The 120,374-nt window shown below is 43.2% G+C and overlaps 1 protein-coding gene across 3 annotated transcripts; it reads right to left on the bottom strand.

Annotated features, from left to right (window-relative positions):
• Positions 1-3,302: 3,302 nt before the first annotated feature.
• SCN8A (sodium voltage-gated channel alpha subunit 8) lies at positions 3,303-115,414 on the bottom strand (the record flags this gene model as incomplete). Of its 3 annotated transcripts, none has more annotated exons than XM_082666544.1 (26): positions 3,303-4,450; positions 7,709-7,979; positions 11,019-11,123; positions 12,102-12,239; positions 12,750-12,803; positions 14,594-14,878; positions 20,871-20,993; positions 26,440-26,613; positions 29,509-29,663; positions 30,191-30,308; positions 30,843-31,313; positions 34,144-34,500; positions 36,593-36,766; positions 42,939-43,177; positions 48,249-48,381; positions 57,642-58,037; positions 68,676-68,969; positions 69,829-70,035; positions 71,303-71,444; positions 73,205-73,268; positions 74,223-74,444; positions 85,035-85,126; positions 87,006-87,134; positions 87,786-87,873; positions 89,781-89,922; positions 115,139-115,414. In XM_082666544.1, 26 exons carry the CDS (start codon positions 115,412-115,414, stop codon positions 3,303-3,305), a joined length of 5,997 nt encoding a protein of 1,998 aa, XP_082522670.1. The 3 variants fall into 3 exon arrangements, with proteins under 3 accessions (XP_082522670.1, XP_082522671.1, XP_082522672.1); XM_082666545.1 differs by having other exon boundaries at positions 57,675-58,037; XM_082666546.1 differs by lacking the exon at positions 20,871-20,993 and having other exon boundaries at positions 57,675-58,037.
• Between the last annotated feature and the right edge of the window lie 4,960 nt (positions 115,415-120,374).

Below are 120,374 nucleotides of genomic sequence, written 5' to 3'. Positions count from 1 at the left end.
CACACAAACCAGCAACCATGTCAGCTGCTGCTCAGTGGCTTTGGCTCTGCGTTTTAAATTAACAGCATCACACGTCTTTTTGCTTTTTGTCCTTTTTTAAAGGTGGATTGTGGAGTATAAATACTGCACCAAGGACCTGGCTACAAAAAATAAATATTTATATTGTATTTATATATCTATATATATATATGTGCAGTGATACTGTGGCTGCCGCTGCTTTTTGATTGGCTTCGTTAATATTTGGCAAAGCGTTGCCACTGACCCACTCGGTGAAGACGTACAAGAACGTCATCACTGACTCTTTGAGTTCAATGCCTGTTAACTGCGGGTGTAAACTGCTGGTGATGGTGTCACTTACTACCAAAGAAGTGTGGAGCAGGGCGGGAGAGGGTGAGAGTGCGTGAGCGAGTGGGTGGGTAGAGGGGCGATGGGTGAGGGGAAAGAAGGTGGGAAAAGTTAAAAAAAAAAAAAAGTGAAACTTCAAATAGAGTGGAGGTGGCTTCTTCCCTATGAAGCTGGCCGATGGGTGTCAGATACCAAGGCCCGTGTGTGTCACTGAGGAGATAACCCGCTGGGTGGGGACCAGGGTCTGGGGGAGGAAATGGGTCAGAGCTCAGAAAAATCTCATTAATATGCTCTAGTAGCTTAATGACATCACTAGCATGAGCACTTAGAGGACGGAGCGGGATCTTATAGTTCTGTTGCCCATCTCAAGACCTAAGAACAAGAACGATTATGAAGTTTAGCCAAATCTTGCATAGAAGTGGTTAGAATTTATTGCACATTGGAACAAAAATATATATATTTTTTGTTGTTTTGGAAAAGACCATTAGCAATAAAAAATTTTTTGTCTGTCTGTCTGGTTTGGGGATGTACATTGGCTGACAGCATCTTAAGTTCTAAGAAGAAAGAAAAGTATAAAAAATAAAAATAAACATGACAATGGCATAAGCCAGAAGCCATTTCCTATTTAATAAGTTAATAATTTGTATTTACAAAAAGGCATGCCAATAAAATAAAATGATATATTACAGTATTTATAATTCTCTTAAAAAGAATAACCACACGTCAGCTTGTTTTGTGCTGTTTACGATGTAGCCTGTACACGTTACTATACATCCATCCTAGCAGTTAGCAGGGCCACCGAGAAAAACGCCTTCCCAACCTGGTATCAGGCGTAGTACAAAAAGTACTACGGATGGTGCCGCAGAAGCAGGCTTATGAAAGCTGGACAGAGTTTCTAATGGTCCGACAAGATAGAAAGCTCTGCTTACTGACTTGCTGTGGTTTGTTCTACGCAAAACTAGTCAGGTGGACTGTGAAATGACATCCAAAGTGCTTCTACTGCAAGGCAGATTGGTGTGTCTGATTGTGGGTTTTCTCCCTCCATTCTATGGTTCAGGAAGAATTTATTTTGATTTGGTTTGCATGCTGAAGTCTCTCCTCACTCTTTGTATCGACTTCCTGACACATTCAACTGCAGCATCTTAGCTCTGAAATCTAGTCATCAGATGAGAAACCCCTGGACTAAAAACTGTCTTCCCTGAAGCGGGAGACAGACGGAAGCTATGACACTCCCCCGCAAAGCCACCCTCCAATGACAATGGGCAGGTCCCTAAGCAGATGGCAAAACTGGCCGAAAGAATGTGCTGGGGGAAGCTGGAACTTCTTAAGAATTCATATTAAGTCGCTTTCTCGTGAGAACCAATGCAATAAAGAAACCAAGTGGGCTGGGTTCAGAGGCGGCCCCATCTCTACTGAGGTCCCACCAGTGACTATTCTAATAATAAATGAAAGAAGCCACAGCTGTAGCTCCAGTGCTGTGGCCCTCACCCACCTCTGTGGGTAAAGGAAGCCCTGCTTGGTGGAAAAATGTGACGGAGGCAAGAGGAACCGTGCAGTGTGTCAGCTTGTGACAACCCCTCTGTAGAAGAGAGGCCTGTTCAGAATATCTGAACCCCTCTCCACATGAACCCAAGCCCAGAGAAAGCCACAATGCAGAAGGACGTGATACTGATGAAGTGAGCACCCCTTTACCCCCAACGAAAGGTTGTTTTAAGTTCCCCCAAATGACCCTCTAGAGATACCATGCTACTTTGAATAGCACTTTTATCTCTACCCTCAAAAAAGTCAGTTCTCCAGTATGAAGGCTAAACAATCATCATAAATATTGCAAGATAGAAATGAAAAAAATTTTTTTGATTTTTGTTTTTAGCCCTAGGATTTGGTTTTACAGTGACGTTAATACAAGCCATTTGAGATCAAAATCTCCCCATGTATGGGACACGGAGAGCAGCATTAAATAGTTCATCTTTCAAAGTGTGCAACAATGGCTGTATGTTAGAGATGTCTGTTAAACATATACACACAACGGATCCATCTGCTTGTTGGACTGGGTTTGTTTTTTGTTGGTGGTGGTAGTCAATTGGTTGGTTATGTTTCCCTACCCGGAAGGTGTACGAAAGACTTCTAAGAATTCAGAAAGAATTGCAGCGGGTATGGAACGCTTACCATTTTTTTCCTCCAAATACAGTGAACGGTGCAGGGCTGGGTCCTGTCCAAAGGCTGACCCAGTGCAGGGGACAGGATTAGTAGTGTCCTGTGGTGTATGGTTCTCATGCATGACTTCTGATCACGGCATGCCATCATGCAAATCATTTCTACGCATTGAACGAGCACAATGTTTGGAATTGGCCTGAGCAAGTCCTCCTCAGCCTGAAGAAACCTGATTGTTTTCCCCCACCCATCTCCAAACCACGCGAAGCCCATGTGGAGAAGATGCGGCTTATGTCAAAGAAACTGACAATTAAATGACATGGGCTAAATGTGAGTGTGTGTGTTTTTTTCTTTTTGCTGCTTAGCCTAACTAACGTAAGAATGCAAATAGAGTTTGCATGAACAAACAAACTTTTAAATTGATGCTTTCTGCTTCTGAGAATCAACAGAATGAAAAAATAAAATCCATTTGGCTGCAACGGAAATACACTGGTCCCGGCAGCCTCGCCTCTGTTTTTGTATCCTGTTAGTTTTGTCCTAAGTTGCATTGACTGATGTGGAACATGCAGTAACCACCTGCCCAAGCATTAGAAAAATCTGTGAGTCCAGGGAGCAGGGTCCTTGGCCCTTGGCAGGTCACTGCTCAAGATGCAACCGTGTTACATGGTAAGCAGACTACGTTTGGTATAGATCTTCGGGTTAAAGTGTCTCCACAGCTGTTCTGCATTGATAATATTCAGGAAGTTTGTAAACAATCTTTCACTTGCGAGTTTTAAATCTGTACAGTGTTTAGTTTTTGCTTCCCTCTAACACTTGGATTCTCTGACCTCTTTTTGTCTTCTGGCTCTTTCCCTTCTTCCTTCCTCTGCCCGTTGCTGTTTCTCCTTCTCGGGTTTAGTTACACTGTCATAGGATGGGAGGGAGGCTGTAGACGGGGTGCTCTCTTTCTTCTCCCGGTGGGCGCCTCCATTCTCCAGCTTATTGGAAGTTGTCTTTTTGCAAACGAAGCCCCGCCTTGCTAAATGTCCCCGGTAGGCGCGCTGCAGGACCACCGCTGACACCTCTTCCTGCTTGCGCCGCAGCGTGGTCGTGATTGGCTCGTAAGACATTTTGGAAGGATTGGATGCCACGAACCTCTCCTCCATCTGCTGCCGGAGGATGTCCAACTCTCCGCTATCTCCCAGGACCCGCTTGGTGAAGGCAAAAAGGATGTCCAAGCAGTGGATGCGATCCCCGCTGACCATTGGCAGATCCATGGCGATGAGCTCGATGGTGTTGGGCTTGGGCACCCGCAGAGGATGCTCCAAGGCGTCTGCAAAGTCTGCCAGCTTACTGTACTCGATGAACTGGGTGGCATCGGGGTCGAACTTCTCCCAGATCTCGTAGAAGGTCTCAAAGTCATCCTCACTCAGAGGGTCTGCACTTTCCTCCGTGGCTACGCTGAAGTTCTCCAAGATGATGGCAATGTACATGTTCACCACGATCAGGAAGGAGATGATGATGTAGCTCACAAAGAAGAAGATGCCCACCGAGGGGTTCCCGCAGTCTCCTTTAAAGCCACTCCCTGGGTGTTCCTTATCCAGACTGCAGTCGGGGGGGCGGTTTAGGATGGGCAGCAGCAGGCCATCCCAGCCGGCCGAGGTTGTGATCTGAAATAGGCAGATCATGCTGTTGCCAAACGTCTCAAAGTTGAACATGTCATCAATGCCAGCCTCGTGCTTTACATACGCAAAATTGGACATCCCAAAGATGGAGAAGATGAACATGACCAGGAAGAGCAGAAGGCCGATGTTGAACAGAGCAGGCAAGGACATCATTAAGGCAAAGAGCAGGGTACGAATCCCCTTGGCGCCTTTGATCAGACGCAAGATGCGCCCAATACGGGCCAATCGGATGACTCGGAATAGGGTTGGGGAAACAAAGTATTTCTCAATTATGTCAGCCAGGAACATTCCTAAGAAGAGGAACAGAAGATGTGTTACTGAGCCCGGAGATGCCCTTTCTCTTTACGTATGTCGCCTGGCACTATGGAACCCTTAACTTCAAAGGACTTTATAGAATGAGTGCCTTGCTATTCAATCTGAACCCTCACAATAAAAAACTTTCTCAAAAGAAAATCGCATGTCTCAAACATATAGAGAAGCCGAGAAAACAAGAAAATGGACACCTAGGTACCTGACACCCAGATACAGAACTTCCTTCCACTCATCACCCCCAGAAGCGACCACTATCCTGCAGATGACATGTCTCACCCCAGTGTCTTCATAATTTTGCTATGTACGAACCCATAAACAATATATAGGTAGCAGCCTACTCTGTTTAAGGAATTATACCGTATCTCTCTTTCTAGATCTCTAACTTGCTTTTGAGACGTAGCATTATGTTTGTGAGATTGATCTCTGGTGTTAAATTCGTTTTTTTTTTTTCAGATTTGTCCGTGCATAACTTTCTGAGGTGTTATGGCTTCTTCTCCAAAATGCTATCAAATTACCACATCCACAAACAGTGAATGAGAAGTCCTGGCTCCGCCCCGTAACTTCACTACCCAATGGCTGTGAAGCCTTAGTCCGCTAATGCCGCTAATTCTCAGGGCATCTTCTTCCTGGCTCTGAAAAGATATTTTTGGTTCTCATTGCCCCATGTTCCTACCTTACCAAACTAGCCTACAAACTAAAGGGACCTCTCGAGAGTAGTTTTCAACTCAAGAGCTTCTAGATTTTTGTGTTTAAAGCCATCCATCAAAACCCAGTATCACCAGGTAAAAATGTCCAGACGTTAATAGGATATAAAAGTAGAGGGTGGGGCTTCCCTGGTGGCACAGTGGTTGAGGAGAGTCCACCTGCCGATGCAGGGGACGCGGGTTCGTGTCCCGGTCCGGGAGGATCCCGCATGCCGCGGAGCGGCTGGGCCCGTGAGCCATGGCCGCTGGGCCTGCGCGTCCGGAGCCTGTGCTCCGCAACGGGAGAGGCCACAGCAGTGAGAGGCCCGGGTACCGCAAAAAAAACAAAAACAAAAGTAGAGGGTGAAACACGCACATCAGAGGGCCTTTTTCTGTTTACATTCATCCAGGGGTCCACTTCCATCAGACCACTTGCCTTTAAAACTAAAGAGCGATAACGGGAGCCCAGTGAGGGGCCGCAGAAGGAAGAGGAGATGAAAAGGTTGGGAGATGACAGCTGAAGGCATGGCAGTGACACCACGTGCTCTTCCTTCAGGGTCTTCTCTTGCTGTCGAGGCCCCCACAAGACAGTGTGAGCACATCTTCATTTAAATAAAGAAATATCTTCCAACCGTAAGGATTCATAAATATTGGGGTAGTGAACTGCAGGTTTTAACGTTTTAAGCTATGAATCTTAACTTTCAGCTTTCAAGAAAATCTCTGCCTCAGCCAGGACTCAAGATGATTTCTCAGCTCTCCTCTTTTTACTTCTCAATTAAGTCGTAACCAGTGACCACAAGAAGTCAGGTAATGTACGTAATACTTGCATTCCGTACATGGTGGGCAACTAAGGCTTCAGAGAGGAGATGATGCCTCAGTAAGGTTCTGTAGGATGAATGTGTATTTGTGCCCAGAGAAAAGGGGAGAGAGATGGGCAGACAGCAATCCAGGCAGTGGGATCAACATTTAAGGGGTCCTCCAGGAGGTTCCAGGGAGAGTTTTACCCAAACTCCTCTTAAATTAAAAAGATTTTTTCCTAGCTTTTGTTTCTGAACAGATTAATGACATTTAAAAAAATCCCAATTATCAGAAGAAACTCTTCTTCCTCCTTATTTTCAAGTACCATCTGAGAATAGGGGGCATGGTTTCGTCTGTGGGTTTTCCATCCCACTTAGTGATGGGTGGGCAGAAAAAGTTTAAGAAACGTGGACAAGGGTAGCATGGTCCAAAGTGTGTTTTGTGGGAGGTTAGGAGTGCGGAGCTGAGGCCGGGGGCTGGGCTTGCTCGCTTACCAGTTGCATGTCTCAGTAACTGCTCTGTGCCTTTGTTCTTCATGGTACTTACAGGGCTGTTGTGAGGGTTACATGCATTAAAACATGTCAAGCACTTAGAATGGTGACCAGCACATAGTATGTTCCATTAAACTCTTAGAAACATTATTATTACTTGAAAACAGGGTGTTGTGATTGAGTAAAGGTGGGACGATGTATTAAACGGAATTCTTTACTCCAAGACTTTCAAGAGCCTCCTGTAGGCTAATGTGCCTTGTGACCCTCCAAAGGGAAATTCAATGTATTGTACAGTGTTGCCCAAAGTAGTTTCATCATGGGATTCTTTTCTTGGGGAGAAATGTATGAGATCAGTCAACACATTTTTGGACACGCTGCTCTGGAGGACAGAACTAGAAAGTGGGAGCGCAGCTGCCTTCTCGTGGCCGTGGTCACCACCTTGCTAAACCAGCTCTGGAGCTGGTTCCCTGGGTCTCGGGCACTCCACCCCTGCTAGCGTAAGTCAGTCAAACCCACCTGGAACCAAGGTAGTGTTTCACCATTCGAGATGCCTTTTAGGAAGGCAAGGAAATTTGGGGGAGGGCGATCAATAGGACAGCATTTCCACTGCCTGCCAGGACATGAGCCCTTCCAGGCCCTTAGGCTGAAGCAAATGCCACACAGTCGCTGTTAAAAACCAGCTTGAGTTCTGCCTCTGCCACCTCCTAACTGAGTGACCCTGAACATCTTCACAGCAAAGATAGTAACATACCTTGCTTCCTGGGCTGTCATAAGGATCAAATGAGACAACACAAGTGAAGAAACTCTCCAACTACTTGGCACCATAAAATCTTAGTAAATGAGCATTGCCATCAGCAGAAGTGCTGCCACCACCAGAACGTTCCTCATTGATGTCCAACTTAACAATCTCTTACCAGGCCTTTTTCCACTTTATACTGCTACTGTAGCCAGATTTTAAAATATATTTCTTTTACCTTACCTCTTAGAATGTAAACTCTTTGAAAGCAAGAACCAAATCTAATCTTTTCCCCCTCTTCAGCCACAAAATTTACAACCCGAGACTACTATGAAGACTCATAGAAACTTGCTGACCCATATCAGGGATTTGGGGCGGGCCCACAAGTTGACTTGGGGGCCGCCCGCCCTGGGCGTAACCTGAGAGTAACCCGCCCACCCTTCAGCCCTGTGTCATTCGTTGCACTCCCCGGAATCCCATCCTCAGGGCCAGTCAGGTCCCTTTCCCGTCCTCGCCTGCCCCACTCACCCACAATGGAGAGGATGACCACCACGAAGTCGAAGATGTTCCAGCCAATGGTGAAGTAGTAGTGCCTCAAGGCAAACATTTTGAGCACACACTCACAGGTGAAGAAGATGACAAAGACCAGGTTAATCCAGTAGAGAATGTTCTCCATCTGCTTGCTCTGAGTATCTGTCTCCACCATCATTGTCACCATGTTAAGGCAGATGAGCATCATGATAACAATGTCAAAGGCTTGTTGAGTGACAAAATCAAAGACGATACCTTGGATTTTGTTCTGGGTGGGGAGGGAGGGAGGAAGACAGAAGAGGCTTCATGAAAACCTTCCCCAGCAGACTGTGGGAGCTGCCACCCTGTTTTCTTTGCTGGAATACTGGCCAGCTCTCTGCTGCTGCTCTATCAGGGTATCAGGAGCATGGCTAAAGACCAAGGTCAACATTCCCTCACCAAGAGTTTTCTAAAACTGCCACTCTTCTCTTTGTGGCTGTGCCATCACACGTTTCTGGGTGTCTTCCCACCTCTCCAGCTGCTCCTTCTTAGTCTCATTTGCTGGCCATTTCTTCTCTTAATCTCTTCTTCCTGCCTTGGAGAGCTCATCTACCATCTATTCCTACTGCTCACATATTATCTAGGTACTTCAGTTTCCCAAGTGTTTTCTTCTCCAGCCTGTATCTTTCCTCTGAACTCCTGGGTTGCTTGTTTGATATCGCTCCTGGATGACGCATAAGCATCTAAAAGCTCAGCAAGTCCAAAGCAAGTCCTCTGCCCCTCTCCCAACTCGCTCTTCTCTCACCGCAATTATTTATCCAGTCTCTAAGCCAGAAATCTGAGGGTCATTCCCGCTCACCCCTCTCCCTCATCCCCCATCGAATCCACTGCAGGTCCTGTGGAGTCTTCCTTGAATTCAGCCACTTCATTCCATTTCTGTGACCCTCCTCTAACTAAGCCACCAGCATCTTCCCTTTTGGACTTCTAGAAGGGTCTCCCGACTGGTCTTCCTGCTTCCTCTCTTGCCCTCATCCAATGCAGTCTCCACAAAGCAGCAAGTGTGATTATTTAAAAACATAAATGGTTCACATCACTCTCCTACTTAAAATCTCTCACTAGCTTCTCACTGGACTTGCAACAAAACGCCTATGGTTGACTGACTTAAAAATGCCTTTCAGGGCTTCCCTGGTGGCGCAGTGGTTGAGAGTCCGCCTGCCGATGCAGGGGATGCGGGTTCGTGCCCCGGTCCGGGAAGATCCCACATGCCGCGGAGCAGCTGGGCCCGCGAGCCATGGCCGCTGAGCCTGCGCGTCCGGAGCTGTGCTCCGCAGCGGGAGAGGCCACGGCAGTGACCTGGCCGCACAAATGTTTCCTGCTTTTAGGGCCTCATTTGCTTTCCCAGGATTCCTTTCCCCAGCCTTCTGCCTCCTTCTCAAACACTCAAATAGACCCGCCGTAACGAGGCTTCTCCCACGACTCTGTTAAAGGAGACCCCCCAGCCCAGGCCTCCATTATATTCTGTCATGGCCCTTCAGTTGATTTTTTTCTCACAACACTCTGCATTTTATTTATTTATTTATTTATTTGATGTGGACCATTTTAAAAGTCTTTATTGAATTTGTTACAACACTGCTCCTGTTTTTTTTTTTTTACGTTTCTGGTTTTTTGGCAGCGAGGCACGTGGGATCTTAGCTCCCCGACCAGGGATTGAACCCGCACCCCCTGCATTGAAAGGCAAAGTCTTAACCACTGGACCGCCAGGGAAGTCCTTGCATTTTTATCATAACTGTTCTCTTACTTATTTATTATCTATATCCCCACTACACTGTAAGCTCCATGATTGCGTTGTCTAAATTTGTTCATCACTTTTTGCCTAGTGCCTGGTACACAGTAGGAGATCTGTAACTATTTGCGGAATAAGTCTTTATTAATGCTTCCTACCACACTGAGCGTTTATATTTTAGTGTGGAAGAAAATACGCTCAGGTTCCCACGTGCAAAGTACTGAACAGAACTTTAGAAATGGCAATCCCCTTGCATTCCCTCTGATCGCATTTCTGTCACAAAGTGGAAACTACCATCAAGGAAATATAAAAAATGTTCTCTTTCTTAAGATCTCCCTGATTTTTTAGATACCTAGGCACTTGAGCTCATGCTTATTTTCAGGATTACTTAACCTGGTGGGTTTCAAACTGTTCCGCAAAGCCCTAGGGTTTCCTCTCCCTCAGAAGTTGGTGAGGGGGGTATGCCAGGAACAGGGTGTGTGGGGTTAAGTCAGGAAGATGCTCTGGGACTCCCACTCTTGATTCAAAGAAAGTAGCTTCACTTTCATTTTTATAAATTAGGTTGCCAGGTAAGCTTTTAAGAGTTCCGCTGTGTTGTTGTTTTAAATAAAAAGTTACTCTGTTTATTTATGGCCACGCCGCACGGCTTGTGGGATCTTAGTTCCCCAACCATGGATCGAACCCGGGCCCCCGGCAGTGGTAGCACGGAGTCCTAACCAATGGACCGCCAGGGAATTCCCTAAAAAGTTACTTTAAATAAAAGTTACAGAAGAAGGAACTTTGAGTGTGGCTTTTGGGGGTCATGTCCCACTCGGCGGGCTGTATGGCTTCCGGAGCACAGCGTCTCCTCTGAAGCAAGAGAACCATCACCAACACAGGGTCAAGCAGAATCCCAGTCCCCAAGTCTGTTTTACAAAAGGCTCAGTTCAAGGGAGGAAATCAGGCCACAGACTCTCCTAGCTTCACCCTCTCCTGCTCCCACAGATAACCGGGAAGAGGCATTAGCTTAGCTTTCAGGCACACCCTTGCAAAGACTGACTTGTTAAGCAGAGGGCTGAGAAAATAATGACCAAATCCAATCTTGTACTGGTAGGAAAGAGATCAGCTTTCATTTCACTTTCCTTTGTTCATTTTTAGTGGGTCTCTTAAAACATCTCTCTACCAGGGTCACAGCCAATGTGGTCAACATGCCGATTCTCTGCTGCTGCCCAAGGACGCCTCAGAGGAAAGGTCAGGTGCAAATGCAAAAGCCACCCCATACCTTAACTCCTGTTCTTCTGCCGTCTTCCTCAGATCCCTGCTTGCGGGATCTCAGTTCCCCGACCGGGGATTGAACCTGGGCCCTCGGCAGTGAAAGCACAGAGTCCTAACCACTGGATGGCCAGCGAATTCCCTTCCTCTGATCTTTTGGATGGGACAGCGAGGAGAGGATTGGAGGGCCCAGGCCGCCCATCATTTGCCCCTTTCCTCCCTCTGCAGTAACTCTAGCCGTGTCTTTTTCCACACGGGGCCTCACTCTGCCCTGGGCCCACACAATGCACTCACCAGGGGGCGGGGGATGGGTTTCTGTGGTTTCTTTGAGCCCAGCTTTTTCATGGCATTGTAGTACTTCTTCTGTTCTTCGGTCATGAAGATGTCTTGACCTCCAAAGTAAAGGAGGGAAAGAGAGAACGTGCAATTACAACTGGCTTTCACATGCTACAAGTTTGGACCTAAGGTGCAACCCTGAGAACCGAGGGGGCTTTACCCCCTTTACTTTCCAGAGGTCAGTTTAGCTAATGGTCGTCCCAGAGGGAGGTAGACCTGGGACAACTAATCTACCTCAAAGAGATACCTTTGTTCTCAGCTTGGGATTTCTGAGACCTGCTAGGGGCTAGGAAGGAAAGAAGGAAGGACCTGGAGTAACAGACCTCCAGGGAAGGATAAACTTGAGAGCCATGACTCTAAACACATCTTCGTAAATTTTGGGGGGCCAGCTTTCCTGACACAATTCTCAAAAAAGCATTTTAAAATGAAAGAATTTTCAAGTCCTGGCTAATGGCCCATTTATTTCCGACAATATTAAAAATTTAGAAATCTTGGTGGGAGCAAACAACTTGGGAAGTTCCTTGGAGTTTGTTGGGACAGGCTCGATTTATAAAATGAATGACGAGGGTAATCTTATTTGCTTTGGACAAGTAAAGGAGGTGAGCTTTCCAAGGTTGATCTCTCAAATCCCAATGTGCTGGTGGTACCAGGGATTAACACGGATAATGACAGGTCGAGACAATGTCTACTTCTCACTAAAGCTATTCATCTGCTGCTTTCCTTTTCAGCTGTCACTAGACCCTCTCTGACCCTACCTCCCTCTGGTGGGAGGCCAAACCTAGTAAAAAGCCTCCGGAATTGCTAGTAAATTTGGTACCAGTAAATTGCTAGTTTGGTCTAGTAAATGTGGTAAACCACACACTGCAAAATCCGGCAGAACACAACGGGCTGGTTGGGACTAATGTACAGTGGGGCCAGTGCCACAGCGAGGTGATGACGTGGTTTTAGAGAAAGAGAGGCATTTCTCTCTAGAGAGACGGACAGAAGTGCCTCTCATCTGGGATGACCTCCGGCTGCTGGCAACGTGGGGAGGAGACCTATCTTTTTCTTTTGTTGATTGAAGTTATCAATGATGACACCGATGAACAGGTTCAGGGTGAAGAAGGAGCCGAAGATGATGAAGATGACGAAGTAGATGTACATGTAGATGTTGTCCTCATACTTAGGCTGCTCATCAGGCTGTCAAGGGACAGGAGAAAGAAGAAGAGAGTCAGCTCCTAGCTTGGGGGTCAGGTGGGGGATTCCGACATGCCAAGGCCGTCAGCCCCGCTGACCGCTTGAGCTGCTGAGCCAGCTGGGGTAGGGGAGCCCGAGGTTCTCTCTGCCTGTCTCCTTCTCCACGCTGGCAGGTCCTGCCCTGAGAAGGCATGTTATGCCTTCCATGACGTGTGTGGAGAATATGCAAATCGTGAGGCGAGGGGGAGGGGAGGGCTGTCTGCTAGGAGCCACGCTTATTTCAGATCAGCACTGAAGAGCAGACAGCTCCATTAGGGCCAGGTGAAAACCAGGAGCCTAGCCACCTGGAGCCGCTGTAGGAGAGTGGTGACTCACTGCGGGGGAAAGTGACCTACAATCAGTGAGACAGGCAAAAAACGTTCTAACCTGCCCTCTCTTTCTTGACGAGCTCCACCATGCTGCTTGCTTTCTAACCAGTTAATAAGGTCGTGGTTTCACCAGGTATAACCTTACCTTTCGGGAATCTACAGCTGCATACATGATGTCCATCCAGCCTTTGAAGGTTGCCTGGCAAACAGAGTCAGTCATTAGACTGTGCCTGTTAGGGGGTGGGTGGGAGTCTGGGCAGAGGGTCCCAAAGGCAGGCTTAGGTTCAGCGAGGACACAAGTCAGGGAGTTTGGGTGCAGCCTCACGTGGACACAGAATTTTCTGTTTGTTAATACAGGTCCCAAGGGAGCTTTGTCTAAGCCCTGAATATAACATCAAAGATTGGCAGAGAAACACGTTGACAGTGGTAACTGGATCAATACTTTTACAAAAGGTCTTTAAAATGGGTCTGAGAAGGTCGCCTGAAGCTAGGGCAAACTCATATTTATGAGTGGCAGGAATCTACCGAGTTTACTTAGAACTTACCCCCTCCATGAAGGAGTCATATTTTAAAAAGATGTTAAACAAGCAATGGGGGGGGGGTCTGAAAATTAATAGTTGCATTAAAAAAAAACAAGGTCAGAACTTTCCCCCTACTAAGATACACATGTTTAGCCTATGGTAGTGGCAACAGTGGCTTCGTCCTAGGCAGCCCCTTCCCAATTCTCCCACTATACCTAACCTGATTTTGGAAACTAATACGGGTAACCAGTTTAACAGTCTCCATGTCTTCCTTTCATTCTATGTTTTATTTACTCAACCAGATTCTCAGTTTTTTCAGGGACTGGGCAGTTCTTTATTCATCTGATGGCTCTGGTACTGCCCAAGCACAGTGCCTTGCATGTGGTGGGGACTCAATACAGTGTTTGGCTGGCTGACGTGCACTGGTTTCCTGGAGCTGCTCCAATTTAGGTTCAATCTGGGGGTCCAATTTCTGGAACTGGGAGAGAAGAGCTAAAGAGCTCTGGAGTGGGATAAACCACTGCTCATCCCATTCATTCCTACAAGCTAACGGTAAGTGCTTACTATACGCAAGGCCGAGTTGAGAGCTCCACCTGCATTTTCACATTTACTACTCCCAACAACTCTACAACATAGGGACAGTTGTAATAGTAACAAAGAAACATAATAGCAAATACCATTAATTAAGCACTGCTATGTGCCAGGCATTGTGCTAAGAAATGTTAATAAATTATCATGAATCCTCTTAACTACCGTGCAAGGTATTATTACTCAAATTTAACAGATGAAGAAATAGACTCGGAGAGGTTTAGTAATTCGTCCAAGGTTACATATCCAATAAATACCAGTGTGGCTCAAACCTACATGTTTGAGTCCAAAGACTAGGAGCTTTCATTGTACTCTACCGTCTTGTCAGACTCTCCAAAAAATCAAGCAAAGAGGAAGAGAAAACTAGACACGATGGAATGCTTCATTGTTTACTGTGATACGTTAACTTGAGACCTTTCTCTGGGGTTGAGCTGACATGAGTAGCGGCATCACAGCACCGTCACATTGTCATATGTAGTTAACTCTAGTGTAGCTGTTATGTAGGATTGTTCTGCTCCATCAATTTTTTTTTTTTTTTTTTTGGTCTATGCACTTACCTACTCTATTTTTTCTTTCTCTTTAACTACATACTCCGTCATGGAGAGAGATGGTGATCTCTCTGCAACTTTATTATGCTGCAGGAATCCTTATTTGTAGATAAGCAGAACTCTGCTTCTGAGCACAGTGACAGATTCCCTTCGCTGAGGTTTTGGAGATGTCAGAGTACTCAGGCAAGGTGTCTCCCTGGAACTGGTGTGGGAAATGACATTGTCCCCTGACCTATTAACAGCGATCCCGATTCTGGACGCAGGGTTGAGAAGGAACCAAATGAGATTTCTGCTAGCCTTCTGGATTTCATAGGACGGAGAACAATCCTTACCACTTGAAGAAGCGCCAGATATCCTGCCCCGACGTTGTCAAAGTTGATCTTCACGTTCTTCCATCTGATTTCTGTATTGTTCCCCTCCATGAGCTTTTCACACTCAGTTTTATTGTTGACATCTTCAATTTCAAATCGGATTTCAGAAGACTCATTAAAGCAGTAGTGGTACTTTCCGGCAAACAGGTTAACGCCCATGATGCTGAAAATCAGCCAGAAGATGAGACACACCAGCAGCACATTCATGATGGAGGGGATGGCGCCCACCAAGGCATTCACCACCACCTGCGTTGGAAGGGGGAGGTTGCTGAGTGTCGGGAAGAAGTAGAGGCACGCACACTCTTTTGATTTCCAGGAGGGGAATGACACTTTGTGGCTTGTTCTGACTATGGAAACATTATGTTCCCTTTGGAATTGGGGTAACCAAACAGATCCATACGCAGGACCGAAATTTTGTATATCTATGAAATATATTTTGAGGAATTCTAAAAATTACATATTTCATTGAACACAAATTCCCCTGCCCAAGTTGACCTAGGTCTCTCTCCTAGGCATCAACCTGGGACCGAAAAACTTATTTCATTGTCTAGTGTCCCTTCTCATCAACTCATAAAATATGCCCCCCATGGGAAAATCTGAGTGATTTCAAGCTCACTAGTTGCCTTTCGACAGACATTCCCCCTCTGCAAAGCAAGGTGAGGTTGTTCAAAATCACAGAGAACTCCCCTGTGGGGTTAGCAGTGAATCGCTCAACGGTACATAAAGTCTCTTTTATGACTGTGCAAGGCCAGTTAGCTTATTTCAGGCAAGAGCTGAGCATGCATTTTTTGCAGGCTCAAGAAAAAAAAAAAAAAGCTATATTCCCTCTACCAAACAGTATAAAATAAAATCTGAATGGTGGTGTTTTTCATGCAAGATTCATTATTCTTCTTCAGGCTTTTTTTTTTTTCCCTGACTTTGCATGCTTCTAGATCTGAGTTGCCCTCTGCTTGGCTAATATGCTGGTGTCTCTCTGCTCAATCTGGGGTTCGACTCAACTCTTCACAATGTATTATTAGAAAAAGGAATAATTTGGGTTTTTGGGGAGAATTTTGGGTTAGATCACTGGTCTTGAAACCCCCAAACTGGCATATTGTTAAAAATCACTGACTACAGTAAGCTTGGGAGTGGAAAAAAGCCAAGGGAAAGGAGCTCCCTCAGGAATTAAAGTTTCTGTGTTTTTAACTTTGATTTTGCTTCACACTATAGATGAGAATAGCTAGACAACACTTCCACTGCGGCAGCAGTTTTCACTAGAAGAGTTCAAAGTGCTTTACAAAAATAGCATTTCAGGTGGTGGGGCAGAAAACAAAGCTGGTGTTCATTTCTTCCCTGATTCTCACTGGCTGTTGTCTTAAGCAGGACTGCTAAGGCCCAGAAAGGTGACCCTAAAATGGGAAGCATGTTTCTTCCTTTTTCTAGTATCCTAGGAGGATAAGTGGAGTTAAAATAAAGACCCTGGATATAAACAAAGTCTTCTAATGTTTTGTTAGAAGGAGGTGACAAGCATCACCACCTTCCTCCATCGCTTTTCAGTGCAGGGAAGAGAGAGGACACGCTGCCAACCGGCACAGCATGGAAACGGCCAAAAGGGCCGTGCTGTAGAAGGAACACCAGGGGGCAGCTCTGGGCTCTAATTTGAGCCCGACTTGGGACCAGGTTTTCCTTATCTTCTGTTTTGGCCTTAGATTGTAATGTCACTCATTGGAACACGTGGCTGGGAAGAGCTGTCTGTTCTGTCCTATATAGAAAAGGCAACGATATTCTGCTAAGGAGTCACTCTCCTTAGATTAAAAGAGCAGTTTTGTGTTTCTCCAATTCATGTATGAAGGCCTTTAGATTGAGAGGTAGTTATTTCCTAATGCTTAGACCAAGAAATCTCTTCTAGATGTAATAGCTCTGTCATTGGTATAAAATAATTATACTTCCATTGTTCATTACTTTGAGCAAGGAAAGCCAGAACACCTGAAATCTGGGAACTCCCCAACGTTACTGTGGAGAATGATATTCATATTATTAATTTATGTTACCAAATTGGTCAGGTGATCAGATATGAATTTTATTTCCTCTTTCTACAGTTGCCTACCCTTTGATGGGAGTACTTCAAGGCAATGACATGTGCAAAAGAATAGGCAAAAGGAAGATGACCCGCAAATGGAATGATCTGTTTCTCACAAGTTAAGGGAGTAGGTTATGTAAAGTTTCAAAAGCTCAAGTCTATGTGACAGCATTTTGCAGCAGCGCTCAGGTGCGAGGGCGTGACCTTCTATTAGACCATCACAAGTGTGCGATACAGAAGTTGGCTCCCAAAGATTTGAAGCCTAGAAATCTTGCTTTTTATATCAATTCAGAGTATACCTCCTCTAGGAATTCTTCTGACTACCTTCACCTAGTCTAACCTGTCCTACATAGCGTCTGTGTGTTACAGTTAAATATGGGGTAATATTTCCAGCAGGGAAGAATACTTAGCTAATTGACTAAGAAATCTCTTTGCACTTTTAAACTCATAGATATGCTCAAAGGAATCAGTACACAAAAGCATTTACTGGGCCTCGTTCTCTGATATATATGACATAAAAATCCTATAAAATCCAATGTACTTGTGAGATGCAAATGTACTTTCACTTATAATGAAATGTACTTTCATTATAACCAAAAGAAAAACTTCTTAGCTTCATTTCATGAATAAAACAGTAAACAGCTGATGAACTTTACTAATAATTCTTCCTTGTTGTGAACATTAGCTAATATTCTCAGCAACCAAAGAGCAAGAAACCATGCTTTCTTATTTTGAACTCTTACACTATAGACATATATATAAATGATAATTTAAGTTTCCATGGACAGTTACATAATAAAGTGGATCTCCCCTTCTGCTCCCTAATAACTCGTTATTCTGTGTCACCTTTAATTATGAAATTCATTATTGTTAAAAGTTAGGTATAGAAATATCACTCAAAGCTAGCAACCTATGAAGTTACTTTTTGCAATGGAAGTTTGTATTTAGCAGTTGATAGAAATCTCATTTGATGAAAAAATTCCAATGGGTACTAATTCTTTCAGCATTTTTGTCTTCTCTCTAATGCCTAGAACGTTATTGCTCATTAAATACTATAAAATCTGTCAAATAGCTTTCAATATCTGGCAGAGGGAACATGGCTTTAATGGACAACTATATACTGACAATCAACAAAAATGCATGCATGTTTCACAGCGTTACTATTCTGTACCCTCAAAAGTTTAACGGCACAGCAAAATCCTTAAATGAAGATTACTATGGAGGAGAGAAAAGCAAAGAACTACATTCAGCATTCCTTTGCCGACAGCATGAGTGTTTCAGTGTTCTGGTCTTTGGTTTGAGGAAGAGACTGAAGCCAGTGTCCCAGGACAGGCTAGGGCCTTATGTTCCCTCTCGAGCGAAGGTCTGAACCTCTCACCAGAGCAGCACAGTGACAGTTGAGCCCATCTGCATTGATGGTATTCAGTTCATAAAGATGTCTTGTTTAAAATTTTCTAAGGGGATAATCTCTTAGATTATGCAAGTGTTGGCACACACAAGGACCCAAACCAAGAAATGAAAAACACGACCCTGCAGAAGAGTAACGTTCAAGTAAAACCTAGGTCCCTAATTCTGTTTATTATTGGGGCAAATTCACTCCTCCCTTCTTGCAGTTATTCTTGCACAGAAGGGCTGGGGAACTGCAGGAAAGGAATGGGTCCTGAGTTTTCACCTCCGGCCCAACCAGAAGTGGCCGTGCTGTCGCTGACTGGAGCCAACCAAAGGAGGTGACATCCTTTACCATAGTTTTCCTCACTGAATGTTTACTGTTTGAAAGCCCGGCTTTGGGTTCAAACTTGTTCCTGCCCTTATTATCTCATTTGAGAAAACCTTTACTAATGCTTTTCAAATAAAAGTGTCTGCTCTTCTGGTCACCCATTCCAGACCTCTGGGCTCAACTACTTGAAAGTTGACAAGTAAAAGTGTTGAGGGAATGGAAATTGCGAGTCCCGGAAAGGTGAGGAAAGGAGGAGGAGCTAAAGGGAAGAGGTGTGGCCACCAGAAGCACTCCTGTGTTCAGACAATACACGTAATTTCCTCGTGAGCCAACTGGCGGCAGCTGGTCAGGGAGGACTGCCTCTGCCACAGGTTGGGACTGGCAGTAATGGGCACCCAGATGGAGAAGGTCGGTAGGGCATCTTCTTTTGGGCTTTCTTTGGGTATTACCAGTCTCCTTTTAGGAGCTCCAGGACCCCTCCTGGGGCATGTGGAGGATCACAGGCTACTGAGTTTAGGTACAATCTTGCAATTATTATCTTTAGCTTTCAGTCACCAAAACGGATTATCAACTTTATAACAAAACTAGTAGGACTTATTCAAAAATTTTAACTAATGCTTTCTGAAAAAAGTGGGAAGGTGGGCTTCCCTGGTGGCGCAGTGGTTGAGAGTCCGCCTGCCGATGCAGGGGACACGGGTTCGTGCCCCGGTCCGGGAAGATCCCACATGCCGCGGAGCAGCTGGGCCCGTGAGCCATGGCCGCTGAGCCTGCGCGTCCGGAGCCTGTGCTCCGCAACGGGAGAGGCCGCGGCAGTGAGAGGCCCACGTACGGACCAAAAAAAAAAAAGTGGGAAGGTGGGAGAGGAGGGAAGAGCATTTAAATCCCGTTTTCAGTGACACCACGGCCCCCTAAAACACTGAGCCCTCTGCAACATACTTTCCCCTTACATTTAGCCCGAGCATAACAATGACCTGATTGCACACATTCTGAAACCTCTCTTACCTGTGGGAGAAAGACTTAGAATCCCAAGTTTTGTTTCTTAAATTAAAATAAATTTATGCTGCTGTGGAACTGACCTTCCTGCAGATGGTTTCAGGTGGGTTGCATAAAGCTTATATTTAGTAAACCAAACTGTGACTGTGCTACAGGAGAAATGCACATTTCTTGCAGAAAGCATTTGTCTGGATAAACTAGAATAATAAAATTCCCAAGTCCCAGTGAAATTTTCGTCTTCCTGTACAGATGTGGGTGGCTTCACGAAACAGTGGCCAGGAACCCACAGATGAGGACTGAATGAAGCAGCACTGTCCTGGTACCTCGTTTCTCTGAGCAGTCTTGCTTCACGTGAACTACCACAACAGTTTAATTTTTATTCCTACATTCTGATATCTGCACGTTTAAAAACGTATCCTCTGGTTTGCTCTCCTGCATGTATCCAACATCTGAATTAAAATGAGTTTTCTTGGTCTCGTTAAGTATAACAGACCTCTCTGATTACCATAGGACAACCATTACCACCAAAAGCCAGTGGTCCATTTGATTTTACGGACTTGTCTGTGTGTGTGTGCGCACGCTCACGCACGCACGTGTGCACACAATTTTTTTAAACCAAGAGAGACAGCAAAAAGGCACCAAAAGAGGGAGCCTTATTTCTATAGTTGGCAGGGTGACAGCACCTTGCACTGTTTGGATTTGGGTGGAGCTGTCGCCAAAGAAGGAATAGCAGGTGTTGAGAAATTTCAGGAGAACTAGCTGATAGTCACCTAGCATCGTACCCGGTTGTTATTTTGACAGTGTTAGGACAGGGGACCATATAGCGTGGGCAGAGGGGTGGGGGGTGAGGAGGAAAGCTTTGCTATCAGACAGAGGCTGCCAGTCCTTACGGGACTGGGCTGAGAACAACAAGGTGCAATAAGAGGAATCAGAACAGAAAGAAAAGCATTTCTTTTCCCAGGGCCATGCCAAATTCTGCTCCGTCCCCAGTTCCAGGCCTGCCATCCCGTCTTCAAGCCCCTTCTCGGCCGCTTTCTCAGTGACTCCAAGGCCGCAGTCCTCACCTGGCTGACGCCCCTACCCTGCACTCTCCCTGCCTGCGGCCTCTGCTTTTCAGTGGGTCTGTGGGTGACAATTCCCCTTCTTTGCACCTGGTGATTCTCCCTATTAAATCAACAGCCCAGAAAGCCGCCCCGAAGTGCTACAGATAAGCCAGGCCAGATGAGAAGAGCCAATGTTAACATGTTCTGCGATGGCATGTTGTCGGGGGTGGGGCCGGTATTAATGTGATGAGGCAGCTAAACGCGACTGCCCTTGGGGCAGGTGCGGGGGACAAAGAGTGGAGGGTCAAGTCAGCAGCTGCATCCAGAGTGCGTGTGTGAATGACCTTTCCACCACGTGATCAGTTCTAGCATGCTTAGACGGTTTCCACTGGCATGCAGAAGGATCAGCTGCTCTTAGTATCTTACCCTCATCCCTTCAAATCGTGATAAGGCTCTTAAGGGTCTCAAAGCTCTTAGGGTCCTAAGGGACTTTATGGCACCTAGTTCCGAGTAGCCCAGGGCATTAGCTATAAGGCTGACTAAAGAGACCTACACGGAAACAGAAGAGAAAAACAAAAACAAAAAAAGGAAACAAAAGAAAAAAAAAAAAAAGAAAACAGAGGTTCCAGAGTGTTAGAATAAAGCCCCTAGCACTGATTATACAGACTGGGCCCCACCCCCCCCAGGAAGAGGAAGTGGGTAACACCAGCTGCCTACTTCAACTTGGACTCAAACGACCTGGAAGGAAAGGTGGTTGAGAGGCAGAAGAAAAAACACAAAGGGAAGAGAACGCGGAGAGAGGGCAGTAGAACAGACATACAAGTTGGCAAAGGGAAGAGGCTGGAGGGAGAGGGAGAATGAGGAAGTTCCATTGGAAGGAGAGGAGCCTGAACAGATGACAAAAACCTTACCCTCGCCCTTTATAGTCTCTGCAGGTCCCCGAAGTTCCCATTAAATTAAGCCAGACAAATTTAATGGTACCTATGGAAAAGAATACAGATAAATACACACACTCCACACAGGCTGCCCCCTCCTCAGCTCATTCACCATGGACTTCCAACAGGGACAAGCTCTCTTACTCCTGGTTGACAAGAAACCATTTGAGAATTGGATGCGTTACTACATCAACAAGGAAACGTATTCAGTAAGTACCACAGCTGACTTTGCAGTTCCCAACAAGAAAAGGACCAAAAGAAGAAACTTCTTGATGGAGGTTTGGCTCCATGGGAACTCACTTAAGTGATTCTCTCACTTTTAACCGCAACAATCCTTCCATCTTTTAACTATAACCATGACTCCTTCACGGCCACGAGAGCTTGGGTGGGTCTGGACAACTGAATCCATATTTTTCCCTTATAATCCCCATTCTTTCTCTCCAGAACAGCCCCAAAAGAACTGGCCTCAGGTCTGTCCTTTCCAGGACAATCTTCTATTACTCTCATCATCAGAATAACAGCTGGAAGGGTTCTTGGAATAATTCTTTATTTATAGATGAGGAAAATTGAGACCCATATACAAGAATTTGCCCGGTGTCACACTGGCAGTTCTGGAGCCAGGATTAAAGGCTCAGATGCCTGATTCCCAGGCCAGAGCTCTTTCTCCCATGGATAAGTCACCTCCCTCACTGGAAGGCTGGATGACAAAATCTCAATAGAGGATTACGGTATCTGAACAATTTGGGGTTGAATATGTTGCCATGCTGGGGAGAAGCAGTCTGGTCTCTGGGCCCAGAGTTACGGTCAAATTCTTTCCTGCTCTTCCACTGGCAAACTCACCTTATTCTGCCAGAGGTCTCAGAACAGTTACCACGCCGACCCTTAACTATACCTAAGGCTGCCTGGGCCTAACCGGAGAGAGATATGTAGCTCTTCAGGGGGCACCAGACCTGAAATACCTTTAGTTAGAATGTTTGGGCTCCTGGCTTTCTTAGAGCAGTCTTTCCTTTATATTGCACCACAAATTCTGGGATCGGTTAAGATGTTTCCATCAACAATTCTTAAATTCCCTCTACTGGGAAGTGGTGATTACAGATCGGCTTGGCCTGAACTGGCATTTTAAAGCAACAATCCATAACTTAGTTTCATTTGTTGCTTTTTATCTCTAGCTGAGGGATTTACTTCTTTGATTCTGTATCTCTGAACTGTAAAAAAAAAAAAAAAAAAAAAAGTTGCTTTAAAGGAAGATATTTATAATTAAGCAGCAGGGGTAGAAGTAGCAGGTCAATGACCCTGGTGAGGGTCACGGATGAGCAGGCTCAAAGGTTTCAGTTTTTCAAAGGGTTGTGAACCTTCAACTATGCCTGTCCTCGTAACCCATTAGTGCAGGTCTCTCCTCTACAGTCCTGGGCTGTATCTGAAGCAAATCTGGAATGAAATGCTGCCCTATTAGGCCACTCATGCTCTTTGAAGGGTAGATGGCTCAGAGGTCAATTTCTGTTCAAAACAAGCGCCTCCAAATCCTTATCTAGAACACAGTAGTACCAACCAACCATCTTCCCTCCATCCATCATTAACAGGAAGACTCTCCATGGAGGTGTCTTTTGCCTACTATTGCCAAGTGCAGCCAACTCTTAACCCCAAAGAATCTATAGGTACATCTGAAGGTAGGTTACCTCAACCAAATACATGAGTTCAAAATACCTGAGTCAACTTCATCCTGTGAAACTATGCCAGGTAAAGACTGCAAAAAACTAAGTTTCACACAAGACAAGACAACCCAAGCTCTTCTCGGGGCGGGGGGCGGTGCGTAATTTGTCTGATAATAAATAGGCCTGCCTAAAGTGGGGGGAAGGGTGGAGGAGGTACAGAGGCCAATTCAGAGTCTGGCTCTAAATGGTGCTGAGAGAGAGTCTGCCGCTCAACTCATCAACCTGGCCAAGATCACCCAAGACAGGACCAGCAAGCATCCTATCTGGGTTATTCCTAAACAGTTAGGGGCAATTTTATAATCTGCCGAGTCTCCATGTTAAACTCTCACTGGACATAATCAGAACATTGTTTAGAATTAAGGAAAGAATCAAACCTGAAAGAAAAAAAAAAAGGAGTTGAGGGCAAGTCAAAATCCAGGTATCTGTGGCTTCAGGCACTGAAAAAAAGGGAGAGACACTGGGTGGCTTTTTCAAAATGATGTGAACATTTTTAAATGGAGAATGGTTTCAGTAGTCTGAATTCAGGATGAGGTGAATGGTCTCCGCAAGTTCCCATCCCTGGAACCGATATGCTGGCTAATCTCCGGATCTGATGTGGTAAATTTCCCTGGGAAAAGATGACAAAATTCTTTTCCAGGACAAGATCTCCAGTGCAGCCAGGGACCTGGGCAAAAGAAAATGGTGTCTCTGTTTGGGAATTCGCCTGGCTTACAAACACAGCGAGTTAACCTTGGAAGCTGTCTAGATCATCCCCATGATCCTAAAGAGTGCTCTGAGCAGCTGTAAAGGGCAACAAGGAAGAATGAAAATCCATTAGGGAAACAAACATGGTGATGAATAACAGATTCAGATATCAAGCCACCGGTGGATGAAACGGGAGGAAGAGAGTCTCAGAGACGCTCCAAAATGAGGACCTAAAATTTACACCTGCTGGATGTTCTAAAATGCCAAAGGCACTAGACACTTTGTCCAAAAGGACAGCAAAAACTGACAGTTCCCCATGTCCAGGTGTCAGTCTAAGCCTTATTCTCCGCCCACAACTCAAAAGTGGCCAACAGTGCAGCCACGGCATGGACTGGGGCTCCCCCCGCCCCCAGCACACTCTGCTTCACACTGGTTATTTGTGTACGTGTCCCATCTTTTCAGTCCTTTGAGAGAAGTGACCTCGTCTTCTGCTCTCTGTATCCCCCCACGATACCTGGCAGGAGGCTTTGTGTTGCGGATGCTCCGTAGACATGAGACATGAAGGATAGATGCACTGCTCTGTCCCAGAGAAAACAGAAGGAAGGTCCTGGGAAAGCCCTGTTCCTGGGATGCGGGATTTCCACAGCCTGGAATCAGGTCAGAGTGGCCCTGCAAGCCAGTGTGAGCTTCCCAGGGGCTGGGACTCTGCCTGCCTGTCCCGTGACTCCCTATGGCTTCTGGGACAATTCCACACGGAGAATGGTGTTTCATTTATGTCTGTCTACTAGTCACTGGTCCAGAGGTATTCTCAGGAGCCAGTGTCAGGTCTCATGGCAATGTAAGAATCCAGCAACTCCCCAAAGCTAGGGGGATTTAAGGGTTATTGTCAGTTGGCTACATGCCTTTCTCATGTTTTTTGTTTCCCTGCCACCTAGTATAAAAAGTACTAAAGATATTTGCTAAATAAATAAATGGTGACATGCAGAATCGTTAATGCTTCTAGCAGCTTATTTGGGTACCAGAGGAATGTGGGATACCTGATTGATACTCACAAATTCTGGGGTTGCGCACCCCAGAGAGAAGAGGAATAGAGTAGTAGAGGTCAGGGTGAACAGGAGGCAGGTCATGGTAGGGAAGATCTGTTTCTGAATCACAGCTTTCCTAGGGCTGTTGGAAGTGTGGTAGTGGATGTATCTATCCGAGTTCTTGGAAGGTCCAGAAGATGAGGGGCTTCTAGGATGCCCACGGGTGTCCCACCTGATTCTAAGTGGTCCTGAGGAGTTACAGTGAAATGAAGACTCCAGAGCACTTCCCCTGTTCTGTAGAAAGCAAGTTGGCCCAGTGTCACTTTAGTACTCTGGGCCTTATCCCAAGCCCATTCCTTAGCTCCTAGAACTCAAGCTTTCCATCTGTGGGAGGTAGAGTCCCTTCCATCCAAGGTTGCTGAAACCTCTGGCTAGGAGGCTCTCTTGCTGGCAACTCTGGGGCGATAGCTCTCCGGTTCACTCGGACGGCAGACAGTGACCCCCTCACTTCATTTAGGGATCTTCCCGAAGGCTTGCTTTTTGAAATGGGGAATGTAGATAGGAGCACAGTGACAGCTCTTGGAAGGAGTCATTAAACCATGGAAGTTGCAGATGCTGTGTTGGGAAAGGAGTGCATTAACAGAGCAGAACGCCAGGTGCCTGTTACTTCCCTGCTGCTCTATGCTAGATCCCGGAGGCACTCTACACGTAGTTCACCATATAGCCAATGAAACCCATATTCTACATGTATCAACCCAGCCGCCAAGCACTCCACTTTCTTGGCGCTTCTCAGCCCTCAGAAGGAAGTGAAGTTTCCCTGGGCCCTGCTCCTGAAATCCCCATTCACTCCCATTCAAATGCCGATTTGGCTGAAAGAAAAAAAGCTTTAGTGATTAGACAGAATAAGAATCACTCATCATGGTTAGAAAACCCAATAAGGAACAAGTCGTGGTGGGGTGAGAAATAGTGTCAGGTGACGCAGCTTCCACCCTGAAAAAGAACATGGCAGGCGAAGGCCGCTGAGCTGTGGAGATGCTCTCAAAACCTGGAGGAAAAAGGATTTCTTAAGAGTTTGATCACCTCTGTGGAAATGCGACATGTGGGAAGAGGGGGGGGCTTTGTTTCGGGGTGACTCCTCCTCGCCCTGACAGTCTGACTTGTTCAGATGAGTCTAGTATGAAGACTTGAGGGGGATGGGAGTGTCCCCGGGGACGGTCGGCAGGAGAGTGTACTTAGATCCCACCACCACCTCCGTCCCAGCAGCACCCACCTCGTCCTCTAAGCCCTCTCCTGGTGGCAGGAGGAGGACATCACACTGGCTTGGGGACACAATCCTCCTGTTCCCAGCCTAATAATAACAAGGCTCTGACACCAATGATTCTGCCCAATCCTAACCTCTGAAACTTCTAAGCCAAACCACCAGAGTAAAGAGCTGCTGAGTTAGTCCCTGGAGCAAATGCAGGACTTCAGAGTCCCCTTCCAAAGTTACGATCTGAGTGCTCCAAAAGGAGCTGTCGTGCTCTATCTACATCTTGTCCTACACCCTGGGCCCCAGGCAACTCCAGCCATTAGAGGAAGGACAGTCCCTGTTTTTGCTTTCCTGTTGGCATGGGTGGGAAGTAGAAAGCAGGACACGTACAGCCACGATGAGGAAGTCCAGCCAGCACCAGGCATTGGTGAAGAACTTGACGAAGCCATAGGCTATCCACTTGAGCAACATCTCCAGGATGAAGATATAGGTGAAGACTTTGTCAGCGTACTCCAGGATGGTACGAATGGTCTTTCTCTGCTCAATGTAGATGTCCTCGAAGGCCTGGAAGAGAGGCAGCAGCTGCCTATAGTGCCTAAAGGGAAACAAGCAACACGGAGGTACTGCCCCCCTCCGCAGCCCTCCCACCTGCGGTGGCCCGTCATCAGCTCCCTGTCTCTTTCTCTCTATCCCCTGCTACACACGGCTTTTCTCTTTAAAAAAGCGTTCTTGAGATGGAATTCACAAACCTCACAATTCAGCTATTTAAAGTGTACAATACAATAGCTATTAATACAATTCAGAGTCATACATCCGTCACCACAATTTGAGAATATTTTCATTACCCCCCAAAGAACCCCCACACCTCTAGCTGTCACCCTCTAGTCTCCCAATCTCCCCCTAGTCCTGGCAACCACTCATCTATCTTCTATCTCCACAGGTCTAATCCTTCTGGACATTTCGTATAAATGGAATCGTATAATATGCGGTCCTTGGCGACTGGCTTCTTTAACTTAAAATAATGTTTTCAAAGTTCATCCATGTGGCAGCACCCCTCAGCACTGCATTTTTCTTTTTATCGATGAATAATGTTCTAGTTACAGCTATACCAACATTCTGTTTATCCTTCATCAGTTGATGGACATATGTGTTGTTTTTACTTTTTGGCTATTGTGAATAATGCTGCTATGAACATCTGTGTACAAGTTTTCATGTGGACATGTTTTTATTCCCCTTGGGTATATACCTAGGAGTGGAATGGCTGGGTCATTGGTAACTCAAGTTTAATTTTTTTGAGGAATTGCCGAACTGCTTTCCAAAGAGGCCGGACCAGTCTACATTCCCACCAGCAGTAGATGAGGGGTCCAATTCCCCAACATCCTTGTTAACACTTTACATAATTTATAGGACAAAAATTTTTCTCCCTTCAGCCCCTGATACCACAGACACAGGTGGAGAGTTACAGGACTGGAAGACACCGGGTGAAGAGAATCTCAACACTCCTTTCTTTCTCTGGAACTCCCAAACGAGGGGATGAGCCTCTGTCATGTGAAGGTCTGAGCACTCGTGCGTGCAGGGGGGTGGACTGCCGAAGCTCTGTGCTGGGGGGAGGGAATCCCTGAAGCGTGGAAAGAAAAAACACCTGGAGGTGGACAAAGGGTCCTGTGCCCGGCGGTGGAGGAGCCTGCTCTGAACAGTCCCAGAAGGAAGGACAGAGCCAGGCGCCCGCAGACTCTCCTTCCCAAATGGAGGCACATGGACATCCAGGTTCACTGCTGGGCAGTGGGGACAGAAATCATGGGTCCACAGTCCTCAGGGTCTGGTACAAATCAATCCCCTCCGCTCAGTGGAAAAGCTATAGCTTCCACGTCACGTTTCCCCTTAGCTCCACCTGTAGAGACCCATTCTAGAACCCAACGTGTGTGAGCTGCAACTGTTCATCCTGTCACTGGGGGCGCTGATCCCCCTCTGAGATCTCCTCACAACCACATTCTAGTCTTTTCCTGGACATTTTAGCTGTGGCTTCACTTGACTTGAGTCTCATGCTACTTCTGCACAGGGTCTTCATGTCCTGAGCCCGGTCTCCCCCGTTTTATTCACCTTTGATAAATAAAGACTGTCACAGTAGCAGTGAAGAAGGTTCAATACATGTGTTTCACTGCTGCTTCTACTCTTTTGCGTAGAGACGGGGGAAGAGAAGAATCAAAGGGTGAGGCATGCCCTCTCTTATTTTGGGTTTTCATTTACTAGATTTGAAGAATGATGATGACAACAGTAATAAAAGACCTTCCTCAATCCCTGGCCTGAGTCTGATCCTTTCTCAAGGGCAGGGCCTGCGCCGTCCTCTTGGGGCCTCCACAGGCCTCAGGAGGTGCTGAGTGGATGCCTGTTGCTGCAATAAACGGCCCGGGGGCAGGCAGGATGGTCTGGCTCCCCTTCACTAGGGACGGAGGCTTTTTTGTCTCCTGCTCTAGTCCTGAGGCTTTCCTGCATTGCTCACCATCCCCCACAACTCCCCACTGTTCACCGTCATCCTCACGCTGGGGCTCTTCTTCACCACACGTCACTTCCTGTCTCAGCTTCTCCTATTCTCCTACCTCACAAGTCAGAGAAACTTCTCGAGTCACTGGGGCTTCTCTCTTGTTATTTTTTGCTTCCAGATTAGGCTCTAATTCCACACCTACATGAATGTGCCCACCTTCTTTAAGAGCATTTCAAAATCCAGCATTATTTACTTTTCCCTTAATTAAAAGAAGGAAAATGTGTTGTGTCTCTAGTTCCTGCTGTCTTCGAATCTACTCAACTAGGAAGCAGCTCCCTCACAGCAGACCCTGTGCAGATCTCCTCAGTTATAATCCTGCTAAGAAATGAAAGTAAACACCAAGATAATTAGTCCTAGTAGGGGAGGAACCTGTGTGTTCAGTGCCCTGTGTGCCTCACTGACTAATGAGAAGCAGGTACAACCACGTGAATATAAATGACCTTTGTATCAGAGATCTGACTCCTAATATCTGCTAAGGCCACGGGCTCTCCAAGTCCAGCAGCGTATGATGGGAGAGGGGGTGGAGGGGTACCACCTCCCTCCTACCTTGGGCAACTGAAAAGTCAAGAACTAGTGATTCAGGGTATTAGGTGAGAAAGGGAGCTCATCTTAGGAAGTTGTTTTGAACGGCGCAAACTAAGCAGTGAAGATACTTGGTAACCTGTATTCTCTGCCTGATGAAAAGGGGCTCCTAGGCTTCAGAGGGATCGTGCTGGGTCTAAAGATGAAGATTTGGAAAAGTCTGAATTCTAATCCCAAAGGCTCAAAACACCAGCTTGAAGCACGTCAGTAGATCATTATTCTTGGGCCTACAGTCAAGCTGTGTTCTCAGAGAAACTGGGCTTGGGCCCATCCAGTCCTTCCTGCTCTACCCCTTCCCCAGCCAATCCCCCATGGTTCCTTCCCCCGGACCTCACCAGGGCGCCACTGCTGAGCAGAATCATGAAGATGATGAAGGTCTCAAACCAATTGTGCTCCACAATGAGGAAGCAGGTTTTCCGCAGGATCCACCAAGACTTGCCCAGCCCTTCCTCAATGTTGACCTGGCAGCACTTGAACCTCTGGACACAACCTGGCACCAGCGGGAGAGGCAGGTCAGACTGTGGGACGTGCCCCGCCCAGATGTGCCCTCTCCTCCTTCTCCCAGGCCCCACCAGGTGCTGCCCCACCACACAGCCAGGAGTTCAGTGGCTGAATCAGAAGGTCTGACTCAGAAGTGGAGAGGGTGGCAGGGCTGAGGCTATGCTGCCAGGCTACCAGGGCAAGGCCCTCTGGCGCTGGGAAGATGTCCTATAAAGAAGCAGTGAGAGGGAGGAGAAAAGGGCAGTCAGGAGGCGGGCACGGCCATGACAGGAGAGGCCTTTCTAATGGAAGTTTGGGGCTGACGTCAAGAAAAAAGGACAAAGAAAAGCCTGAGAGTAAAAACTTGTGATAGCTAAGACTCAAACAGGCAAAACAGTATCAACCTCCCTCCAAATGATGAGGCGGGGTGAAGACAGCCGTAGAGCCCCCTCCCCAGCCAACCACTGACCCTGGCAGAGATGTGTCTGCGAGCAGTGCAAGTGCTACAGGCCATCCCCTCTCCTGGCCCCCTTTCACCTTCTGTGAAACAGGCATCTGGATCCAAGTATTCCTCAGGCTGTTCCACAGGGACTTCTTCTACTTCTGGTTTGATATCAATGGTGCTGCCTTCAGAGGAGCTAGTGTCATCCAGTTTCTAGATACACAAGGAAAAGGGAGAGAAGCAACACTGCAGCAACACGTCCACTCTACACTGACGACGCTACCTTGGTACAGATGATGTACCGGATACAATTCTTGTTGCAAACCCATGATCGTCCAGTTCATCACAGGCAAACGACTACCACAGCGCCCTCAAGACTTTCTCAGGATGGGGTACAACATTAAAGCCCACTCACAGGTGACAGTGATCTACCCTAAGCAGAAGGTGGGCTATAGACTGGTCTCAGTGATACAGCTCAGACAGATTAATGGCAGGGAAGTACTTGACGGTTTTCTCCAGCCTCTGGACCCAGATGATCCAGAAGCAATGGAGACAGATCTGGGAACATCTCAGGAATCTAGCTCATCTAGAATAACGATGGGGGGTGGGTAGGGTTGGTTCTCAAAGTTGAGAGTCGGCTCTTCCAGAATCTCTCTGCCAGACCCAGAGCTGAACCGAAGCCTTGGGGCTGACAGAGCCGTTTGTTCTCACATAGGATCAAGACTGGTTTCTAGGCTAGGACCTTACATCTTTGCTGCCTTCAGGGTCCGACTCGCTGCTAACGTCCTCGGTGTTGAGGTTCTCAAAATCAGACTCGCCTACCGCGATGGGCACTCTCACGGTCAGGTTGGGGTTGTTGATGAAGGACATGTGGTCCTCATCGATGATGTACTTCTCCACGCTGCTGCCAATGCCGCTGGTTGTGCCATTGCCATTCTTCTGGAAGTCACCGTTCCGGTGGATGTCGGCGCCAGTGTGGTTGGCGATGCAGTTGGCCTTCTTTTCGTACAGCTCGTCCAGAGGTTTCACCTCGTCGGCCTCGCGCTGCTTGAAGTGGGCCTGCATGAAGGCGCGCACTTTCAGTTTGGTCCAGGCCACGCCCTTCTTGATCCGGATAACTGAGATCTGTAGGTTGTTCATTTCCCCATCATCATCTGTGGCTGCCAAGTTGTCAGCACTGAAGGAGCTCAGGAGCAAGGCCAGAAACAGGTTCAGCACCTGGACCAGGAGCATTAGGAAAAAGGAGAGGGAATGTAGAATGGTACTGGGTAAGGGCATCCACTAAACTAGGGTTGCAAACTGGGAGCCCACAGACTTCTGTGAAAGACTCAGGAGTTTCTATTGTGTTTCACTTGACCCACGTAGTGTTTTAAATGTCACTAGGTGGGCATTTGGTTTGGTTTTGGTTGTAATACAAGGAGTTTAGTACCCCTTTTCTTGGTTCTTTTGTAGTGTTATATACATATATATGTACTTCAAAACATACTGCTTTTCTTATAATCCAAGAAAGCAAAGGCTGTATCCACTTTGGGAGAAAATTCCCCAAAAATAATAACAAAAAGGTGGGCATGGATTATTGGGGAGGATCAAAGAATGCATAGATGCTATGTGTTCATGAGCAGCAGATGTCCTGGAGGACCCAGGTTAGAAAAAAAGTAGGCTTGGAGAGCCAGACTCTCATAGCACAGATCTAGAAGGTGGAACGGTAATATATTTGATGTCACCCTATTTTAAGAATTAATTTTCTTTGTTTTCCTAACATTTATCAAAATTAAGTAGCTCTAGCAAGACAGTGATGGTGACTTTTGTGTACTATCATATATCGAAGTGTCAAGCCATCAGAAACAAGCTTTATTTATATTGTCTTTTCCCCTATTTCACCACATTGGGCATTAAATTAATTATTTTTATTAAGACTTACTTTTGAAAAGTGGGAGAGATGTTCACTTCTTGATTTACACTTGGCCCTTACTTTGTCACACTTCTGAAGAAGAGTAAGGCATAGTTTTTCAGTGGAGATAATCATATGTGCGGAGTGGGAGAAATGGAAACAATATGTGAACTATATGCATCATCATTACTGCGGCCATTTGCAGAATTACAAAGGGATATGGTCGGTAAAGTGCGGGTCAGTTGCAGAAGGCTCTGAAGGCCAGGCTGAAAGATCTGAATTTTATTTAACTGGATTCACTACTGGTCCTTGAGCAAAGGAGTCACAGGTGATGACAGAGATTTGAGAAAGTCATTCCTACTAGCTACGTACAAGGGTCGGGGGTGGGGGGTGTGAGGGGGAACTAGGAATTAGGAGGTTGTTGCTTGCATGAATTGATGAGGGTCTGGATTAGGCTATAGTAACCTCAAACCTTAGCATGCAGAAGAATCTCCTGGGGTGGGATGCTTGTTAAAAACAAGCAGTTCCTTGGCCTCACCTGAAAGATTCTGATTCAGTAGATCTGATGTAAGGCCTGGGACTCCGCCTCTTTTAATGAGTGAGACTCAGGTGATTGTGATGAAGGTGGTCTTCCTCACACTTTTAGAAATAACAGATGGGTTGTAGAAATGGAAAGGAAGGGGCAGATCTCAGAAATACTATGAAGAAAGATGTAGGTATAGACATGCTAAGAAGAAAGACATATGAAAGACATCAGATATTTACTAGGAGTGGAGAGAAAAATCAGAAAGACTTATAGGTTACTAGAGACTACATGGGCAGAAGAACTGAGCCAAGGGGAACTGGGAAAGGTGTCATCAGAGGCAGAAATAATAGTGGATTCTGTCATGTGCTCAGGTATCTATAGCCAGTCATGGGGAGATGCCCCTGAGACAACTGAGAACAGGAGGCTAGAGAAACGGTAGGAGGTCAGGGCTGGTAATGTTGATCCCACTACAGACCAGTAGGCAGCAGTTGTATTCACTGAAGGAGTGGAAAGACCAGAAGAATCAGGACTGAGGGGAAGTTGGCTGGGCATGGAGAATGCAAGTGAGTAAGGAACATTACAGTGTCTATTTTTATAGTCCAATGAAAGAACAGGGGGAGCATGGCTAGTTCAGAGGTTGGTGAGTAGGAACCTCTACTGGCATATGCTTCTCTGTGGCAGGAAAAGGAAGACCCCTACTGCGGATGCGCTCATAAGGGGTCACCTGAGTATGCCTCCTTCCAGCCCTCCTTGCCCTACACTTGCAAGCGGGCTTTGGCCTGACCTGAAAGATGAGTGCTTCTCAAACTTTAGCATGCATGTGAATCACCTGGGGATCTTGTTAAAAATGCAGATGCTAATTCAGTAGTTCTGGGGAGGGGTCTGAGATTCTGCGTCTCTAGGACACTCTCAAACGATCTCATTGTTGCTGGTCCTCAGATGACACTTTGAGAAACAAGGTGTGAAGTCTCTGTTGGGGAATGTTCTATATACAGAGGCAGAAGACAGCAGGCGGACAGATCAGAGTGAAGCGAGAAATTGATCTGCAACTTATACAAATTAGATAAAATCCTGGGAAGGTTTAGATCCACGGTTCTCAATGGAGGGCAATTTTGACCCCTGAGGACAGCTGGCAACGTCTGAAGACATGTTTGGTTTTCACAACTTGGGACGGGAGTCACTACTGGACAGTAAAGAGTAGAGGCCGGGATACTGTAAACACCCTACAACATGCAGGAAAGTTCCACAACAAGTAATGATCTAGCCCAAAAGATCAATATTGTCAAGGTCGGGAAATTCTTTTTTTTGTGTAGCAGAAAGAGCATAGACTTTGAAGTCAAGGATCTAATATAAGCCCTGACTCTTTATCAGCTGTGTGACTTTGGAAAAATGTCTTAACTTCGCTGAGTTTTGTTTCCACAACTATGAAAGAGGGTTGACAGATTGTGGGGCTCATGACCTAAAACAGCAGTCTCCTTTCCTTCACTTGTACCTTAGGGTTCTTCAGCCAAGAAAGAATAAAGACCAACCCAGACATGGAAGGTAGTAGAAGCACTAAGCAGACTGGGCTTCTGGGTCAAGGGTAAGACGTTCAGAGCGAAGAACAAAGAGATCTACACGTTAGTACTAACCACCAAGTTGCCGATAACCATGACCATCATGAAGACGATGAGGCACATGGCCTGGCCGGCCACCTCCATGCAGTCCCACATGGTCTCGATCCACTCCCCGCACAACACTCGGAAGACGATGAGGAAAGAATGAAAAAAGTCATGCATGTGCCAGCGAGGGAGTTCACAGTCCTGGTTGATCTTGCAGACACACTCTTTGTAGCTCTTTCCAAAGAGTTGCATTCCCACCACGGCAAAGATGAAGACGATAATGGCCAGCACCAGGGTCAGGTTGCCCAGGGCACCCACTGAATTTCCAATAATCTTGATCAGCATGTTCAGGGTGGGCCAGGATTTGGCCAGTTTGAAGACTCGGAGCTATGGGGAAAAGAAAACCCAAACAAAACCCAAGTGAAACTCAATTCATTTATTCTTACCACATGGCTACAATAAAAACATATGAAATTACTAAGATCATCTTAACATTTATCGAGCACCCTTGGGAAATCCCCAGGACTTTCTAACAGTATCTTAGACGAAAATGAGAGAAACTGAGGCAAAGATGAAGGAAAACAGATTAACTGCACAGGAAGTGAAAGATTTAGAACTAAGAACCAAGAATACTGCCTCTAGTCCCCTGAATTAGTCTCTGGGTCAATCTACCTTTTAAAAATCCATATACCTGAAATAAGCCTTTTCCCACTGATTTTCCTCTGACTTCTCAAGGGTCATATCAAGGAAAATGTGATTTGTAGTGAACCAAAAGGTCAGTTGGGTAAGGACGGTGAAAATAAATCATCTGTCTCTTCAAAAAAGCAAGCATTTAAAAATTCTACATACCTCTCTTTTTGCTTGCCAATAAATAATCAATCGCTGATACGAAACTTCGTGACATGCTTGGAATAACTTGGAGGAAAACCACAACCTCCAAGCAGGGGAAGTTCCAATATGTCAAATAGCTTATGAAAAGGGACTATACTGATATTAATTCAGAGGACAGAACTTTTGGTATCTTTCAATCACGAGATTTCTGTATTCTGTAATGAATGATTACAAGGTCTTGGCTAATAGCCTGAGAATTATAATGCATGAAGCCCATGAACAGAGATCGTCATCGTATGTCTTAAGTTAATAACTAACACGTGATGTAATAAGAATTCTGGTAGAAGGCAACAGCACTGATTAGGACTTTTTTCTTCCTATTTAAAACTTGAGTCTTCATACATTGTTAGTGGGACTGTAATTTGATGTAACCCTTGAGGAGGGAAATCTGGCATTACGTGGCAAAACTATCTGCAGATCTATCTCTGAGCAAGCAATTGCACTTTTAGAAGGTTAAACTTATTGTATTTAGGTTAATGGCGTATGGTAAATATTTGTACTATCCTTTGATATAAAAATAAACCTCAATAAATCTAAAAAAAAAAAGAAAACTTGAATCGTATCTGAGAGTTCCAAGATTTACCAGATGTGGCTCTGTGCACACTCTGGGTCTCTCATATTTTTTCCCTATTCTGACTGGCTTTTAATTTATCAAGAGTATTAGTGGCAAGGCTTCTATCTCTTAATTCTTCATCTTATCTTCTAGAAAATAAGAAGTATTCTCAAAAAGTCTACTGTGGGCTGGATCCTAACCAAAGACCAGTAAGCAGAGGTTCCAGAAACTTGACAAATATTTGTGACGTGGATTCAATGAGATTTCTGTTTTATAAACAGTTTCACTCTAATCCAATTCTATTTCTTAGATATGCTGAATATCCTGAAATCTTTTCAGTTACAAGTGCTTAGGTATCTTCCCAATAAGGAGCTGCTTTGTCTGATGCTTTGTCTGAGTGGGATATCCCCATGATAACTCAGCTGCTCAAGCGACTTAATCAGGACATCACTTATGCCTGTGCATATGGGAAGCTACTTCGAGGATATCATTAACTATTCTTTCAGAGGCATTTTAGTAATTTGAACACTAACTTCTTCAAATACATTTGAAAAATCTTTCTTAGCTAATGATGGATGTTCAACTACTAATTTCAATATAACTTTAAAAAACATTACTTTATTCTCATATTTTGGAAGGGGTCACCATGATAGAAGAAGAGTGGAGCCACCTTTGAAAAAGAAGAAATTCTTGCCACTTCAGGGAGATGTTCAGATAAAGAAAGAGGCTCACTAGCAAATCCAAACTGGACCTCAGAATAGCCCTTGGGAATCCTTCTTCTTCGTCTTTTAGATTAACCATTATTTTCTGAGGAACTTCATAAAGTTGATTTCTGTTTGTTGACTGATTTTAACAACTACTTTCTATATTAGGTAGTTAGCAGAAAAGTTTTCAATATTTTAGTTGCTAAGCCAATAAACAGCCAATGAAATATAGCTAAAGATTTTAAAAAATCATCAGATTATCTTATGCAAAACTCTTTCTAGTAGCTGCAAGATAGGAAATATAAAAAGAAATTGGAGAAATATGGAATACCAATCGGAAAGATCGCAGCACCGAAAGCCCCTCCACGTCTGCTAGACTCAGTTCCATTAAACTGAGGGAGACAATAAATCCATCAAAAATGTTCCAACCTTCTTGGAAATAATAGTAGGGATCCATGGCTATGAGCTTCAGGAACATTTCCGCTGTGAAAATTCCAGTGAAAACCTAAAGAGGGGAAGGCAGGGGTAAGAAAAAAGAAATAATAAAAAGAAAACGCCTTTATCATTATCTTTGAATATGGCACGTCCAAGAAGCCACAAGCACCAGCCTTGGCTAAATTCTGCACCTGAGGCCGACAATACCCGGATGTCCCCTGACCATGCCACATGATGCAGGAAAGTCTTCTTATTTTCCTCTTTTTTTTTTTTTTGCGGTACACGGGCCTCTCACTGTTGTGGCCTCTCCTGTTGCGGAGCACAGGCTCCGGACGCGCAGGCTCAGCGGCCATGGCTCGCGGGCCCAGCCGCTCCGCGGCATGTGGGATCCTCCCGGACCGGGGCACGAACCCGCGTCCCCTGCATCGGCAGGCGGACTCTCGACCACTGTGCCACCAGGGAAGCCCTTATTTTCCTCTTGAATGAAGAGGAAATGTTCACATCTTTGTTGCCAGAACTACCCAATTCATATTGTTCAAACGTGCAGTTAAAAAATTATTCTAAGCAATTGAAAATATCACACAGGTGACTCCTAAAGGGTCAGCAGTCATTTGAATGCGTATGCCACATTTGGGATGTTGGCCAAAAAAAAATCACTCGTGTTATAATTGTATTTAAAAAATACAGTATTATTCCTGATTTGACATTATGTGCCTTCTCAAACGTCGACATATACTGCAAGCCTTCTTATTTTAAATGGTAAAAGCAACAGAACATTGCTAAAAGTGTGAAAAATACAGGAGAAACGTTCACAGTCTCACCACCTTGCATACAACTATTATTTTCATGTACTCCTTTTCTTTTTTTTTTCTTCAAATGCATATATATTTTGTCAGAGTTGTAAACCACAGACTACATATTTTAGCTTTACACTTATCTTGACTTATCACGACTCATTTCACGTATCACGTATTTTTCATTTAACCATGACTCCATGTTGCAACACGGTCTTCCTAATTCTCACTTTTATTGCTTGTATAATATTCTATTGGGTAAATATATCCTCAAAGAATTTTCTTATTGTTGGAGACTCTGGTCTTTCCTTTTGATTTTTTCAATATGATAGTCAATAATATAGTAATTCTTTTAGATTTGGAGCTTACTGGGCACGAGAATGACGTCTTCCCTGTTACCTGGCTCCCGCTTTTCTGCCTCTCAGAGCACCTTGGGTTTCCCAATGCTTTCTGTATCCTTCCCAAGGCCTTAGTAACATAACGTGCAGGGAGAGAGTAAATTCCCATGAACCCCAGTTTTGACAAGACCAATACCCTCATTCTAGCCTAAGCATGTAACATACGACTATGACTGAATATTCTCTTTTTAGAGGAGAGGACTTTACACGCAGCAGATTTAAAATTCATAGTAAGTTAGTACTTGTAACCACTCCGTTACCAACTTTACATATGAAGGAGTTTGAGGAAAACTTTGGAGATATGGTCTGAGGACAGAATTAAAAATAGTGAAAAAGACTTAGATTACAGACACTGTTTTGAAACACACTGAGTTAATGTATAGCAATAAACAGAATGACTTGACGAAAACACAACAAAATGATAAACGGGCTGGAAATTTTGGGGGTCCATATACGTTTCCATGGTTCCCCCACTTTGCTAAATTGAAGATGCAGCATTCTAACACTGAAAGAAAATATTCCCTGAAGAGATCTGGTTAAGTTAAATCAAAGTTCATAGTGCAAGCTAAGCGTCTACAAATAGAATACCACTCTGCGCGAGGTCAGGAAGGTAGGGGCAGTGAATCAACTCCTGACACACACTTTACCCTTAGCATCAGCCCATCAAAGGTTTCTCTACATAGAAACATTAGCCCACTTAACGCACACTAAGTAGAGACTGAATTTGCTGTCCCATTAGTTCTTGGTGAGCATACAGTAAGTGCTCAGTAACAAGCACGGGCTGACTGGCCTCGGAATATCTATACTGTGGGAACTCTGGTTCCCGACAGAAGATCAATGACACAGTTATGTGGTGCTGCCTTTCAATGGGATGAAAGGCCTCCGGGTGCCTGGTAGAAATGCCTGCGACAGAGGTCGGCACCCATGTTGTTTCAGCACATAGTGTGCTGCCCTTGTTTGGGGTTTGGGTGAAAATAAATTTGTAACTATTGGAAGGAATTAAATGGAGAAGAGTAGATTTAAGGTTATCCATTTGATGCCATTCTTCTTGGCACTGTGATATGCTTCTTGAGGAGAAAAAGGAACTACAGGGACTTCCTCGATGGTGCAGTGGTTAAGAATCCGCCTGCTAATGCAGGGGACACGGGTTCGAGCCCTGGTCCAGGAAGATCCCACATGCCGCGGAGCAACTAAGCCCATGTGCCACAACTACTGAGCCTGAGCTCTAGAGCCCGGGAGCCACAACTACTGAGCCCGCGTGCCGCAACTACTGAAGCCTGCGCGCCTAGAGCTGTGCTCTGCAACAAAAGAAGCCGCCACAATGAGAAGCCCGTGCACTGCAACGAAGGGTAGCCCCTGCTCTCCGCCAACTAGGGAAAGCCCACGTGCAGCAACAAAGACCTAACACAGCCAAACATAAATAAATTTTTTTAAAAAAGGGAACTACGAGCAGCACATCAACTGTATATACACGTCCCTCTTGTGAATGTCATCAAATATTCACCTAAGAATTTATGTCCTAGTGCAGCAGATCTCAAAGTGTAGTCGGGGATCCCTGAGGTCCCTGAGACCTCAATGGTCTTAGGAAGGAAGCAATGAGGATGTGCTGAAAGGATACAGAAGCCACCTTGAAGGGACTCCTACTGGCCAAATCAGGAATGGTTTAAACATCTAAGTACATGATAGTAATGGATTAAAATAAAACCCACTGAATAAGACTGAAAACTTTGAGTCCATACAGATATAAGTAAGTAAAGGAATACATCAAAAGTTTAATGAAAAACAGGAAATTTAGATAGCTTCAAAGTGTCTTCCTCACAAACACTTATTAATTATAAATGGAAAAAGAGTAACTGTACAGGGGAGAAGCCTGGCAGAACCTCCTTAATCAAGTGATCCAGTGACCGCAGGCAGAAATGGGACAAACGCAAATCACGTGCCACCTGGTAGATGTAATGAGAAGATGACAGTCTTGCTGTGCGACAGTCCTGCAAAAGCCCAGGAGAATGTACTTGTTTGTTAAAAGCACACTACGGTATTTGGGGGTGACAGGCTGTGGCAGCAACGTACTCTCAAAAAATAGTTTTTTACGCTGTACTTGAAACTTTTCTGTAAGATTAAGATTGTTTAAAAAACCACATTATAAACTCACTGTTGTGTTCAAATGGTTACCAAAAAAAGGCAAGAAAAGAATCATTACGTTTATCTACTAAACAATACAAAAGTCAAGTAGCTTCCCTGGGTTCACTTTCCTCTACAAAACATGGGGGTTGGATCGAATTATCTTTACTCTTCCTCCTATTATGAACATTTTTTTCTTATGGGGAGGATGGAAGAGGCAGGGATTGCCAATTTACAGAACGCTGTTCTCATCTTCCCTCAAAAACATCTATCTGCACGTTTGTGGACAAACACAACTCAATTCACTGTCCCAGCTGTGGGAAAAGTCTCACCGTCCAACCACAAGAGAAGGTCCTAGGGCTTCCCTGGTGACGCGGTTGTTGGGAGTCCGCCTGCCGATGCAGGGGACACGGGTTCGTGCCCCGGTCCGGGAAGATCCCACATGCCACGGAGCGGCTGGGCCCGTGAGCCATGGCCGCTGAGCCTGCGCGTCCGGAGCCTGTGCTCCGCGGCGGGAGAGGCCACGGCGGTGACAGGCCCGCGTACCACAAAAAAAAAAAAGAGAGAGAAGGTCCTAGTCTATTTCACAAGCTAGTCCGCCCATTTTTTGTTGCTGTTGTTCTCTTATTCTCAGGTTCAGTCAAAGGCTGTATCCAAATCTCCAAGCCTTTGAAAATCCTCCTGCTGAACTACACTTACACAGTTTCTAGTACGGAGAGGACTTTTCACTAGTCCAAATACTTCTGTAGAGGTTCTCATTTTTTCCTCCCAACTACTGATTGACATGGTGTCATCCTCATTTTACAGATGTAAAACATTTCCGGACAGAAATCAATGGCTCATTTAAGGCTAATATGTCCAAAACAGAACTCCTGATTTTAAACTCCACCCCTGTTCCTTGCTCAGTCATCCCCATTTCCCCCTCGGTTACCAAACTTCCCCAAATTAGGCACCATTCCTGATTTCTTTCCCTCAACCCTCATGTCCAATTCACTGGCCAGTCCAAAGTATCCTGAACCATTCACTGTTCTCCATCCCCACTGCTAATCAGACATTACTTTTCCCTTGAAAACTCTGCCCCCGGAGTGCTTTCTCTTTGCAGAACTTGGTTCTGGTTGGCTTAGCTCAGGAAGTCCCTAAATATTAGCTGCTGACCTTCTCCTCTCTCCCTCTTCTTCAGTGATGATTCTGAGCAAAGTCTTCTGAACGCTCACCACTCTAATTTAGGTTTTCTTTTTTTGGGGGGGGGGACGCTGTGCTGTGCAGCATGCGGGATCTTAGTTCCCCAACCAGGGATGGAACCCGTGCCCCCTGCAGTGGAAGCAGTGGAAGGGTGGAGTCTTAACCACCTGACTGCCAGGGAAGTCCCCTCTAGATTTTCAAGAAGCGAAAAATAACGTTATTTGCTGGCCTGGTCTGAGGGCAATTCTGCTGGTAGTATGTGAAAAGGCCTCTCAAAATTTCTAGGCCTCTTAGAAATCAAGGACTGATTCTGTGAAAAGCAAGTAGGCCTCTTAGAAATCAAGGACTGATTCTGTGAAAAGCAAGTAGAAGTAAAGACTTTGAGAAAAACAAAACACTGCAGGAAACACATCACTGCCACTACCATCAACAACGAAGTTGATCAAGTCGTATCTCTCGTTACGTAACTATTGGCTAATAAAATAAAGCTTATATCGCTATGATATTGTTGATTGGCTCAAAATGCTGCCTGAAGGCCAAGCCCCAGGGTCGGCCAATCACACAGCGAGCTACCTTCAGAGGCCTTTCAGAGACAGTTAACAGGTTTCCTGGATAGTCTGTGAGGGTATCCTGTTCCAAGACTCTGGGTATTTCATTGAGCTGCACATTGCTGTAGTGAGTCGGAAGTGTGTCACTAACTCAGACATAAAGATTGGAAAGATTAGAGTATCACCTTGGATGTGTACTAGAGCACATCAGCTGTAAGGACTAACCAGTGTGTGTTTTCCGAATCAGCAGTCAAAATGATATTATAACACTTTAATAGTGTATTAGGACTTAAGGTAGAAACTCTGTGTGTGTGTGTGTGTGTGTGTGTGAAAGAGAGAGAGAGAGAGAAATACCAGGCAGAGATCACGCACAAATTAAATGGTAACAACTAGATCTGACATGCCTATAGTGCAACTCCTAAGGAATAATGCAGCCAGATGACCTAGAGGATTCTTTCCAACTAACTCTTTACAGTCGATCAAAATTCAATCAACTCCTGATTTTTGTACTAAAGAAGTAAAACAGGAAATTCCCAAATTACAACTACTTGACTTCACGATACACGACATAATCTATTTTTTAAAAACTGCATACTTATCTTCTAAATAATATAAATGAATCACTTAAACCAACGTTAAAATAAATTTGGCACAGATCAACTAATGGTAGAAACTGGATGACACTCAGAAGTTGGACAGGAGGGGAAACCAGCCTAGAATTTAAAATTTCCCATGGACAGTCCCCATATGGATAATTAAGATATGACGGTGTGGGCAAATTTATCATTAGATTTAACGCCCTGAAAGAGCTCCCCTATTTTGTGGTGGTTGTTACTGAAGGTGAAAAAGGGGAAGCGGTTTGCTGGAGTAATGCAGGAATTAATGTGAGAAACAGAATGAGAAAGAAATCCACAAGTCCTTGGCTCAGGTTGAGGAAACCAACCCACTGTACCATGCCTCCTATTCTGCAACCAACAGCTCCTAAATGACGTCTTCAAAGTTCTGCAGAAAGAGGAAACAGCCAAGGGATCACAACAGTGAGCGGAAGCGGCGGGGCTGCGGCATATGTGGAAGCATTTGTCTTCCAATTAACTATTACTTTCTTTTCAACTAAACTCCAGCTTTCAGTCTCAGAAAAAAAATTCCTACTGGCAAAACCCGTTCAGATGGTCAAATCAGGAGGCCGTGCTCCATCTTACCAGATTTCCTACAGTCAAGACATGTTCGAACTGTGGCGTCATAGGGTGGTGCTCCATTGCCATAAACAGCGTGTTCAGGACGATGCAGATGGTGATGGCCAAGTCCACAAAAGGGTCCATGACAATCAAGTTTACAATCTCTTTCAGCTTTATCCAGTAGGGGTGACACTCCCAGATGAGGAAAGTGTTGGCAAATTTATACCAGCACGGCGGGCACTTTCTCTGAGACTCTTCCAGCTCTGTAGTGAGTAGAGAACAAAGGTAGTCCCTCAGTCTTGGGAAGAAAACAAAAGGGTTGAACTTGGTGGGTATCACTGCTATTAACACAAGAAGGAAGGTGGCCAGGGAGTGCTGACTTTCCTGAGGGCTTCCCTCAGTTTTCCTTCTCTTGAAGGCAGAGAGGAGGAGGCATGACCAGTGCCAGGTCACATCCCAGTTAACAAGGATCTAGTTATAAACAAAACGCAATCCACCCGTTTGGGAAGCATAGCAACCCTGGTTCAACTGGCTTCCACACTCACGAGTGTATGATCTCAGGCAAGGTACTGCGTCCTCTACGCTTCCGTTGCCTCATCTAAAAGGGCACTGACTTGCAGGCTATAGGACTAAATGAATCCTATAATCCTCCTCCATTGCTTACAGATAGCACACAGCACAGGGCCTGGCACGAGGTAAGTCCTCAATAAACGGTAGATATTTTATTACACGTGGTATCATTAAACTATTTATTATCAGAGAAGCAGTCAAAAGCACACACACTGAAGCCAGACATATACGGGCGTAACCAGCTCAGGCAGTTGCTAACTGTGGGCCCTTGAGTAAATTACTTCAGTTTGCTGCAACAATTAAATGAGCTAAAACATATATAAAGTGCCTCAGAACACCCCAGCATACAGCAAGTGCTATGAAAGCATTTGCTATTGTTGTTTATTTTCTTTACAGCAGAACCAGCATTGTCAACCAAGCCACCACGTGGACCGTCTGTCTTAGGTTCTCAAAGATGTATGAGTTCACAATGGGAGTCTGCAATGCAGTCAGGAACAGAGGTTGCATTCCTTCCCCTTTGCTCCTTCCTTCCTCTTTCTCATCTCTGCTCTTCTCTCTTTCTCCTTCTCTTGCCCTTTCACCCTTTCCCACTCTCATCCTTTCTTTCTCTATCTTCTTCGTCTCCCCGTCCCTCAGTCTCTTTCTTCTTTCCTTTTTGTTTCTCTCTTCTTTTGTCTTCGTCTCTTTAGTCTATCCCTCTTTTAAAAGCAGGACCCATTTTTTCAAACAAGATCTTATGTGACCCCCAATATGTAAAACAGACAAACCAGGAGCTGCTCTAGTTCAGGCAGGAAGAGGAGCTTGGAGTCCAGGGCAATCCAAGTCTTCCCTCCCTGAGGTACTACCCCAGGGTCCTAGGACAATCACTGGACTCGATGAGCTCTGAGGTCGTTTACAAAGCAAAGACTAGAAAGGACAATTAGACACTAAAGGCGGAGAGCCATTCAGCTCCAACAATCTAGGCGCGAGGCCCTCGGTAACAAAGCCCTCCTCAAAATTCAGTATGAAATATAATAGCCAGCATCACAGAAGTCCAAGGACCTTGATCTGGAAGGATGTTCTTGAAGAGGAGTAACTTTGAAAACCCATCAGCATGATAACCCTTAGAGGCCAGGTCTTGGCTCTGTGGGGTTGGATATAACTGCATCCGCTACCACCCTGACCCCACTCAAATCCACTAACAAAATCAAGTCATTCAGGGAATAGAGAAAAAGTTTCCCGACATTTCACGAAGAGCAAGATGGCTGCTTTAAATCAGTTTACTTTCCCTTTTTCCAACCAGCCGGTTGGTGCCCATGGTGATGGCTTTATTTTAGATGGGGTGCTTTGGTTGGGCTTTTAATTGGCTCCCTGGTTGCTAAGAAAATGGTTGCCTTGGTTTTTCAGACTTAAGGGCCACAGTAAGCGACACGTGGGAGTCTGCGTGGGAAAGGAAGTCTGTGAAGAAAATTTGCTTTGGTTTCTTCCTCATAGAACTCCCTCCCTTCCCAAGGTAAATTTAGTCTTCTTCCCAAAAAAGAAAATTGAAAAGGTTCTCTTATTTCCATGAATTCTTATAGTACATATTTGGAAATCTGGTTCCGTTCCTTTTTTTATCTCCTCCTCTCTCCAAATGTCCGCTGTTCACCTGCACGTGGAGGTTGAAGCAGCGGACTGTTCACGTTTCTAACAGTTGACAACTGTAATGTTTTACAAGGAACTAGGCTCCGAGTCCTTGCCAGACAGACAAGGGTAGGGTTTCCCTACCCTGTGGGGCACCAAAAAGGGATACTAGGTATCTAGTATCCCTGCCATTTACTGAGAGGGGCAGATCCTCAGGATACTCGTTTCCGTTCCACAAAAACTAAGACAGTGCGGAGCCTTAGGAGCGAGAAGAGATCAGTCAGGTGAATACGGAGGTTTATAAAGGGACGCACAGCTCTGCACACCGTTACTGGCCCTACACAGCCACAACAGCAAAGTCTGGGCAAATGTGTTAACATATGGGGGTGAGATGTCCAAAAGTTTGTGAGGTTCCCCTTAGTTTGCTCCTGGACATTTTCAGAGAGAACCTTGGGGGCACTGGGAATTGTAGTCTCAACCTTGGGGGCACTGGGAATTGTAGTCTCAACCTTGGGGCCACTGGGAATTGTAGTCTCAACCTTGGGGCCACTGGGAATTGTAGTCTCAACCTTGGGGCCACTGGGAATTGTAGTCTCAACCTTGGGGCCACTGGGAATTGTAGTCTCAACCTTGGGGGCACTGGGAATTGTTTTCAGAGAGGGCCTCATGATTCCTCCAAGATGGTGGCCTTTGTAGGCCAGGAGGTTTCTGAAGGCCAGGGCTTCTCCCAGGTCAATTCAACAACGTGCTAGGCACTGGGACTGCGTTGATGAACAAGAATCGCCACCCTCACAGAGCTTATAGCCGCACCTGGACAGGCAGACACCAGGTAAGTAATTGCACTGACACTTTTGAAACTGTTTCACCTAAGAATCAATAATGCTAAATACCATCACTGCTTCCTCATTCTTACTTCAACCCTCTCCCCTTCTCCCATAGCTTTACTGCTTTGAGGAGAAGTAAGACCACATGACTCTCTGCCGACACCCCATGCCCCGTCCTCTGAAATATCCCCAAAGCTTACGGCTCTGCTGATTGTGAATTCCACTGAGTTTATTGGATCCTGGTGAGCATGCTTGCGATAGGATAGGGGTGAGGCAGGATAGGGGTGAGGCAGAGCAGGCAGGATTATCTCATTATTTGTAGGATTATCTCATTATTTACAGGATTCTGGGATTCTCCACTGTGGTTTCTAAACCATTAGATAAGAAGCCCGCTTCTTTGGATTAAAATAATGTCGGAGTTTCCTAACTGAAGGCTGAAAAGCAGAAACAAGTATTCATTCAGTGTTGGCTTTCCATGTTGTAGCAATTGTTAAATACAGAGGGAACAGTGGTTACATAGGAATGGATCTTCCTTAACGTCCTTTAATTCTCTCACATCATTCAGCTCCAGCCATTCACTGTCTTTTGATTACAGCAGTTCTGTCTCATCCACTTTAGCAAAGGGAGTCAAATCCTACTAAGCCCTCCGAAAGGAATCCTGGAGCCCCAGCACTCCTCCCCAGTTCCAAGCACAACAAGATTCAGTTCCGTACACATTTTTTGAGCATCTACTTTTGCCAGACCCTGCACTAGGCCACCGGGGTAACCAGTAAATCACTGTTGCATTGAATGGATAGCTCTGCTCTGATGTTTTTACCAGGAATAAAACAGGCCTGTTGGAGGCTGTTCGTCTTTCTTTCTCAACTGCTACAGATACTCAGAGAAATCTTGTCTTGGTCTCCAAGTGAAGAATAAAATTTGCTAAGGTTCTTAAGCTAATATTGATATATCTTATCTTGGAATTCTTATGATCTGCAGTTACTTACCTGTTATCTCAAAGTATAAACTATAAAGCTTAAAGATGTTCTATCAGACAATGACCTCAATGGGAATTAAAGAAAACAGGACAAATGAAGCTGGTCAGGAGCTGGAAAGTAGTTAGTTCAGTATTCTTTTTACGTGATACACCTCAAGATTAGCCTAGGTTTAGTCTAACTCCTTGCCCATATGTGCAGGGGAGTTTCGGGTCCCCTTCTAGGGATTCTCCTTTCACCACAGATGCCCCTGCCCATCTCTCTCTCTCTCTCGCGCTCTCTCTCTCTCTCTCTCTCTCTCTCACACACACACACACACACACACACACACACTAGAAGTGGTATGTGGCTTAAATGACTCAAAAAAAAAAAAAAAAAAACTTGTTCCAAGGACACCAGAGTAATTTGAGTCTCCTTATCTCAGGGACTCTGATTATTACTGGGTTAGCCTGGGTGTGTGGATTCTGCAGAACGGCAATCAGGAACAGTACAGTACGGATCTATAATGGGACAACTCAGCTAAATCAGCATGAATCAGGTGAAGAAGAAGTATGCAGAATCAATCAGAATCTTGTGAGAGAAAACCTGGTCACTGAATCTACTGCCAAAGAAATCAAGAGGAGCCTGGAATACAGACCACAGTCGGACAGAAAGCTGACAGTTGCGAGGGAACTGCAGTGTAATGGGAAATCCTCAGCAAGCCAGGCTGTGTCACGGAGGAGCCACCTGCTACGGAGTTCAGGCTCTGACGGCTACGCTGCTGCAGGCACGCTATGATTCAACAGCGGCTGCCCTTCCCCCGGGCACAGAGCGCCAGCGTTAGAGGGGTTTCAGCTTACCTGTTCACTCGTGCAATGTATTTATGGATATGTGGGGGTGTTTAAAGCGAGGCAGAATTAGGTATAATCACAATGCACGGTACATTTGTCCTTAAGGGAAAACCAAAAGATCTGTAAGTAGCTAAAAAGGAAGAGAGGAAGGTAAGTTTTGTGGTCGAGGGCAGGAGGGGGGTTTCCATCATTTTCTGTCATCACAGTTCTTCCGTCTCTGTTCCTCTCTGCCTCACGTCACCCTACTGGCTCCTCATGGTGCTGATTACAGAGACTTCTTGAGGTCCTCTAGCTCGCTCTTATGTTGTTCCTTCATACTTCTTACCTATCTGTGTACAGTGCTGGCAGCGGCTTTGAAGTCCTTCCTGGATTCTCTGCATGTAGATCTGAAATGCTAGTTTCTATAACCAGCAGACTCTATTCCTAAAGCTGAGACAATTTTTGCGCAACTCAGCCCAAGGGACTATATTTATATTATCATGCACACCACATATTTATAGCTCAGCAGCTTGGACAGCATCACAAGGCACATACCTTCTACCAGTGTATTTGTAACAACGCTCAATATACTGTTGATCCTGTCCTTCCGCCCATAGGAGGCCAATTGGTCCATGGAAACTAAGAGAGATCCAGGGCCTTTCTTCTTAATTTCCACCTCGGTTGTAGCCTGAAAAAAACAGCAAGTTGGGTGAGTAAAGTCTCATCAACGTTAAGGCTGGGCCTTAGCGGATATAGTCTAGAGTGAGCGAGAACCTATGCTCTTCCTTAGATCTTTCTACTTTGATCCTACAGTCCTATTCGCCTCAAGGAGTAGAATGAAACGAGTTGGCCATGGATCATCCTTCGTTCCACAGATGACAAGACCAAGTCGTTGAAGTGTGTATAAAATCTACAGTGAACCCAAGAGTCTGGCTGGGATCCAAATACGTCATCTGCTCCATGTACGCAGAGAGTAGGAAGACCAGATCCCCTGGGAAAATGCCATCAGAAGCAGACCCTCCTGTCCTCCTCGCATATCCACAGCATCTGGCTAGAATTGGACCACATGATAAAATAAGTCAAATTCACCTGTACGTGAAATTTCACGAAGGGCCAGGGGCCTGATCACACTGAGTATTACAGACACGGTTTCCTTCACTTGTAGGAACACCACCATTCTACCAAACTGTCACTTCCAAATGTCAAAACTGGGCCTAACTGAACGTTAGCAAGTGGAAGTTCTACTCCAAATCTCCTCCAAGCCACTGCAAACGAGAGTGGTAGGTTTTGCCATCTTAATTAAACACACTGCCTCATATGTCTTTTTACATTTATCTTGTCTTTTTACATTTTTATTTTATGAGTTAACCTGAAAAATTCAAATTCCCAACCAAATAAAAAGGGCAGAAAACACCATCAGACTGTTAAACAAAATATTTTTTACACGCTCCTCCTTGGGCGATACCAGTACGGTAGATTACGGCAAAGGGTTTCTGAATGTCCCTAGCTTGCGCTGTTTGTGCCAACCTGAATATTCTACATCAGATCAGGCTTAATGGGGTGGCTTAAAACCTAGCTTTCTATTTAACTATGCTGTCCACTGTAACATGTCAACCATATAAACTTAGCTGCTCCTTCCATGTGAAGGTAAGAGGACAGAGACAGTACCACAGGACAGGGTAGACATGTGTTTGTATGAAGCTAGAGAAGTATCTGTCTGATCAGTGACAGTAAGTTTTGAAAAGAAAATAATCGTCTCTGGAGAGTTACATCAGAAAGCCTTTCTATTCTTACATATATTTAGATTTTAAGAACTGTACTGAAGAAAGTTCCAGGCAGATTACAATCCCATCATGGTGTTTTATCAAATAGTTCCACTGATTCAGAGATTTGGTTTACCTTAGGGTTTTGTTTGTTTTGTTTTGTCTGTCTGGCAGAGCTACAGAAGAAATGGAAAAGAAAAAGAACTGGTTTCCTTGGGAATTCCTGGATGCATTACTATACAAGCATCTGTATTTGTAAGAATAACTTAACCATTAGCTCAGGTCATGATACAGTATATTTCTTTGAGAAATCACTTTTTGCTACAATTCCCAGCCTAATATTCATGACATTTAATAAATGAGATTAAACTATTATATTTAAAAAATGACAGGGCTTCCCTGGTAGCGCAGTGGTTAAGAATCCGCCTGCCAGTGCAGGGGACACGGGTCAAAGCCCCAGTCCGGGAAGATCCCACATGCCGCGGAGCAACTAAGTCCGAGCGCCGCAACTACTGAGCCTGTGCTCTGGAGCCTGCGAGCCACAACTACTGAGCCCACGTGCCACAACTACTGAAGCCCGCGTGCCTAGAGCCTGTGCTCCACATCAAAGAGAAGCCACCACAGTGAGAAGCCTGCACACCTCAACGAAGAGTAGCCCCCGCTCATTGCAACTAGAGAAAGCCCGCGCGCAGCAACGAAGACCCACGCAGCCAAAAATAAATTTAAATAAATAAATAAACAATTAAATTTATTTTAAAAAATGACAATCATCTAAAAATGAACACAGAAGTCCCAATACAATGGACATTCTTATTTCTGACATTTATTAATTCTAGATTTTTATTGAACTGCCCTTCTGCAAATCTACAATAGATAGATTTTATAATGCTGACCCCCGAGGTACTGGAAGATCTAATGGACTGGCTGGTTTATCAAAGAAGGATGAAACTGCACTTAATATGGCTTTGGTATTAGTGTAGCTTACTGTCTTTTGGGCATGCTGGATGTAATAAGATATAAATTCTTCAGGCTTTAATAACACCAACCTTAAAAAACAAAATTAATGAAAATGCTATCTAAAAAGACCTAGTCAAATCATTATATTATCATTTGTTGATACCTATTCAAAAGATAAAACAATTTTTAGCTTGGATAAAAAAATCCACAAAAATTAAAGAAAAATTTATCCCCAAACTTAATATTATGATGGAACAATTACTATTTATCTCTTTCTATGTAAAATGAAAGTAAACTATAGCAGGGCTATGTGGAGACAACTTTTGAAATATTAAAATTTGTTCCATAATCCATAATGTGTTACAGAACTATAATCTATACTGTACAATTGCTTAACTTTTAAAAAACAAACAAATGAAAGAAGATGCTGAGAAATGAACATTTCAAAGCCCATACTTAGGAAATTCTAGAAGGTAAAAAGAGAAATCCATTAATTATCTTTTTACAAAGGCAAGAGCATTTAGCATAGATCCAAATAACTGGTTCCATCAAATGTCTTGGTAATAATAAGATATCCAGAAAAATTCCCACATATTTGTAAATTAAACAACAGACTTCTAAAGATCTGTGAATCAAAGAGGTTTGCACAGGGAAAATTAAAAAATACTTTAACTGATGACAATGAAAACACAATACATCAAGATTTATGGGATGAAGCTAAAGAAATTGTTAGAGAAAATTTTACAGCTTAAAAAAGATATAAGATCAATGCTCGAAGCTTCTGCCTTAAGAAACTAGAAAAAGAGGATCAAATTAAGCCATAGGTAAGTATATGAAAGGAAATAATAAGAATGGAAATTAATGAATTAGTAAGTGGACAAACAATAGACAATCAAAAAAGGTCAAATGCTGGTTCTTTAAAAAGATTAATAAAATTGATAATTCCCCAGGCAAGACTGATCAAGAAAAAAAAATAGAGAAAACACAAATTATAATTTTCAGGAGTGAAAAAACAGGATATCACTATAAATCCTATAGACGTTATTAAGATAATAAGGATATGCTGTGAATAACTTTATGCCATTTCATCTTGGATGAAACAGACAAACATATCCAAACACAACTTACAAAAACTGACATAAGAAGAAACAGAAAATCTAAATAGCCCATATTAATTCAAGAAATTATAATAAAAAATCTTACCACAAAGAGAACTCTAGGCCCAGATGGGGCTCCATAAGTGAATTCTATCAAATGTTTATGGAAGAAATAATACTAATTTTACACAAATTCTTTCAGAAAACAGAGGTTAAGAGAATACTTCTCAACTTCTTTTATAAAGCGAACATAACCCTGATACTAAACCTGACAAGAATATTACAAGAAAAGAAAATTAGAGATCAGTATCCCCCACCAACAGAGATGTGAAATCCTTAACAAAATATGAGTAAACAGAATCCAGCAATATATACAAAGGACACTACATCATGACCAACAGAGTTTATCCCAGGAAAGCAAGGTTAATTTAATACTAGGAAAAAAGTCAGTGTTATTCATCATGCAAACAGAATAAAGGAGAAAAACCATATGATCATCTCACAGATGCAGAAAAAGAACATTTAACAAAATTCAACACCTCTGCATAAAAATAAAATTCCTCAGCAAGCCACAAATACAATGTAGCAGTTTCAGTCTGACAAAGATCATCTATGAAACCTAGAGCCAACACCATGCTTCTTGGTGAAACATTAAATCCTCTTCCTCTAATACTGGAAACAAGGAAGGATGTACACCTTCATCAAGTCTATTCAATTTTGTATCTAAAGTCTTAGCTAGTGCAATAAAGCAGGAAAAATAAATGAAGAGCATAAAGATTGCAGTTGCTGTTACTCACAGAAAATATTACTGTGCATGTAGGAAACACTATGCAATTTACCCAAAAAACCCAAACAACAAAAAACCCTCCAAGGCTAATAGAACCAATACATTAATTTATCAAGGTCATGAGACATAAGGTTAATATACAAAAATCAACTGTATTTCTATATTCTGGCAACAAATAATTGAAAATAAAAATTTTAATTATACCTTTTACAATAGTATCAAAAAATATCAAACACCAAGGAAAAAAAATCTAATGAAAGATGTCTAAGACCCCCACTAAAAACTATACAACTTTGCTGAGAGAAACTTGAGAAGACTTAAATCAATGGAGAAATGTACCACATTCATAGTTTGGAAGACTCAATATAATTAACATGTCCATTCTCCCCAAAGTGATCTATAGATTCAGTACAATCACTACCAAAATTCTGTGTTTTCTGAAAAAACATATACATATATTTATGTATAAATTTTTGTGTGAACACCTGTTTTCCTAGGTATATACCTATGAGTAGAATCTCTGCGTCATCTGATAACTCTATGTTTAACTTTATGAGGAGCTGCCAAACTGTTTTCCAAAGTGTCTGTACTATTTCACTTTCCAACCAGTAATGTTGGCTATTGTTTCTTGTGTCAGACTATGACCAGTTGAAGGGAAGAAAACCTGGAGCAGACTCTTCATCGTCACCTTCCACCTAGAATCTGCTTGGGATTCTGTGAGGTATGTCTCTACTATTGGTTCAGCTGCCCAATTCTCATCACCTGGAAGGTGGGAAGGAGGTGTCTTCCTCCAAGCATGCTGAGACCCAAGGACCAGGGGAAAGATCACATATTCATTCTCTCCCCTCCCTTATTTCTTGGGGTCATCTTTTGGGGGGGGCGGGAGATGAAGGTGTATATTTTTATTTGTTTCGTTTTCTTTCATTTTGTTGGGGAGGGAGGAGGAGAATTAACAACTTTTTAAAGCCAGGAGCTCTCTGCCTTTTAAAAATTCAGCCCCTAAGGAGCCTTGGTGCAAAACTATCAGTAAGAGAGGAAGCCATTGAGAACCTTAATTACTTTAAACCCAATACAAATTTGTTGCATTTCTCTTAACTCAAACACAAAGTTTATTAGGCCACTGACTTCCAACCTCCTAAATTGTAGCTGTCCTTCTCAAAGAGATATTCTACCATGTCTGCAGATGGCAGGTTCTGCCCACATTTCTATAGATCTATCCAAGGAATCTCAACTTGTTATTGATTCTGAACTGCTTTCACATGGAAATACGTAACTGGCAACTTACCAGCCAGTCACCTTTCTTGGGACTAAAATTTAGAGCATTTTAGAAGTGGGCTTAGGACCCAGCCATTTATCTCCTGTTCCAAGCCTTTCTAAAATTTTTGCAGTATTCTGCTTTAAAATACTGTACAATAATTTATCCTTCTCAAAGGATCTTTGGAATCTTAGAAGAAATCCGACCCTCTCCAAGTCAAGCAATTCAGCAGAAATCCCACTGTCTACTTCTCAGGCTACAAAGGCCAAAAAAGTATAGGGAAAGGAATGGAAACTGGTTTCTGAAAACCAAGGATGGGCCAAGTAATATGCTTCACATTTTATAAATGTTATTACATTTAATCTTCAAATAGCCCTATAACAACGGTCCTTTTTATCTCTTTTTTACAGATAAGGAAATGGGCTTAGAGATGCTCATTTTTCAGGATCATTTGAGGAAATAAAGAACCCGGGCTTTGTAGTTAGCACAGCATAATGGTTAGTGGTTAACACTGTGGAGTTTGATTGTCTGGATTCAAATCCTAACTCTACTGCTTACTGTGCCATCTTGGACAAGTTGCTTTATTTCTCTAAGCCTTGGTTTCCTCCTCGTAAAATGCACACAATAGTAGTATCTAACTCAGAGGGCAGGAGCTGTGAGCATGAAATGAGATAATGCTTTGCATTTACAACATGATTTCTGAGTTATGTGTGTTTTTGGATGGTCAGTGGCACCTGCTTCCTTTACGAGTGAAGAGCAATGATTTTCCAGCTCAGAGACGAAGACATGGGGAAAGTCCCCTTATCCTCTGCTTCAGCAAAACGCAAAAGTTCTCAAACTATCAAAAAATTATCGCCACTCAATCACAACTGAATAATTAATGAAGATGTGAAATAGTTTTTGATGAGATTCTAATGAGGTGATGTCTGGATGTCTTTTTTTCATAGGGAATATCATATTTCTTAATTTGAGCCTAAAGAAAAAAAAATACAGACGTGGCTTAGCCCAAGCATTAATGTGGTGTGAGATCAGCTTATGGACCATCAGCGGCTCCTACACCAGTCCATAAAGCATGAGTATGTAACTGGAAGCACTCTGATGGTTCAGGCGAGGACAAGTTCATCTGTAGCTGCAGACGCATCCAAAACGTTTTGACAGTGAGAATCGCTATCTTCTCACCCAAAGAGGTATAATAATTGCTCACTTGGCCCAGGCTGCATATAACATTATGAATATATTAATTCCTTCTAAGAGAAATGACTTTTCCTACTTCCCAAATAAGCAGTCAGGAAGTTCTCTTGGCGTCAGGAAGACCTTGGTTCCATTTCCACAAGTCACTAAGTCTCTAAGTCTATTGTTGATTGGATAAAACCACCTACTGAATGGGGAAGTTATAAGAATTAAATGAGATCATACATATAAAGGTGCTTAGCATAGTGTCATCAGAACTCAGTCTATGGCAGCTATAAGTATTAGGCCCATTGGAGAAAACTAGAAAGAACAGAAAAGTGTTAAGGAAGGGAAAAAAAGTCACTCATAATTTCCCCTTCCAAAGGCAGCTACTGTTAACTTTTAGTCAGTCATCTTTTTTCTATATGCAGTTTGTCTTTATATAGATGATATCATACCACACAAACTATATGCATTCTGTTATTGTTTTGTTTTGTCTTTTTGGCCTATTAATGTAACTTAGATATTTCCCCACACCATCAACAAGTAGGAGGTGCTTCTTTATGGCTTCTAACAAAATAATTTTTCCTCGTTATGAAGCCCTTGGGAATGATACAGTCCTACCTACCTCATCTTCCTGCCACTTTGGGATCTGACCTCTTGGCCTTGGGAATCCTCAGGTCGGTCACCATCATCACTTGGGGCCACTGCAAAGCATCTCCTAAGTGCTTACAGGGTGTTGAGTGTGCAGGATCCCCCAAACCCCAAAGGCAGCCGTTCTGTCAGCCACAACGTAAGGCAGCACGGACAGCCTTACATTCCACAGCCATCTGCTCAACTGCCTCTCAAATTTATCTCCCACACAATATAACAGAAGCTGCTAAAAAAACAAAAACAAAACTCGCAAACCCGCTCAGCTGCCTTTAAGCTGAAGTTCAAGCTCCTTCTTCCTGGATACCTTTTCTAATACCTTCTCTTCAAAGAAAAAGCAAGATATATTATTTCGCTTAAATATTTTTTAAAACTGCTAGGATATCAGAATTTACTTTCGTTTTCAACATCTGAATTATGCCCACTGTACTGTCCATGCTGATCCACCCCTCATTCTCCATTGATATCATCTCTTGTTTTATTAGAGAACATAATTATCTATCTAATTACAGAGCCAAAAAATTTACATCTCGACATAGAACCAGTGAAGATCAAAAAAATTATATTTCAAGTAAAGACAGTCACTCATAACATTTATTCTGGCCAACTACCTAGCTTGCAGGGGGCGCTGGAGACACCGTTTGTTATCATTATTGTTCCTATTACGCTTGATCTGAAACAAACAGTTCTCCAGAAGAGCAGTGGCCACGTGACGAGGCGGAGAAGACATGAAAATTAACTGAGAAGCAGAAGACTGAGGTTTCTGAAAAGTCTGTCAATGATGAGCTGTGTAACCCCAAGGAGTACAAACTCACTGAGCCTGTTTCCCCATCTCAAAAACAGGGATAATCAGCTCCATTTTGTCAGCCTTATGGAATTTTTATTCGAAACAAATAAAGCATGCAAAAGTAATGTGTACCTTGTGAAGAGCTATACAAACATAAGGGGGAAAACATTTTGCTTTTAAATAAAAAGTCAGGAAGAGGAAGGACAACGTCAAATATCCTGTCTTTTGAATTTAGGACAGTCAACAACTGTCCTAAAGTGCTAAAAACAGATCATTCTGAATAATTCCATCCTTGATTGTCCAATTTCCCTCCACACATGCAACATGCTAATGAAAGGGCTGGCTATCTTCATGCTGTGTTAGAGGAAACTGAAGTGTAGCAACAAAACAGACCGACATGCTATCTCAAGAAGCTGAGACCGGCTAAGGAGGGACTGAGGAAAGTTAAGGAACTAGAGGTAGAAAGGATTAGGATCACTAAGGTTATAAGAATTTAAAACTAGAAAAAATGGTATAAACAGCTTAGAATCTAAAGAAATGTTAAGGGATGGCTTTTCCCAAAGAGGCGAGCCATTATCCTAGTCCTTAGACAAGCGATTTTGTGAAGCTATGATATACAGCTCCTCCAGAGCTTGACATTTGATTACATTTAAAATTCATCTTTCACTTCCCTTTTCCTTCCTCCCCCATATACCATGTGTTCTTGCCCTGACCACCTACCTTCCCCTCCTTCGATTTATTTCCATCTCAATCCCTTTTAAATGTCTAGGTCCAGTTCCCCACTGGTTTCCTTAACCTCTCCTCGCCTGGCTCTCCCAGTGCCTACTTCCTACCCTCAGCATCACCCATGCACATTCCTCTTTGGAAAAAGAGGAAAAATCACATCTCACTCTTGTAGAGGAGACTAAGAAAAGTATTCAAAGCTATGTTACTTTTTTTTTTTTTAAAAATAGGAAGACAAGAGCTTTAAATTCCAAGTTGTTTCCTACGAGGAGGGAGGACGTAGGGGGAGAGAAGCAATGATAGTTCCAAACCCGCTCAGACTTGGTCACTGGTGACGGCAGAGGCCCTTCTCATTCCATCCGGGCAGGATCCTCTGGCCAGAGGCATTCAGTCAAAGCAGGTGTGGGAAGGAAAAGAGATAAGCAGGCAGAGACGTGCAGAGATGGAGAGAGAGAAAAAGGGATAAAATAAAGGAAAGAGTTGATGGGGAAAGGGCCAGAGTCAGAAACAAGAAAGGAAGATGGGGGAAAATGGAGCAAGGAAAAAAGGGAAAACAGGGCGAGTAAAAGAGGAGGGCTGAAGAGAGAAATAGGAACAAACCAGGAGGGAGAAAACAGAAGTGGTGGGGGGCAGGGATACGAGTTGGGATGGAGCGCGGAAGAGAGACCGGGTGGAAGGGACAGAGCAGGGAGAGAAGAGAGGAAGGGAGTGGGAGAGAAGGCCATGCCTAGCCTCGGTCTACTTTTTTACTTCCTTACACTGTCATCAGTAGCTGCCTTATCTATTTTCACCTCTGGCAGGAGACGCCCGCTGATGTGGGAGCCGGGGCCGCCGATGAGGGACACCACACCGTTGCAGTCCACCGTGCTGTTGCGCTTGACGCTGCGCCGCAGGCTGGGGAATATGCGCGAGGAGCGGCTGCCCTGGCTGTAGCCGCTGTAGCCGCTGTAGCTGCTGCGGCGCTCGCGGGCTCGGATGGGGATGAAGAGCGAGTCCCGGCGGCCCTCGCTCTCCTCCACCGTGCTGTGCTCGTCGTCCGCAAACTCGTTCTCGGAGCCCGGGTCCCGGAACCGCCCAGGCCCCCTGAAGCTGAAGATGCTGCTTTTGCTGTTGTGGCGGGACAGGAATGGGGAGCCCGGAATGCTGAGCAGTGACTGTAGGGTTAGGAAGAGAGAGAGACAGAGAGAGAGGCATGAGACAGGAAGGGGACCCCGCAGAGGCTGAACAAAGGCTGTCAGCTTCCCCAGTCTGGCCCCATCCTTGCATTCCTGTTCATCAGAACACAGGTGTTTCCAGAAAGCACTTCGGGATGTCGAATTTCTACTGCTTTTCAACACCCATCATTACTCACTTCTCCTTGCCCCATAACCTTGCGATACACCTGTCTTTGACCTGTTAACCGTTCACAAGTTCTATTCACTGTTCACCCATGCATTGAAAGGATGCTTTTATCTCATGCTCTGTGTATTGAATCACCAGGAAATACATTCAGTGTCTATTTCTCATTACTACGAGCTCACCTGGAGTGTGCCTTTAATCTACCAAGTTAGATTCTATGCCACACTGGGCAAAAGGAGAGAATTTAAAAGTGCCCAGTCACTTGCCACTCTCTCAATGGGTACCACATGCCCTAGAGGCTAAGAACTATGCCAATAGTTTTTTAGTTCAGTTGAAAATGGTATGTCCCCTCCTCCTCCATTTTAAAGTCAACGTTTTTTTCATGAGAAGTTTAAGTATTTGTAAATTATATAATTCCCAGCATTGACATTTTAAAGTCAAACTTGTATTTATCACTTAGAAATTTTTCATCTTTTTCTCCTTCAGCTCATACTTCCATTCCACCTGCCCTAGAGAATTTTATGCTAATGTATATTTTTATGCTTTAATGCATTTTACTGATCACCTTTCAATACTTTTCGGCAACAAAAAATTATAAATAAACTGTACTTAAAATTAAAAGAAAATTTTCCTGTGACCATGAGTCTCCAAGAAATTTAAAAAATTCTCCTGGATTGTGTTTTTATTACAATTCTCATTAATATGATTGATCACAAATATATTCTACATTTTATAAGTAATGACTAAGCTTAAAAAGAAAATTTTATTAAAATATATCTCAATGAGATGAATTTTTTTTTCCAATTGGTGTTTTGGTGTTTAAATATTTGTAGATAGTATTATTTATTATTAGAATCAAACACGGCTCAACAGAAACCCCTCTCTCCCTTCTAATATTATTTAGATTTTAAGTGCTGAGAAACCTTATTCATGTAAATGGTACCTTGGAACAGAAGAATATTGTTATAAACAGTAATGTCACTCAATTCTTTGAACTCCTTCTAAGTTATATGCCAAAATTGCATAGTAAGCTATCAGCAAAATTTATCTTAATGCTCTATCAGCTGACAATTAAATCAAGTCCTCTTTCAATTGTGTTGAAAGCAAAGAACTGAAAACCACCCAACTTGCCAAAGGACTTGTACCCAGTTGATAGAAGTATTCCATTTCCTGATTCCTGAGGATATCAAAAAGGCCTTATTTATTATTAACTAATAATTATATCGGTGCCTCTTACAGGGGTTATTCTTTTACTTTAAAGGAACCATATTTAACCCAACAGAAAAGGTTGGAATAACCAAAATATTGTCGATTTCTATACATCACTGCCAACATTAATTTTTTAATAAAATGATGTTCTCACATGCTTTAAAGATATTTTCATCAAAACCTTAAAGCCACAGACTTAGCTCACTTAATTTACAAAAATGCCCACCATATGATCTAATTAGCAAAGCCAGTCCCCAATGTCATAGCAATTGGCCAAATCAGACTTATTTTCATTGGAAAAAGTATGACTTCATTTTAAATTTTTAATAAATGTATTAATATGTATCCCAGGGACATCCATCTTGCTCCTGAACTTAAAACATCCCATTGCCCCTGATTATAACTCTATATTTCACTCTTATTACAAGTATATAAGAGATAGGTAAATTCAGAAAGCCTTACAATGGGTTTGTTTCCTAGATTAAAGAAAACTTTTTAGACCCTAATATTTTCAACTGTCCCTTTGTTTCGCACCTCCAAAGATTTTTATATCTTAGGGCAATGCACCACTTAGGATTTGGGATGAGAGAGAGGTATGCCTTCCTTTTGTAAAGTGGGAGAAGGCTGACTGTGAAAAGAAAAGTGGAAAAGAACTGGTGTGACTTTGGACCACAGGCCTCACCCTAGGCGTAGGAAAATGTAACTTAAAGATCTGGAAATCAGGTTCCTTAAAACTGTGCTTAGAAAGTCTTCAAGTACCCTGAGGGGATGCAATCCCAGTTTGAGGACCTCTGCTCTAAGAGAACAAAACCTGACAGACAACTGACCTCAGACAATCCTCCTTGCTACCCTGAGATACTCAGTTGGCCCAATTATGGCTTTGAAGGAATTTCAAAGTAACTTTTAGCTATATAAGATTTTTGCCTTAGAGTTTAGGCCTTACCCTTCTGGTAAAATGACTCCACTGTGAAAGTTCTTTGTGGGCTAGGACTCTGCCAATATAGTATACATATTAAAAGTGCTAAATAAACATTTTAAAATAATACTTTTGATGATAACCCTGGAATGGCTGTAGGGCTCCTCTTTAATATTTCTGCCCATATCTTTTTTTTACCTAGAACTCCACTTCTAGTTCTAGACTCAAAATGATCCCAGTTCCATTCTCTTCCTGTAATGTACAAAGCCCCCATGCCCAGGTGGGTACATTTTTTTGGGATATTTCTAGTTTTATCACACTTCATTCTCTAACCTGTATTTCCCTTGTTATGTAGTCTCTTCTTGCGGTGGCTTGAAGCAACTCACAAATCTCTGAGATAATAAATGAATTTGATTACTGGAAACTGCATCAAGAAAACCACTTACCACAGATCATTTTACACAAATGTTACTGTTAAATACATACTATATGCTGTATGTAGACCTCTAAAAAAATAGGATTCAGGTATGCAGCATCTCTGACCCGTTTCCTGATCACTCTGACTTGTTCTGCTCTTCTGCCTCATCCCTGCACCCGAGAGGAGGAGCTGCATGGGTTAGATTCTAGAATGTTCACTGGGTCTCATTTATGAGTGGAGGGTGTCACTGTGTATTAAAAGGGCACATACATGGCCATGTTCCTTCTCCATGCTGTTGAGCTGGTAGAGGGGTCAGCGCCTCCTCCAGCTTTTTGCTTGCTATTCCTCATTTCACATATATGTTTGGGCACCCTCACTGATTCATTCCCCTGAACCATTCACAGATCGATGCTAGTGTATAATCTGCTACTGGCTTGCAATGAGACAGTAAAAACCTGAGAGAAGCATTTAGAAATTTTAATAGCAAGTAGGCATTTTTACAACATCCAAGAATGTGATGATTTTTCTAGAAGTTTATTGCAATTATATTTTACAAGACTATCATTCATGAAGAAATGGGAAAGACAAAAACTGGTCCTTCGCTACAGATAGTTTGAGAAACACTTCTCTAAACAATGTGGCTGGCCAGAAGATTTGTTAAGTGTTAGAACGCACCTATGAGTTTTGGTTTCTTTCTTTCTTTCTTTTTTTTTAATATTTATTTATTTAGGCTGTGCCGGGTCTTAGTTGCAGCATGCGGGATCTGGTTCCCTGATCAGGGATCGAACCCAGGGCCCCTGCCTTGGGAGCATGGAGTCTCACCCACTGGACCACCAGGGAAGTCCCACCTACGATTTTGTTTTAATCAGGTATGGTAAGGTGACAGACACAGAGATAACTGTCTTTGAAAGAAGAGTTTATTACTTCCAGTTCCCAAAATAAGGGGGCATGGCATGCCGCACCATGTCATGCCGGGCCACACAGGGCCTCACGGGGGGTGGGGGTGGGTACGAGGGTCAGTCAGGAGGCAGGAGGAGTGAGGGGAAAAGCCTGGCCCAGGGCCTTTGCTGTGGAAGGGATGGGTGAGGCAGAGCAGGCACCTTTGAACAAGTTTAAAATTGGATAGTTTGAATAATTTCAAACAGGTTCTGGGCTATAGGAATGGTCCTGGCTCTGGAGTGATTTAGGGCACGGGAGATATTGGCTGGGTGTGTGAATTAGATACCAGGAGGCTGGGGATAAGGGTTTTGGACTGGTTGATCTGCACATGAAAGGCACACTTCCTGGCAAGTTGTTCGCTCTCTCTAGGAATTAAACTAGCGCCAAGAGGGGCAGCTCCTCCCAGCCAGCAAGGCTCCTAACGCGTCAAAGCCCCATAAAATACAGAAAATAAAAAACTGCCTCCCTTCTCACCGCAAGCTTCCCTGGACTGAATCTGTGATTTTCACAAGGCCGACGTTGGGTGCTGACCCTACCTACTATATTAGGTCCCCATATTAGGAAAGAGGTTTGATTTTTATTTGATAAATGATCATTAAATACCTGTTGTGTGCTAAGTGATGTGGAGATAGTGGTGAACAAGACATATAACATGGTCCCTGCCCTCTCGAAACCTGCAGCCTAGTAGGAAATATTATGTACTACATGGGGAAATACTATATACTATATTAGATCTCATATAGTATATAATACCTGACTATTCTTAACTGATAGGAAAGTGAGAGGAAGTGATAGAAAGATAATGGCCAATTCAGTGACCCAGGAACACTTAGGAATCAGGATCCTGAGACAATACACACTAAAAGGAAACAGTTTATCTATTATCCTTTAATTCTTTGTTCCATTCTTGGCAAAAGAGTTGACTGCAATAAATGTGGAAGGGGAAAAGATGAACTTGTCCCATTTCTCCTTGTACCCCTTGTATCTGATCCTGATCTAGCCAATTCCCTAAGGAGACATACCCTGAGGGTAGCCCCTGACCCCCCAGTCTCAATTTTCCTGGACTGGAGGGTTTTAGTTATGACACAGGACCCGTGGCCCTATTAACTCCTGGGATCCAGGCTAGTTTATGAGATAGGTCCTGTTTTCAAAATCTTTCCTGTCAACAAACCAGGAGCTTCTGGTCCTTTTCAGGCAGTCACCTCACAGCTAACTAAAAATACTCCCTTAGATCTAGGTGTTTGCTTGGGAGAATAGCTCTGGGGTGTTGGTTAGAGGGAGGAGCCCTCACACTACACAGAAAAATTAATTGGGAATTTCAGGGCATCCGTGTCAGCTGTTTACTGGGATAAGGCTTAACAATGACTGGGATGTTTAGAATGTAATAAATTGATGATTTAAATGTCCTACTTCCATGCCATATTTCACCTTTTCTTCACTTTTTCTTTCCAACACAGCAGTTGGTTCTTAAAATGTGGTCTGGGAACTCCTGGGGTCCTTGTGACCCTTTTATGGGGCGGGGGGGGGGGTCACAAGATTAAAACTACTTCATAATAATACTAAGATGATGTCTGCCTTTATCACTCTCATTTTCTCACAGGCATACAGTAGACTCTGTGAGCCTGACAGTTTCACAGAATTTAAAGACTTTTCTTATGAGCTTGATAGAGATAATAATATACGTGATTTTTTAATATTGTGTGTCAGTACTTCGAAGATCTGCATAACTCAGTGAACCAGTATTTCCCAAATGGTCAATGTAAGATGCTACAAGTCATTCATGAGTTAAAGACCTATAGTGCAAAATACAGCAAAGGATTTTAATGTAACAGTACCAAGTTACTGATACAGTTTCAGCTTCCACATTGCAACTAACCAGTTAAAAATCTACCATTATCCAGTTTTGGAAAAGCATCAAAGAAGAATATTCACAATTATCTAAAAAGGCTGTTAAAATATTTCCCCCTTTTCCAACTACATCTGTATGAAACTAGATTTTCTTTAAATACTTCAACCAAAGAAACATACACCGCAACAGACTGAATACAGGTATATTCCAGCTATCTTCTATTAATCACAGATTAAAGAGATTCGCAAAGATGTAAACGGTACCACTTTTTACACTAATTTTTTTTTTGATCTGGAAAACAGTTTATTTTTTCAAAAATATGTATGATCTGTGTTAAACATATAATGGGTTTATCATTATTATTTTAAATAAATCAGTAAACAAACATTTTTAAATTTCTTAATTATAATTTCTAACACAATAAATTGAAAGCACATTTAAAAAAAGCTCTTTGGGGTCCTCAATAATTCTTAAAGATATAAAGACCAAAAAGTTTGAGAATTGCTGCAACAGAATAATTAAAATACTTTGCAAAAATGAACTCAACCTAATACTTGTTTTCACCTAAACCCTAAAAACACAGCAGTAATTTTACAGAGAAACAGGTAGGAGACAGGTTGGGCAGATGTCTCGAGAGGATCTCAGCAGATCTGAAATACAGGAAACTGACATTCACTTGAACTGTGCGGTGGGAAAACTGAAGCCAGTCGCCACAGACGACCAGGTACGTGTGGAGGTGAGTGAGGAGGGGGTGGCTAGAGACTGCAGTACAAGGCTTATAGTCAGGAGCCCCCGGTTCAAATCTTGCCTGCAACACCTACTAGCTATATAACCTTAAATAAATTAGTAAATCTCCCTAGGGCTCAGTTTCCGCAACCATTCCTCCAGATAAAATCAGAGAAACTGCAGGAGAGTCCTGGGACAAAGAGTATTACTACTGTGTGGGGCTTCTAAGCAAGTCTTGGCAGTCAGCCACGGACTCTAGGAATGCACAGTTTTTCTCAAATGGGGAGATTAGAGGAAGTGAACATTTTCATGCAAAGCAGGACATCTCAGAAGCCCAGCTTTATTTCTGAGCTAGGGAGCAATCAGTGCAACTCTGTGCTGAAACCTATGGATTAATCAGAGCCCATTCAATAGCAAAGTGTTAATGGTACTGAGGTATTCATTAACCAGCTCAGGATGGCTCTCAAGACAAGGGCTGGATTACAACAAAGCTACAATCACAGTTTTCCCCCAGGAGAGACTGAACTAGGAGAAAGGTGAGGTGAAGGTGAGACAGAAATGGTTCCAGGGTCCCAGAAGGGGTTAAATCAGATTTATAAAAGTTCTTCATTCATTTTTCCAACAAATACCTGAATGGGCATAGAAGCAGACCTTGACTTTAGGATTTTATCTGAGAGAGGAGAGGATATGAACATTAGTAAATATAAAACCACATACAGTAAAAAGCAACATGCAAAGAGGTACGTATAAACATAACGGAAAGATGAAATGATAATTTCCAATTGGGGGTGGAATGGAGGAGGGTCAGGGAAGGTTTCTTGAGAAAAGGATGTGAAGAATAAATACAATGTGGACAATTCAGAAATGTAAAAAACAGGGCATCTTAGAGAGGCTGTTTCTGGAGCAAAACAGAGGGTAGAAAAGCATCGTGTATGAGAAGCATCTAGTTCACTGTGGTTTAAGTATAGGGTGCTTGAAGGGGCACAGGGGCTGGAGACTGAAGAGGGAGTCTGCATCGGGGAGGGGGAGTGCTATGAATTCCACCCCAAAGGGGAGTTCCCTCTCCCATTCTTCTTAGTAACTACTCTAAACTGTCACTATTGTCTTCAAGCTCCCGACTCAACCTCTCAAACTCTTCGATAAGATTTTTAATTTCCTACGTTATTGAAAACTAGAGACTGACAGGTGCCATCTCTCTCCACTTCCTACTCCCCATCTACAAACTTGCCCACACACACCCAGCTCTCTTGTGCTGGCGTCTTTGGGGGGGACAAGGTACCCCCTTTCCTGTTAGAGGCTACACCTATTTTCACATCTCCCAAGACTGTGTTCTACTTTCTTTTCTGTTCTACTCCATTTTTACTTCCAACCCTCCTTCTTCTGGGTTTCCTCTCCAACAGATTATAAAAATGCTTATTTTGGGGCTTCCCTGGTGGCGCAGTGGTTGAGAGTCCGCCTGCCGATGCAGGGGACGCGGATTCTTGCCCCGGGCCGGGAAGATCCCACATGCCACGGAGTGGCTGGGCCCGTGAGCCATGGCTGCTGAGCCTGCGCGTCCGGAGCCTGTGCTCTGCAACGGGAGAGGCCACAACAGTGAGAGGCCCGTGTACCGCAAAATAAAAAAAAAAAAGCTTATTTTCACCCACATTCTTTTTTTTTCTTTTAAGATGTTAGGGGTAGGAGTTGTTTATTAATTAATTAATTTATTTTTGCTGTGTTCGGTCTTCGTTTCTGTGCGAGGGCTTTCTCTAGTTGTGGCAAGCGGGGGCCACTCTTCATCGCGGTGCACGGGCCTTTCACTATTGCGGCCTCTCTTGTTGCGGAGCACAGGCTCCAGACGTGTAGGCTCAGTAGTTGAGGCTCACGGGCCTAGTTGCTCCGCGGCATGTGGGATCCTCCCAGACCAGGGCTCGAACCCGTGTCCCCTGCATTGGCAGGCAGATTCTCAACCACTGCACCACCAGGGAAGCCCCCACCCACATTCTTTAAAGAAGTTTGAATGAGAAGTCTTTACTTCCCACTCAACATGGCATCCACCCTTACCCTGGACTGAAATGTAACTTTCAAGTTCTCAATGACTTCTATTGCCGAATCCAACGGATATTTCCAGTTCTGATCTCATCAAGCATCTCTGTTAAGTTTCAATCCATTGATCACTCCACTGCCTTCTCCCACCCTTGTGCTCTCCAGCCCTCACTGCACTGTCGGTTCTCTTAGCACCTCTAACGACCGTTCACTTGTCTTCCTCCATGAGTTCCATCTCTGATGGCCGTGAACATCAGTGGCTCACTGTTCTTCCACCTGACACACCTCTCCAAGTCATCTCATCCAGTCTCATGGTTTCAATCCCCACCTGTCAGCTCAGGACCTCTTCCCTGAGCTATCATTTGACTATCCATGTGTCTACTAGGTTTCCCAACAAACAATTCAAACTTGGGATGTCCAAACTGGAACATACTTTTCTTCCAAACCTGGAATGTCCTTTTTTCCGTCTTACTGCTCCCTCACCAACACACATGTACATTACGTGACTAACTCCTGTTTATCCTTCATTGATCTTCCCCAGAAAATCTTTGCTGAACCTCCAGGTTGGGATAGATTGGTGCCCTCCAAAACACCCCAGTGTATCTCAATTATGGAATAATATCATCAATGCTATATAATTTTTTTAATGTATCTGGTTGCCCCATTACACTGTAAGCTCCCTAGGGCAAGGATGGTGTTCTAACCACCTTTTAATCTCTAGGACCTAGCACAATCCTTTCTTTTTTTTTTTCTTTTTTTTTTTTTGGCGTTACGCGGGCCTCTCACTGTTGTGGCCTCTCCCACTGCGGAGCACAGGCTCCGGACGTGCAGGCTCAGCGGCCATGGCTCACGGGCCCAGCCGCTCCGCGGCACGTGGGATCTTCCCGGACCGGGGCACGAACCTGTGTCCCCTGCATCGGCAGGCGGACTCTCAACCACTGCGCCACCAGGGAAGCCCCCTAGCACAATCCTTGACATACAGTAGGCACTCCATAAATGCTTGGTGACAAATAATGAGAGAGACGTTTTAGGAAGTGATCTGCTGACAATATATAAAACATAAAGGAGAGAGAGACAGACAAGAGTGAATGAAGCTGCAATGGGTAACTGCAGTAGAACAAAGTAACACAAAGTCTGAACTAAAATAGGATTAATACGAATAAAAAGAAGGGGATGGACATGAGAGATTCTGCTGTGATAAAATGAACTGGACCAGCAAAAGACTGATCTGGGAGGTGAGAGATGTAAGGGAGAGGCACAATCAATCATCTCTGGGAAACAAGAAAAGACACTGAATACACTGCCATAACCAGGAACTGTAATGTATTCTATACCTTACAAAACTTTCTTTGAAAGGGGGAATTAGGGCTTCCCTGGTGGCGCAGTGGTTAAGAATTAGCCTGCCAATGCAGGGGACACGGGTTCAAGCCCTGGTCTCGGAAGACCACACATGCCGCAGAGCAACTAAGCCCGTGCATCACAACTACTGAACCTGCGCTCTAGAGCCCGTGTGCCAAAACTCCTGAAGCCCGCGTGCCTAGAGCCTGTGCTCCGCAATAAGAGAAGCCACCGCAATGAGAAGCCCATGCACCGCAACAAAGAGTAACCCCCCACACCGAAACGAGAGAAAACCCGCATGCAACAACGAAGACCCAATGCAGCCAAAAATAAATTTTAAAAAAAAATTGGGGAATTAAATGGCTTAAGAATTGGATTTTGGTGGTGTTCTCTGAAATCCAAAAATACCTATTATGTGATGAAATTTATAGTAATACAATGCTCAATAATAATCCATAAGTCCTCTCCCTTCTCTTTCTTTTAGTTTCCCGATTTATCAAAGTTGGGTAAAACTGGAGGCTTTTAATATATCATAGGCTAATTTATCAGCATGACACTATATATCTAGAATAATTAATTACTAGAACTTGCTACACTCAAATAAGGTGACCTAAAGAGTTCCATGACTTTTTTTTTAACCTAAAATTATATGAAACTCTTAAAAAGAGGTATTTGATCTAAATTCTGAAGTTCAGATGCTAAGAGGAGAAAAGTTCTTCATGATGTTTTAGAACATAAGGCTTGCTGGTTGTGACACAGACTTTACTGCTATGGTAAGTTTGCCAAAGGTGACCAGGTTGTCCTAGGGCTAGCTTTAGAGCAGAGAAGGGAGGGCAGGATTAGAGCACAGGGCAGCCCTAATACGCGAGTAACACTTCCTCCTAAAGGAAAACAGCGTGTAGGTATGGAGAAAAAGGCCTGAGAATGCAGGAATGGGTGTGGAAAACGTAAACCCAAAGGGGAACATGAGAATCAAGTGAGATTAGGAAAACCAAAATTTCTTAGGCTTATTTGACCCAGCGCAAAGAGTTTACCTGATTCATGATGGAAAATTTCCTCCCAATTCTGTTGTCTGGTAGCCGAAAGCCCTTCCTCCTCATACCATCTTCTGACTCTGACTTGAACACCTTCTCGGGATCCCCTTTCTCTTCTCCTTCAGAGAGCTCCTTTTGTTTCCTCTTCTTTCTCCTGTTACGTCTCTCTTTGGCACTCTTGGAACTGAGCTTAGAGATTTCAGATGAGCTTCGGGGCGAGCCTGCCCCTTCTTCACCTTCTTCCTCTATGGCATCTTCTGAGACAGTTCCTGCTGAAGTGGCCATCGCCGCCGCCTGCGAAAGGAGCCACAGCAACAGTGCAGATCAGAAGCCATGAACTGGAGCCACCCAAAGCCAAGCAATTAGTACAGGTCGTTTCCTTTCCCACAGATAGGGGAAAAAGGGAAAAAAGGAGGAAGGAAAACCAGCCCGTCAGAGGAGCCTGTGGCTGGGGCCTGGCATCCCTTTTTCCTAGCTGAATTTGTATCGTGGCACACAGCCTTGCATAACCAGAGCAGAGCGGCATGGTGAGAACTCTGGGGTTTATTCTCTTGAGTATCTCAGACAAGAACGTGGCTGCCACCTTGGTACCAAATGATCCTTTTTTTGGAAAACTCTGCAAATCAATGCTAAGAAACTATACTATACATTATGGGCCCAACACTGTAAAAATACATGTATATTTGGATAAAGATGAAAAGGTAAAGTGTTAGGGTGTTGGTGGAATCACAAGTTTGTTTTTCAAACTTTACTTTCATATTTTACCTGTATCTTCTTTTCAAGACTTGCTATGACCACAGAGAATCTCTGAAGGAGACCCTAATGTTCTTCTCAACAAAAAGGCTATGCTTATATGAAGCATTATATAGACTGCTCTGGCCACTTTCTTTTCTCCCCAGCCAGCACAGCAGTTGTACACTGAACAGCTGAGAAATTCAACAAAAGATCATATTCACAAACAATGTGGCCATTAAGACAAATGGAATAATTGGACTGACCGTCTGTAGTTGTTACTTGGGTTATTTTAATCAGATCAGTGACTTCTATTTGACAGTGACTGATGCCTAAAAAGATCAATTGGAATGGCAATCAGGTGGGGCCTTAGTCACCATGATATGGCAGGAAAGACCGTAGCAAAGAATTGGTCACCAACCTGTGCCTCTTCCTGTTGCTTCTTAAGTTGCTCCAACATTGCTTTGAATTCAGCCTCTTTCTGCTCTGCTTCCTCCAGTGTTGCCTGATTCTGTTCTTCATAAGCCATGGCCACCACAGCCAAGATCAAGTTCACCAGATAGAAAGAACCCACAAAGATGACCAAGACGAAGAAGATCATGTACGTTTTCCCAGCTGCTCTTAAGGTCTGTAAAGACAAAGATCACTTTCTGAGTTGCTTGCATCAAACGAATCAGGCTGAAAACAACTCATGGGCTGGTGTTCCTCTGCAGGGGCACTACTGAATTTTTACACTTTTTTTTTTTTTTTTTTTGCAGCATGTGGGATCTTCCCAGACCGGGGCACGAACCCGCGTCCCCTGCATCGGCAGGCGGACTCTCAACCACTGCGCCACCAGGGAAGCCCCGTAGGATGAGTTTTTAAAGAGGGGTATGACATAAAGGATAGTGGAGGGAAAAGAAAACAGGAAGGAGGATCCCAAGAGTACTCCCTGGGGACTACTCAAGGAATACTGAGTATTCCTTGAGCAAGCACATAGACATCAAAGAACAATTGTGTTTTCGGTTATGTACACGGGACCCACTATTACTTAGTTTGCATTTTTGTTCTCCTCAACCACAAATTGAAACTTAGCATAAGTCACAAATATTTCATGGGAAAGATTCAATCCTGAGGGAATACTAGCTTGTACAACAGAAAGGAAGAGCTCTAGGAGATACGAATAAGAAACTTCCCTTAAAGAGCTGCCTTCATGCCTGAGGAGATCACATTTCTTATCCTCAAACTAATTTGCATTACCAAATGCTAGAGTCAAATGGAAAACAATGGCTCATCAGAGAATCTCTAAACTGGAAGGCCCTCAGCAGTCACCTAGACTAACTTCTCCACCACAACCAGCAAAATTAAACGACTTGCCCAGAGTCACCAAAGCGGCCCAACAGAATAGTCGTGACCTTTTAAAAAAAATCTGTCACAACATTCTGGAACAAATACAAATGTGTTACAAATTTCAAAACATGGACAAGATCTTATCCAAGATCCCTGTGGATAAGATCTCATCTTTATAATGTCTAGCATAGTGCCTTGTACAATGTGTTTAATAGTTCTTAAAAAGATGCCCTAAGCCCAAAAATCCAAAAGGCGAAATACTGAAGATGCTCTGGTGAAATGATAGGAAGCAGGCAGAGAATGCAGATTCCCAGGCCAGGCGAGAGGCTCTCAAGTCTGTGAACCTCTACAGCTACCCATGATGAGCATTAAAGGACCAGGCCAAGAGCTGGGAGAATTCACTTACTTTTGTAAACTAGCTGACTCTGAGAAATACCATCCTAAGATCCTATGTAACGTCTTCACCAAAGGTCTCTCACACAGAATGTCCCCAACCCCACATAGCCTCATGCAAATTCTATCACCAAAGAAAAAGAAGTAGCACTCGAAAAAGAGGTATTACTTACTAATTGATACAAGTTCTCCCAGTAGTCCTGGGTCATAAGGCGAAACAATGCCAAGAAGGCCCAGCTAAAAGTGTCAAAGCTTGTGTAACCATAGTTGGGGTTCCTTCCTGCTTTCATACACTGGTATCCCTCTGGGCATTGCCTGAGGAAAGAAAGGGAAACAAACGGCTTTTCAATGTAATCCTACCCAGTCATCAGCTGTAAGGCATCTCTATGACCTTGGAGATAATAAATATATAGATGGTTATTTATTACAGGCCAACAAACAGGAATTAAAAAAAAGAAAAAGAGGAAAGAAACAAAGTAGCAAGGTCAATTTTTCAAAAAATGATGTCATGGGGACAGTCAAGGATCAGAATCACCTGAAAAATGTTGATTCCTATGACCTACCCAACACCTAGGAACAAAAGCTCTGGATATGGGATCCAGGAATCTGTATTTTTAAGGGGCGTGTCAGATGATTCTTATGCATGCCAAAATTTGAGAATCACTGTCCTAGATTCATATCAATGTGCAATTCAACCCAATTTAACTTAGCTGCTATCCGAAATGACACATGGCTAAGAAGTTCCTCTTAATCATCTCGATTCTCTTAACACCCATTGTGACAACCATGTCATACTGGGGATTTCAGTGACCTTGATTATAACAGTTCTTCTGCTTTAAGACTCGCCTGATATTTATTTCAGTGTAATTTCTAGTATCTACTTCAATACAGAAATTAAATGAACTTCTAGTCGTCATGTCATCTTAAAACACCAACTCCTGTATTTACCAATATACTCTAAATAATGACACTACACCCTACATTTATATAGTCCTCTGTTTACAAAGCACTTTCACATATGTTATGTAATTGGATCCTTACATAACCCTTTGAGAAAGTGAGAACATGATTAAATCCGTTTTTAGATGAAGAAACTGAGGCTCACATAAGTCAAATGGCTTGCCAAAAGTCTAGAAGTAGCAGAATCAGGACTAAACTTTGTTGCTGTACACTCATGTTCATAGCAGCATTAGTCACAAGAGCTAAAATGTGGAAACAACCCAAGTGTCTACTGACAGATGAATGGATAAACAAAACGTGATATATACATACAATGGAATATTATTCAGCCTTAAAAAGGAAGGAAATTCTGACATATACTATAACATGGATGAACCCTGAGGACATTATGCTACGTGAAATAAGCCAGTTGCAGAAAGACAATTACTGTATGATTCTACTTAAGTAAGGTACTTAGACTGGTGAAAATCATAGAGACAGAAAGTAGAATGGTGGTCACCAGGGGCTGAGTGGAGGGGAGAATGGGGAGTTACTGGGTACAGAGTTTCACTGTAGGAAGATGACGAGTTCTGGAGATGCATGGTGGAGACGGCCGCATAACAACATCAGCATACTTAATACCACCGAACTGTACATGTAGAAATGGTTAAGAGACCAAATTTTATGTTACGTGCATTTTGCCACAGTATAAAAAGGGGAAAAGATATTACATTGCAACTCTTTCCCCTCCCCCATGTTGTCAGGCCCGGCATATTCTGGGTCAACCTTGGGTGCTAACCTATCATGAAGACGGTGTCCTTATTCGATATTTTATTAACTGTGTTAGGATAGAATGAGGAGAGTCTTCAAGAGACAGGCAAGATATCTGATGTTATAGATTCTGTCTTTAGCCTTTTACATCTTTAACTTTGGCTTGAGACTATGGACACCTTCACCTACTAGTGAAATGTCAACTTTGGACGGACCAATATAAGACAGAAAGAAAATCTGAGTCACCCAATACGTCGGGCCCACTAAGGATCCACTATATGAGCACAAAGAAAGAGAACATATTGTCCATTTTTGTCTGACAAATTATTTTAAGGGAGGAGAATAAAATTAGGTGAGCTACTTACCCAGCATCAGAACTGTTCCCACAGAGCAAAGGTTCCAGCATGCCAGGAACTGTGTAAAAATTTGCTAGAAAAGTTTGAAGAGGCAGGAAATGAATAAGGCAGATTTCAGTGAATGAGAGAATAAACAGTTACTGATTTTAGCTCATATAAATCTTTCCTGACAGCAGTGAAACCTGATAAGAATTCTTTCCCATTAACTATTTTCCTATATATATTTAACAATGAAAAGTGCTGCTGTGTAGCCTTTAGTGCAGTGTTCTTTTCACGGACACCTGACTTCTACTCGTACTTCAGATCTGTATGCCACGTTCTAGCACTTGAATCAAAGGGTTTTTACACCACTCTACTCTTCTATCCTTATAACTTCTCTCTACCAAAGATAAACTGATCGCTAGTTACCATGCCCCACTTTAACTCAGAAGGCACGCTTGCCTTTCGTGTCCCTGAAATCCCCTTTGCAACACTTTCTTGTAGATACTAACTGCCTTTATTCCTCAGGAGTGACTAACAGTGAGACCGCTAACTTTCCCCCATTGTTTTACAGAAGTACTACTATACCAAATATTCCTAAGGGTAAGACCCAAGTGCCTTGGTTCCTGAAATGAACCTGTTAAAACTCCTTAACTGTAATAGGATCAAATGATTACTTAGAGATTACTCGACTCCCTAAGACCAGATTGATTCCTAAGGTCTAAGTAGTATTCAGAAACCTTACTAGGTATATACTCTATAAACTAAAGGTTTACATATCTCAGGGAAAAGAGGATTTTTATCAAGTTTCTAAGCCTGATTTTCAAAGCAAAAGTTTAGGGGTACATGTGAAAAAGATCTAAAGTTTCATTTTTGCTTTTAAAGGGAGAGAAAAGAGAGAGAGGGAGAGGGGGCTGATATCTGAGAGCTTCTGAATATCATCCGACCTCACGGGAAAGGAGTAAGTTCCCAAGGCTCGTTCCAGCAGTCCTGGCCTTCCTTTCTGGAAGGCTTTTTCTTGCCCACTCGCAGAGACGGGGCCACCTACTTTTATTGTTGATGTACTCGTCCCAGTCAAAGCCCTTGGTGCCATTTTCAAGATAGCTCTCGTTGAAGTTTATGGGCCACACCACACACTTGTTTCGCAGGTTTCCCATGAAGAGCTGCAGTCCGATCAAGGCAAAGACACTCAGGCAGAACACTGTCAGGATCATCACATCCGACAGCTTCTTCACGGACTGAATCAGGGCGCCCACGATGGTCTTCAGGCCTGAGGGGAGAGAACCCCCAGAGTCAGAGTCATCCCACAGCCCTCCCCACCTCCCCCAGCCTCCCCGCTCCGCCACGGCTCTTAGTCTGCCCCACAGGGCCGCCCACGAAGCACGGCCACTTCACCATTTACACCATGGGAATAACAGTGGGGCGGCGGTATTGTCAATTCTTCCAGGGGCATCAATTTTTAAGTCAATATTTTTTTGAAAAAGAAAGTCCCTTCTCCAGCATGTGGCTCTTTTCTTCCTGGAAGCACTTCCCTGTCTCTGACTGCTTCTCAGCAACTCAGATGAGTCAAGGTCTTACTTGCCTCAGTGTCGCCACACATGCTGTTCCCTCTGCCTGGAACGCTTCCTTCCCTTCTCTTGTCCCTCCTGCCTGTTTCCTATTCATCCTCCACTCTCGCTTAAAGAGCAATTCCCCCAGAAAGCCTTCCCTGACTTTACGACTCTTCTCCCTCCCCTACTATTACTATTTTAATAGCACCTTTTACTTCCTCTGTAGCATTTATCATGGTTATAGTTAATTATGTCTGCCTTGTTCACAGGTGTATCTGCATGGCTTAGCCCACAAGGTACTCAGTAAATATTAGCTGAATAAACAAATAGAAAATCAGGAATTGAGGAGGCTTCCAGTTTGGAAAGAGAACTACAGGTAAGTTTAAAAGCCAATAATAGGTGAGAAGGTACAATAATATTTTCCCAAGAGCTCTGGAAATGCCAATGTATTGAAAAGGTTAATCAGTATCAATCTAGTATTTGTGGTTTGTATTTCCACTAAAAAATATACCTTCTCTGCATCACATATACTATACCTTTTTTCTGTCCTAGATTAAAAACTTGAAAAAGTTTAAAAAAACATATAACCCACTTGAATTGGCAGTTTAAATGCAAGCCACCGGTTCAAATTTGAATCTGCAGGCAGATTTCTTAACTGCACAGGGAGAGATCGGTGATAGGAGGCAAAGAAAAGTATGGTTGTGGGCTCGTGATGTTTGGATCAAGACTGAGTCTACATGTGGTTCTCCTGGGCATGCTCACACATCAGCTAACCATAAACCATAAGACATGGCCAAGAAAGCACTGAGCACTCCCGGGGTGCCAGAACACCAGGACGGACAGCAGGCAGACACAGAGCCTTGACACACAGGCCTCAAGAGGGATCTTATCCCTAATCTACTTCTTTTCTGTTTTGTTTTGTTTTGTTTTTGCGGTACGCAGGCCTCTCACCGCTGTGGCCTCTCCCGTTGTGGAGCACAGGCTCCAGACACGCAGGCTCAGCGGCCATGGCTCACGGGCCCAGCCGCTCCGCGGCATGTGGGATTTTCCCGGACCGGGGCACGAACCTGCATCCCCTGCATCGGCAGGCGGACTCCCAACCACTGCGCCACCAGGGAAGCCCCCTAATCTACTTCTGAAGACAAGACTATCACACTGAAATTCTACAGAAATCCTAACCCTGGCTCTGATCCTAACCCTAATCCCAATTCTAATCCTGAGTCTGGGTAGATAATTACTAATCAAGTTATACAACTTACTTACATGGCCTGAGCAATAAACCTAACCTCCTTGGACCTCAGTGTTTTCATCTTTAAAATGGGGATGATTATAGTAGAATATCATAGGGCTGTTGCGAGGATTAAGCATGACTCATACAAACACTTAACACAGCACCTGGCACACAATAAATGAATCAAATGTTAACCATTTTTGTCTGAACCTTAGTTTACTCAATTGTAAAAGGTATTTAAAATATCAACCTCGCTGGGTTGCTGTGAGGTTTAAATAAGATAATGAATGTTAAATACCAAGTACAGTGCCCGGTACTTACTACCTGTTGGCTATCACTATTATACATATGTTGCCCTCCTCAAAGAGACAGGATAATGGGATAATGACACTGCATGGCTAACCTCGTACGATGGTGATCTAATGGGTGGTGTGGACGTGCCTCTTCTTTTGCTGTATTTTGCAAGTGACTACCTAGAATTTTCAAAGTTGAGTCCAATGGTGGTAATGGATGCCGTGCCTAGCACAAGCCCTGGCACAAAGCAGACACTTAATATGTTTTTAAATTCTTTATTGAAAGAGTAAATGAGTAAGAAGCTTTCTTTCATACAGATATCCTGAAAGGGATGTAAGGGAAATTAAAGAAAAAAGAGCCAAGAGTTAGACTGTAGAGACGTGGCAGTGTGCAAAGGCTTATGTTTGCTCACAGAGCGGGCCTTCCATGGACACTGTGGCCACCAAAGGGATCAGGAAGAGCTTGCCTGGGCTCCAGGGATAAGGCATTTCTGGCCTGATTCCTTGTCTCCTCACAGGGCTGTTCAGAAAGAGCACAAGGCAGGAATCAGAAAGCGGGAATTCTGATCCTGGCTCAGCCACTATTTATGACCCACTGTGTTTCAGAACAAACTTAAGGTCACCTCCCGGTCTCATTTTCTCATACACAGAACATGGATAAACACAGGAGCACCGGCAGTGGGCAGTGGAGGAGAAGCTGAAGAATCGTCTCTAGAAGTGTTTCGTTTTTTTTTTCTTTTTTAAATCTTTTTACCTGTGCCTTGTGGCACGTGGGATCTTAGTTCCCCGACCAGGGATCAAACCCGTGCCCCCTGCAGTGGAAGCGCAGAGTCTTAACCACTGGACCGCCAGGGAGGTCCCTCTAAAAGTCTTTAAAAATAGGGCAGAGATATTTACTTGTTCGTGATTAAGTAGCTGAAGTTTCAATCTTTTATTCCTAAGTCCTGGAAAATTGTATCATAATCTCACAGCTAGGTAAGAAGGTATTGGTGGTATAGAATAAAAGGCAGCTATAAAGAAGTAAAAATTGTTCCAGTGTTCTGGAACTCATTTCAATAAGTTGCTAAGGAATAGAAAAGTCCTTCACTGTATTTGGCTGGGTTGAGGCAGGTGTATGTTGGGCCGATAAGTCAATTCTAGGCTCCTAAAATTCTGCTTCAAAGTCAAGAGTGAACTTTGAAAGTTCTGCTTTCAAAGTCAAAGAGTGATTTTTAAAAAAGAGTAGTTGATAAACCATAATGGAAAAGAATATGAAAAAGAATGTATGTATTATGTATAACTGAGTCACTTTTCTGTACAGCAGTAATTAACACAACATTGTAATTCAACTATATGTCAACAAAAAATAAATTAAAAAAAAAAGAGTAGTTGAATAGGTCACTGAAGAATGGCTGTAAAGTTTATTTTCCTGAACTTCTTTATGAAGAGCTTATATAGCCATCTCTCCTGAATGGTTCAGACAATCACCTGTCTGAATACTGGATGATAGTTCAAGGCCCTTTCTACTTCTATTTTAATGAATTGAGAAATGAGCTGTAAGCTGTCATTTGTATTAGTAACAAGAGGATAAAACTTTAAAATAGTCAAACCAATGTATTTGTGACATTAATTAATTTTTAAAAACATACAATTTTAGCATAAGTCTAATCTGATTTTCCTGGGCTGGGAACTCTTTGGACAGTTCCAAGCCCATACAACAGGAAATTCCAGGCTATGAGCTCAAACTATCTTCTGTTCCATAAGGGTGGGCTCCCAGCAGCCTTGTTTGTAGGAAGTAACCTTCTCTTAGTAGTTAGATGTCAGGATGCACACCTGACCTAAATCTAGATCCTGTCCTCCAGGAATACAGAATGGGACAAGAGACAGTCCAGTAGCCTTTTCATGTGGTGGGAATGATAATGTATAAATCTGGAAGCTAAATGGTAGTCATATTCTATCATTATATTAGGATATGTCTGTGAAGTCAAGACAGCATTCTAAGGGACAGAAAAAGGAAATAGGAGCATGGAGAAGAGAAAGATGAAGACAAGGTACTCCCTGGTGTCTGGGGCCTTCTGGCTCTGCATTCTGCTTTCACTGGCTTCCAGAAGCCCCAAAGCATTCCAGCCCTTAGTTTCCTTGAAGTACTCCTGTATCTTTTTACTTGCAACCAGAGATGCTCAAATAATACACCAACCCTACATGGAACTCCTCACTTTTCTGGGGATTGACGTGAACACTCACAATCGGCTGGTTCAACATCTCTTCTCCATAAACCAGATGCCACTGCTGAAGAAATCTGTACACATGAGTCCAGAAAGCCAAAAAAAAATTTTCAAGTGTTTTCCTTTGAAGTCTGAGGCTTAGATCAACTCCTCTGTGGAGTTCTTTCAGCTTTCAAGAAGGTTAAAGTAGAGATTTAAGTTGGAAATGGTATTCAGCCGCTTATACTTCACAGGGTCTCAAAGGAACAAAACTTAATTAAGCAAAAATGATCACTAAATAACACTATGGCCAACCAAAAAGTTTACTCTCTAAGATTCTCATCCAGATTGTTAGGAGAAAATTAGAGGAAGGCACAGGAAGAAGAAAGGTGACGTAACTTAGTATCTGTAAGTGAAGCTAGGCACACAATTACTCAGCAATATTAAATGGTTACTGGATTATACCCAGGCCTCAGCCAAGACTCTTCTTCCTTCCGTCAGTGTTGATAATTGCAAATGACCATATCTGCAGACACTGACGCCAATTTATGGAAATGACGCCATCAATGCTTTTCTTTTTCTTTTGCGGTACACGGGCCTCTCACTGTTGTGGCCTCTCCCGTTGCGGAGCACAGGCTCCGGGCGTGCAGGCTCAGCGGCCATGGCTCACGGGCCCAGCCGCTCCGCGGCATGTGGGATCCTCCCGTACCGGGGCACGAACCCGCGTCCCGTGCATCGGCAGGCGGACCCTCAACCACTGCACCACCAAGGAAGTCCCATCAATGCTTTTCTTAAGCTCAACCTTCATAGTCTTGCCAGCAGTGGCTGCCACATACTAGTAAACACAGCCAAGCAAAAGTGCTCCCCCAGCAACAGGCAACACGGGTCAAAAAAAGTAAGAAGTCGCTGGTAGAATTTCTGACCCGAGGCGTGCAAGAATGGAGACTGTTCTGGTTGTGAGCATAAACTCAACCAGTTCATAACACCACATACCAGAATACGCAAGAAAACTAATAATCCGAAACAGAGCAGTGAGCTCCTTCATGTGACTCCTACACAACAGAGTGTGACACGGAAGCCACGTGGCGGCAAACTGGACAGCGAGAAGAAGAGGCGAACGTTCACCAGCACTGGGACGTGTCTGAGCAGAAGTAGTTAATAGACTTACTACAGAACAAGGAAAGACAGCTGGACCCGATGTACAGAAAGGTCAGCTACCAGACAGGAAGTCGGACACTTAAGAAATTTTGAGAAGCAGGTGCAGCCGCTGTCACAGAATTTCACTCCGCTCTATGTCCAAAGGCGCCTCTGAACCTCCTGTCACCTTTCCCAAGGCCCAGCAATCCCTTAAACAAATGAACAAAGCCTGCTTATGTGCTAAGTCCAGAGAAACCAGCCATGCATGCTGGGATCAAGATCGTCCACCATGCTGGTGCCAGATTATAAATAAAGTCCATTTATCTTTCCTAGTTCGTGGTTCAGGTTGAGAAATCTAACTGGTTTGAAGCAACACGAGCCACCCCTCCTACAAAATGAACATCAGAACAGGCCTCAACAGCAGTAACAAGCAGCTCTCGCAACAGGGAGAAGAACAACTCCCCGGTCCCACGGTCTGGCTCGGTCCAGACAAGTCCTGGGGTACAGTCATGCCAGGTCACCTTCCCTGCTGCAGATTCAGTCCTCACAGTGACAGTTCTTGCAGGTTCTTCAGATCAAGAGTAATGTGGGAGAGACCTGGGGGCCCCTTGATTTATTTACTCAAGACTAGATTCGTCTTGAGTAAGCCTGACCACAACTAAACGAGCTCTCAGAGGTGGGGCTGGGAGGGGGCGCTGGGAGTTCTCAGTGTTGCTCCCATCAGGACCACTGTGGTAAACTTCAGCTGTCTTTCCTGAGAAACAGTGTGGAAAAAGGAGAAACACAAAAGCAACTGGATTAATCACTAGAATATTTTAAAAGAAACAATGACTCTGAATAGAGTCTTAACACACTTTCTATCCCCCTTCACAGCGCAGCAGAGATTGCCACATTCATAACGGGCACATTTAAAGAAAACACCTTCTTCGTGAATACTGGGGGGGGGACGGAAAAGGGCCTCTCATTTTCCCTGCTTCTTATCTGATACCACAGGTAAAGAGAGAGAGACGGTAACAAAAATGAAAGCAGAGAAATAACAAATCCAAGAGAAAAATAATCAAGAAATTGCAGCTCGAAAGAGAGCAAAATGACCAACAGAAGTAGTGCTTTGGGGAGCCATTTAAATGATGATGGAAATGAAAAGGGACTGGCAGCGAGGCCCTCCCAACCAGTTTTATTTACACCATTAAGTGCTACACTCTAAGAAAACCCTGAGACACCTTCTTTGAGATGTCCACCCTATCTTGGGGGCATGTTAGTCCCGTGGCTCATGGCCAAAGCATGCAGGAGCTGAAAATTCTGACAAAGTCACTTAGAAGTTCATTTTTGTACCCAGATAAACACAAAGTGAAAACAAAGTTTTAAGGTATACGACATTCTCCACAGAATACTTCAATGTCAAGTTGAATCCAGCAAGTTCCAGACCAAAGAAAATATTCAAAGGGTCTTTTCCTATAACTGACCCTTTTAGCACAGTTTGCATGGCACTGTTCTTCAAGTTGAGTTCTCCGAAGCAGAAGGGAAACCATGAATGATAGGTATCCAGGTCTTGAGTTGGCAAATAAAAAGGGTCAGGATGTGAGTTCAGTCTTTTCTAAGCCACAAGAAGGCTCTAAATCAAAGTATCTCTTGTATAAAAGGCTGGAGCTAACTGGTGCACTGTACTCTCCAATCTTCAGGGAGTCCTGACTGCCCTGACACATTCAGAGTATCTATCAATACCAAAGATGCTAAGAGGGAGGACGGCATCAGCCAGGTGAGCAGGGTGAGTGCTCTAGGAAAGGGAAAACTCTCATAAAGAGCTCTGTGAGAACTTGCAGGTCCCACATCAGTTCTGTGGCTGCTCTCACTCCTGTTTTTGGCAGCTTCGGCCGCATAGCACAGGGAGATCAGCTCGGTGCTTTGTGACCACCTAGAGGGGTGGGATAGGGAGGGTGGGAGGGAGGGAGACGCAAGAGGGAAGAGATATGGGAACATATGTATATGTATAACTGATACACTTTGTTATAAGGCAGAAACTAACACACCATTGTAAAGCAATTATACTCCAATAAAGATGTTAAAAAAAACCAAAAGCCGATCATCAAACCAGGAGCAGGAAAAGGCAAAAGAAAGCAACAATTCCACTGAAGTGGCCTATGAGAAAACTTGGTACCCAAAGCAATGGCTTTACTCAGAGGGAACTATGGCCTAACTCTGTAACTGTGGAGTCAAAATGACTTAGATTTCCAGTCAAGAGAGGGCCCAGGTCTACTGCCTCATACACTGGTGTTACCACCTGGGAAGGAGACCTGGGTAACAGGCAGGTAGGAACAAGGCAATAGCCCTCTACACGTAGAATGGGGAGCAAAAGGACTTGGGATTAAAAGTCACACTTTAATTCCAGTATCAATTATACCATTCACTGATAGTGATCTATTATTGGCTTTATTACCCCTTAAAGTTATTTTCCAAAGCCTCCCAAAGCCATCTCAGTTGCGGGGTGCTTCTAGAAATAGGAATCCAGGAATCTATTTCAAACTGTGAAGCTGGTGTCTAAATCTTCATACAAACCCTTTCTTTGGGTTTAGGTTTCTTCCTTATAATTGCTACTGCTAAAATCATTTATGGAGGACTACTATGGGCCAGGCACTGTGCTTATAAATATATATTTGTAATACAGAATATAAAACTAGACATGAATATATATCTATAAAACGAAAGTAATAAGGATAAATTACGTGACATCAGTCAAGAGTTATCTTGCAGAAATGCTGTGGTCAGAAGTTAACCATACAGCAGAGACAGAGACAGAGGCTAAGAGCTGGAGCAGAGACAGCATCTGCTGCCCTAGTTAGTGAGCAGAACGCAGCTTTCCAATTTAATTCTGGAAGAGAAGTTTTGAGATCACAAGAACATAAAGAGACAGATGCCTTGCGGAGTACGCTGGGGGAAGTGAGCAGAAAACATGGGATCATATTTAAAAGAGGCCAGAGGAGGAAAGAGACCAAAGGAAAAATGAAAGTAAAGATTTGGTGGTACAGATGTCTCAAAAAAAAAAAAATAAGACAAGGCCTGCCTAAGGGTTAGGCTGCCATCAACAAGCTTCATGAAGCTGCCTAAAGAATGAGCTGAATTTTCTGTCAAACGGATTTGAAATGGCTAGGAACTAAACCTTGATAAGTCAGGGTTATAGTTTTTTGCCAAGGAGAATATACTCCAACTGACACCCAGCCTCTGGTTGATAAGCAGTAAGCTACCATTGCTAAAAATAAAGGAATTCATTTTAAAAAAATATTTATTTATTTGGCTGCACTGGGTCTTAGTTGCAGCACATGGGATCTTTTAGTTGTGGCATGCAAATTCTTAGTTGTGGCATGTGGGATCTAGTTCCCTGACCAGGGATCAAACCCAGGCCCCCTGCACTGGGAGCACCGAGTCTTAGCCACTGGACCACCAGGGAAGTCCCAAGGAATTCGTTTTCTTTTTCATTTAATAAATTTATTTATTTTTGGCTGCACTGGGTCTTTGTTGCTGCACGCGGGCTTTCTCTAGTTGCGGCGAACTGGGGCTCCTCTTTGTTGCGGTGCACGGGCTTCTCATTGCGGTGGCTTCTCTTATTGCGGAGCAAGGGCTCTAGGCGTGCAGGCTTCAGTAGTTGTGGCACATGGGCTCAGTAGTTGTGGCTTGCGGGGTCTAGAGCGCAGGCTCAGTGCTTGTGGCTCACGGGCCTAGCCGCTCCGCGGCATGTGGGATCTTCCCGGACCGGGGCTCGCACCCACGTCCCCTGCATCGGCAGGCAGACTCTCAACCACTGCGCCACTAGGGAAGCCCGGAATTTTTGTGTGTGTGTGTGTGGTACGCGGGCCTCTCACTGTTGTGGCCTCTCCCGTTGCGGAGCACAGGCTCCGGACGCGCAGGCTCAGCGGCCATGGCTCACGGGCCCAGCCGCTGCGTGGCATGTGGGATCTTCCCGGACCGGGGCATGAACCCGTGTCCCCTGCATCGGCAGGCAGACTCTCAACCACTGCGCCACCAGGGAAGCCCTGGAATTCATTTTTAATAGGGCCATAATTTACTGGCCCGCTTCATAGCCCAAATCTGTAAATGGAGAAACTTGAGGTTTACCTTCCTGAGGTTCTCAGTAAGCTACATTCTAAGTCTTCCCTCTCTCGGATTCTACCTCCGTGCTTCCCTCTCTCTGCATCTGATATCTAGATAACGTGTTGAAAAGGGGAAAAGAGGAATTATTTTTGGTTCAGCCACAAGGAGAAGAGCCACGTGATGCCAGGAATAGGATGCCTCTGTTCTTCATGTCCCTGTTTCTACAAAACTGCAGTGGAAAGCCTGGCCTCTCGGGAGTCTTCCCTGAAAACTCCTGAACATAACCAAAGTCGAACCAGCAACAACATAGTCTTGACTTCTGCCACATTTCTGCCAACAATATTTTAGTTAGCAGACTAACTAAAATATCTTTCCTTCCAGATTTCAAGACTGGTCTTTAGAAAAATAGTGATTACCTGGTAGAAAGGATTTGAATTAAATTAATGGATCTCAACCTGGGGGTCACAGGTGGGCTTTGGTGTTGGGGGGTGGTGCCTGCGACCTTTCATCTGATTCTCAAAAGGATTCAAAACCTTCAAAAGGTTAAGAACCACTGAGCTAGCTCAACCAGAACCAAGGAAAAAAAAGGCAAAAATTTTAGAGAGACTGTCAATCAACTACCTCTCAACCACCCGCGGATTCCTTTTTTTTTCCTTATGAAGTTTCTGTACTTTTTTGTTTGCCCGCATGTTTAGACGTATCTTATCTTACCTTTGACTTTTTTTTTTTAACAGCACCTGCATAAGCTTTCACTGGGATTTATGTTTGAGAATGGTCTCTGAATACATATGTAGTAGATGTCTACTGGTTCTTATTCTAGTGAAACAGACAGCAACAGAATGTGATAGACAGTGATTATTAAAGTTCAGGCTCTTAAATTTGTCTGGAACACTGGACTAGTTAACTGGGTAAGGTCTCTTCTGTGATTAAATAATTCCATTAACACAGTAACAATAAAAGTACAATTCTTCGAATAACATCCCATCAGCAAACCATGCGACAGGAAGCCTAGAAATCATAAGCAATGGAATGATGGTGAATGTTAAAATTACTGTAATTCCATGAGGCTAGGAAGCAAGTGATTGATATTCAAAGAGACAGCTAGCTCCGTGACGATTCTTTCAGATATTGTAAGATCCAAGTGATTCTTAAGCACGTGCTTTTTCAAAGCATGGATGGAATGGGGGCCGCATGCCTAGCAAGCACTGTCAGAGATACTGCTAAGGACCAAAGAGCCATTCCAGAGAACGTCTCCCAGGACAAACATGCGGAATGCAAGGCCATATCAGCTGTGCTGATGCCGCTTTAGAATGTGGTGGACAAAATGAATGGAGGAGAGAGAGGAGATGAGGCAAAGTCAGTCTTGTGTTTAAATTTTCTCACCTGGAATTACAGAGATAGTTTTCAAAGCTCGCAGAACCCTGAATGTTCTCAGCGCTGAGACATTGCCCAGGTCCACAAACTCTGTCACATATCTGTAGTAAGGGAGGTCACGCACAGACACAAATGACAAACACGGACACAAACACAAACACCGAAGGAAAAAAACAAAACCACAACAAAACAAAAAGTACAATACGTCACGTCAGGGCCCTAACCCAACACCTAACACCAACCCCGGGCCATCTTACCTGGGATTACCGAAATAGTTTTCAAAGCCCTCAGTACCCTGAAAGTGCGTAGAGCTGAAACATTGCCTAGGTTTACAAACTCTGTTATATACCTGCAGAATCAAACCAAAGTTAACTTGTAATGGTACCACTGGGCGAGGGTTTGAGAATGGGGGTAAGAAAGGGTCTTATATACAAGCTATGATTTCATTTATTTCCTTGAAAAAGAAAAGTTTCAAAATATAAACATTTAAGGAACACATTTTTTTTTCAATTGGGCAAGGAGAATTCAAAAGTGTATTTGAAGGAAGTGATACCACCAGAAGGTTCCTAGGGCTTCCTTTCTTCCTCAGCATTGTGATGTGCAGATCCCAATCAGAATGACTACTTAGTCCATTCACTTTCTTTTAGTAAAAAGGAAGGCCAGGAGGTATTCAAAGGCTTATGTCTCCAAGTTTTATGAACAATTTCTTAGGAAAAGGAGACAAATTTCTGCAACAGGAGTCTCATAAAAACAAACCTACATTAAAGTAACTCCCTAGTTGACAACGGCAAAAATGCCTAAATCTCTGTATAAATGACTTATCTAAGAGTTGTATGCATATCTTTGCAGTCATGCCTACAGATGAAGTTTTAGCCCGTGACATACAAAAACAGGGCTCAGGAAAAATCTAGATCATGGGATCAGAGCCAATATTGTGTTAAGGGCTCATTTAAGTGCCAATGTGGCACTGTGGCACTGTGTTAAGTGCCCATATTGTGTTAAGTGCTCACCAGCTCTGTGCCTAGCAAGGACACTTAAATTTTAAATGAACACCAATGTGTATTCATAATGCTGGAAAGCTAGAAATTGTCTTAATATAACAAAGTCAAAGTTCCAGTTTCAAATATTCAATGCATATCATTCATTCACACTTTACAGTTGAAATACATTTTTCTATCTGATGTTCAGACCCATACATACACAAATGCACTCAATTTCTTACACGTCTGTGTGCATACACATAAACACACACACAATCTAGACAACACACTTAGCCCCTACCAAACCACAAAGTACTTTCCCAACCTGAAAATAAAAATAAAGTCTGCTATAACTCTTCTATCACCAGCTAAACTTCCCAAAGAGATACATTTTCATTGTTAAAACAACACAGATTACCCTAGCATACCAATGTGGGGTTACACTGCTCCCTAGTAACAATAGTTTGAAGCTCTGGTCGGTAATTCTTTACGAAGTGACCAGATTGGATACACTTGGCTCATGTTTTGACTCTAAAATATGCTCTGAATTCCGCAACATCTGGATAGCCTCATGAAATTACATGTGATATAACATACCCAGGACACTGAGTTCCAGCCTAAGGTTTACACCTAAAAAATCTGAGGTCTTCACCGAGGCCGCCTAGTGATAATTGTGCGACCCCGGGTCAATGCTGTAGGGGAAAATAAAATATGAGGGAGTGTCAATGGGAAATCACTTCCTACTTTCTCTCCCAGCTGTCAAGCCTCTGCTCACCACCTCCCATATATACATGCTGTCATTTCCTGAACCACAAGAGGCCCTCATAAGCAAGAATCATAGGCATAAGTCCATACCCCCACCTTACACGGTTATCCATTAATTCCTCATACAACTAAGCCCACAAACTCACACTTACAAACTGTCATACAAACACACCCAAGAGTACAACCACACACACATAATCACCCAGAACACCAATAAAGTAAGCAGAGAACTTACGCCATCATGATGACACTGAAATCTAACCAGTTCCACGGATCCCGTAAAAAGGTAAAGCCATCTATGCAGAAACCTCTTGCAATGATTTTCACTAGTGATTCAAATGTATAAATCCCTGTGAACGTGTACCTGTCAAAGAAACGGATATCTTGAGGTAATTTCTGAACAGACAGAAACTTTAAATGAATCTTTTAAGATAACACTTGCCGACGGATGGCTTCAACTAACAGAGACAAAACAGAAAGAACACAGCCAATGCAGCAGAAAGGAAGTGAGGAAGAGAAAGGGATGCTTCAAATGAAAATTACTGAAATGCACAAAGCAAGAACTCTGGAATGTTGCACTGGGCCCTGACGGGTATTGCAAAGAAAAAACTCTGTATTGCCATCTAGCACATGATCATTTTGAACCAGGCGAGGAGGCCCCACAGCTAATTTTAACTTGAGACAAGTCAAAAAGAAAGGGAAAGCTAATGTTGGAGAAGAAGGCAGTATCATCAGGAACGGAGGTACAAGATGGTGATGGGGCAGCAAGTCAAAGCATTGGCTGACATAGGAAAGGGCAGAGGTGATGAGTAGTAACTTCCAGGGCATACTTTCTCTTTCTAGAGTTGACTTCTAAGGATAGTTCTTAAATTCCACACGTATCCTCACACATCTTTGTGACATGAAAAGTGGGCAATAATTTTCTTCCTTGGTGGATAAGCTGTGCAGTGCAAGATTCAGTGACTAAAAATACTTAAAACAAGCTGGCAGAAAAATAAATAAATGAGCTACTTACTCCACATTCTTCGACCATTCAGGAGGGTTACTAAAAGTCATGAATACACAGTTGGTCAAAATAGTGCACATAATGATCATGCTAAACACTGTAGAAAAAAGTCAAGGGAGAATATACAAAATCTGGCCAGTTTTTATCCTCAGGAAGCAAACACACATCGCATTGGGTATCACAGGAATTAAATCAGTAACCTGAAAGGAGACAAAGCACAGAGAGGAGGAAAAGGCGAGGTGATAATGAAAACTGTGGTCATCACCATGAACAGAGAGTGCCACCACGTGGACCCACACCTGGCCAGAGAATGTGAGTGGACACAGCAGCATGGCCACTCTCTTTCTTCCAAAAGCACTGTCACTGCTCTACTCCTTTTGGATAAACATTTCTCCCTCTTACCACTTATGCCTCTAAATACCTCTCTGCCCAATAACCAGAAATCTTGCAGTCCACCAGATGCCAAAGTCATCAGGTGAGAAAATAAATTAAATCTAATCTATATTATTCCATAGTCATTTATTGTTAATTATCTTGCATTACCCGTTATTTGGAAATGTGCATGTCATTAATGATTTTTCTTTTTTTTAATAGTCTTCCAAAGGTCTGATTGTTCTTGTGGGGCAAGGCAACAGTCAATGTACGCTGAATTTGTCCAATCTGGGAAACCAGTTATGGTACATTGGGTAAGGATTTTAAGGACATCTGCACCACCGTACTCCTAAGAATTAGGTAACGAGGCAAATTCATCTGATCATTCTGAAAGTGCCTGGGAATGTTTATGGGTAGCAAATCATTCTGTTGCCATTTTAATTCCATCCAGGATCTCTCTCAGCCCTTCCTGTTCTTGTCTACTGAGAAAAATTAAACGGCTTCAGGTCAATATGAGTTACTCGAACTCAAACTGTCACTTTAATAAGCACAGAAGCCATATCTCATTTGTTGCTAATTCACTCTCTCTTGCTAATGGCATTCACTATCTTCATTCTATTAGTGGAGTTTTAAAAAGAAAAACTACTTCTTACAGCTGGATTTTTTTCTTCACTACAGCTGTATTTTTCTTCAGGGAATAACAACATGTTCTGGCTAGAAGAGAAAAAACACCATCTTCTGATCCAGCAAAAAGGGAAGAAGTCCATTGTGAGTTATTTATTTACTTATAAACCTTTAGTTTTCAGATCTATGTTGCTTGTAAACCAAAGATTCCAGACCAGGTTGCGAAGTTCTTACTGTTAATAAAATGTGCAAAAGCTCAGTAAACCTATTTACAAAGTAGCAACTGCTGGTTTCCTCATCCTACTTGGAGGGCACAAAAACCCTGAAGCGTGGGACTAAGTACTGTCCAATTGAAGGCCAACCACGAAAGTTTAAAGTCACTATGCAAAGTTGCTAACCCCATCACATAATTTGTCATCTGTCATATACTCTCCTATATTAATAAGACATAAAAGTCAAGCCACATGAATAAATGGGCATTTTCTGTTTAAGGGGAGCAAAAACACCAAAACAGATTCATAGCAATCTTGCAATGTAGATCTAAACCTCTGTACCAAGGAGGCCATTTAATCTGAGAAACTATCTTAGATACTTTCTAAACTCACTGTTCAAGAAATCAAAAATATTCAAGGCAGATCTCTAAAACACTCATCCAATTATTTGTAACTCAAGAAGTAGCTTTTCAAAAATTCTAATATGGACTTTCATATGTAAGAAGCTGAACAATCTAACTCTCGAAGTCTGAGTGCTTTAAAAAGTAAGACTTCAGTAAAAGGCTACCATCTTCATTTGTTGCTCTTAATGATATCCACAAAATTCCAGACTCCCATGACATCATCCTAAGAAAAAAGAATTTGCTGAAGCTCAGCTCGGGATTCAGCAGAAGTCACTCTTAAAACTTCTAACTGGTGGGAGAGCCACCTACGTTATTGGGAAAATACTTAACATACAATCAAGTTGTCCACATTCAGAAACACACACCAGCGACCATGCAACTGCTGCACTCACTCCACATTTGCAGAAAAGGATATGAATGTATCAAAATTTTAATAGCTATTCTTCGTATCAGGTTAAAAGGACTTAAAATGTACAAGGCAGGCGTGGCACTAAATCTGAAGAGAGTTTTCCCTCTGTTTAATACTACAAAGGTCTGTGGAAAAAGAGAGAGAGAAATCATTAAAGCATGGGAATTAATCATCACATGAAACAACATTTTTCTAGGCAAGAAATAAACTCAAATGTACTTGTAAGTTTTACTTCTCGGTTTGGTGTCTAGGGCAAGAAACCTTCAGACAATATTAAGGCAAGAGAAACCTCTTTCCCTCACCTCCCTCCCCCCTCCCTGCCCCAGATTACATTACAAATAGATGACACTATCTCAGCAGTTTTACAGAATAAACTTTCCTTTCAGAAACAAGACATTTGAATTATACGTAAACTATTTTATGCCAGCTCTGGACAAGATACTTAAGTTTATTTTTGTTTCCCTTTTTTTTGTTTTTTTGCGGTACGCGCGCCTCTCACTGCTGTGGCCTCTCCCATTGCGGAGCACAGGCTCTGGACGCACAGGCTGAGTGGCCATGGCTCACGGGCCCAGCCGCTCCGCGGCATGTGGGATCTTGCCGGACCAGGGCACGAACCCGTGTCCCCTGAATCGGCAGGCGGACTCTCAACCACTGCGCCACCAGGGAAGCCCTAAGTTTATTAATTTAGGATTCATTCACTCAACAAATATTTACTCAGTGCCTACTATATGCCAGGCAACGTTCTAGGTGCTTGGGAAGTATCAGTAAACAAGGCCACCCTACTGTGAGGAGCTTATACTCTAAGGGGGGAGACAGATAATAAATAAAAAACATAATGAGTAAGTAAATTACACCAAATGTGATAAGTGCTATGGAAAAAGGAAGAAGATCAGGGAAAGGAGGCTCTAGAGTGCAGGGGTCAGGGGATGGGGTGAACGGAGAGATGACAGGTTTGGTGTTTTTTTTTTTTTGAAGTATAGTAGATTTACAATGTTGTGCCCATCTCTGCTGTACAGCAAAGTGACTCAGTTATACACATATACACATTCTTTTTTTTTTTAAATAGTCTTTTCCATTATGGTTTATCCCACGAGACTGGATATAGTTCCCTGTGCTACACAATAGGACCCTATTGTTTATCCATCCTAAATGTAATAGTTTGCATCTATCAACCCCGAACTCCGAGTCTATCCCTCTCAGGTGGTCAGGGTAAGCCTACCGAGAAGAGAGATTTGAGCAAAAACTCAAAGGAGGTGAGGAGGGTTCTTCATTCCGCCAGTATTTACCTACCAAGTCTACTCGGTCTGGCTTTTAAGAGCCTCCATTACCAGCCTTGCCAAAATCATTCCTGGCATGAATCCTCCTGTCTTGCCAAACCAGTACAGGTTACAGTCATTTAAACTTTGGTCTTGGCTCTCATTGCTCATCCTACCCAGAATGCCTTTTCCTGTCGCATGACCTCAATTCAATTAAAATCTTTTTGAGCATGTTTTGTGCCAAGCATTGTGCTAAGCTCCTTGGATACAAGATTGAATAAAATTGTACTTTTAGGGAAGACATATATGTGAACTAGTAATTATGATGCAGGGTAAATACAAAGTTCAGTAACAAAAATAAGCGTAATGTATGAGGCAGGAGGAGAGAGAGATTTTTTTCCCCCATTGGGTGGGAAATGCAAGGGAAGAGAGTGGGTTGCGAGGTGTTCACAAAGGCAGGTAACTAAACATTTGGAAGGGGTTTTAAAGGACAAGCGGAGATTAAGAGAGATTAACTGGGCAGATAAAGGAGGAAGGGTTGGCAAGGAAAGGGACCAACATAGGATTACAAAGGCACAATAGCACAGAACTGTGGGTGTTTTCAGGGAATTGATAAGTAATTCAGTGTTGATGGAGGATAAAATAGAGAGGGGGAGCAGCAGACTGTGAAGCTGGAGAGAGATGTAGGGGCCTACTAGACTGAGTTCCTAAGGACACAAGGTCAGTGGCAAGTACACAGCCCTAGCATCTCACCGTGCAGGTGAAAAAAGCAAATGGTCAAATGCTAGCCATTTTAAGTAGGTTTTTGGTTTTGTTCTGTTTTTTAATTTAAAGCAATACACGTTCATAATCATTAAAAAAGGAAGAGAGGACGGGCTTCCCTGGTGGCGCAGTGGTTGAGAGTCCGCCTGCCGATGCAGGGGACGCGGGTTCGTGCCCCAGTCCGGGAGGATCCCACATGCCGCGGAGCGGCTGGGCCCGTGAGCCATGGCCGCTGAGCCTGCGCATCCGGAGCCTGTGCTCCGCAACGGGAGACGCCACAACAGTGAGAGGCCCGTGTACCACAAAAAAAAAAAAAAAAAAGGGAAGAGAAGACAAGTTCCATCTCATGACCCAACGATAACATTTGCTGCTTGTATATCTTTTCAAAACTTTTCTGTATTAATATAACATAAATATAGCTTAAAAAGACTCTCCTTCTCTCTCTCTCTCAAATGGGATTCTACCATAAATACTCTTCTGCACCTTGCATTAAAAAAATGAACCCTCACAAAGAAAAGCCCAGGACCAGATGGCTTCTCTGATGAATGCTACCAAATGTTTAAAGAATTAACACCGATCCTTCACAAATTCTTCCAAAGAACAGAAGAAAAGGGCACACTTCCCAACTCATTCTGTAAGGTCAGTACTGCCTTGATACAAAACCATACAAAGACACTACAAGAAAAGAAAACTATAGACTAATATCCCTTATGAATATAGATACAAAAAGCCTCAACAAAGTACCAGCCAACAGTATCTGGTAGCATATAAAATAAGGATTATACACCACGACCAAGTGAGATTTATCCCAGAAATGCAAAGATGATTTAACATATGAAAAGCAATCAATGTAATACAACGTATTAATAAAATAAAGCATAATTACTGTATGATCATCTCAATAGATGCAGAAAAAACGTTTGACAAAATCCAATACTCTTTCGTAATAAAAACATTCAACAAACTAGAAATAGAAGGGAACTTCCTTAATCTGATAAAGGGCATCTATGAAAAATCCACAGCTAACATCGTTTTTAATGTTAAAAGACTAAAAGCTTTCTCCCTAAAATGAGGAACAAGGATTCCACTCTCACCACTTCCATTCAACACTGTACGGGACGTTCTAGACAAGCCAATTAAGCAAGAAATACTATTTCTATTTGCAGATGAAATGATCTCGTATATGGAAAACCCTAAGGAATAGATACACACAAAACTATCAGAGCTCATAAACGAGTTCAGCAAGGTTCCAAGACACAAGACCAACATATAAAAATCAGTTGTATTTCCATATACTAGCAATAAACAATCTGAAAATGAAATTAAGAAAACAATGCTATAGAGCGGCTGGGCCCGTGAGCCATGGCCGCAGAGCCTGCGCGTCCGGAGCCTGTGCTCTGCAACGGGAGAGGCCACAACAGTGAGAGGCCCGCGTACCACAAAAAAAAAAAAAAAAGAACACAACGCTATGGGGCTCCCCTGGTGGCTCAGTGGTTAAGAATCCACCTGCCAATGCAGGGGACACGGGTTCGAGCCCTGGTCCAGGAAGATCCCACATGCCGAGGAGCAACTAAGCCCGTGTGCCACAACTACTGAGCCTGGACTCTAGAGCCCGCGAGCCATAACTACTGAGCCTGCGAATCACTACTGATCCCGCACGCCACAACTACTGAAGCCTGTGTGCCTAGAGCCCATGCTCCGCAACAGGACAAGCTACCGCAATAAGAAGCCCGCGCACCGCAACGAAAAGTAGCCCCCACTCGCCGCAACCAGAGAAAGCCCACGTGCACAGCAACAAAGACCCAATGCAGTCAAAAATAAATTAAATAAATAAATGTTTTAAAAACTATAAAAAGAAAAAAAGAGAAAGAAAACAACTCCATTTACAAGAGCATCCAAAAGAATAAAACACCTAGGAATAAATTTAACAAAAGAAGTATAAGACTTATACACTGAAAACTATAAAACATCATTAAAAGAAATTGAAAAAAACATAAATAAATGGAAGGACATCTTGCACTCATGGATTGCAAGACTTAAGACTGTTATGGTTCAATGCAATCTCTATCAAAATTTCAACTGCCTTTTTGGGCACAAACTAACAAGCTGATCCTAAAATCTGTATAGAAATTTAAGGGAACCAAAATAGCCAAAACAATCTTGAAAAAATAAGGACAAAGTTGAAGACTCGCACTTCTCCATTTCAAAGCTTACCACAAAGCTATAATAATCAAAACTGTGGTACTAACATAAGGATAGCCAAACACAGCAATAGGATAGAATTGAGAGTCCAGAAATAAACCCATACGTCTATAGTCAATTGATTTTCGACAAGGGTTCCAAGACGATTTAAAGGGGAAAGAGCAGTCTTCGATAAATGGTGCTGGGACAACTTGATAACCACATGCAAAAGAATGAATCTGAACCTCTATCTCACACCCGATATGAAAATTAACTCAAAATGGATCAAAGACCTAAATGTAAAGGCTAAAACTATAAAACTCATTGAAGAAAACATAGGTGTAGATCTTTATACCTTTGGATTAGGCAATGGTGTCACAGGTGTGACACCTAAAGCAAAAGCAACCAATGAAAAAAATAGATAAACGAGACTTCATCAAAATTCAAAACTTTTGTGCAGCAAATGACACTATTAAGAAAGTGAAAAGACAACCCAAAGGATGGGTGAAAATATTTGCAAATCATGTATCTAATAAGGGTTTAGCAGCCAGAATAGATTAAAAAAAAAAAAAACACCTACGACTCGACAGTAAAAAGACAAATAATCCAACTTAAAAATGGGTAAGGATTTAAATAGACATTTCTACAAAGCAGATATACAAACAGCCAATAAGCACATGAAAAGATATTCAACATTATTAGTCATTAGGGAAATGCAAATAAAACCACAATGAGATACCTCTTTACATCCACTAGGATGGTAATAATTTAAAAAAAGAACATGGAAAATAACAAATGCTGGCAAGAATATAAAGAAACTGGAACTCTCATATATTACTGGCAGGAATATAAAATTGTTAATCCACTTTGGAAAACAGTTGGCAGTTCCTCAAAAGTTAAACAATGAGTTACCACATGACCCAGCAATTCCACTCCTAGCTATATATCCAGGAGAACTAAAAACAGGTTCACACAAAAATGTATACATGGATGTTCATAAAAGCACTATTCAAAATACTGCAAAAGTGGAAACAACCCATCAACTGACAAACAGGTAAGCAAAATGTGGCATATATCCATGTAACAGGATACTCTCCAGTCTTAAAAGGATTGAAATTCTGACATATGCTACAACATAGATGAACCTGGAAGACATTATGCTAAGTGAAATAAGCCAGACACAAAAGGACAAATGTTATATGATTCCACTTATCTGAGGTACCTAGAATTAGCAAATTCATAGAGGCAGAAAGTAGAATAGAGTTTATGAGGGGCCTCAGGCAGGAGGATTGGACAGTTATGGTTTAATGGGCAAAGTTTCTGTTTGGGATGATAAAAAAATTTGTGGACATGGACAGTGGCGATATGGTTGTACAACATGGTGGATGTATTTAATACCACTGAATTGTGCACTTAAAAATGGTTAAAATGGTAAATTTTGTGTTATGTATAGTTTACCACAATAAAAATATATTGACCCTTGAACAACGTGGGTTTGAACTGCTCAGGTCCACCTGTACGTGGATTTTTTCAATAGTAAATCCTACAGTGCTACACGCTCCACAGTCGGTTGAATCTGTGGCTGCGGAAGCACAGGTACAGAGGAACCGCAGACACTAAGGGAGCGCAGGTGTGGGGGACACTGCACGTTTGGAGGGCTGGCTAGAAATTATATGTGGATTTTCAACTATGCTGAGGGTCCATGGCCTTAACCCCTGCATCGTTCAAGGGTCAACTGTACAATACTACCTGAAAAGTGCCCAGTAAGATGTTATTGATACATTTTTAAAAATCAGTTTTATTACAAGCCAAATAATAGAATTAAGAATAGTAATAGCTAAAAGTGGTTCCCAACCCATTCTGAACTTCAGAAAGATTTAAGGAGCTTTTTGAAAAATAAGGACATCTGGGCCAAGAAAAAAAAAGAAAGAGAATTTAAGTGTTTATACATGCTACAACATGGTCTTGCAAAATCTTGAGAAGAGTTCAGACACAAAAGGCCACATGTACGATTTCGTTTACGTGAAATGTCCAGAACAGGCAAATCTTGATGGAAAGTTGGTTAGTGGCTGCCTAGGGCTGCATGGAGAGGGGATTAGGAACTCGCTGCAAATGGGTCTCTCTAGGGTGATGAAAGTGTTGTGAAACTAGATAGTGGTAATGCCTGCAAACCTTGTGAACAAAAAGCCAATGAATTGTACACTTTAAAATGGTGGATTTTCTAGCTTGTGAACTGTATCTCAATGAAAACAAAACACCACAAAAACACACACAAAACTGAACCATGTAAGAGGTATAAGACATATAAAAAGTTCTAAAGAACGATACCACATTTATGCACCCATCAGTTAGCCTAGGAAATAATGCCTTACCAATACTGCTCCTTTCTGCACTCCTTCCCAAATACACACTCTCCTTCCCACAGAGGCCAGCGGTATTTTGAATTTGGTACTGAGGACCCACCTTTCTGTGGTATATTTCCAGTTACTCTGAGCTCCCCCTTTTCTACACTCAGAGTTTGTGTCTTTCATTATTCTCCCAGCTCTTTTTGTACCCTCCCCTCCACCCTCTCCACCTACTCCTAGAACTAAGTTTCAAGCTCTTGGAGAGCGGGAACCAACCTCACTCCTCCCACTGCCTCCCACAGCTCCAATATAACGCTCAGGCCAAGCACTCCCAATAAACGGTGGCTGGCAGACTTTTCAAAGTTCCTGTCTTCTCATCTTCTGCTCTTTCCTTTCCTAATCTGACAGAGCCACACCGGTCTCTCCACAGTAGAAAAGCAGTGCTGGTACTGAGCCATATACATCCTGGAAGTGCTCAGTGCACCATCCCCAGGGTGAGAATGCACTGCAATAATGTTCTTCCTGTACTAGAAGGGACTGGTTCCAGTGGGGCACGCTGCAGGGAAAGACTAATCCTAAAAGCAAGAGGAAGTAGTAGACTTGGGGTTAGGCTGAAAGAGGTCAAGGGCTGAGCTACTGCCTCTTCCATATTTTGGCTTCCCCAAGAAACAAAGAGCCCTGCACTTTCTCAAAACCCCCTCTCTGAAGTACTTGTACTCCTCTGTGTTTCTATAGCAACCCTCTCTCTGAAAATGCCAAGCCTTTTAAATAACCTCCTCATTCAACCTCATAATATTCCCGTGAAGTACGTGTGAAGGAGGGATTATTATCCTCTGTGCATCTCACAAAAGCTCAGGAGAGGGACGCCACCTATCAAAGGTCAGGCAGCAAGGAGCAACGTATTATTCCAAGTTTAGAGCCTCTTTACAGCTCCTATTGTACCAGATTGAGAGGCAGTTCAATGGGAACATGGCAGAGAATGAACCTGGTGTGGGGGGTGGGGTCTCTGGTGAATGAGAACGTTGAGCCCCTGGGGTACGCTGCATAAAAGCCTCAGTAACAAGGGAAGAAGCACTGGCCCGTGCCCCAGGATCCAAAACCACCAGGCTGGGCCTTTCCAAAGTCACCTACCTGCCTTAGAAGAAGACAGGCAACAGGGTTGTTAAAAGTTAACAAACTCTGCACCTTCCCAATTTCTCATCTTGTAGTTTGGTCATGATGGAAAGATAGGTCTAGAGGGACCACTGAGGGTGTTTCCTATCTCAGAATCAGAGCCTGCACAGCACCTGGCATGGAGCAGATGCTCGATAAATGCCTGTTGCTTGGTGACTGAACGAATGCTTGTATGTCTGAGGTGAGGGAAAAGGAGAAGAGGAAAAGGAAAAGGAAGACGTTAGGAAACTGAAGTTGTTAGGCCTTGGTTGAAGAAGAACTAGGAGGTAGCTAGGATTCTGAATGAGTACAGTGCTGAGTTGGCAAGAAAGAGACTGATGATCCTGAGGGAAACTAGGTCTTTTCAGTGAATTGTAAAACGATGGTTTTGTAGGTATAAAGGCTTCCTTATGGACATTTTATGTGTGAAGTAGAAATTTCACAATTAATTTGGATACTGAATACTGTATACAGAATAGTTTATCATCACTCCTTTCTAGATATTTACACCCTCTATCTTTATCAAGTATAAAAACAGGAGATATTTTTTCTATTCAAAGAGAAAAAAACATCTAGCTTTCACCAAACCTCCAGAAACGAAGGTGAATCCTCCATACTTCAAGCAGCAAGTTGTATTACAATAAAACATACTTTACTGTTAAAATAATTAGATTTACATATGCTTAATTCATATGCAGTTTTTCAAACTTCATCTTTTGCATAAAGCAAGATGCTGTTTGGACCAACACAAGTTCTCAAAGCTTAGCAATCTCCTTTTAACACTGGGGCTTGCAGGGCTTATCTGAGAGATAGAATAATATATATCAGGGGTCAGCAAACCTTTTCTGTAAAGGGTCAGATAGCAAATATTATAGGTTCTATGGGCCATACAGTCCCTGTTGCAACAACCTGCCATTGTAGTTGCAAAAGTAACCACAGACAATACGTCAACAAATGAGTGGCTGTGTTCAAATAAAACTTTATTTACAGACAAGGAAATTTTAATTTCATAAAATTTTCACATATCACAAAATATTATTATGCTCTTGACTTTTCCCCAACCCTTTAAAAATGTGAAAAACCTTCTTTTTTTTTTTTAGCCACACCATGAGGCTTGTGGGATCTTAGTTCCCCGACCAGGGATGGAACCTGTGCCCCCTGCAGTGGAAGCGCGGAGTCCTAACCACTGGACCGCCAGGGAAGTCCCGTGAAAACCCTTCTTCTTAACTCATGGGCTGTAGAAAAGCAAATGGCAGAGCTGATCTGGGCCAGGGATCAAGGTTGGCTAATCCCTGTTATGTACTAACACCAGTTCTGACCTAAACCAGACTGGTTGCTTAAGAATGATCTGATCAGCTTTAAAAAAAAAAGCAGATTCTCAAGTCCCACCTCAGAGGTTCTGATACACAAGCTGCAGAGGAATCTGTGCTCATCAGGATTTGAGAACTGCCACATCACCTGTCAGGTATTAAAACACATAGGTTGTCCTTCTTCACCTGCCTCTACCTGGCTATGTGGCCTGGGGGAGCCCCTGCAGCTCTCTGGATCTCATTTTCCTCATCTCTAACATGAGAGAGGGGCTGCCTGACGGGCGTACCCAGGTCCTTTCCAGCTCTGCAATCTGTTAGTCTACAGTTTGCAAAATGCACAGAAGCATCCAACATTCAGTGCAACAAAGCAGCAAACCGTACCTTTGAGGAGAAAACCTACTGTTATTCATTCCTTCACATTACATCTTGCTAGAACTCTCCTGAGTTACTTATTTTGCTCCTTCAACTGAAACTCTGTCAAGTCCATGGTCAACAGTGCTTAATACTATCCTGACAACTATACTTATGTGGGCAGAGGGCAGCATGGGGCAGAAGGGTACCAGACAGAACTGTACCACAGGCTGCTTTTTCCCTGCCCTATATCCCCTACTTATACCCCCTGTTCTTAGCGGGACAGTGACTATGGGAGAGAGAATGGATAGGGATGACTGGTGATGGGTTGGCTTTTAAAAAAATATATACAAAAGCATTTTAAAGTCATACACATGGCTGATTTAAATGTCAGTCATCATTGTTAAACTGCTGGTAAGAATCCAGAAAAGAAGATTCGTCCCTTATTCGATACTGTGCTCCAACACCAGATCCTTTAAAGCTCAGGAGGAACGGGAAGGACAGCAAGCCTTGGATTCTTACGAGAATATTTCTTAAGCAACAGTCACTTGGTACTCATGAAGTCCAATAATATTCTACCTAATCTGTCTTAAATTAGATCTTTGTGAAGTAAATGAGTTAAAAGGGAAACTGAAATTGAATTGCGGTTTATGGCCCAAGGGAAAATATCAGTTTATAACAACAGTCACTGAATGTGTGTGAGCACAAGGCCCATTAGCAGCGGTGGAACAGCTCTTCACAAGTTACGGCATGGAGTATTAACAAATGTGTCATGCCGGCATAAGATGAGCCTTCTGAAAAGCACAGGTTCGGGCTTCCCTGGTGGTGCTGTGGTTGAGAGTCCGCCTGCCGCTGCGGGGGACACGGGTTCGTGCCCCGGTCCAGGAAGATCCCACATGCCACGGAGCGGCTGGGCCCGTGAGCCATGGCCGCTGAGCCTGAGTGTCCGGAGCCTGTGCTCCGCAACGGGAGAGGCCACGACAGTGAGAGGCCCGCGTACCACAAAAAAAAAAAAGCACAGGCTTTTCATTTCTAATTAGCAATGTGGGGATGGAGCATACGATGGGGGAGCTTTGCCATTGCTAATGCAGGGTAAGAGATATGCTCTTCCGTCTACAGTAAGGAGCAGGGACATTGTGCAAGGCCAGGTGCGAGCGCATTCACGGTCATGCCAAACAAATCCTAGCACACCGCAAACACAATACAATAAACGCACAGTTACCAAAGTACTGCATGCAGCCAACTCCTGAGCATTTCCCCACCCTCACCCCAGGACTGGATTAAGCTTTTTAGCCATACGAAATGTATACATTAAAGTAATAAAGGGTGGGTACATATGAAAGGACATTACAGGGAGGAGTACTCAAGGCAGGGGTGGAGTATATCACAGAACAGAAAGCTTCTTAGTGAAAGGTTTATTACCCAGCTCCTGGTTTGCTGTGGGACACAAGGCCCAGGAGAGCAGTTCTCCACCCAACCAAGTTCTCCCTCCCCTGAGAGGTCATCATTTCAGTTGGGGCGAAGGTAACCCGCAGGTATCTGATGGCCTTCCAGCTATAATGAACACCTAGGGGCTCAGGGATTGAGCTAATCTACAAGGGGGCAGTTGGCTCCATCCAGCTCTAACTGTTATCGACACTGATTTACGACCATCTCCCCAGGGTTTGGACCCTAGATCCTAACTGTTTTGACTTCCGGAATTGCCTGACCCTCTCATTGTTAGCTGACTTCTAGCCTTAAATTCTTGTCTGCTAAACCTAATATATACATATGTACCTTTTTCTCCCAGACATACGTCACCTCTTCTGAACCAGGCAACTAGCTAATTTGACTTACAACAGTTCTTAGCTCTTTCCTGCCTAACTATAAATTCTTAATCCTGGTACCTTCTACGGGGGCAAATCCTCTCTGCCTATTGGTTTCAGAGTGTGCACGCACAGAGGAGGACTCTGCTACCCAATAACAATACAAATATAGCTGATCTGAAGAACAGCTATAACAGTGATAAGAGCAGTAGCCAGTTGTCCACTAGTCAATAGCTACAGTTTTTGGCATTCGCTTCTAAGTAACTATACAGCCAGTACAGCAGGCAACAAATAAATGTCCTTTCAAGTTTTCCCTGTTTTACTATAGAAAAAACGTAATGCTAAATCTAAACAGATTCTACCTCAGACTAGGAAGCTGTTCAGAAATAAATGACCTGCACTGTCAAAATGACTTACACCCTGCTGAAAAGGAGTCCTGATGCCTTTCTGAATGCTAATCTGCTCAGTGGGTCCCTCAAGTAAAATTACAATTATAGTCCCAGTGTGTCCCAGGAAAGGCTCCAGCAAAGGCACAACTGCCTGAATTCCCAGAGTGCCTGTGTCCTGGTGCCCAGCTGAGAAATACTGAACTAAAAAGCAGGACATCAGGACACAGGCAATTTCCTTTTTCATTTAGGCTCATACTTCTGTTTGAACTATATATTTAGAGCCGTCATCTTCCAGGTCTCTATTCCACTACACTGAGGAGTGAGCAAGAGAGACCTCCAAATCCCATGTTTATATTCCTTTTATTCATTGATAATTGTACCTATGAGTCTGTTTGAAGAGATAATAACATTTAGCATGTATTAAGCAGGTACTATGCGGCAGGCACCCTACTGAGATGCCTTATACAATACCTGTCTGTCTCACAGCCACCACTCGATGAGGTAGGGACATTTTATAGATGATGAAATTGTAGCAAGACCACAAAGTTGTTTAGTGGTGAAACTTAGAACTGAACCAACGCAGTCTAACTCCAAAGCTTATCCCTTTTTCCTTTATAAATTTATTTATTTTATTTATCTTATATTTGACTGCGTTGGGTCTTCGTTGTTGCGCACAGGCTTCCTCTAGTTGCGGCGAGCGGGGGCTTCTCTTGTTGCGGAGCACGGGCTCCAGGCACACAGGCTTCAGTAGTTGTGGCTCGCGGGCTCTAGAACGTAGGCTCAGTAGTTGTGGCACACGGGCTTAGCTGCTCCGCGGCATGTGGGATCTTCCCGGACCAGGGCTCGAACCCGTGTTCCCTGCACGTTCCGCGGTGGCGGATTCTTAACCACTGCACCACCAGGGAAGCCCCAAAGCCTACACTTAATTATCACACAATACTGCAATTTTGAAAAAGCTTCAAAACTACTTATCAAGTCTAACTCCTCACTTTACAGATAAGAAAGCAAGCACAGAGCGCTCTGCCCAAGCTGAGACCACAGAGGTGGGAACAGGAATAGAAGGGTTCCTCAGAGTCCTGAACTCTTTTCAGCACACCAGGTCATCTGGTCCAAACCTCAGGCCAATGAAGAAATCTTTTTTACTTAATACCTTTAACTCTGGCAAAAAAAAAAAAAAAAAAAAAAAGCCCTTGCGCATGCCACAGAGTTCACAGCAGCTATTTACGGTATTTTCCCAAGCTAAGCTCCATGCAGATAATGCTAGCACCCCATCTGTCTGTGGCTTTGCTGTTTCCCACTGCTTCTGCATACACTTCCTCATTTGGTTTGACCTTATAACCCCATGCCCTTCAACCCACATTTGGAGCAGCTGACACCCCCTTCCTGCCCACATCCTGGTCACAGGAAGCCACACCTGGCAGAACAGCAGCTGCTTCAGCTCTGAAACAGCATATGCTGCTCCCCAAGGCAGGGCGGCTCTGAACCTCCTACGTGGCCACCCCGCCTCACTGCCCTTCAGTATGAGCTTGCTTTTGATCTCCTTCCCCCTTCCCCTCTTGGGGGTACCCAGCCTGCAGCTGCTCCGGGGGTAAAGCAAAAGGCAAAAAGCAGGTTTATTACGTAAATGCCTCTCTTCACTGTACTCATATTCTAGAATTTATTCTCATTCTCCTTTCTCTTAGAAAGCAGCAGAGGAGACTGGTTTAGAGGCTTTAAGCCACAAAGACCTGGATTCAAGGCCCAGCTCCATTGCTTATTAGCTGTCATGATTTTAGGCAACCAACTTAGGTTGCTAAGGCTAAGTTTTCTTATTGATAAAATAGTGATAATGAGTGACAGCACCTACCTTATCAGATTATGAGGATTAAGTGCAAATTCACAAAAAGTCCTTACTACAGTGCCTGGCACAGAAGAAGGACTCAACAAATGCGATTACAATAACGCTGCTGCTGCCACACAGATGCTGCTCTTCCTTCTGCAACTTGGCACCTCAGGCAGGGTAGCAGGAGGGGACTAAGGGGTAATATTCAAGTTACTTAGTATTCACACACTTGACAGAAACCAGTAGGACACTTGTGCATAAGCTACTCCAAGAGTCCAAAGTCACTAGGACCAAAGTCACAGTACAGCTGCACTGGCTCAAAATGGGCCCCAGAGGTTACTTCAGACCTGAGAACTCTGGAAGCAGGAGAAAAAAAAAAACAAAAAAACTGCTGAATGCACACAGTGGGATCCAGCCTGTCTCTCTCCTTTATCTCCCTTCTTACCAGACCAAGCCCCATGCTCCAGTCACAATGAAGCTCATGGTTTTAAACACTTCAACGTTTTGCACGCCTCTCTGTCTTTTCATGTACTGTTCTTTATACCCAAACTACTCTTTCTTCTCTTTAACAGATGAAATGTTTCTTAACCATACTTTAATACTTCAAGGTACAGCTCAAATATCACCTCCTCTCCATTCAACTCTCTCAAACAGAATTATCCTTCCTTCCTGTGTGTTCCCACAACACTTCTGTTAGAGCACTTAACATAGTACTGTCACTCTGTTTATACATCAGTAACTCTCACTGGACCCTGAGATCCTTAAAGGCAGGGGTATATCTCCAACTACTGTGACTTTCTTAGCTTAGCAAGCAGAAGATGTAATATGATGCCCATCTGGTACAAGGTAGACAGTTCATACCTATTTGTTGAATGTATGAATGAATCTCTTAGTCATGAGGCAATGATGCAGCTAGAATCAACTAACTTATAACTATATCCAACTTTATGCTAGGTGTCTAATCGACCTTTTCCACTCTTTAGCTCATCCACCCATAAAAATTTATTAATTTTAGTTTGAAAAGTCTTTTCATCTTTTCTACATCTTAGATACCATGCTGAAGATATGATATGCAACAAATGAACTAAAAAAAAACCCCATACTATATTCATATTGAGGCCGTGCAAAATGACAGAAATTATCTAAAAATGATAGTAAAAAACAAAACCCCAAAATCATCCTGCAATATACTCTATAGAGACAGCATGATATGGTAGAAAGACCATGAGCATTAAATTCACATATCCCGGGAACTGAAACCCGGCTTTACCACACACTAGGTGAGGGAATTTCAACAGCAGAGTAACATTTCTGAGCCACAATTTTTTCCTACTTGTAAAAATGTGCAACATTCACTGATAGCTTCCTAAGTGATCCTCAAGGACTGCAGAAAATTGGAGAGTCAATAATGATACCTAGAATTGGGGTGGTATCCTCAACTAAAGCAGCAGATGGAGTAAGTAGGTTTGAGGGGAGAAAACGAGTTCAACTTTGAATACACTGAGTTACCTATGGGAAGTCCAGGTAGAGATGCCTGGCAAGACACTGAATATTTAAGGAGGGCTCTAGGCTGGAGATACAGATTCAAGAGTAGCGAGAGAATGGATAAGATCAGCCAGGGAGAATTTGCCAAATGAGAGGAACACAGGCCAAGGACTGAACCTGTGGGAATGTCAACATTTAAAGGAAAAGTGGAAGAAACGAAGGAAAGAGAAGGAACAGTCCGAGATGGAAAGAGAATTAGGCCAAGGAAGTGAAGAACTGCAAGAATCAGGGAGTAGTAAACAGTGTCAAATACAGCAGAGAGGTTCAGTGAGATAAGAACGGAAAAAATGTCCATTAGATTTGGTAATTTGAGATCCTGGAGGATCTTATATTGAGAATGCCAGTAGAGCGGGGAGGATGCAGACTCAGCTGCAAGGATGGAGGAGTGGGTAGGAGATGTGCAGGTGGTGAGGGTGAGCAACGGCTACTCTTTAAAAGCTTCAATGGCATGAGAAGAGAGATTATACCTGCTGGAGATATGGGGTCAAGTGTGTGGGCTCATTAAGATGGGAGAGGCTTTTCGTATGTTTATAGGCTGAGGGGAAGAACCACTGTGAAAGGGAAAGATAGAAAGTACAGAAAAGAGAGGGGATAACTGAGAGAGTGAAGTGCTAGAGGAAGTTGGGAGGCATGGATGGGCTCAAAGGCACAGGGAGAGGGATTGACATTGAACAGCAGATGGGTTGGGTACCTTATCCTCTGAAATGGGAGGAATATTTTATTCAAACTTCATTCCATAGGCCAAACTTTGTAGACTCAAAGTGTCTGGAACAGGAGTGCCTTTTCAGAGCAGGTATCAAAAATTTTGCTAGAATCAGTTGACAGAAAATGCCATATAATGGGGAAATCCTAATCTTGAATTGTGTCAAATAGGGTTATATATAAAGAATTTACAACTCATGTGAATTTGGAATCAGTCAATCCCTGTATAATGATGTCACAGTCTTACTCTCTTTTACTAAGAATGGATTTAAAATATGGCTAATTATAGTGAGAAGATGATCAATATCACTGTAATCTCGAGAATCCTCCAACATTTATACGGTCATTATTAAATATCCCATTCAACAGGTTAATTCTTTTTTTAAAAAATAAACTTATTTATTTATTTTTAATTTTTGGCTGCATTGGGTCTTCGTTGCTGCACGTGGGCTTTCTCTAGTTGCGGTGAGCGGGGGCTACTCTTCGTTGAGGTGCGTGGGCTTCTCATTGCAGTGGATTCTCTTGTTGCAGAGCACAGGCTCTAGGCATGCGGGCTTCAGTAGCTGTGGCACACAGGCTTAGTTGCTCCTCGGTATGTGGGATCCTCCTGGACCAGGGCTCGAACCCGTGTCCCCTGCATTGTCAGGCAGATTCTTAACCACTGCGCCACCAGGGAATTCCCCAACAGGTTAATTCTTAATAGAATAAAAAGATTTCATAAACTACACCCTGGAGAAACCATCAGAGATTAATTCCTAAAATTACCAGTCAGCGTAATGTTATGGCTCAGGTGATTAGCTAATAATATACACCCAAGAATTCAGGTAAGGGCTTCCCTGGTGGCGCAGTGGTTGGGAGTCCACCTGCCGATGCAGGGGACACGGGTTCGTGCCCCGGTCCGGGAAGATCCCACATGCCGCGGAGCAGCTGGGCCCGTGAGCCATGGCCGCTGAGCCTGCGCATCCGGAGCCTGTGCTCCGTAGCAGGAGAGGCCACAACAGTGAGAGGCCCGCATACCGCAAAAAAAAAAAAGAATTCAGGTAAAAGTTGTCTCTTATACACTATGTGGCTCAGAACCTTGGAACTGCAAATTAGGACTTGTACAAGGACTAGAGAAGACCTGAGGTTCTTTTCTGGGGAAAATTTTCTTTTCTGGGGAAAATTTCAACACTAATGTTGAAATGTATTGATCTCCTGCCTATGTAAAAATCTAAGATTGGCAAACTCAGTGGAGTAACAATACTGGCTTTTAAACAACTCAGAATACCTGTGATATGGGTCCTTTTGAAGATTATAACTTAGTACTTGCTAAAAGCGTATTTAAGACACTGAATATTTAAGAGAGCATGTAGCCGTTGACTCTTCTGCATTCTCCACGTTTGGGTCTCTGTACCAAGTTACAGCACCACAATCTTTAAGGTACCTGGACTATATTAAATTCATTAATGTACCTATGGTTATCTGTAATAATTTTATTTCTTTACTTGTCTATTATCTGTCTCCCCAACAAAAACTGACTTCCAGGAGTGGTATATAGAGCTTGCCTGCTTTGTTCCCAAGGGTATGGAACAGAACCTGGGTATAAAGAAGACAATAACAATTGATCCAATTATCAAATGAAAGACTGAATGCTCAACTCTTTCCTTAAGCTTCTACAATCAATCACAAATTCCTATCAATTTATCTCTACATCACTTCTGACTTCACCTATTCCCCTTACTTTTCACTTCCACCACCACACTTCAGACCCTCACTACTTCATAGCCGGCCGCTCTGTCCCAGTTCTCTTTCCCTCTGGTTTATCCTACACATCACTGCCACATTCACCTCCTCAAAACACAACTTTGATCACATATCCTTACTCCCATTCAAAAGCCTTCAGTAGGGCTTCCCTGGTGGCGCAGTGGTTGAGAATCCGCCTGCCAATACAGGGGACACGGGTTCGAGCCCTGGTCCAGGAAGATCCCACATGCCACGGAGCAACTAAGCCCATGTGCCACAACTACTGAGGCTGCACGCTAGAGCCCATGAGCCACAGCTACTGAGCCCACGTGCTTACAGCCCGTGCTCCGCAACAAGAGAAGCCACCGCAATGAGAAGCCCGTGCACCGCAGCAAAGAGTAGCCCCTGCTCACCACAACTAGAGAAAAGCCCTCACGCAGCAACGAAGACCCAACACAGCCAAAAATAAATAAATTTATTTTTTTTAAAAACAGGCTTCAGTAGTTGTCTATTGCTTATCAAGTGAGGACCAGACTTCTCCGTCTAACACTGTAAGTCCTCCATGACTTGGCTCCAGCACACCCTTCCCAGACGCATCACCCAACTCCCCCAATTCCAATCAAATTAGACTATTGAGCTTTCTCTTACATTATCTTATGCCCTTGTTTCTGAGCCTTTGTTTATATTGTTCTTTCTGCCTAGAATGTTTCAGTCTCTCTTTTCTAAAATCCAAATATTATGCCTACTATGAAGTAATAAGGCCCTTTCTGAGGCCCCCTTATCAAAAGTGATACCACCCCACACACTACCATGTTATAAGCTACGTAAGGGTCAAAAATGGACTTTATTAATCTGTGATCCCCCCAAGAGAGCCCAATACCCCCAAGGTCTCACACATAGGAAGTACTCAAGAAGTATTTGTTGAATAAATAGATCATATTTTATATGAGACAACCCAAACTGGTATATACCCCACGTCAGCTTCTCTCACTTCCTTTAGGGTCGGTTAATACAGGGAGGGTAACACAACTCCCACAGACGAGAAAGAACCAAACCACTTAATAAAGGCAGGTATGACAGAACAACTTCAAATATTCAGGAAATAACATCCTTTGTGTAATAGACTTGATACCAATAAATCAGGAAGAGCACTAGGTAGCGGCTATTACCTAATGGTCTTTGATAAAGTCCCTGCTAATCTAAGGAGCTAAAAGAGGAGAGTTAAGATTGGTGCACTTACCAAAAGTAATTCAGCCCTCCGAAAGTCCCCTAAAATGTCAGGAAACCCATTTCTTTTTTTTTTTTTTCTGTACGCGGGCCTCTCACTGTTGGGGCCTCTCTTGTTGCGGAGCACAGGCTCCGGACACGCAGGCTCAGCGGCCATGGCTCACGGGCCCAGCCGCTCCGCGGCATGTGGGGTCTTCCCGGACCGGGGCACAAACTCGTGTCCCCTGCAACGGCAGGCGGACTCTCAACCACTGCGCCACCAGGGAAGCCCCAGGAAACCCATTTCTTGATCTAATTCCTCAGCCCCTAAAGGAAACTAATTCTTCAGGAAAGGAAAAGATATATTGATAATCAGTGTTTTTCCCCCTAGAGTTCCATTCATTTTGGTAGATGGGAAAACTTTTCATTAGGAAAAAAAAAAATCATAATGTCACCTTTCATGTTCAAAGCACTTAGAAAAGTACATAGTGTTTCCACAGGCATTATCTCATAAGATTGACTCGTTCATTCAACAAATATGGATTGAACACTTACTATAGGGCACGCACTGCTCCAGCTAAGGAGCATACAAGAGAATGAACAATAAACAAATAAATATATGCTAGGTGTATAATGGAGAAAAATGAAGGAGGGCTAGCACAACAGGCTGCTTTGTTTTGTATAGTGTAGGCAAGATATAATCTTCACAACAACACTGGAGAATAGGTGGGATATTAACTATTAGCATAATCTTAATTTTCTCTATGAGGGAGACTGAGATGCTGAATGGTTAAGTGACATGCCCAAGATCATTTAGAATTAGGTGGAAATGGGATCAGAAATAAGGTTTCTCAGCTCCTGGTCTATTGCTAAGGCTATGAAAGAGGAATCTGATTTAAGATTGTTTAATTAAATTCCTTTTCCTCTAGATAATGATACTTGGAGAATGGAAAAGAACCCCATACCACGCACTTCCTTAACCCACCACCCTGAGAATGGCCTTCCTCCCATTTGCTCACAAGCATTTGCCTCAATTTGATTTGGTGAATAAAACAATGGAAACATTTTGTTTTTTTATATTGCTGCAAAACTTTTTTTTAAACAAAATAAAACGTCTAGCTTTAAAACACCTAGTTTTCGCTCAAAACAGAAAGCAGCATCTAGGCCTGTTGTGCAGCAACAGGCAATTCAACGCTTCATTAGCAATACTTCAAATCACACCTAATGAATGTAAATCCTCCTTTAACAGCCTGTCTCCACTCTGCACACCTGCTGAAAGTGTGTGAAACTAGATTCTGCAAGGATTTTCTGCCAGGAGCTCATGGGCATGCATGCATGCAGCACGCGCGTGTGCTGGTGTGTGTGTGTGTGTGTGTGTGTGTGTGTGTGTGTGTGTGTGTGTGTGTGTGTGTGTGTGTGTGACTTAAGAGTTCTTCATTTGAGGAAGCTGATGGCATTAATATTAGGGATGTAAGGAAAAAACTGTAAACATTGCTGGGCACAGGGTGCCCTGCCATACCTAACCTGAGTTACAACTAAAACCCACTTCTCAGGGCTGGGATCTTAATGTATTATAGAAATTCAGGAGGAGGAATCCGTTCCAATGTAAACAACAAGTTAGGCTGTAAGGAAGAAGAGGCCTCAGGGCTAGGCCTAGACAAATGTGGTTAAGTGTCCAAAGGTGAAGTTAAAGCATAGAGTATATTCCAGAAGAAGGGGATGGAGACCAGAAGGCAGGCGGCACCAGGGCAACAGAATAGTTTGCAACAGATAAAACATAATATGTGACAGGCATAATATGTGAAATACAATTAGAAAGATATAGACATAAGCGCAACTCTTACCTTGCATATATTGTAGGTAAGGAAATTTGAAGCCCAGAGAATTTAAGTGATTTGGCCAAGGGCAGACAAGAGGCAATGGCAGAACTAAAATGAGGTTTTTCTATTCCCAGTTAAGTGCTCTTTTCACTATATCATTCTGCTGGGGGGTTGGCGGGGGCTAAGAAATAATCTTCCTTTAAAAAGCAAAAATATGTGAAGAGGTTAAGTAGAATTCCCTCCAAATTACATGTCCAGCTGAACAGTGGTAGCAGTATCGATACTGAGCCCATGTCTCTGGAACAAGTTGTCTAGGCTGCTAGACTACTCAGAGCTCCTTCACTTGAGAAGGTAAAGTACTGGAGCTAACGCAAATGCCATCCTTTCCCCCAGAAGCACTGCATTTCTTAGGACCCATCCTAAGAAGGGCTATTAAACCACAGGGATTATAAGGGATGTGAATGAAAAAGCAGGGTTTTTTTCTCTCTCCGTATCTGCATGCCTCACTTCAGAAGGACTGAGCCAACCGAGGCTGAGGATCAATCAATGAAAAATTAGAAAAGTGGAAAACTAGAAATATGTTGTAACAAACTGAGAGTTAGGAGGTGTTCGCAAATACTTTTGACAAAGCATTTCACCTTATTAAGTTTATAAAATGAGGAGGCTGAACTAGGTGATGTCTAAACCTACCATATTCTAATTTTCTTTGATTCTAGGTTGACTCCAATTTGCAGGAAAAGACAGACATGAAAACTTGAAGGTAAAATGAACTTTGGGAAACCATATGTAATTTTTTAATGCAATAGGTATGTGCCCAATTTAAAGGAACATAATCAATCCTGTAATTTGGATTTTTGCTTACAGGGCTTTCTTATGGGAGGGCATATCCACAGAACAAAAAGGACACCAATAACAATTATTGGTTTTAATAAACAGGAAAAAAGGGTAGGAGCCAACTCTGAAGGCCTTCTTTCAACTTAATACACTGACTTTCTTGTTGCCCCACTTAAGACAGTTCTTAGGACTAAACACGGCCATTTAAAATTCAACAAGTTATTATTAAGCATTGGAGAGTATATTTTGTAGTAAAGATAGAAAGACACTTCAAGCAATAGAGAAGAAGTCCTTGATTTGATTTACCAAAAAGCATGTGGAGGGGAGAAATGAACAGAGAATTTACCCTGATAAAACTTAAGATTCCATAGTATGAAAGAAGGGAAAACAAATAACAAAATTAAGACTTCAACTGGCTTAATAAAATAGAAAGAAAACCAAGAGCAAAGGCATTCAGGATGGCTCAAGTTCCTAAAATACCTATTTGTTTTTGGTTGTACACATGCAGTATAAAGAAACTCTGGAAGATACTACTAACAATGGTTACCTGTGGCAGAGAGGCAGGAAGTGGGCTGAGGAGAGACAGGTGTAAAGGGGAGACTTTTACTCAATACCTTTTTTACTGAATACCTTTTATTGAATTTTTAACCATGTAAATATATTGCCTATTTTAAAAATTAAATAAATTAAAAAGTTTAAATGTCCTGTAAATTCAATTCTTTTCAGGTGACACTCGAAAAACAAGAAAGCCAAAGAATGGAGACATGCAAACAAAGTACCAAGAGGCAAGGAAAATGTTGTGGCACTGGGAGCTCTGAGACAGTCCAAAGAGAGGATGATCTGGGTCGTTCTGGGGGCCATCCGGGAGAGTCAGGTGAAATGCAATATGGACACCACCGAGAAGCTTAGGATAGATAGCTCAAAACAGCACCAGCTGGTACAATGGTATCTTGAAAACGTGATACACGTGTTTTATGACCCTGTGTCCCTGGACAGTGTGAAATCCACAACAGCGAACTAGTTCTCTTTCACCCTCTAAAATAAAGAGAGAAGGAAATGAGAAACCAGTTTCTATGAGAGTCACAAAAATGATCAATCAGGTAGAAAACAAGACCTATGAGGAAAAAATAAAGAAACCCACTTGTACCATTAAGCAAAGAAAAGAAATTCTACTTTGCAAGAATTATTTAAGGCAGCCCTTAAGAAACAAATGGAAGGGAATGTCCTCTTAAAGTCCTTTCTACTCTCAGGATATTTCAATATGTGGGTTGATTCCCAGCGTGCTTCCTTGTAGGGGAGACCTCGCTAATTTGGCCCAGTGAAAGGCCTGGTTAGTAAGACGTCTTAGTAATGCCAGTGAAGATATGCAAGTGAACTTGAACAAGCACATTATTTTTAATCAACTGAAAAACGCTTTATTTAAAAAGACAAATAATACCTTGAAGTGCTACTAATGTTCTTTCTTGTCATAGGTGTTCGTTTGCTTTTAATAATCATTAAGCTAAGCATTTATGTTTTATGAATTTTTCTGCATGGTGGTATATTTCAGGGTTTTTTTTTTAAAAAAAGAATTTAAAGAATACAATTAAAGTTATCCTTTCCACAAACTATCTACCCTTGTGGTGAGGCCAAAGGCTGAAGTCAGATTTTCTATCATGAAGAGCCAGTCCCCTACTGGAGTGCCATCAACAGCTGGCCTAACCCGGAGAAGAGTCCCCATTAGCGCCAGAGACCACTCTCTGTGGGTCCTCACTCCCAAGCTAGGAGCACCGAAATCTAAGGCACTGGGAATGGAAAGAGGCTGTCTATAAGGCGGGAAGCAGGGAAAAAGGCAAGCAAAGGAAAACGAGGCTCTGACAATGAAGAGCTCTCTACATTTTTCATATATTAGTCAGGCTTAAGAAAAGGAAGTTTAATTTGCATCTGAGTTAGAAAAACAAATAGTTCAAATAAAAGCAAAGAGGTTTCAGGCACCTGAAAGGCCAGAGTCCGAAGGGCTTTACCTATCTGCTTATTGCCATAAGAGTATTTTCTGAAAAAGTTACACCAGTTGGCCAAACTTATCTCAGTAGGCACGACCTAAACTCTGTGTTTTGTTATTTCTTTTTACCTCTAAAAAGACTAAGGACGCAAGGGCAGGAAAGAGGAGGGAAATATATCTTAAAATATTTCAAAATTTTACAATCAACGAAATATTTTTTTAAAAACAGTGCAAGATTCCATGTTCCCTTACTCACTAACCCAGAAAGCTAAAACCTTGTCTCCTTCCTCACCCACCTACCCCCATTCAGCAAAGGCCCAGATTAAATAGTTAGATTTTAAAAAAAGGATAAGTAAGTAAGGAAATCAATGACAGTTTATGGAAACTTACTTAGCCCCAGAATTTGACATTTGAAAACGTCCTTAGAAGTCTTGTCCAACTTCTCAATTCCTACATGAGAAATTTAAGCCCAGAGAGGTGAAATGACTTGCTCAAGGACATGAACTAGTTCTGAGATTTTTTTTCTTTATCTACTACTTTCTCTTCCCATGAACTATTTGTGGTAGCTTGAAAAATACACATACTAAGGAAGGAAACTATAAATAATAAACATGGTGAATTACGGTAGAGTGAAGATTTCTTACTTCTAGTCTACTTTTCTTTATATCATATCATGTTTTGTTCCTTAAACATTCTAAATTTCCCAGTGGAAGTTACAGGCTACTGATTCTACTTTTTCCTATTACGTAGCTGTTCTGAGCTGCAACAGAAGTACCAGGGTGAAGGGCCATTTTCTGTAGACAACGTCTTAACTAGTTTTGCCATTCAGACCTAAGATGCCTCCACAACTATAGCTAAATCAAGAGATCTATTCGCCTCAAGTCTTACTTCTGTCCCATTATTAAGACAAAGAAACAGAAATTTCTTCCATAACTGAAAGACTAAAAGGCAATTTAGTTAACGGCAGTTTATAAGACAGTTTTGTTAATAAAGGCAGTTTAGTTAAGCTTTATATTTGTTAATATATAATTACACAAAGCCTTTTTACCCTTCATCTGGAAACACCTATGGATTTAATTCTTTAAATGACATCTGTCAAATGGGGGATCCCTAAAATGGTATCTGATGTCAGTCTTCAGTATTCAATGGCTAATTACTTGGCCACCGGATTAACTGGGGGCTCTGCTTCATTACCTGTTGCCTAGTTTCAAAAGATAATCGTGAGAAAGAAACCCAAGGTTTGGTCAAACATTTGTCCAGGAAATTTGAAACTCTTGGCAAAATGAAGATTGGTATTTCTTTCACTCATGCTTCTTACTAGCAGGAATAACAGAATTGACTCTATGTAAGAATCAGTATTCGCTGAATACAGACAACTGTATAACAAGGCTACAGACCTGGTCTCCTCATTGGCCCAGTTTGGTTTACTCTATTCTATTCTTGTCCCCAAAGGCTATGATCTAATGTCACAAAGGGGGTTAGGTAAGCAGACAAAGCCATCATCTCCATTATATTAACAACAGGCTCTGTTGATGCTGCGATAGTAACATCATCTTTATATATAAAGATAGAATTCTGAATGTGTGAACAAGATTCTACAGGGCTGTGCCGTCTCTCACTATGCCATCTTTCTTGTACTCTATTAAAACACTCTCATTTATGCCCCCCCCCACTTTTTTTTTTTTTTTTTTTTTTTTGCGGTTCGCGGGCCTCTCCCTGTTGTGGCCTCTCCCGTTGCGGAGCACAGGCTCCGGACGCGCAGGCTCAGCAGCCATGGCTCACGGGCCCAGCCGCTCCGCGGCATGTGGGATCTTCCCGGACCGGGGCACGAACCCGCGTCCCCTGCATCGTCAGGCGGACTCTCAACCACTGCGTCACCTGGGAAGCCCCCTCCCCTTTTTTAAATCAATCTTTTTCTACTGTCAAATCAGTTAAAGGAGCCAAAACCAGAAGTCTTATTAACAGACTGAAAAGTGCCAAGACCCACAAATGACCCTTAGCAGCAATTAAACCAAAAAAGAATCCGTCAACTGGAACTGAAACAAAAGGCTAAGTACTTATCCAAACTCTGGCAAAGACACAGCTCTTTCCCCCCATCCCCCCTGAGCCTGTTAGGAGCGGGGTATCTGAAGCTGCTCCTCCGTCTCCTCCAACTCACTTTCTGCGTCAAATAGTATGGGTCAAAGTCCTCCAGGGGAACCGCAACCAGGCCTTGGGGGATGTCCCCATAGATGAAAGGCAAACTCTTCCCTGCTTCCAGGTCACTGTTTGGCTTGGGCTTGCTGTCCTCATCATCTTCCCGATGACTGCCATCGGCCTTTGGCGGTTTCTTGAGCTTGCTCTCGGCAATGCGCCTCTCAATGTTTGCCAGTGACTCAGGGGTGAAAGGCTTGAAACTATCAGGGCCTGGTGGTGCGAGCAGCCGCGCTGCCATCTTCTCATCCTGCAGCAGCTTCGTTAGTTATGCTGCGTCCAGGACAGGTCAGCTCTGGAAGAAACGGCAACACAGACAGCATTAATCAATCGCTACTCTAAAAAGAGGCCAGACCAAACCATCTCACTCTCAACCTTTAGTCACAACCTTCGCAACACATAGTTTCTCCCATGACATGGGTATTTTTCTCTTCAGAAAGTCTGTGGCATGAATGGACGAGGCAATGTCCATAACCACCCCTCAGGGGAATGAGCAGCCAAGGAGATCAGAACATGGGAGTCTCCTGAATGGCTAGTTTTTATTATTGACTTAGATGCAGCTCACAGTTAGGAACCACGTACAGCTACAAAGATATATTCCATACCCTCTGTGCTTAGTGAAATAAGTCAGACAAAGACAAATACTGTATGATAGCACTTATATGTGGAATCTAAAAAATACAGCAAAAACTAGTGAATATAACAAAAAAAAAGCAGACACAGATATAGAGAACAAACTAGTGGTTACCAGTGGGGAAAGGGAAGGAGGAGAGGGGCAATAAAGGGATTAAGAGGTACAAACTATTAGGTATAAAATAGGCTACACGGATATATTGTACAACATGGGGAATATAACCAATATTTTATAATAACTATAAATGGAACGTAACCTTTAAAAATTGTGACTCACTATACCGTACGCCTGTTAACTTATATAATATTGTATAGCAACCATACTTCAATAAAAAATAAAGTGGTTTTCTTATAGACAACATTAAAAATATATATATTCCATACCCTCAAGTAATTTCTATTCTAAATGAATAAGGTATGTTTAACATGACCGAGAGGCACCTATTAGCTTTGGAATCCTTATATGCTCAAGTCATCTTCCTTTCCTAGAACTCTGCTCCCTAAAGAAACACTCTTTTTCCAAGGACAACGCAAGGGTAAACTGCCTCTCTTTTCAAATTTCAGTTTCTGAAAACACTAAACCCTTCAAAACTTTGGAGGCACAAAAATATAGACAGAAATGCTTCTATTTGCTTTGGCTCTTCTGTTTCAAGTTCTTTTTCAATTCACCAAGGTTTGTAAAATCCATCCAGTATAAAAGTCCAGAAGTACCTGCTCTAATGACCAAGCTCGTGCCAGGGACAAACACAAAGCACTTTTCTTCATGGAGAGGGAAGCTATTGCTCTACGTACCTCCCACTCAGCAACAGGAAAAGCAAATGGGAGAGGAATCTTAGAGACCTTCCTCTGATGCAAGAGCCCTGCAGCACTGCAGGGTGAACGACAGCAGAAAGGCCCCTGAGCGGGGCTCACGCCAGAAGGACAGGAAGTGAGAAATGAATCACAAACCAAATTCCTTTCTAAACAGAGAAACTGAAGTAGTGCCATACTAGAGCCAAAGACTTCTAAGCATGGTATCTGAAAAGCCCATTTTCATTTACGTGTATACAGAGTCCTAGGTTATTGAAATACACACCTTGGAACAGGGGGCTCCCTAATGTCAAAGCAATGGGACTCTTCCCACGAAAGCTTTAGGGCTTCACTGGCAGTTCATCTGGCGCTCGTGGTGCTGCTTCTTCCTTTTGTTTTATGAGCTTCACAAAGACAATCTGGGACATTTTTTTAAAGGCTAAACACAATTCTTTCCCTCCTACTTAGCCCTCAGGGTCCACTCCAAGGCTAGCATCCATAAAGCTTGAGGCTCCTTAAGAGAACAGTAGTAGAGTTGGCGCTAAATAATCTGGGAGTGAAATACCCAAGGGCTCTTTTCATAAATACCCCCGCAGAGAGCCCAGAGTTTTCCAGTGGTGGTGATGGCTGCGAAAGGCAGTGTGTGGTATCCACATGGGCTGATCAGCTCACTCGGTTACAGCCTGGCACTGACGAGGCCAGAACCGCAAGTCAGCTCCATGCTGCACACACACAAAACACCATTCCTCAGACGATGGGGTCGAAGAAATCCTTTTCATGTGTGAGGCATGCGATTCTAGAGCTGCGAGGGATTTTATAGATCCAGTCCACTTCATTTTAAGAATTGGGAAACTTGCAGTCTGAAGAGATGAGGTAACGTGCCCAAAGTCACAGGGCCAGGAAAAAACACACAAAGAGCTCTGACTCCCCCAACCCAGACTTCTTTTATTCTGACAAATATCAGTGACCCCTCTGCCTGTCCCAGCCTGACTCCCACTACTCCGCAACAGGAACAGTCTGGTTCAAGTAAACCGCACGCAAATGCCAATGGTTTTACTGATCTAAGACTTTACTCCCACTGTTTCCCCCAAACCTAAAATTCCTTTCCTCTTATCAGTCCCTGAACTGCCTCCCGTAAATCCCTACTCCTCCGAAGAATCTTCCCATCAGCCCCAGCCCTTACGAATTATTTTCCCCTTGTGAACTCCGACAGCTTTATCGTGATCTCTTAGCTAGCACTTATCACATACTTGCTATGTTTCAGGTATTGTTCCAAGCGCCTTGTTTGTATTAACTCGTTTAATCTCCAGAACAGCCTATGAGGTAGATACTATTATTATCCCCTTTTAACAGATGAGGAAGAAGAGGCACAGAGTCCTAACGGAGCTTGGCCAAAGTTACACAGCTAGAAAATGACGAAGTCAGGGTTCAAGACATCTTATTCACACTGGCTTTGGCTCTCAGTCACTGTCTAACTGCACCATATAAATCCCTAGGGGCATGAGTGGTGTCTTAAACTTCTTTCGTATTCTTCTCACAGAGAATACGATTATGCCTGGAACCCATAACTGGTCCAAATACTTGGGACTCCTTGGTTCCCACAGCCACACTCATCCTCAACCCTGGGTCACCCTACTTAGAGGACAGAGAATACTGCAAGAGGAAGTCACTGCAGATGCTGACAAAGTCTTGTAACCTGACTGTACACACCTGGGCTCTTCATAGGTAAAGCCATCCTAGGCTAAGTCCTCTGCCTTTGTTTCCTCCTGCCTTCTCCAGGTTCCCTCAACGATCACGGGTCTCCAACACATTCTCAACCTTCACTTTTCCTCTCCTACTTCTGTATTTTCTCCCTTTACATCTTCATCCCCCCCCCCCCACTCTCTCTTCATTTGGCTTAAGCGATTCTGGTTCTCTTCTGATACCCTGGTTCTATCCTGGTTCTTCCCCTACCACCTTTTTCTTCTGTAAGGGCTGGTTTTCTGCAATCTCTCTGCATCACTCCTCCTTTTAGGAATCTCATCTACTCAAAATAATCTGTATGTGGGTGATTTTCAGATTTCTATCATCAGCCCTGATTGCTCTTCTGAGCCCCACAACTGCCTGTCACCACTTCACAATTAAAGCATTTAAAACCACTCATCTTTTCGCTTCCAAGACGGAGTCCTCCACTTGGCTTTCTTAATTCTGTGATGGGGACCATCGTTTTTCCAGCCATCTAGCGTGGACCTTCAGTCATCTTTGCCCCGTCATCCTTTGCTGTCCTTGCCCAACCAGTCACCAGCCTCACTAGTTCTTCTTCCTTCAGAGTTTCCATTTTCAACCTAATTCAGGTCCTACTGCAATAGCCTCCCACCTGTGGACCAGTCCTCAGCCCACCAGGCACATCTCCAAAGATCCGTTTCCCTAAAAAATCTGCTTCCATTTTGTCATTTTCCTCCCTCGAAGCTACTGGAGTTACAGAAAAGAATCCAGACTTCTGCCATTTCACTGCCATTCAAGGCTTTCTACAACCTTACACTTCTCAGATATTCATCCACAACCTTACACTTCACAAACATGCTTTTCTACTGCTTCCCTGCAAGAACATCTACTCTGGCGACTGGTTTTTGTTTTAATTTTCTAGTATTTTTTTTAAAGGTAGAACAATAAAGTGTATACGAACCTTAAGCGCACAGATTAGTTTGTAATATGTATACACCTGCGTAACCACCACTTAGATCAAGATACAGAAGATATGTCTTCACAAACATGCTTTTCTACTGCTTCCCTGCAAGAACATCTACTCTGGCGACTGGTTTTTGTTTTAATTTTCTAGTATTTTTTTTAAAGGTAGAACAATAAAGTGTATACGAACCTTAAGCGCACAGATTAGTTTGTAATATGTATACACCTGCGTAACCACCACTTAGATCAAGATACAGAAGATATGTCTTCACAAACATGCTTTTCTACTGCTTCCCTGCAAGAACATCTACTCTGGCGACTGGTTTTTGTTTTAATTTTCTAGTATTTTTTTTAAAGGTAGAACAATAAAGTGTATACGAACCTTAAGCGCACAGATTAGTTTGTAATATGTATACACCTGCGTAACCACCACTTAGATCAAGATACAGAAGATATGTCTCCAGCACCCCAGATGGCTCTCTTGAGCTCCCCCGTCAAAGACCACCACAACCACCCCTGCCCAGCAAAAGCGCTTCTGACATCTACCACCGTAGATTAGTTTGGCCTTAGCAGAAGATAAAATATACTCTTCAAAATCTGGCTTCTTTCATTCAACATTACTTGTGAAATTCATCTTTACTGGCGTGTGTAGCAGCAGTTCATTCTTTTTATTGCTCTGTGGTATTCCATGTAGGAACATACAATTTATTTACCCGTTCTACTTTGCTGGACATTTAGGTTGTTTATAGTTTCAGGCTATTATGAATGAAAGCTGCTAAGTACCTTTGTGTGCACGCCTGTTGGTGGCCATATGTGCTCTTCTCTTTCCAGCACATAGGCAGGAGTGGAATGCTGGGCTCAGAAGAGAGCATACGTTTATTTAGCTTTAGTGATACTTCTACCAGCGAGATAAGAGGGTTCCAGTTGCTCTACATCCTCACCAACACTTGGAAATGAAAGCCCTCTTAATTTTTACCCATTCTAGTGAGCATACGTATAGTGATAGCTCACGGTGTTTATAAAATTTACCGAGGTGGAATTAACCACTTTAAAGCGAACAACTCCGCGGCAATTGGTACATTCACAACATACTGCAACGACCGCTTCTATCT

Source organism: Grampus griseus (assembly GCF_964374135.1).
Source record: "Grampus griseus genome assembly, chromosome: 11".
In the NCBI taxonomy this organism is placed as follows: Eukaryota; Metazoa; Chordata; class Mammalia; order Artiodactyla; family Delphinidae; genus Grampus; species Grampus griseus.
Note: the sequence above shows the minus strand (reverse complement) of the source record. Positions and strands in the feature narration are given on the sequence as shown.